At 32.2% G+C, this 139708-nt stretch overlaps 1 protein-coding gene across 1 annotated transcript; it reads left to right on the forward strand.

Moving 5' to 3' along the window:
• The first annotated feature begins 23195 nt into the window (after nt 1–23195).
• LOC139489454 (uncharacterized) lies at nt 23196–91121 on the forward strand. Its single transcript, XM_071275785.1, has 25 exons — nt 23196–23333; nt 48507–48692; nt 49359–49520; nt 59613–59789; nt 62336–64001; nt 65484–65665; nt 66465–66638; nt 67156–67299; nt 69100–69224; nt 69952–70101; nt 70565–70729; nt 71961–72098; nt 72928–73030; nt 75495–75715; nt 77215–77445; nt 77823–78279; nt 79170–79309; nt 81991–82224; nt 82785–82973; nt 83832–83992; nt 84600–85302; nt 86696–86825; nt 87813–88066; nt 88597–88771; nt 89482–91121. The coding sequence occupies exons 1-25, from the start codon at nt 23297–23299 to the stop codon at nt 90855–90857; spliced, it is 7680 nt and encodes a 2559-aa protein (XP_071131886.1). The 5' UTR covers nt 23196–23296; the 3' UTR covers nt 90858–91121.
• Nucleotides 91122–139708: the final 48587 nt, after the last annotated feature.

Here is a 139708-nt window from a genome sequence, read left to right on the forward strand (position 1 = left end):
AAGTGTGTCAATGGAAATTCTACGTCGGTATTAATCAGCTGTAGTCACACCAACTTATCGTCACACATTTCATAGTTTTTACAGTACTAATTATACGTCTCATCTGCTTTAAATATGGTTAATATGAAATATCTGCAATTGAAATTAAATATTTATTGCGCACATTTTTAATTTCTCGACCTCGATAGAATTTGTATAACAATCAAAGCTCTTCTTTGATCAATGTGCTTACACCGGAAATATTTAATTTTATAATGATAAAATTAAAAACATATGATAATATCAAGAGTAGTTGGTTTTTATTTATAATCTATAATGTTAGAATAGATACAAAGCAAATTACTTAATTGACAACGAAACTATCAGCAAGTAAATCAATAAAAAAAAAATCGTTTAACGAACAGGATTTATTTTAATGTTATTAAGCATATGTGAGACGACCAAAGCCTAAACACAAACATAGTATGCTTATTTGTTTGAACTTTTTGATGAAAACATATTTGACCATAATTTAAAAAATACAACCTTACATAATGCATGGTTCAATTAAACATTTGTTTGAGTTTTTGATTATGTCAATTGGGTCGTTTCACCTGGAAGGATTGTACATCGTATGTATTTGTTAATAAGTTGTTGCGCGTAAAATGGGAAATTGTTTGAGGTTCTTTGTGTGTATAGATCGACATTCTAGATATAGGACGAAGTCGTACGAATGCCATTGAGAGAACTCTCTATCTAAGAAACAATTTATAAAAATAAACCAGTATAGGTCAATGTATGGTCTTGGCCTTGGCTCACGGCGAATAGCAAGCTATAAAGGACATAAAAATACTAGTGTAAAACCACTGTAGGTTTAATTAGAATGACGTAAGGAGTAAAACGCAATTGCAAATATAATGATGATTCCATTAACAAACTTTATGTTATTTAGTTGATGAGTTATTCATATCATATTCGATGGCAACCTAATTGTTGTAAATAATACTTTAAAAGTAACTCATCTGATTCCCGATGTTTCGAACCATTGTACAAAGTATGTCATTGTGATATGAGCGTTACTTTGTAAACACTATCTTTTCATTATCAGTATTCAATATGTTACAATCTTTGACCTATTGTATTCAACTATGTTGTAAACCATTGCATAAACTGCACTGTGTGTCAGAAGCATTATAGTTTAGGGTGAAATTGTAACTTTTCTTCAAAATTACCTAGGCTTTTTTTGTACTCCATACATAAACATATCAATGATACCCCCTTAAACTTCGATGTGATTTTCCGTTTTTCCCCCTAGAAATTCAACAAAAACTTCTATAACAAATCTTTGAATAGAAAAAAAATGGTTAAGGTTTTAATAAATTTTTGGTTAAGAATAATCATGTTTTTTTAGTGTTCCATTTATGCATAAAATACGGTCATCGAGGTCAACAATTCGACTACAGACATTGGAAGAAGCTGTGGAATATTCACACTGTTAGAAATGAGTATCACCGTCTATCATAACAAAAATAATAATCCGAAACGAAAAATCGTCTTTGTCTTAAATTTTTGAATAGAGTTTCCCATGTGAAACTGAAATATATAAATCTACAAAATAACAATTATTGCTGTTTGTATTAAAATTGCGTACGTTATGTTGACTGTCCCTTTGGTATCTTTCGTCCCTCTTTTATGTTCCTTTGGGTAAATTGTCGCAGTACAATTAATAAAAATCAAGGTCACAGTAAGTGTTTTCAAATCTATCAATCGCATGTAGTTTAAACGATCTTAATATAACTGAAGTTTGCCATAAGTTGCGAATCATATCACTAAAATACAGTATGCTCTTAAAGGGGCACAATTTGAGTCCATTTGAATATCTACAACCTTCTGATAAATTGTATTGCAGAAACATACCAAGATGTTGTCGGGGAGAACATTTGAATCTTTAATCAACTTTTCAAAGTTCCAATAGTTGTATCTTGCATATTTCCATTTGAATAAATGAGAGACGATCTGTTTGATAAGGTTATGTGTGGACAAATGATAACTGTAAAACAAATTTAACGGACCATTATAAGAAAGTACTTTATCTAAATCATCCAACCAGATTTTGACCAAAAATAGTTAATTGCATTATTTTCATATGCCTTAAACACGAACTCAAAGCTGAAGTGAAACAAAATTAAATCAGATGTGTGTGTAGTGTAGGATGCCAATACCTATTAATGATTTCTGAATACTCAGAGGAGTCTTTAGGCTGAGCTATGGTTGTGACATCACTATAATTATTTGATTCTCTGTTGAACGGAAGGCCTTTAATGCAGATGGATGAATAATTTCGTCCATAAGAACATCCGTGTAGTTTTGAAGTCATCCATATTATATGTCTAATAGATAATTAATAATTGATTTGACTTAAATTATTCGTAATATAAAGTAAAGCTATCTAAATATCTAGGAAGTTACTAAATGTATTATCTATGAATGTCCGGTTAATTATCTTGGTATCTTTTGAGTAACTTCATTAATTGACTACTGAGAATGCTCCTCGATTATCTGAAAATATCTTTTTTTTCAATATCTAATTCACACTTCAATCCAAACAACATTGTTTGTTTAAACACAATTTTAATCGTGTTATATTTCAAAGAAGAGAAAACAATACCTTAATTTCTTATTCAAAGCTTAAATTATTCTCATCAACAATATCTATAAGGATTTAATTTAAAAAAAATTGAATACAATATAAGAAGCAATAAAGTTTCACCACTAATTCAACTTTTTTAATTAACAAAATATTATTCCCAATTAAGGCATTTCATTATATACATATTATTTCGATCAATGCTGATTTAAATAAAGGTCTATAATTTATATAATTTATATGGGAAAAATCAAGATTCGATATTTGATGAGAGCCTCGCCATTTTTATCATTACTTTACTAGTCATTTCTTGCGCAACTTAAAATAAACAATCAATGCTTGTAATACAGGATCATACAGTACAATTACAACAAAGAATGCACATCACCGCTTGTCATGTATAAAGATAAAATACATGCACATCTCTCACGAAGAGTTGTCTCATTGGCAATCATACCTTGTCTTTTCTTTAAATTTATATACAACATAAAATATACATTACTACTTGATTTTTATAAACATTCCAGTACATGCCGTTTTACCTTAATTTTATTCGAACGGTACTGATACGTTTTATCAAGATGAAACGCGAGTCTGGCGTTCACACATTCAAACTATATATAAATGTTTTAACTATTGTGCTATCTCGTGGCGGTCTTTTTATATTAATAGAGTAATCGGGGTTGCCCGGAGAGAACCGCCGATCTTTAAAGAGAAAAATGACGTCTTGCGCACCTAATACGTTCGGGGTTCAGCCTTAGCATTGACAGGTTAGTAATACAGTAGTTCAACATTTGGCAACAGGGGTCCTTCATACACAAAAGGACATCACAACAAGACTAGAATTGCATAATCATATAGTAAACAGACACCATTAAATAGTTGATTTCTGTTTTTGAGATTGTATTTTGCTAGACATTAACATTGATGAATCTACCCAAACAATGAACTACAATTGTGTCGCTACTAAAGTAAGTCACAGTTCTTCATGTGTATCTCTCATGTCAGAAACCTGTAGCTTACCCTTCCGGAGCATCTGAGATCAACCCCAGTTTTTGGTGGGGTTCGTGTTGTTTATTCTTTAGTTTTCTATGTTGTGTCATGTGTACTATTGTTTGTCTTGGTTTTTGTTTCATTTTTAGCCATGGCGTTGTCAGTTTATTTTCGATTTATGACTCCCTCTGGTATCTTTCGTCCCTCTTTTATAGGTTCTCGTTGGTTTATGATTGACATATTTTCTTTTCGTAATTGTCTTGTTATAAACTAGGATGTTAGTTTACTCAATCAAAAGTTTTCGGAGCATTCGGTATGGGTTTCTCTCATAGTTGAACCCCGAACGGTTGTCTATATTTGCTTCAATCCTTTTCTTTTTGTTATTTGATTTTGCCACGTGATTATGGATTTTTCGAATTGATTTTCCTCTAAGTTCAGTATTTTTGTGATTTTACTTTTTTCATTAGAACTTCGGTGCAAAGTTGTCTTATTGGGGGACAAATCTCCTTATTTTTTTTAGCTTAGGTTTTCACGGTTGAAGTTGAATTAAATAGTTTTAAAAAGATATGAATGAGTTGTTGATTGTTATTGAAATTAGCAGTATTTGGCCCGAGAACACATTTATTTTGTAGTGCATTTCTAGCTTTTAGACAATAAATTCAAATTAAAAAAATGCATCTGCTCTATCTCAAAAAATATTTTTGCAGTGTAGTGTACTACTATTGAGACAAATAATAACAAATTTTTGAAACATAAAAATAACGGTGATTGCTACTCAGTTTAAGTGAAATAAGTCGACTGTTCATTACAATGTATCATGAATTTCAGTTATTATAATCAGACATTGCAAGGTAACCGGATCATTTCCCTGAAGAGGATAATGACGACACATTACTCTTGTTGTTAGGACATGTATCAGACTAACTTGTGTCTGATCAAATGATAAATACAAAGTAATAGTCTGTCCATTAAATAAAATAATAGACTAGTCAGTCAACTGTTCAAAGAAAAACCGACAATAAGCATGATTCGAGTATTGTGACTATATCTTTTTATTTGTTGATTGTTGAACAATTGTATTCTGTGGATATAGAATTCGTTGTTTTAAGTGTTTAGTCCACAAATGATTTTAAAGGAATATGTTATTTTTCGAAAATAAAAATCGAGTTCACCTTTACCAGCGAAATTAACGAAAATTGGCTCCCACGAACTTACATAATTCCACAGTATCTGCTATTTTAATGTGTCCCATGTCTCTGAGTATATAACAGTGATATGAAATTATATAATTGTTCTCTAATCATCTGTAGAATAACATACTAATAAACGGTTCGTCCACTAAACATGCGTTGCAAGGCCTTTTCACCCTACATTGGGTTCAATATTTTACAAGTTCTAAAATATTAAGCAATCGTCTTGGTGCGACTATTTTCTGATTGCATTTTTCTTAAAAAGAATGCCGAACGGGCAATTAAACATCAAGGAGTTTGGTAGGTAGAGGAGGTAGTGGAGGTAGCTTGAACATATACGGTGGTGGTGATAACATCAAATCAATAGATCATTCGCTGGATTTAGGGGTAAGAGCATAAACTGGATGGAGTTTAAATCATGTGTAAGGATGGGGCGGTCGAGAGTTTTATGTTTTTCTCTTTGCCGGAAATATGTGGACAAGGACATCGAATACCCCATTAGACAGGTATCTACCCAATATGTCAAACCTCTAGATCAACCATTGCATATACTGTTACGAATGAATTAAACGGAAGCTACTTGTATTTTGTTTTCACACAATACTCTCCAAAGTAGATGTAAATAAGATAACTACACAAAGTCCCACTTTGATACAGGCTTCTACTAATGGCAAATAAAACTACCTTTTCGTCGATTTCAAACCTTTTTGTTAATCCCGAAAACTGAAATGAAAATCAGAGCATAAAATCAGTACAGGAAAATCAGTTTAAGCAAAAGCAAACTCAAATCATGGTGATCATTTTACAGGTAATACATTAGTTATTAATATAATAATGTGTAATCATGTCGTATAATTACCTGAAAAGCCGGTTGCTATATTAAATAAAGTCGGTTATTTTAATCTGGACAGATCTCGAAAGGATAATACAATATTTATTAATTCAAATTCTGTTTTTGAGTTAATTTTCAGATCAAAATGTTAGAAAATCTCTAAGAATTCATAACATCACCAATAAAATTAACTTTGTCTTGTTTGGCTTTATAAATATGTTGATCTGAGCGTCACTTATGAGTTTTATGTAGACAAACCATGCGTTTGGCGTAATGAATTATAATCCTGTTACATTTGATAACTAATTAAGCTGTTTGAGAGAACATTATCACGTTCAATAAAACAAACAGATGTTTATGAAGGTGTCAATGAACAAATTTATTGCTAAGAAAGTAAAAAAGTAGACTACACAGTTCAAAGTCCGTAACCGCAAATACTAAAAACCGGTGTATGGATGATATGTATAACTAATCATATTCTTGTTTACTTATTTTGAATTTATGATAGTCAAGTGACTAAGTCATAATAATATTTGGTAACTGATGCAGATGGGGCAATTGATGTCAACAGAAATTTAAAAAAGGCAACAAAAATGTTTTAAGTAAAACCAAATCATAAAAAATACTGAATTTAAATAAAAATTCAAATGGCAAAACCAAAAGCTTAAGCACACCAAAAGAATAGATAACAACTGTCATATTCCTGAATTGGTACAGGCATTTTCTTGTGTACAAAATGTTGAACTAAACCTGGTGTTATAGCTAGCTATACCTCTCATATGTATGACAGTCGCATCACATTCCATGTTATTGACAAAGATTTGTGATCAACACAAACTGACACATTAGCTAAAGACATGTAAAAAATAGAAATTCAAATTCATAAAAAAATATTACAGTTCAATGTCTTGTCAATGTAGAATATTTTGACAAATATCTATGGAGTGTCCATCCCTTTTTATTTTCTAAGATATACTCCTTCAAAGCTATTAACTGTAAACACTCCATTGACTTAACGTTATTGTTCAATAAGTTTTAAGTAACCAATAAATTCGTAACATTCTAGACTTTGTCTACTTTGATTGATATCCGAATAACCAAGACGATCACCATATTTTGTAAATATTGAATAAGGGTGTACAATATAATATACCAGTCATATTCCATATGAAACATGATATATTGGAGTAATATTGTGTCAATTAAACAATAATTCAAAGATTCGTTCAGGATATTGGAGACAAAACCAATACATATAATTATAATTATTGGCAGTTGTATGTACATTCTTTACAATAGCTATGATGGGTATTGACAGCATCTAAATAGATGCATGGTTATTTCCTAATTAAATGTTTCCAATGCATGTTTATTTTTCTTTCTCTGTTTGTTTCTGGTTAACAAAACATTTTAATTGGACAATCAATAGCAAAGAATAGATCTCAATCTCATTTATAGGAAAGCTTTTTCATGTTTAATAAAGTTTACACGAGTATCGAATTATTGACGTCAGTATTTCACAGATAAATATTACTGCATTATGAGCTTTCATATTAGCAAATCTATAAAAGTGTAAAGGTCCCATTCAAAATTGAGAGATATATGTTCACATACTATGCTCTAATTGTTTGACTTATAATAGGATTCGGGTCCTTTCACAAATTAAGAGATCTATGCCAATTGATAGGAGTAAAATCACAATTTTTTATGTCTACAAAAAAGTAAAATTACAAAAATAACGAATACGAGGAAAATTTTGTCCACAAAATGATTAAAGACTTTTTATGTCTGGAACCTGAATTTCGGGTTCTCAATGCTCTTTAACTTTGTACTTGTTTGGCTTTATAACTATTTTGATCTGAGCGTCACTGATGAGTCCTATGTTAACGAAGCGCGCGTCTGGCGTATCAAATTATAATCCTGGTACCTTTGATAAATATTGAAACTATTCCAATAACAAATTGAAATCAGAAAACTATAAGTGTAAAGTATTGTAGTTAATCATTCCAACATGCCAGATTATACTAAGTATCCAATCCTGTCTCCGTCTCCAGTTTACGTGTTACTGTATGCTTATTTATCAGTACAACTATGCAGAGTCATCATAGTTAATGTCTAGAAGTTTTATCTTCTTGAAAAAAATTTAAAACTTTTTATTTGAATTAATTCATTTAAAAAATCTTAAAATAAACCAGAAACGGTGAAATTCCACTTTTTGTGTTTTTCTTCAAATGTAGGTTGCACTGTAAATATAGACAATACAAATGCCCATAGGAACTCCTTTTACGGCTAAAAAAGTGCAGTTTTACTACGGACGTTCGTTAAAAATAGATCCTAGAATGGATGGGTCTTTCTCAGAATTCAATTTCACCGCGATTCATTTGTATATATACTTGTAACATTCTTAACTTATGTCTTTATTAAATTAGACAGAGAGATCATATCTGGGAACCAGTATGTAAACAAACCAAAAAATTATCTATGAACATTTTGTATCTCACCAAAAATAGGCGTGGTTTATGACACAGATGTTTTTACAAAATGCAGGATATCAAAAATGATAAGAACAATAATGCTGAAATTTAAAAATTAATAAAATGATGACACTGAATAATGCATACACTAGTTTCCTTTGTTTCTGTACCCACTCTTGCATTGAATGGAGTGTTTTACTATACGAATGTATGAACTAACTACACAAATGCTAAATCATGTATATGTTTGTAATTCCAACAGGAGATGATCATCAAAACCAAACTTCATGTTCTTACCTTGCAAACTTGATGATCTCAAATATAGGATCAAATGTCATACGAAAAGGTCAAATAGGGGCTGAAGGGGACTTTGTTTTATATATCAATGCATGTATTGAGTAAATAAAAAAATCACGTATATGTCATGTTTATGCAAAGTTAAACAAAAAAAAATAGCCGTTTCAAGCAATTGTACTTTACAAATGATAGGAAAACAACATACAGTGGTTGAAAATAAAGTCTGTCTCTTGTTCTGTTTTTATCGTTTGGTTGCATTGCGATAAACTCACATCCTTTTTGTATTGGTGACAGAAGATCTAGACTTTCAAGTCTTCTGAAAATCTAAAATACTCTTTTTCTCGTCTTGAATCAATGAACCTGTCAAAGAAGGTTATCGTATCCTTTCTGTGGGTTACAATATTAAAATGTTATGCTAAATTTTATGTTATGAAAAAATTATAGACTTAAAAACAATCACGTTTGTATTTTATATGCTCATGTATTTACTTGCGTTAATGTTCATGTCCCATCTAAATTATGTTGAATCTTACGTTATCTTTTATCAACTATAACTGTCGGACTTTGGCAAATATCCAGTAATTTCTAGTTGTATGCGGACCAGGTGTCTGATTTAGAATACGATACTTAGAATTTCACCCGTCAGTCTCCCTTTTCATTTGGTCGACCACCAGACGGTGATATAGCAATTGATCAAAAGCCCGAGTGATTATCGGGATCCCAATTGGGCTTTTATTGATGAATGATTTACTTGAATAAAAGCACCAGTGTCACATTGATCCTTGTCATCAACATATGATGAGTCAAAGTTAAGACATAGGATAATAATACTTGCTTGAAATACATCGAGTGGGTAGTGAAAAAGAACAGATAATAAGAGATGCTAGTTTGCTCTATGATCTGGTGCAGTATTATCGAAAATATGTGAGCATCCAACATTCATGTATTTATTTTTAATGTTTAGTTATGGTTTCGGTTTGTCAATGTGTAATGTCTAACCAGTTGTAGTTCAAATCATTGTCATTATCATGAAAGTTATTTGGACTGGTATTATAATAATGTAAAGTTCGAGATTTTATGTCCGTTACGTAGGTGCGTCTCTGTTTGTGATGTCCTGTTGTGTCTGTAGTTAATGGAAAATGTTCGTTGTTGTTCTGCGATTTGCATGTTTACTTTACTTTCCGCCATATTGATGATGTTCTCTTACTAAATAATTCAAAATTTTGCGACTATGTTGAACGCATCTATTCCATCAAATATCAAACTAGAAGTAAAGGATACATCAGATAAAGTGAAGTCTGAATTACATCTAAAAATTGACAAGGGTCGATTAAAAACAAAAAACTTTACGACACAAGAGATGATTTTAGCTTTACAATTGTGAACTTTCTATTTCTATGTAGCAACAATCCAGCAGCGCCTGCTTATGGAGTATATATCTCCAAATTGATACGATATTCCTTGGCTTGTATTTCCTATCATTATGTCTTTAATAGAGGGTTGCGGCTCACAAAAAAGCTATTAAACCAAGAGTTCCAAATCGTGAAGTTGAAATCATCCCTTCGTAACTTTTTCGGACGCAATCACGAGTTGGTTGACCGTTATGTCATATTCGTTTCACAGATGATATCGGATATGTTCTTCATATTGTAACTACAATTCACTTCTCTTTTCACCACGAGTGTGACCTACCGAATAAGACATATTTAACGGGTTTGTAATACCATGAGCAACATGACGGTTGCCACATTTGGAGCACGATCTGCTTGGCCCAATGGAGCACCTGAGATGACTCCAAGGTTTTAGTGGAGTTCGTGGTGCTTAGTTTTAAGTTTTATATGTTATGTCTTGTGTACTATTATTTGTCTTTTTATTTTTATTTTTTAGCCATGGGGTTGTCAGTTTTTGTGTCGAAGATGTCGAATATTATATCATTTGTATGTACGTTTCTCTGTGATGAATTTTCTGTGTGTAGTTGTTTTTTTGTCACATAGTGATGTATTTTAGCGATATATTTTAAAACTGTCATATAAGCAGGAGATTGGCTTTATTTGTTCCTTTCTTTATCTCTTATAGTTGATGTGATTCCATCGGTTATAGTTTGTTATCTGGATTTGTTTTCTCTCTGTCAGTTTATGACTTTTGAACACTTGTAATCTACTATTACTTATATTTTCCAATGTCCAGTAAAAAAAAATAGAATATATATTTCCTATGCATATGGTGGCTGTTCTAATGAACCAGCAATTCCCTTTAGTTACTAAGAGAATAGGTTCAGTCACTGATAACTTATCGATTTATTCCCCAATCAGTTTCAGTGTATCTTGGCTATCACGAAACAGTATACAAATCATTAGACGATTCAAATTTGAAAGGGTTGGTGTGGTCTGCTTTCATTCAATCTAAGTAATCATTGCATCTGGTCTGAGACGACAGTTATCGTCCTTTGATTTTCGAATATATTCCCTAGTGTGTCTTTTGCCATTTTTGTATACCCCTCCCAAATTTATTTCTCTATATTGTATGCCTCACATAGTAAGTAAGGGGTTAAATTGACACTGTAAAAAAATAATCGAGTCATGAATTTAAAAGTACAATAGTGATTTGGTCCCGCTGAAAAAGGTTACAAAATAGCCTTCTGAAAGCTGTCAAAAGATTTCAAAACCCCCTCAACATAAAATTGTCCATATTTTGAGTCAGAGCTGATGAAGTTTTCTACAATTATGACCAGACCATCTGCTGCATCAGAGCTATCATCTCTTTGATTTATTGATTCATTTCAGGACATCATAATACAAAATATCATTTATATTCCTGATTGAATATTTAAACCCTACTATAATTATTTCCATATATATATATTATTATTTTCAAATACGTAATGTCTTTATCGATTGTGCTGTATGTAGAACTTATTCTATCAACAAAATAAATGAAAAACAAATCCTAATTTTAAAGTGTTTTAGTTTGTTTAAATATGTATTAAAAGATGTCAATAAATTGAACGGTAGAATTGGGTATGTCTAATACATAAAAAAGCATAAAGTAGAAGCTATCTTTCGAATTCTGATTCTTCAATCTGCAAGATTGAATGAAAGCAGACCACATCAACCCTGTCAATCTGTTCACACATCGTTGTCAATATAATGGAATTTGATGCGACTGTCATAGAAGTGAGAGGTTTAGCTAGCTTTAAAACCGGGTTCAATCCACCATTTTCTACATTTGAAAATGCCTGTACCAAGTCAGGAATACGACAGTTCTTGTCCATCCGTTTTTGATGCGTTTTGTTATTTGATTTTGCCATGTGATTATAGACTTTCTGAATTGATTTTCCTCTGAGTTCAGTATTTTTGTGATTTTACTTTCTCCTTTAGTTACAAAAATTAATATATGTTCTGCTCTTTATGTTCCTGTAAGTCATTGGACTTTTTTATTCTCCTTATGTTGAAAACTTGTTTGCGAGGATTTTTATTTTAATCAGGAAATCTGAGATTAACATCTCGTTTTTGTAAACATTATATGTATATAATTCTGCAAACATAATTTTTTGGGCAAAAGAAATTTATAGTATCGGAAGATATCTTTCAATTATGGTTTACATTTTGTATGCTATTGAATATCCCATAAGCGACTGTCGTTTGTAGATTGTGTATCAGTAAAATGCTTACACTTTGATATATATCTGACACTGGTTATGCTATTGAAACTTTATGACCTTTGTCATTTTAATTTTGTGGTTATGATTAATGCATTTTTTTTTATATAAATAAGGCCGTTAGTTTTCTCATTTGAATTGTTTTACATTGTCTTACCGGGGCATTTTATAGCTGAATATGCGGTTTGGGCTTTGGTCATTGTTGAAGGCCGTACGGTGACCTATAGTTGATAATGTCTGTGTCATGTTGGTCTCTTGTGGACAGTTGTCTCATTGGCAATCATACCACATCTTCTTTTTTATATTTATTTATTCTTTCACGGTTATTGATATTTTAAGTAATGGCACTGAAGTAGAAAAAAAAACGTTGATAATTGTTTAATCGAACAAAAGCGTACTTGTTATTTGTTATGTGCTGGATAGTAGTCTAATTGGCAATCAAACAACATTTCCTTATTTTTGCATTAATAATGACAAATCAATGGAGTTTGTATACAATGTTGAGATCAGATACATATTCCATTACATTAAAATGTGTATTGAGGTCACGAATAACCCGGTTGTTTGTAATTGATTAAATTGTTTATTATGAAAACAAAAATAAAAGTAAACAAAACATACGATTTATTTTTCGTTTGAATTGTTTTACATTTGTCATTTCAGGGCCTTTTAAATTGGACTATTTAGTATGGGCTTTGCTCATTGTTGAAGGCCGTAAGGTAGCCTATAATTATGTAATTTTTGTGTCATGTGGTCTCATGTGGAAAGTTGTCTCATTGGCAATCATACCACATATTCTGTTTTATATCATCAGAAAATTTATCACAAGAAATCAACCCATAAGAAATCAGTGAAAACATTTTTTTCTGAAATGATACATATACTTAGTTTATAGTGATGTCCTTTACCTCAGAAAGATATTAATGTAGCTATATTTGCCAAAACATTTTGGAATTTTGTGAACAAAACGCTGGGCATACACAATCGTATCCTGTTATCTATAATGAAATTATTATCAAATTTTCAAACATAATATCAATATCGGTATTATGTGTGCTGATCGTTACATATTGTTTAAAGCATTAGTTTGAAAAATGAAGGTGGAATATAAAAAATTACTTAAACTTTAAAGACAGAAGACAAACTGGTAGACCATGACAAAAGAAAAAAAATCAACACGACAAACAACAGTCTACAAACCACAACATATAAAGCTATCGACTGAGTAACAGGAATCTCATCAAAAGGATCATATCAGGACATATGGCAGGGTGCATATATCCTGCTTCAGTTGTGGCATCAGTCGTGTTTTCTTTCAGGACATATGGCAGGGTGCATATATCCTGCTGCAGATGTGGCACCAGTCGTGTTTTCTTTCAAGACATCTGGAAGGGTGCATATATCCTGTTTCAAATGTGGCACCAGTCGTGTTTTCTTTCTAAACATCTGGAAGGGTGCATATATCCTGCTATACATGTGGCACCAGACGTGTTTCATCTCAGGACATCTGGGAGGGTGCATATATCCTGCTATACATGTGGAACCAGACGTGTTTCATCTCAGGACATATGGGAGGGTGCATATATCCTGCTATACATGTGACACCAGACGTGTTTCATCGCAGGACATATGGGAGGGTGCATATATCCTGCTATACATGTGGCACCACACGTGTTTCACCTCAGGACATCTGGGAGGGTGAATATATCCTGCTATACATGTGGTACCAGACGTGTTTCATCTCAGGACATCTGGGAGAGTGTATATATCCTGCTATACATGTGGCACCAACCGTGTTTCATCTCAGGACATCTGGGAGGGTGCATATATCCTGCTATACATGTGGAACCAGACGTGTTTCATTTCAGGACATATGGGAGGGTGCATATATCCTGCTATACATGTGGCACCAGACGTGTTTCATCTCAGGACATATAGGAGGGTGCATATATCCTGCTATACACGTGACACCAGACGTGTTTCATCTCAGGACATATGGGAGGGTGCATATATCCTGCTTAACACGTGACACCAGACGTGTTTCATCTCAGGACATATGGGAGGATGCATATATCCTGCTATACACGTGACACCAGACGTGTTTCATCTCAGGACATCTGGGAGGGTGCATATATCCTGCTATACATGTGGCACCAGACGTGTTCATCTCAGGACATCTGGGAGGGTGCATATATCCTGCTATACATGTGGTACCAGACGTGTTTCATCTCAGGACATCTGGGAGGATGCATATATCCTGTTATACATGTGACACCAGACGTGTTTCATCTCAGGACATCTGGGAGGGTGCATATATCCTGCTATACATGTGGTACCAGACGTGTTTCATCTCAGGACATCTGGGAGGGTGCATATATCCTGCTAGACATGTGGCACCAAACGTGTTTCATCTCAGGACATCTGGGAAGGTGCATATATCCTGCTATACATGTGGCACCAGACGTGTTTCATTTCAGGACATATGGGAGGGTGCATATATCCTGCTATACATGTGGCACCAGACGTGTTTCATCTCAGGACATCTGGGAGGGTGCATATATCCTGCTATACATGTGGCACCAGACGTGTTTCATCTCAGGACATATGGGAGGTTGCATATATCCTGCTATACATGTGGCACCAGACGTGTTTCATCTCAGGACATATGGGAGGGTGTATATATCCTGCTATACATGTGGCACCAGACGTGTTTCATCTCAGGACATATGGGAGGGTGCATATATCCTGCTATACATGTGACACCAGACGTGTTTCATTTCAGGACATATGGGAGGGTCCATATATCCTGCTATACATGTGGCACCAGACGTGTTTCATCTCAGGACATATGGGAGGGTGCATATATCCTGCTATACATGTAGCACCAGACGTGTTTCATCTCAGGACATATGGGAGGTTGCATATATCCTGCTATACATGTGTCACCAGACGTGTTTCATCTCAGAATATATAGGAGGGTGCATATATCCTGCTATACATGTGTCACCAGACGTGTTTTATCTCAGGACATATGGGAGGGTGCATATATCCTGCTATACATGTGTCACCAGACGTGTTTCATCTCAGGACATATGGGAGGGTGCATATATCCTGCTATACATGTGTCACCAGACGTGTTTCATCTCAGGACATATGGGAGGGTGCATATATCCTGCTATACATGTGTCACCAGACGTGTTTCATCTCAGGACATATGGGAGGGTGCATATATCCTGCTATACATGTGGCACCAGACGTGTTTCATCTCAGGACATATGGGATGGTGCATATATCCTGCTATACATGTGGCACCAGACGTGTTTCATTTCAGGACATATGGGAGGGTGCATATATCCTGCTATACATGTGGCACCAGACGTGTTTCATCTCAGGACATCTGGGAGGGTGCATATATCCTGCTATACATGTGGCACCAGACGTGTTTCATCTCAGGACATATGGGAGGTTGCATATATCCTGCTATACATGTGGCACCAGACGTGTTTCATCTCAGGACATATGGGAGGGTGCATATATCCTGCTATACATGTGGCACCAGACGTGTTTTATTTCAGGACCTATGGCAGGGTGCATATATCCTGCTATACATGTGGCACCAGACGTGTTTCATCTCAGGACATATGGGAGGGTGCATATATCCTGCTATACATGTGGCACCAGACGTGTTTCATCTCAGGACATATGGGAGGTTGCATATATCCTGCTATACATGTGTCACCAGACGTGTTTCATCTCAGGACATATGGGAGGGTACATATATCCTGCTATACATGTGTCACCAGACGTGTTTCATCTCAGGACATATGGGAGGGTGCATATATCCTGCTATACATGTGGCACCAGACGTGTTTCATCTCAGGACATATGGGATGGTGCATATATCCTGCTATACATGTGGCACCAGACGTGTTTCATTTCAGGACATATGGGAGGGTGCATATATCCTGCTATACATGTGGCACCAGACGTGTTTCATCTCAGGACATCTGGGAGGGTGCATATATCCTGCTATACATGTGGCACCAGACGTGTTTCATCTCAGGACATATGGGAGGGTGCATATATCCTGCTATACATGTGGCACCAGACGTGTTTTATTTCAGGACCTATGGCAGGGTGCATATATCCTGCTATACATGTGGCACCAGACGTGTTTCATCTCAGGACATATGGGAGGGTGCATATATCCTGCTATACATGTGGCACCAGACGTGTTTCATCTCAGGACATATGGGAGGTTGCATATATCCTGCTATACATGTGTCACCAGACGTGTTTCATCTCAGGACATATGGGAGGGTACATATATCCTGCTATACATGTGTCACCAGACGTGTTTCATCTCAGGACATATGGGAGGGTGCATATATCCTGCTATACATGTGTCACCAGACGTGTTTCATCTCAGGACATATGGGAGGGTGCATATATCCTGCTATACATGTGGCACCAGACGTGTTTCATCTCAGGACATATGGGAGGGTGCATATATCCTGCTATACATGTGACACCAGTCGTGTTTCATCTCAGGACATATGGGAGGGTGCATATATCCTGCTATACATGGCTCAATATCTTTAATTGTTTTTACATAGGCGGTAATGGTAACGTTTTTTCCTGTAGCTCAGTCCATATCGTAAACTTGGATATGTATGATAGCTCGTTTCGAAGCTGTGACATTTTCACATATGTGGTTAAATTTTAGGGGTACGAAGTGAGATTACTTTTTCCGTAAATTAGCAAACCCCGAACATCCTTTTGTGATGCGGCTCCTTGTGGTAAAATATCCCCTTTTTAACACAATAAGATCTTTGAAAATTTAATACTTTGAACACATTCAATAGCTCCATAGTTTTTACACATTTATTCTATGTTCCTCTGCTTTCCTAATCACCACAAATAATTAAGTTCAGTCATTTGTTAAAAATAGAAACATGTCCAATATCACTACACAGAGATTTTTTCTTTACACGTGACTTTTGAGTTCCTCATTTCGAGGCGCATTAGAGATGTTGTCCCACATGTGGCACCAGACTTGTTTCATTTCAGGACATATGGGAGGGTGCATATATCCTGCTATACATGTGGCACCAGACGTGTTTCATCTCAGGACATATGGGAGGGTGCATATATCCTGCTATACATGTGTCACCAGACGTGTTTCATCTCAGGACATATGGGAGGGTGCATATATCCTGCTATACATGTGACACCAGACGTGTTTCATCTCAGGACATATGGGAGGGTGCATATATCCTGCTATACATGTGGCACCAGACGTGTTTCATCTCAGGACATATGGGAGGGTGCATATATCCTGCTATACATGTGGCACCAGACGTGTTTCATCTCAGGACATATGGGAGGGTGCATATATCCTGCTATACATGTGACACCAGTCGTGTCTCATCTCAGGACATGGGAGGGTGCATATATCCTGCTATACATGTGGCACCAGACGTGTTTCATTTCAGGACATATGGCAGGGTGCATATATCCTGCTATACATGTGGCACCAGACGTGTTTCATCTCAGGACATATGGGAGGGTGCATATATCCTGCTATACATGTGGCACCAGACGCGTTTCATCTCAGGACATATTGGAGGGTGCATATATCCTGCTATACATGTGACACCAGTCTTGTTTCATCTCAGGACATATGGGAGGGTGCATATATCCTGCTATACATGTGGCACCAGACGTGTTTTCATCTCAGGACATATGGGAGGGTGCATATATCCTTCTATACACGTGACACCAGTCGTGTTGCTCATTAAAGTACACATTTGGTGATTAGTCTTATTTGAATATGATTAACGATATTTTGAATATCGGTACATTACTGTAGCTTTAATGTGATATACGAGGGAAAGAAAAAATTGGTGCCATTAGTTAAGTAGGGAATGCATATACTAATATTAAGTGTGTGATCAATGATGCTTTTAATTTAAGTTGTCAACTTTTATTTCAATTTAACACTGTACTCTACTTGATCATGTTGATTGCAGGGAAATACTATGTTGACATTTACGAATGGAACTGAATTTCATATATTATTTAAGGATTTCGTCAAACCATTTTTTTGTTTGAAAAGAAATACTTTTGACTACATTGACATACGATACTGTACGAATTTCAACAACTTTATCATTAAATGATTGCGACAAAATATGTTCATAATATAATTTAATTCAATAATAATTAAATTCAGTTATTGTAATTATATAAATTGGTATGTTTTAAATTGGTGTGTTCAATTTATTTTATACTGGTCACTTTCATATGCTAATTATAGTCCGGCGGCTTCATGAACAATTGTGCACAACGTGTTACAAGCATGAAACTTGGCACAAACCTTCCTCTAGTATTACTTTTTAATTTCAGATAGGGAGGCATTTGAAAAAAATGTCTCACTTCCGGTAAAATTCAAAATGGCGGACAGTATACTTAAATCAGCCCAATATCGAAGGCGGGTATGTGAAAAGGTGTTAAAATCATGCTACTATAATTATATTTGGCACGAACAATGCTTATGTGCTACTTTTGGATACAATTAGAGATTGTAAGTCTTTTGAAGCCCTACTTCCGGTAAAAATTAATATGGCGGACATTGTTATAATGTAAGCCTATTTATTTGGGAGGATAATTGAAGTGTATTTGAATGTACTGCTACTATCATCATATTGTACAGGAACCTTTCTTTGGTGCCTCTCTTGGATACAATATATAGGCCACATGTCTATAAAATCACAACATCCGGTTAAATGTTAAAATATTTTTTTGTGCTAGTCATTCAACTTTTGACTTTAAGTTATCCTCAATCCCAAATATTCACTATATCTAAAAGAGGGACGAAATTTATCAATAATATGGTTGCAACACATTGAGTTCTATTCACAATCACCACCACAAGCACACAAAGCAGTGCACGGGAGACCTGATTAGTTAAGCCTGCGAAATAAATATGACAAGCAATTTCGACTTAGAAAAGCTCGAGATCATATGCGTGCATGTGACTTCATTGATGGGCAGTTATGGCTTCAAATTATTGCAGTTGGCATAAATCATGTTCCACAGACAACTTCTTATACTTCTCACACAGTTAACAGTCCTTGCTACGATTATAATTTTAAGGGCGTTTGTACTCGTATGAATTGTGTATACAGCCATTCATGTATAAGATGTAGCCAGTTCCATCCTTCGATGTACTGTACAAATTATTCATATAACAAGAACAATCCTTGAAGTTCTGTACCTTCACACTATTCTGTTCCTAGATCAAAATTACCCTAGGGCACCTGATGCAAACATCTTTGCACCAATGTATCAGTCCAGTGCTAGAGCTATAACGCAGTCAAACAGGCTTTTGAATACACATGGAAATTTTAACCAAAATACTCGTTTTTCGATTAATAATTAAAGATTTCCAGGTCACAAAGGCAAACTTTCCACGGATGTAATTTTAATCATTTCAAATTTTACATATTTTGTTTTTACAGCTTGCAATCAACAGTATGATAGTTAATGTTAAAGACACCTTTGTAGATTTCGAAAAAAGAGCAGGCTAATGCCGCTACAAGGCAGTACTCGTACCCGCAAAGTGGAAAGGGATTTATATAAGTTGCAAAAACTTGTTTCCCAATCCACTATAAATAAATATGTTTAAACTAAAACTAACTAAATGTTTGGGTTTTACCCCTGTGAATACTACGGTTTTAGGGTCATGTTGAAAGACTGCCCCGATAAAATATCGGCAATATATTATACAAGCATTAGCCTTTCAAAAAGGGCTAATCGACTCTTAGCTGATGAAAATGGAAAGTGCTCTCGCTTTGTAGATTAATTCCTTTACTAGAATAGCCACGTGCATCAATCAACAAATTTTACCTAGGATTTGTATAGTAAGACTTACTATACAAATCCTTGATTTTACCACACACGTGAGGTCACACGTTATGAAGTTGTATATATCGTTTAACGTTGTTGTTTACGAAACTCCAGAAGATTCGACTAGTTATAGATAAAAGTTATCTGTGTACCAATAACATAAATATGCTTGATTAATGACCAGGCTAAATCTTATTGCTAAAATAGAGAGGACAAATCCGATACTCTACGGGATTGAAGGACATTTATTAGGTTTGGATTGTCCTAACCAATCAATAAACTTTGATTATTCACGTCTCGTAATATCTTACAATCAGGTAGCAAGAAAAATTCACGCAGTGACTGTGCATCGTTCAATTCTTGATATCGACTTCTCGGAGTCGATAATAATGGTTTTAAATATGGTTTTCGAACACATTATACAAGCAACAATTTAGTCTGGTTTACGATCCAAGTTAAGATTGGAAAAGTCATGGTTGAAGCGAAAAACTGCAGAATTGCGGGGCCCCTTTAGGATCGTCCTATTTATATCTACTATATCTTATATTTTGGACGACGAGTGGTTGTCATGTTCTGTTTCAAATCTCTTTACCGGTAGTGCTGAGGAAAAAAGAGACGGATGTGGTATATAATTTAATGGGAAAGGCAAATAAGTAAATTTTGGACAATTTTAGACCAGAAGCGTTGAGCCTAATAAAAAATCTCAAATTCTTCAAATACCTGGCTGACGTATCATGTGGACTAAATTCATTTCAAATCTTTAAACATAAACTAAACCTGTATGACATTTTGTCATGCTTCGTTTCACATTTAGTTAATTATGTAGCTGACTAGTTTAAGGAATAATATTCGTATTCCACTGGGAAAGCGTACCTTTCGGGATTTAGTTTTAATCATAAGATTAATGGTTTACTGGACAACACTCATTCTGTTAGGTTTAGATATAATCGTTTTAGATTGAAAGGTCGATGGAAATCGGCTGCTTACAAAGTTTATATAGGAACAAATTCTCGCGTAGTGTAACACTTAAGTTCAGGGTACCAGTAAGATATTTGGTGACTTGGCTCTTATAATGTAAATTTCCTCATTGTTTGGTCTTCCCTTACAATGAATAAACTAGCTTAGATGTTGACAGTATTGAATTTAAGTTGAAGTTGAAGTTAATGTTGATGTTGATGCATGTATATCATTAAAAATTTTAATGACGTTTAAGTTAATGTTGATGTTGAAGTTGATAATGATGTTGAATTTTATGTTGAAGTTGATAATGATGTTGAATTTCATGTTGAAGTTGATAATGATGTTGAATTTCATGTTGAAGTTGATAATGATGTTGAATTTCATGTTGAAGTTGATAATGATGTTGAAGTTGATAATAAAGTTGATGTTGAAGTTGGTGATGGTGTTGAAGTTGATGTTATTTAAAACTTGTTGATTCTTGCTGTTGAATTTGTCATGCGGTAAATTTTATGGCGGATTACAAGTTGCGCAACTAGTTACTCAACTTGTAATTTTGGCCGAATTTACTTTAAGCTGCAATGGATTACCCAGTGGCTTCGGATATAACTTTGTTACTTCTGGATCGCCCTTCAGTAATTCAATCGTCATCAAGTTTTGATTGACAAGTTGGTTGTGTTTCTTTGTTGCAATAAATGCCATGACAAATTTACAGCCAAATAAATCTTAATTTCTTTAATGTTTTAGATTCATAGTTTATTTGTTAGAATCATTACATCATGAGAGAATACAAATTTAAACAATACAAGTGCACTTACATTTTATCTAGGCACCCTTTCAATCTTTGCGTGTGTGTGTATATAGATATAAATATACAATAATTACGATAATTTCATTCAAACGAAAACAATGACAGTAGTTACATGCTCAATTATTGATTCCATACAATTTGTTTTCTAATAGATGATTGTTAAATCATAATTATAATGCTTTGCGTAATATGTAGTACACTTAGAGATATTGCAAACATAACCGTTCAAATTCAAACAATTTATTGATGAGATGGTGTTAGCATATGACACTTTTGTGATGCTGAAACAAGGTTTTTGTACGTAAATTGCTTTTTTTTAGAAAGTTTAAAAATAAATGCAGTCTTTGGTAAAACATTTTCCTATTTATATCAAGTGTGAAATAAATAACAATATAAACAAAATACCTGCCTGTACTTTGCATAAATTTTAGTTATCTGCAATGTTTTCTAGAAAGACTAGTTCTATCCCTTGAATTAGGAAATAACTGTATTGTATTGTAAGCTCCTACGGCATCAATTGGTGATTTGATGGTTGCAAATTAAGTTTACTGGCGACGCGTTAGCAGAGACACTCAACGGGTATTTGAGACCATCAAATCACCAATTGATGCCGTTGGAGCTTAAAATACAATATTCTTATCTTAATTCTAATGAAACTGACAGAAAACAAGGTAAAAACATGTATCAAAAATCTCCATATATCGTCTGCGCTTTGCGTACCTTCCATAGCATCAATTGTCAATTGATGCTATGAAAATAAGTGATGTTATCCAATCAAACTAAATGTTACACACGTTGTTGCATTAGATTTATTCCAAAAATGTGTAGTATATTGCTTTGTTATTTATCATAACATGTCCTTAACAGTTTGATGGTTGCCTTTTGTTTTGATAGTAAATTAACCGGGTTGACATAGCGTACCCTTTTACTAGTCAAATATATGTTCCATGAATGTTATCTGTCATACAGGAGTACTACAATTAGTTTCAGACAGCTATTTGATAAAGATGTAATATATGAAAACAACACTTTATAGACGTAATGCGTCCGGAGGATTTTTTTCGATTCAGCTGCATCATGAACTATCAAAGTTGAACGTTGAATTTAGATAAGTTAATTTTTACACTCAAAAATTCTGAATGACGGTTTAATTTCATGAAAAAAACGAAGCCACAGAAATCATTATATCAAAGTTTTTTGATGTTAGGAACTGTAAAATGTTTAAATGTGCAAATATGAAATTCAGCTTACTTCCCAATTTCATTTTTTCATTACGAAACGGTTGATAGTAGGAAAATTTGAATTATATTTAAAACAGTATGCCTCCTTATTGGTAATTTTTCTTTCAATACTTTAATAGTTTAATGATCAATTACTCGAGAGAGCTATTGGATCGCCTAAAAATTCAATAATCATTTATGAAATTAAATGGGAAGTGCACTTCAATACTCACTGCATACGAATAACTATCCCTGATACATCGAGTAAGAGAAGAAATATGTGAGTTTCAGTAAAAGCTACATATGGAATTTAATTGAAGATTTAAAATGAGGAAAATCATTTTAATACTGTATCTTCTGACAGGTGAGTTTGTAACATAATAATTTGGACAGTAATAACGAGGTTGAAATTGACGACTTATGGTTACTGTCTTTTGCTGAGGTATAGTCGGTTTAATTGACTTTTGAAAAAGTGAATATCAGTTTTTCTTAAGTAAATCAAACCACATATGTACTAAAACAAAAGATGGTTATTGGTTTTTTTCCCTCCATTTTCCAAGAGAAAACAATGTAAATGATGTCAAATATTTTTTTCAAATCCAATTATATATCAATCATTTTACCACATCGGTACATGTAAAAGGCGGTGTGGTTCAACACGGTGAATACTATGACATAGAGAAAAATATTCAAAAATTCAAATATGGAATAAACTTTGATAATCACTTAACTGCATCAATGAATAAAAAGCATGATTTTTTTTACAATAAATCGTTATGCGGTCAATTTTTCAAAGTGCTAAACAAGTGAAACAATTCACAAGAACGTGATTAAAAACAGAAAAATTCAAAATATCAAAATTCAAATAAGATAAGAAAATCTAAAACATAAATAAATTATAAATACTGCTTATCTTATTATAGTTAAAACAACAGATGCGCCGAACGTGATAGTATCGGTCAAGTCTATTTACTTACGGTCTTCAGGAAGGAATAAATTTGAAATGAAATAATCAAAATGCTTTTTAAATGTAATTTGAATATTTAAGTCACATATCAAATTTTTGATAACTTTATTCATGACTTTCTAAATATATGAACGCATTTTTGAAATTTTCCAGATATGTACTCTTTTTAAATTAAAAAAAGTTCCAACATATTCCAGAGATTGTAGTTATAAACTATACGCGTAAGATCATATATGATCAATATGTTAAACTTAATATAATCTTAATCAACTGTAACAACGCCTGTAAAAATACTTGCTTTACCATTGGCTGCATGTAATAAACACATGTCTCTGTGGTATATCTAACGGAGGAACTAATAGTCAAAATACGCATGCACACAAAGAAATATCTTATTTGAAAAATCGAATTAGAGATATACCATATACCTCATTTGAAAGCTTATCAGTAGAGGAACAAACCGTTTATGGTAAATATGTTCCGCAACATCTATAAGGGGAGTAACGGAGGACCTAATGTCGAAATATGCGTGAAATTAAAGAAATAGCTTATTTTTAATAATGGAATAGACTGCTGCGACCCGTCAGCCTCTTATTACAGAAAACTCAATTCACAGTTTGCAAGCTTATTGATAGAGCAAATGGTTATAAACAATATGTGCCGCAATGACTATTTGAGGCGTAACAGAGGACCTTAATGCCAAAATACACGTGAAAATTAAGAAATAGCCAATTTTGAACAAAGGAATCAATATTTGTAATAATGAAATGAACTGTTGCGACCTTTCAGCCCTTAATTAAAGATTTACCTTACACTTCATCCGAAAGCTTATCAATAGAGAAATAAAAGGTGTATATATAAACAAGAAGATGTGGTATGATTGCTAATAAGACAACACTCACAGCAGGCCATTTGATTATTCAAAATTGGTTATTTCTAATTTGCATACACGTATTTTGGCATTTAAGTACTCCGTAACCTGTCTAATAGACATAACGGCACATACTTTTTTTTATTCATTTTCCTCTTCTATCAATAAACTTTCAATGGGTGTTTAAAGTTAACTGTAATAAGGGTCTGGCGGGTCGTAGCAGTCCATTCCACTATTCCATTTCTTAATGTTCACGCTTATCTCGACATTTAGGTTCTCCGTTACTCCTCTTATAGCTTTGCGGCACATGTTGACACTATACCTATTGTTCCTCTATTAATAAGCTTTCGAATGAGATTTAAGAAAGATCTTATTGAGGGTCGAATGGTGTTGCGGAACATATTTACTATGTGCATGTTGTTCCTCTATTGATAAGTTTTCAAAAGAGGTATTAGATATATCTGTATTTAGGGGCTTAAGGGTCGCAGCAGGCCATTTTATTATTCAAAATATACATTCCATTATTCAAAATTGACATTGCATTGCCGTTTTGGTTTTTTGTTGCACTTTAGTGTTTCTGGTGTTTCGTTGTTTTCCTCTTATAGTTGATCTGATACCTCAGTTTTAGTCTGCAACTCGGTTTTGTTTTCTCGCAAACGATTTATGACTTTCGAACAGCGGCAAACTACTGTTGCTTTTATTTGTTCATCATTAATTATTCATCTCTTTATGTTGAATTAAGCCATAATTGATGCAAGCTATACTTTATTGTAGTTTTAACATGGGTAGGCATTATATTCGTGATTATTTTTGCCCGAGTGATAGTGAGGGCTAACATAATACGAATATAATGCCTACCCATGTTAAAACTACAATAGAGTATTGCTTGCATCTATCATTTTGATTCTGATTAGGACAATCAAGGTAATATATATGTTTGATGTATATAAGTGTACAGCGTTTGTGTAAGCTCTTCCATGAACCGCCCTTTTTTTGTAAAAACGACTGGCAATGCGATTTTTCAGAGGGAGGAGTTTGAACAGCTAGCATGAACGGCTGTCGTATCTAGATCAAATATGTCAATTTCCATTTGCAACACATTACAGTCAAAATAAATGAATTTTAAACAACATCTGCATCATTTAAGAGTTTGGAAGTGTTTCAAGTTAATGAAATATATTGAACCCTGGCTGTTTTTGACACACCTTTTTTGAACTTTTGGTCCTCGATGCTGTTCTACTTTGTACTTGTTACGGCTTTCAAACGTTTGTATCTGGGCGTCACTAGTAAGTCTTGTGTGGACAAAATACACTTCTGGCGTATTAAATTTTTTTTAAACTTGTTGCCTTTTATTAGCTATTATTTGTGTGTTTATTTGTCAATTGTGTTCTCCTATTTATTTATATTGTAGTCCTGTTATGTTGTGTTGTCATTTTAATGTTATATTTCACATGGCCATAAAAGAGGGAGGTTTGGCATGCCACAAAACCAGATTCAACCCACCATTTTTTCCTTTAAAAATGTCCTGTACCATGTCAGGAATATGGCCATTGTTATATTATAGTTCGTGTCTGTGTGTGTTACATTTTAACGTTGTGTTTCCGTTGTGTCGTTTGTTTACTATAAGACGTTTCACGATACTTATCTATCCCAAATTCATGTATTTTGTTTTGATGTTATATTTGTTATTCTCATAGGATTTTGTCTAATGCTTAGTCCGTTTCTATGTGTGTGTGTGTGCGTTACATGTTAATGTTGTGTTGTTGTTCTCCTCTTATATTTAATGCGTTTCCCTCAGTTTTAGTTTGTTACCCCGATTTTGTTTTTTGTCCATGAATTTATGAGTTTTAAACAGCGATATACTACTGTTGCCTTCATTTAAATGCATGTGAATGGGATAAAATTCATTATTCTGCAGTAGTCAATATGCGCATGTGCAAACAAATTTTATTGGATATAGAGCATGGGTTTATTCACAACCCGAAAGAAGCACGTCATTTTAGAATAGGGAATAATGACCTATTTTATTATTGATTATTCGAATTAGAATTTTGAAAAATGAACAATGAACGTACTTCAGAGCGCTTATAGATGAATATGTAGAGGTCTCAACTTCGAAAAAAATGAAATATCGGAGAACAACAGTCATAATTATTTACACAACTGGGTCGATGCCACTGCTGGTGGATGTTTCCTCTCCGAGGTTATTACCAGCCCAGTAGTCAGTATTTATTTTAATAAGTTTCCTGTTGACAAAACTTTGATTGTTTTCGAAAAACTAAGTATTTTCTTATCCAAGCTATAGATTACTTTAGCCATATGTGACACAACTTTTTAGAATTTCGGGTCTTCAATGCTCTTCAACTTTGTACTTGTTTGGCTTCATAACTACTTTGATTTGACCGTCACTGATGAGTCTTATGTAGACGAACCGCGCGTCTGGCATATTAAATTATAATCCTGGTACATTTGATAACTATATATTGTTTAACACGCTGTTCTCATTCTTATTAAATAGCTGAACTAAAATTATATTTGCCATATGCGCGTTACATTTATAACTTTCGAATTAAAAAGAGTTGAAAAGGTCACACAATGTACACAGTTGAAGAGCATAGAGAACCATTGAGAGCATCTAGTTAACTGTTACACCCAAAAAGAGGTTGTATGATTTAAATAACATGAACTGTCAATGGATTTTATACATAATGATTTTACATAATAACTGTTGCGTTTTCTCATAGTGTGCAACATTTAAAAGAAAAACATATTATAGAAACTATTAAGATCTGATATATCTAGAACAACTTGAATGCGAAATTGTTGTCACTTTGTTGACCTAATCTATCCCATGTAGTTACGACTGCTTCGTATTTTGACCTACATGTAGATGTTGATAATGAGAGTAGGTTGAAAACTTAACTATCTGAAATTCTGACTGCTCTAAATAAATATCAAAAAACAAGAACTAGTTCTCTTTAAATAACACTTATACATGTTCACACCTTATTATTTGTTTAATATTGGCTCCATGTCTTTATTTATTTATTTTATAAAGTTTCAAACGTCGAGAGAACTTATGCTTTACTAATATATAATTGATTACCATTATTTTGCTATCCATTTAAAGATTAACCCGGGGTATGCTAACATTATTAACAAAAAACAAACTAACAAGACATTACAAGATAAACACATCGTTGTTCTTAGGCTAAACAAACATCGAATGATTTAGACACTCTACAAGATGTACCATCAATAAACATTGTCTCTACTATAACGTCAACCTTCGATATACATTGAAAGAAGTGTAAATATTGAGAGCAATAAGTATCTTATAACAATTCAGTAAAGTTTTCGCATGTTTGCAACATGCATATTCAGTCAGAACAAATATAATCATTCCACTTGTATACAAAGAATCTTCCTTCAATAAACGGTTGCAACCTGTGTATATGTATTTGTTGCATCCTAAGTATTTCAATATAGTTTTTTTTCAAATCCTGTCAGATCTGAACAGAAGAAACAAAGCCATGTTAAAAAAAAGAAAGTAAAAAAGTACATAAAGGAGTTTCTTGAATAACACTTTGGCAAACTGTGCCTTAGAGTGTTGTTTAAACAATTACAAGACTGAATAACTTGTTATTATTAACAAATTTCTCAAAATAGATGCTAATTCTGATAAAGGTCAACAAATTTATTGAAGCTTGAAATTCCTTGAAAATCTTTGTTGGGATTAAATGGGTGCTAGAACACATATATTTTTATATGTGATAAATGTCACGTTTCATTTATATATTATATGTCACGGGTCATGTATATGTAATATGTCATTTGTCATCTATATAAATGGTGTATCATAGTGTAACTTGTGTTTATACAATAGATACATATCAATACAATATTACATTACAGCCAGCCAGATAGGCTTATGATGCACTGACAAATTAAAGTTCAAATTTTAGAAAAATAGATAACACATAGTTTTGGACGAATATCTGAATTATTAGAAATTCAACAGTTAAAGTAGAATAGTTAGAGAATTTTATTTCTGATACGATAACATTCCAAGATTCCTATATATTCTTTGTCACTCCTTACATATATATCATTAATCATTACTCTTCCCCGTATATATTATATGTAACTCGTTAAATTAGAAGGTCATTAGTCACATATATATTAATGTCACACGTAACTAAATATTATGTGGCACTCTTCACCTATATATTTAGTGTCTCGTCACCTATATATTACATTTCACCATCTTTATATTATATGTCATTCGTCCTCTTACAAAACTGTGAATTTTTCGAAAAACTAAGGATTTTCTAATCCCAGGAATAGATTACCTTGGCCGTATTTGGCACAACGTTGTGGAATTTCGGGTTCTCAATGCTCTTCAACTTTGTAATTGTATGGCGTCATAGATATTTTGACTTGAACGTCATTGATGAGACTTATGTAGACGAAATGCTCGTCTGGTGTATTACATTATAATCCTGGTACATTTGATAACTATATAGTATATGTCACTGGTCACATGTGTATAGTAAATCACTTATCATCTTCATAGTATATGCCTTATGTCACCATTATATAATATGTCACTAGTCATATATATATATGTATAATTTGTGATGACGGATATTGATCAAATTTTGTATAAGTCAATTATTTTATTTAAAACTATGAATTTGCTATGGCCATCTAATACATAAAAAGATATGATATAATGCAAATAAACTGCTGGAAAGCATGCTTTGTCTCCAGTTGTCTGTTAATACATGAATTGATTTTGTTGTCAATAAATTTAGACATAAAAGAATTATTATAATACAGCATGAACATTAACGGCCCTACTTTCTATCATTATACTTTTTTGACATTGCAAGAATTCAGGTTTTTCTCTGATTGTTTTTCTCCTTGTAACATCTTTACACCTAAGCAGTAGATATTATTTATTAGTCTATTTTTCCATTAACTACATTTTAATAACTGTAAGTACATTGTACCTTCAGATCTGTATTTTATGTCTTCGGTGTTTTTATTAGTTGTTTTTGTGCTTTTCTGATCAGATTAGGTATGTCCTTTTCAAATGGTTGTTATATACTTTTTTATTATATTTTTTCACACCGCTGTCCTAGGTAATAGGAGGAGTAGGAGCCAAAAAAAAAACCAGTTTAATCCCAATCACATTCTGAATCTCATTTTTTTTCTAAAATGTTTTTCAATTTCTATGATTCTTTCTAAAACAAAATATATCCAGTATGCAACACAAGTAACAGTATATCATATTGACTAAAGTATAATTTTTCAGTAATTGATTTCTGATTATAATGAATACTGGAATATAATCTTTACTCGATGTTTTATACAAATACTTGAACCTGATTGGTTAGTAAGTATACTTTTCCTTTGTTCATATTTCGATAGACCATTCTTAAGATTATTCAGATTGAGTTATTTTGAGAGAAAAACGACAAAATAGGTGTCCGGATATTATTTCCGTTATCAGACTGACTTTTAGTCATAGATAAGACTTCCGGTTTTAAACTTGCACAAGAGCAAACAATCGTATGATAGATTACAAAAATGAAAAATAAATAAGCCAATCAGAGCGTTCTCCATATCATGGTTTTTAGATCGCAAGAACCACAACTGTTATACCTCCTACCTGTAAACTACGATTATACAACTATAATATACAGAGACTCTCTGTATTCTGTCTAGTTTTTATGAAAAATTTACTATCTAAGGGGTCATACCAGTTGCATATATATTGAAATAAGTAAAACATGTGGAAACAATAATGTGTCCATAGTATACGGATGCCACCATTATCATTTACTAAGTTAAGTGAACCGTGAAATGGGGTAAAATCTCCAATTTGGCATTAAAATTAGAAAGATCATATCATAGGCCTAGCTAGCGGGAACATACTTACTAAGCTTCGAGTTTGTTGGACTTCAAATTCATCAAAAACTACCTCGACAAAAACTTTAACTTGAAACGGAACAGACGGACGGACGGACGGACGAACGAACAGACGAACAGACTAGAAAACATAATTCCCACAATTGGGGCATAAAAATTTATTGTTGAAAGTGAAAGTAGTGATTTGGCCAAAATGAAAGTAGGGTAGAAATTAGATGGAGGCAAGACTTATTTGGGACGTCGGGATCGGGTGTTTTAAAGTTCGGGATTTCGGGATTGATCTTTACGGGATGATGGAATATTTCTTTTTCAATTTCGGGATGTCGGGATATGAATTTCGTTAAAATACGCACCTCGGGATTTCATGTTTTTAAGCCCAGTTTCGGGATCAGGGACCCTCAGACCACCCCTCAAATGAGCCTTAGTCTTTTATACGAGATTCAAATCCTGCCATTGGCATGTTAATAGGGCTCTCAAAAGGAAAATCACTTATGGATTGTCATAGAAGCACATTTTATTTGAATGATGATGGTCTATAGGTAGTTTCATTTATTTCATGTTTGAAGCGGTGCAAATTTTTAATTTAAAGTCATAAGAAACGAGTGACCGGTGAAAAATAATGTTCTTCACGAGTCCAATTCTTGAACCAATGCATACAAACATCATGAACTTGGTCTTCTGTGCACGAATTTATCATTTTTTTTCGTGTAAATTTCGTATACTCGATGGTTTTTTTTTTTCAATCGGTCAGTGTTGTTGTGAAAATATGGCAGGTAATTATATTTCGTGTTTTGAAGCCGAAGTTTAACGATTGTCACCTGTTTGTCAACAATCGACAAAAAATCAACAAAAAAGCATAGAAATTGAGCACGTGTTTAACATTTAAATTCAGATAATAGTTTATTTTAAGGACATCCATGCGTATTGTGATCACCGGATTTTTACGAGATGGGCCACACTGAGGTCACTTTGCATACGGAAAGGAAGCAATTAAAATAAAGTAAACTTCTTCTTAATATAAATAAATTAAAGAATTTTCTTCAGAAAAAAGTATATGTACATAAGTTTTATAATGAAAACTATCCATTGAGTTATAAAAAAACGTATGCATTATTTTTTTTGATTTGAGGTTTTTGATGACTTTAATTTGACTTTTACCAAAATATGCATTGTCGCAAAGGGGAAGAATAATTGTGGTATAAAGCCAGAAGCACGAAAAATAATTGAATTTAACAGAAAGGAAACACATAGCAGACTTTGAAAAAAGGGGAAGGGCTATTTATACCATAAATATGAAATTCTCCAGTTATAATATCTTTTACAAAAATTCATCCTACAACAGTTTACAAGCTGTATATGCCCGCGATTTCGCGGGTGTGTTCTAGTAATTATTTTATTATTCGAAATAATAAAGTCTAGCTAGCTATGATGTAATATAACTTTTCGTTTTTAGTTTCTTAGGAGTTTGGTATTCTTGGTATTTTACTGTTTACTAATCTGTAATCATATTATAACTTTATTCCGTATATGTTTATTTCTGTAATGATTTTTTTTTATTGGCTACAGTTATGATTATATATTCATATAAACCCTATCCGTATCTCCATCTATGCATAGGATGAGAACAAACTAAGGGTTTTACATAATTTACTATTGTATTCTAGTAACCTTTACAAAATAATACCGTATTACTGATAATTTAATCAAAACATTGATTACTACGATAAGAATTTTAAGACTAACCCACCACCACCAATCACATTGATCAAAGTTGTTTATTTTCATTTATTTTCAAGCAATCACATTTGTAGATTAATAAGAAAAAATAAAATTGAAGATTAGTTATACAAGTTCCCATCCTAAACAAGTGCTTGAAATAGCAAACGGGAAGAAACATAATATCTAACAAAACGAAATATATTAATATGTGACAATGGCAATCATATTACCAGTCAAATACCTCTGTACATGTGACAAAGCGTGCTTCCGAAACGACAGTCTGTATTAAAGTGGCATTTTTTACGTCTAAGATCATTTTTAAATCTTCTGTTTGGTTAAGAACAAAAGCTAGTGTGACGCACAATTCTTAATTCTATTGTGCTATATTTTCGTAAATTAATGTGATGATAGAGTTGTTATAATATGGTTTACATATAACGTACTATTATACTATTCATTTATGTAATTTTCTGTCCTTAGAGTGCTGAAGTTTATATATACTGTATCCCGTCACGGAATATAGTCATTTCAGCAGTATTTATAATATTGACATACAAGCTGGAAGTATGGCTAGCGTTTTTTTATCGGCATTTTAGTGTTTCTATTGTTTCGTTATTTGCCTCAAATAGTTGAAGTGTTTCCTTCTGTTTTGGTTAGTGATCTGGATTTGTTCCTGTTTTAAATAATTTATGACTAGCGAACAGAGGTAAGCTTCTATTGTTTTTTTAAGATAACACGCAAACTAGTCACATAAAGCTTGCAACTTACCACAGCATTTTCTACTTTTTCTAAAAGTCAGGAATGTGACAATTGTTATGCATTCGTTTGAGCTTATGATTTTGCCATTAAATTGGGGACTTTCCGTTTTGAGATTTCCTCGATGTTCGATATTTTTGCTATTTTCCTCTTTACCAACATGTTTAATCTGTTGCCATATAAGACTATGGTTAAACACAATTATTAATGAAAATAAAAAAAAACACAATAGTTTTCTGTTGTGTCGTAATTCTCTTATTTGATGCGTTTCCCTCAGTTTTAGTTTGTAGCCCGGATTAGTTTTTTCTCTATCGATTTATGAATTTCGAACAGCGGTATACTACTGTTGCCTTTATTTGAAACAATGTAAATTAACTTGATAAAGACTAGTCAACAAAATAAACGATACACGACTTCGGAATAAAATTTATCAAAAAATATTAAATATAAAACAAAATGGGGTACACTATTTTAAAAAGCTTTCATTTGCAATGTATGCACATATGATGATGTAAACAAAATCTTTTGGAAAGTAACTAGATTCCATGTAAACGATCATAGGGTGAAAATTATGTTTGCGGAAAGTTGGATTAAAAAATCGACACACAATTTTCTAAGTACGAAATTAATTTTCAAATTTGTTTTAAAATATTCAATATGGTAATCAAGTTATGTTCATATTGTAGCTAATTGGTTGAAATAATGTTTTTTTTTTCAATTTTTGTTAAAAAAAAAAGTATTTTTTGAAATCGCAAAAAATACAAAAATAAATAAAATTGTTTTCGCCTCAAACCAATGCTTTAGATACGAAAACAGCACACTGTAAATTTGGAACCTTTAGGATTAGTTTTAAGATTGTTACCGTTTTTTGAATTTCACTTTACACATACTGTCTATGGTAAATCATATGATAATTTATACATTTTAACGATTTCATGTGGGTCTTAACTTTGCTTTACAAATACACGAAGAAAATGTATCATTAAAAAAAGAATTGATGGCAAAGTTGTCTTTACCTTTTAATGAGAGGTTGGCATCATTAGTTGGAACTTCTGTTTTTAAAATTGTCGTTTTATGTAAATTTTGTCCATAAATATAAATTTCATCAAATGATGTCATTAAATATTATTTTTTTCCAAGGGAATTTATATTTCCGTGGCATTTAAATATTACTACCTTCAATATTGGTCCTAAAAACGGAAAAATTCTTCTTTAATTTGAAAAAAAGTCGTGTATCGTTTCTTTTGTTGACTAGTATATATGTAACAAATATAAAAACATTACAATGAAAAAAAAAATACTGAACTTCAAAATGTTTAATATTAATTCAAAAAGAAAGTAATAGCCAATACAACCTGAAAAAAAAAATAAAACTCTAGACTAATAAAAACAGCTGAACGAATCGGTAACGAGTGCCATATTCCTGGCTTGGAACAGACCTTTTGGAAGCAAACAGCTTGTTATAATATTCTGTATGTGTCTGTTCCAAGTCAGGAGCATGTAAAGTACAAAATGTAGTTGTTGCCTTTTTTTGCTATATATCATATTTTGGGTTTGTTTATTGTTTCATAAGGCAGGCTATTAGTTTTCTCGTTTGAATTGTTTTGAATTTGTCATTTCTGTTTTTATAGCTAACTATTTGGCAAATATTTTGCTAATTTTTAAAGGCAGTATGGTGACCTATAGTTGTTAAATTCTAAGTTATTTGGTCACTGGAGAAGTGTTGCCGTTACATTGGAACCCATACCACACCTTCATTTTTTTAAATATTTATAGCTAGCTTAATCTCCCACTTGCCTGACTCCTAATATACAAACGTAATGTCTCAAAGGATAATAAATCAGACAGGTCAATTGATTAGATCGATTTGAAGAGCTGTTTTAGTTGTGTATTATTCTGAATTTTTGGAAAATTTATTATATCTAAATATATTTATGATACAAATTGAGCCTTCCTGATAATTGAATTTGTCTGCTTTCCAATATAAAAAAGAAGATGTGGTATGATTGCCAATGAGACAACTGTCCACAAGAGACCAAAATGACACAGACATTCACAACTATAGGTCATCGTACGACCTTCAACAATGAGAAAAGCCCATACCGCATAGTCAGCTATAGAAGGCCCTGATAAGAAAATTGTTTATTGGTATAATTCAAAGTATTGTCTCTATGAGATGACACATGCAGATCGTGAACAATAGGTATACAAAACAAAATATCTATAAAAATTAAATATCCTTCAAAAGATAGGCGTAGTTTGTGAATCCGTTGTATTTACAGAGTGGAACCTTAATGTCTCCCTGGGTGGATTTAATTAACTTTTTGCTAGACAATCAACGTATTGGTCGATTGCCCTAAACTTTCCGTTTACAAATATCAATTGTGAGACCCTATATCAACACAATTAACGTGAATGAAAAAGAATACCAGGACCTATAAATATATCTTACAATGAACTACATTGTTTATGAAAAAAAACCTTGCTATTCTATTTCAAATATAAGTTTTCCTAATGCTCAACATTTAGGTACTTTGAATTTAAACATTCCTCTTTTCCGAAGAAGAAAAAATATCGTATCATACTGGAAGTAGTGATCAAATCTATATTAAGGATGTATTCTTCTGACATTTCAGTCTCATTCAGTCTCATTGAAATCTCGTTCTGGAATTATTTCCAAAACATGTGATACAAGTGGAGAATAGCAATACATTTGATAGTTATCATAATCAAACTTAACTCTATCAAAGAATTGTGTATTTTCAATAAATAGTTTTTGAGTAAAAAAATGTTCATTTTTTATTACTTATCATGTCAGTCTTTTTTAGTGAACTTGAGAAAAATAGGTGAGGGGTACAGAAAAGGATTTTACCAGAAACTTTAACATCCCATATATTTTTTTCTTTTCAAATTTCTTAGATATGTATTTTTATAAATCATTTATAACAAGGAAGTTGAAGTAATATGCATTTTGTTCTTTCAACAGAAAAAAAATCACGAATTTTCAAAATTGACAACATTGTAAATTGGACACGAAAATCACCGAAAAATGATAAAACGTTCTGATATTAACACCGACCTATAGTTTTTTGAGTTAAAACTGTTCAGATCGATCCACTTCATCTTTATTGAGAGTATGTGAAAAAGTTTAATTGTGGAACTGTGATTTTTTTCATGATAATAGCCCAAAAATGGGTAAAAATTGATGAAAAATGGAAAAAAAATCATCAAAATTTGGTACTTTCAGAGGGCCGTAGCAAAAAAAAAGCTCACCACTATATGATTTTTTTCTTGATCAATCATTTTTTGACAGTCATATAAATCCAAAAATCAGGTTTAGAAAAAAAGTTTAATTCTAAAAAAATTTGGCTCCTCAGAGGTGTACATCTCTATCCAACTTTTACAGTTACAAATTAAAAAAATACAATTTGAAATACCTGTAAGTTTTATATAGAATGATCCTGTTAGAGAAGAAGAGACTTACTTTTCAAACACATAGACAACATATTCATAATCTACTTACTGTGGTTTCATTTATTTTCGTGGGTACCAATTTTCGTGGATTTAAGAAAAGTTGCATGTTTGTGGATAGCTAATTTCGAAGTTTTGACAAAGTTTGCATATAAGCCTGTAGAGCAGGTAGAAAAGCCTTAGTTTTTCAAAAATTCAAAATTTTGTTAACAGTTAATTTATAATTATGAACATTTAAATGATAACTAAAGTCAACACAGAAGTGCTGACTACTGGGCTGGTGATACCCTCGGGGAAATAAATCTCAACAAGCAGTGACATCGACCAAATGGTTGCAAATAAACTCATCATAGATATCAGGATCAAAATTTCATATTTACGCCAGACATGCGGTTCGTCTAAAACAAGACTCATCAGTGACGCTTAAATGCTTAAAAGGCCAAATTAGAGTACACAGTTGAAGAGCATTGAGGACCAAAATTCCCAAAGCATGTCTTTCATTCTTCGTCTTATAATTGTAAAACACAATTATTGGTTTATAGCGACAAACTAAAAATCTAAATGGGCAAAGAAATCGAAGAAAATACTTTAAAAAATATTGCATGCGTAATGACACTATAAAAATAAATAATGCGGAATTTAACATATCATAAATGATAAAGTCTATATATCCCAATGTATCTAATATCAACTGAGTTGTATACTTAATTTTTTATTTGTTGTTTGAAAACATTTATCTCTCGAGCTCCGTCAAAAACGAAGTTCAAATGTCAAATAATTGTTTAGTTTCGGAGACTGTATGAAGGTATACTTTCTTTTTTCTTTATTATGGAATATCAGTACATTATCCACATAAAATAATACATATTAATGGATAAAACGCCCTTTTAAAGGAATTTATTGGTGGATAGACCAGATCGATTTCCTCACAAACAAAACAAAATCCGAAGAACTTATGTTTGTGAGTGACAGTCACTTAGTCCGGTTTAAACACCAATAAATTCTTTAAAAAGGCGTTTAATCTTTATCATTCTTTAAAATTGAGATAAGTTATATATTTTACCACACTCGTTACCTCTAGAACATGTACATTGTATATTTCTGTCATTGAATTGGCCTGGTGCACGAATATATTTGCTGGTTAACGCAAAAATATGTACTCCATGAAATGTTCTATCTGATATTAAATAAACTGCAAAAACTATAAAATATTATCATTCAAATGATTGTTTTGTGTTTATAATTTAATTCGATGATTAATACTCATTCTCTGTAACCACTTAAACTTTTTCGGCACACATAGTCACCGATCTTTCTAAAAATTGGCTGATATGTAGATCCTATTAGACTAGTCAGAAGAATAATGCCAACCGATATTTATATTGGTTGGTTACCATGGTAACAGCGGAGAAAGTTGAAATTTTTGAGAAAAATACAATATTTGGTGTAGTGCTGTGAAATTATGCGGCTAGTTCTATGAAAAAGAAACACAAAAACAATTAATTTCATTCTTGTTTTAGTCAAAAATCAAAAAAAAGTTATAGGTAATCTACCTAGAAACATGTGAAATTAATTTCAAAAAAATGGTCATCTTGCAATATTCCTCACAATACGAATTATCTCCCTTTTGTGGGTTACACTAATGACTGGACCAAAACGAAAATGCTAATAACTGTTTTATTTCTCAAAGGTTTCATGTCAAATTTGAATTGTAATAAATTTAGACCACTTAATACATAAATATAAGAAGAAATATTTGAAAACTTGACCTGACCAACACTGACAATGATAGGACCAAATGGAAATGCTAAGAACTTTTTTTATTTTTTAAAAGATTTATGTTTAACTTGAAATAATAATCAGATTTTATCATTTAAATATAAGAAAACATTATTAAACAATTCCAAAAAAGAGACTTTTCCAACGTTGACAAGTACCTGACCAGCAACAGCAATGACCTAATCGATGAAACTTTCTGTATTATTTCAAGGTAGATTATTAAAAAAAAAAAAAAAAAACCCTGGACAAATATATGTTTTTGGGTTAAATTTGACCTGACCAACGTTGACTGTGTCATGCTTGTTGTACTACCTAATACGGTATTTATATTTTATAGGATTTGCTTAAAATTTCTTATAAAACCAACAGTAAGATTGAATGATAAATTCTTTATCAAATAATAATAAAAACCCGGGGAAAACAGTTTAATGTATTGTGACGAGAATGGGGTTATTTAAACTGGTTGTAGTATTGAGTATTATATTGTATTTTACTGTGTTGTAAATTATGTCGTATATTACCGGTTATAATTTGACACGTTTGATCACAAATATAGAGTAACACACACAAGGTGTGAAGTAGGCCATACATACATGTAAGTTGATAAATCCAATATAGTTTGCTTTTTAATATTTTCTTAACAGTAAATAATTATTTCCACGTCCTACTTAAGGCATGCCCGAGCCTTGTGCAGGATATCATGGTAGTTTTAAATATTTTCATAACACACATATAAACATGATGCGGGCTATTCTAGATATGCCCGACCGCCTGTATGCACGATATCTTGGTAGTTTTAAACGTTTTCATAAAATATAAGTAAACATATATGCGGACTTAACTTGAAGTATGCCAGAGCCTTGTATTAGTTTAAATGTTCCCGAAAGTCGTTTGCTATTATGTTTGAAAATCATTTTTTTTTTGTATAAAATTAATGGTTCAATTTAAGTGTTTCTAAATATTTAAGACAATTTGATAGTCTCTTACATATAAATAGGTATAAAGTCATTTTTCCTGATCGTGATAACTGTCAGAATGTAGGACAGAAAGTCACAGACAAAAGGTCACATGTATAATATGTTATAAACATTGAGTCCTGTTTCATAGTAAAATCTTATTTTTGTTTGTTAAAAGAAAGACAGTATACTTATTTTGAGAAACATCTTTCTATAATGGGCTTTCAGTGAAAATCAAATTATATGTACATGTATATATTTCTTTTACCCTGTGTAAAGTTATAATATTGTCAATATTTACATTTGCTGCTAAAAATCCATAAAGATAATCGTTATTTCTCAAATTTCAATAATCCAATGCCTATTACTAATGTTAAGATGGTGCTACCTTAGTCGGATCCAAGATGCCCTGAGGGCCAACTACTCTCCTTTCATTGGGAATATTTGGTTGATTACATATGGAATCACTGAAGCATGTATGTAACGGACTCTCTCTTGAGGCAGTCAGTGGCACCCCTTACATGTATATGAAAATTGTCTGGATGTTATATCCCCCGGCTGCTCGCCTTAAGACCAAAGGTTACCCGCTGATAGATTTTCCGTGGGTCCATGTAGGGAAATGAAACTTTTTGGAAAATCTCGAAAATTCCTCCCGGCCAGAACGGAAAACAAGAAATATGCCGGATGGATAGCAGGGACCATTGGGTTAACGGCCGACTGTACCCACCATGGCTTGTTACGCCATTAGTTTGCTAAAGAACAATTGCGTTAACTTTTTTAGGGGCTCCCTAGTTACCAGTTGAAATTTCTGTACTTATCTAATTGATCCCCATTTTCAGTGATATTTCAAATTTTACGCCTTCATCCAAGCCTAGAACCCCTATTGCAGGACCTTTTCTGAAATTGTTTTTTTTTTCAACTTCACTACATCATTTGAATAATAATAGGTTAAGGAAGTAACTTGTAAAAAAACATTGTTCTTTGACACTAACTTACAGAAGAGAGTTTTTGTATGAGAGATTTAGTCTATTTTAAAGTGTTTTCCAAGTTTATGCATATAATTTGTTGTTTTTATTTCAACACTAATGCCTGGAGTATAATTGATAAATATCATATACAAGAAGACCTGGATAATGTAAACAAAATACATGTAGTATATATTTATTGATATGATGTGTCGAGGTTCATTAGAAGAATTTGCAAAAATCAGCACTCATCAATTATTTTGAAAATGGACTACATGTTCCATGACAACGAATTCAACAGCAACTATTGCACAATTGAATATATAAAATATTTTTAATGATTGTATCTGTTTTTGTCTAGAATGAGTAATTTATTTCTTGTATATTTTTTTTTATCATGAAAACAGACTGAAATTTGTTCATAAGCAGCACTTTTAACCAGAGTAGAGAAATTGTGTTTGTATCCTTTAAGTGGTTACACCATTATGGATATACTATACTAGAATAATCATTTATATATACACATGTGTGTAAACATTAAAACTTAATAAACGTTTTAGTTTTCCTGTTTTTGTACAAATTTAAGAAACTGAAACTTTTTCAAAATTGTTTTAAACTTGTGTATCATCATACAATTGTGTCCATATAGCAACACAGTTAAAACTATAATACCATTTTATATGAATCTGTTTAAAATTTCGATGATTACAATAATTTCTACAAGTTTTATATTCATTTATTTTTTTGACTGCAGAATTATGTTTTAAAACATTTTTTTTTCAAAATATTTCAATTTTTTTTTTCTAAAAAAATGAAAAACTTGACATTTTGTATCCACGGTAACAAAAAAATGAGACATACTTCCCCATGACTTTTTCACATCATTGATAAGATAAGACTATGGTTTATATGAATTCATGGTTGACTCTAACTCAGGTGTCAGCAAAATATTTTTGTGAGCATTCAAAAATGATTTCAAAAGGGTATTTTTTTACCTTATGCAAACCACATAAAAAGGGGGGAGGGTGGGGTGTATTTGATTATGATTGAAAATGATTATGAAAATACCAGTTATTAAATTACATTAATAAAATCATAAAAAAATTCTTTCTCTGAATCATTTATTATGAATAATTATGTTGAAAATAGACTTTTTGTGCTTAAAATCATAGATATCCAGAAGAGATAAAACCGTTCATCGGTTGCTATGGCAACCAATGTGCTTAGCAACCAAACTTTTGCGATTTTTTTGATTGTTTCATTAAGACTAGGAAATGTGTGAAGTTTGAAGAAAATCCATGACCAATGACCATGCGTGCCACACTCCCTATATAAGAGTTTAAATAGTTACAGAGAACCAGTATTAACGGTTAGTGAAAATATTGTTTACGTCGAGCAGGATTGTGTAATTATCGCTGCCATCGTGTTTACATTGGTTACGAAAAGAAGTTCGATCAACGTTGTCTATCAAAAATTGATATGATTCGTCTAGAGGACTTCCGGTAGTTGTTCTAAACGTTGTTTAACGCAATACACAACCGGTTTTTTTTTCATATTAAACGAAAGATTAAACAACTATTTTTCGTCAAACATAAACAAATATTTTCATATTTATTTAACACCATTTAAGTACGTTTAAGTATGTTTATGTAAGCATGTCACTGGTTCAGTTTTCTTCGTCTTAAATCAAATATCGAAAGCGAGTTCAATTACGGGGGCAGCAAATATTTGCCATCTTTGTACTATTAGAATAAAAATAATTCATGTGGCTTACATTTATATTGATTTTACCTCGGGTCAGTCCTTTTTGCTTAATACTTTATCACAAGCAATGATTTGTTTTGTCTGTAAAATTTGAAACATTGTTTGTAAAAAATATTTTTTATTGTTTTGTTTAGAAGTATAGACTTTTTAAAATTATAATATCAAACATATATCTTGTTGTTTATATTTTACGTGGTAACTATTTGAATTATTAAGTCCGTTAGATGAATACAACAATAGTGAATATAACTATATACTTTATTATCAAAATGATTCCTATATCAAACTTCATCTCTTTCTTGAACGAATAGTAAAAAGAACGATCGATCAGTCTGAGAGTACTTTTTCGTTATAGGATTATTAATATGTAAACTCATTCCCCACAAACTGAATTAAAATCCGAATAGTTTTTATGTAAAGTTTTATGTAAGATCACGCATCAAAATTATAAAAAGTTTTAAGCCATAAAATTACATTCAGAACTTTTGATTGATATGTATCTGAATGAATGAATGAATGAATGAATGAATGAAAGAATCTTTAATGCAAAGGTATAGACATTCTATGGCAAAATAAACAACATATATTACATAATATAAAACATGAATAGACAGCAGAGAACAATGGTATACTACAATGATATGACATATGAGACTATAGAAGTTCGAATATTCCATGCAGCTTGTTCATAATTAGATGATTTGATCGAGACTTACTAGAAACTTGTAGTATATTTAATAGTTTGCAATCATTAGGCCAAAAACAATAATACATTGGTAAAAAGTGATTCTTATAGATCTATAAGTTGGCAAAACAAGAACAAATAGCTATCTATCTGTTAAATGGCTACTATTTACAATCAGTCAGATTTACAATTGGTATGTCGTTCCTAAGGAGTTTACTTCCGTATTAACTTTCTGAAATCCAGAAATGCTCAATTAATGCAAACACTTTATGTTAATGAGATATTAAATTAAGCGTTTAAGTAGAAGAATAATTCTCAGCTTGAAAATATTCATTCAAATGACGTCATCAATGTGCTAAGCTCATTGATGAAAGCTGGCTAAATTTTATTTTGGTTTAATTTGGTCATGCTTATATATTTTGCCAAGCTTTAAAGCATTATTTACTTTTGTTGTTCATTAGAAAAGAAATAAAAGTTATGTATTAGTTTCAATCTCAATTTAGCCATTACTAAAAACTATCAATACCAATATTATATAGTCACACCATTGTCTATCAAAGTGGTAAACAAGGCAACAAATGCTAACCGACCAATCCTATTCAAAAATAGGGAGATATATATGCAATCATATAAGAATTATTTATTTATTGATATTTTCTTTGTATTCGCGACTTTATTTTATTTAAATAATTTAACATGTTGGCATGTCGCTGACCTGTACATTTTTTAGCCATTAATGTTCACTTTGACAAACTTACTGGAAAAGATCAGCAGATAATTAAATATTTTCTGAGATTTTTCAAACTCTAAATATATATTTTGTCTTGTTAAAATCCACTTTAAGTTTTGTAATATGATCTATAAGAATAATAAATAGGAATGTATTATTAGATATATTTATCCGGTCAAAGTATTATGTAAACGTTACCAAATGTGTTTGTCATTACAATTCTATGGATGGAAAGGGCGGAAACAAACAGATGTCCCTTTTTATATGGCACAATAACGTTGTAACGATTTACACAGCAAAATGAATAGATATTTCATTTGGTTCTCTGGTAACACAACTCGCATTATGGTGAACGACTTATACCTTTGGTCTTTCTACATGTCTAGAATAATAACAGATTTTAGAAACACATATAAAAGCTTAATAAAAAAATATATATGGCGTAAGAGATATTGCAGTTAAAACCTAAAGGTTGAAAATAAACTTATTATAGAAACAAGGTGTAACATTGTGTAAGTCAGGCTAACACTTCGTTAATAAAATACTCACCACTGACGAATGACCCCAAAAAGGTTCAAAGTTCCAAATAAAGTAAGAAATTGAGTAGTATTGAGGACCCTAATTCCAAAAGGTATATTTTTTCTATATGTCTCGTACATGCAAATCAAGTTTACTGAGTGAATCAAACATATTTACACTTAATATTCGACCATGTTCTTATTACATCCCTTAATCTTGGTGACAACCTAGACTATCAAATTTGCATAATCAGTAGATCTCTATATTTAGCGATTTTAAAAGTCATGACGATATAAACTATAGAATATCAAATATCTTTTAAACAACTACTTTGTGAGATATCTTTTATTAGTAAAAGATATCTCACAAAGTAGTTGTTTAAAAGATATTTTATATTCTCATAAGTAATATAACAAAAATACCGAACTCCGAGGAGATTAATAAGATATCTAATTTACTTTATCAGATATCTTTTTAAAGGCTGCAATGGACTATTTATATAAAACAAACAGCTTGCCATGGACTCTCTCAGAACTCAAGTATTGTAAATAAATTCGTCATTGATACCAGGATTTAATCCTGTATTTCGCCAGACGCACGTTTCGTCTACAAAAGACTTATCAGCGACGATCGAATCCAAAAACGTTAAAAGGCCAAATAAAGTACGAAGTTGAAGAGCGTTGATGACCAAAATTCCTAAAAGTCCTGAATGTGACAATTTCGGAAGGAGGCGATTTATGATACCGGGCTTTGAAGCTTCTACGCAAGACGCGAGATTCGTCTACAACAACTTGTTAGTATTGCTCAAATATGGTATGTCAATTGTCAAATGTAAGTTTAATTGTTAATCAATTATTGTTTCTGTTTCGGTTCTACTTTCAACTCATCTTTAACTGTTCACAAACAGACTTGATACCGTTAATAGTATTGAATAACTTTTCTATTTATTTCATTGTACGGTTATATGAGTGAAGAAAATTTTAACTTATGACGTGTAAATATGCCTGCTCAAAGTGTTTTAGTCCATCAGAACTTGTCTAAACTTATTACGGTCCTCAACCTGGAACAACGCCAAGACTGAAAAGACCATGTGTTACTTAAGAACTACATATCCTATTTTTATATTTGAGAACCCACTTTTGTAACATAAAATGTTAACAAGTTTATTTACGCCTTTATAATTATTTAAAACGATATCTAGGCTTCTTTTCATGTTTCACTTTTATTGGATATCAATAAACGTTTGATGGTTCGTTATTACAAAGTAAATAAAGAAAAGCAAACTTTGAATAAACCATTTGGTCTTGACAGTTTCTTATAACTACAAAAACGTAAAGGAATTAAATATTTTCCTTATTTTAAAACAAACAATGAAACGTCAATTAGAGACTGTCAAGAATAAATCTATTAATTTTTAGTAACAGACAATGTCAACTTTCAATAAATGTATGCATACAATGTAATATCGTCTGATTTGAAGCTTGTGATTGATTACATATGCATACAATGAAAACATATAACTATAACCCCTAGTCCCTTCTTCGAACTTTGCTAAATTTTGAAAATTGATTAAACGAATACTTCTCGTGAAATGTTATTGAAAGATGCAAATTATATAACATTGTGGGGGGTATTTCAGTTTCTAGGTTAGATAAACAATGTTTTTTAAATAATGAATTATGAATCTATAATACTAAAATTACGAGGTCCAATTTGTCAGCCGTCATCGGGTAAAAACGACAAATCAAAGAATTCAACTCTATATAGAACTAATATAGGACAATGGTGTAGATTAAAAATTACACCACTCCAGACCCTTTTGTTTTCCACATAATTAATATTGCCAATACTTAACAAGTTCCGGGTCGAATCCGATACCGATACCAATAGTATATTCACCTGTTAGCTATTACCTTATCTGTACGTTCCGCATTTGACAGGCGCACCACCAAGCGGTGTATTTAGGATTTTGCTATATACACGGGTCATAATCAAAGGGATGACACTACTAAATTCTATCATTGTCAAATTGTTCCCTATTGTAGTTTTATTCAGCAATCAGCAACTTTCTAAGATAACTAATATAGGACAATGCTGTTGATTAAAAAATACTCCATTCCTGGATAGCCAGGACCTTTTGTTTTCCAAATAATTAATATTACCAATAATTGATAAGTTCCAGGTCGACGGGTTCAAACAGAAAGATTTGAAAGCAAAAAAAAAAAACTGTGTTTCTTATAATCGACATGACTTTATCAGATGACAATACTAATTACTAAAATAAGGCTTAGGCATAGTTATATACTTTAAGTCAGTCACGGACCCGCGATATCACGGGTGTCTACTTGTATGTATAACGATTATACACAGCACACTGTTCAAAGGCTAAAAATAGCCCAACTCGAAAACAAACTAAAAATGTCATGTACATAATACAAAATCAAGAGACAAACAACTGTGTGTACCTTGTAGACTTCCTATGACGTTTCATAGTCATGTTTACCATGTTTTTGTAAACCTTCAATGAGTGTTCGCCTTATGATTATTGTTAACATTTCACATGCGTGTTTACCATGTTTTTGTAAACCTTCAATAAGTGTTCGCCTTATGATTATTGTTTTACATGTTGCTTTGTTAACCGCTGATTCATTAGTATCATTCTGATTTGTGAACCTACCTTGATCGTTCGCCTCATGTTATTTAGTAAACTTCTCAATGAGGTTTACAGCATTAATACTTCAAAAAGAGCATTTACCTGGTATGGTTTTGTTACATCATAGGTGTGCTTAGCTTATGTTGTTTTGAAAATCTCGAAATAATCATTTGTCTCTTGTTGCTTTGTAATATTCAAACTATCATCCGTCTAATGTCGTTTTGTAACTTTCTGTTTGATGTTGGTCTCATTTTGATTTTGTTAACGTTTAACTCGCACTTCTCATATTGTTTTGTAAACTTCTAAACATAGTTCGCCTCAGTATTATCTTAAACATCTATGAGCGTTTGTTATATTATTAAGCGTGCATTTCTTTCTAACACATACAATTCAAACGGCTAAGCACGCACACGTTTTGATTATATGTTTCTAACATACGATTGCAAAGTTAACATAGACTTTGACAAACTGTGCACTCGCTAAAAATGCGTTTACCGTTTGTCATTCATCTTTTGTTATTACAACGCTACATTTGTGTCTAACTTCAACCTGATTAAACGATGTATTTGTGCATTTCTTTCTAACCAAAATTTTGTTAACGTTGTGTGGCGTTTGTTGTTGTTTTCTAAACGTTACAAAAGTAATAACAAATACTTCGTTTAATCAGTGTTTACTGACTCTGTTTGAACTTTCAATAATGCATGCACATGTTGTTTGTAAATAAATGTTTTACAAACTTTGCAAATGTATGCTAGAAACAAATGGTCAAAAAATGTGCGCGCTTAGCCGTTTGCATCATTTGTGTAAGATAGAAATGCACTCAAAATTATCACGAGGGTTTTCCTCAATTCATTTCGAACAAAAGGCATGTACATTCGTCTGTTGTAATCTTCTCGTTAACGTTTATCAATTATGTTTTGTAAAATTCTAATTTGCATTTGTCTCATGTTTCTTTGTAACCCTTCAACGAATGGTCGTCTCATATTATTTTTAAACTTCTCACATGCGATCGCCTATGTTGTAGTCTTTGTAAAACTACCTAAACACTACTTACATAATTGTTATTGAAAAATTGGACCAACAGAACAGTGGTATTGACGTAGACAGTGATAATGATCGTACGTTTATTCCATTGAGTAAACCATGGTTTTTCAATTCTTATCAATTCAAAATGTTCTTAGCAAACTCGAGTTATTGTACAATAGCAAAGAGTGAAGTCCAGTCGTCGTAATACATGTAGCTTTAAGTCACTGTAATTCATTTAAGTGCAATTTTTCAGTATATGAATGCTAAATAAAGCTTTCTATAATTTTATAATTTACTATATCCTATGGTAAATAATTCAAAAACTTTAATATACAATTGAAAACAGGAACATGTTTTATTAAAGGGACATCTCTATAAATAGTGAAACCACACCCCATCGGTCATGATCAATAACAGAGAAACCACACTAATTGGTCAATAACATGTAAAAGTTCGTTAACGACCGGTTTTCTGGTCCGTTTTGTTCTATTAATGACCGATGAAATTTATAACCGAAGAATAAAGAATGTTAAGTGGCCTTCTTTTTAATCAAGAGCAGCTAATTCGTAACCGATATGAAATAGAAAACAATAAACATCGTATAAACGTGGATTAATACCACATAAAGAAGCTACATTGTCAACATAAACAAAAATTAAAACTTATAAATTTAGTAAAATGTTGTTTGATATAAAAAGTTAAGTCTTAAGATCAATAATCCCATGCTCTCTTTTTCTAGCTCTTTCTGAAGCTACAGTAACGACAACATGGACCGCTTGGGGATCATGTGGAAAAATTTCTGAAAGTTTAGATCAAACCTGCAGAGGAACAGAGAAACGAACAGGAAAAAGAGTGGACACTTCAGATAAAAAAAAAACAACTACAACATCTCTGTCCCAATCAAGAGGCTGTTATCTTACATCTGGTGAGTCATAACAAATAATTGACGAAAGATATCAAATGTACAGCGAACACAAACCGTTGCAAAACAAACTGAAAGTACAATAGTCTATAAAAAAAGTGAATATTAAGCAAAAAAAACAACCAAAAAAAAAAACGAAAAATAAAAATCACATCAAAGTCTGGAGTGCTCTGGTAGGGAAAGGTAAATAGATCCTGACACACATGTGGCAACCATCAAGCTGTTCAATGTAGGTTCAAATTTATCTTTGTGGTAATTTGTTTTAATTCGAATTAAAAAAGAAGAGTGTGTGACTGCGATTAGCAAATTCGATTCACATTCGATTCGAATTCAATTCGAATTAAATGTATGTGTAAACGAGGCATTAGTTTGGAATCGGATGAACAGTTGAGTAGAAAGTGTGCTATGCGGTATCGCTTTTGTTTATTGTTGAAGGCATTGTGGTGACCTTTAGTTGTTAATTTCTGTGTTATTATATGACTTGTGGAGAGTTGTCTCTTTGACAATGTTACCACATCTTCCTAATTTTACATTTAAACGTATAATTTAAAATGCAGCGATCATTATACTAGTATCAGATATATAAACATATTATAGGAACATTGTTATCCTACACGAAAGAAGATAAGGAGTAATGTTCTAATCAAATACTTATAATTTCTGCATTAGAAATAGTTGATGGCGGTTACACAGCATGGAGTGAATGGGATGATTGCTCACAGAAGTGTGACCAATCAACAATGAGACGAAGAACATGTCATAATCCAACACCATGCAATGGCGGGCAAGATTGTAGTCAGTTTGGAAGAGATGAACTTTCAAAAGATTGCGGTGAGTGATTTAAAAAAATCAGATGTCGTTGGATATTAAAAACAATTGTTTTCAAATGCTGAGAATTAAGCATACAATTCTGAAGATTTTCCAATTGCCGAAAAGGTAAATTTCTCTCAAACGGGTATTAGCCTTTTTGATTGTAATTTCTTCTTTAATTCAAGAATAAAAGTATTCCAAGATTGTATTCACAAAAGAAAGAAAACGTTTATAAAATATCTTTAATAATCGAGTTAAAGTTTATTGTGGATTGGATGCAAACCAAAATGCATAAACTTTCTGCCATATAATATTTATATGAAAAGATTTTGCACGATTTAAAAAAAAATTGTAAATCAAATTTTGTTTTATAAATTATCTCTCTAAAGTATTGAACAAATAGATATTGTTCATTGTTTTATGTCAACGTATATATTGTAAATCATTCTTTGAAAAAAAGAATAGTTCATAACGGAGCAAACACTATAATCACATTGAAAGTGCTCGATTTGAAAATTGATTTTCTATCATTTTGTGACAATAAAGATTTTGCCCGCTGACAACTACTTTGTAATTCACAATTTAAAACTAGTTTAAAATAACAAGACGACATTGAAAACCCCGTTTTGACATTCACCGTTAGAAAACATTGATTTTGACAAAACAGTCACCGATAGAAAAAATAATTGACTTTCACACGACATTCACCGATAGAAAACATCACTGACTTTCATACGACATTCAGCGATAAAGAACATAACTGACTTTGAAACTACATTCAACGATAGAAAAAATCATTGACATTGATACGACATTTAATGATAGAGAACATCATTGACATTGACACGACAATCACCGAAAGAAAACGTTACTGACTTTCATACGACAATCATCAATAGAAAACATCACTGACTTTCATACGACAATCACCGATAGAGAACATCATTGACTTTCACACGACATTCATCGATAGAAAAAAACCAATGGCTTTCATACGACATTCACTGATAGAGAACATCATTGACTTTCACACGACATTCACCGAAAGAAAACATCACTGACTTTCAAACGACATTCACTGATAGAAAACATCACTGACTTTTATACGACAATTACCGATAGATAACATCACTGGCTTTCATACGACCTTCACCGATAGAAAACACCAATGACTTTCATACGATAATCACCGATAGAAAACATCACTGACTTTCATACGACATTCACCGATAGAAACCATCAATGACTTTGATACGACAATCACCGATAATAATACACCACTGAGTTTCATACGACATTAACCGATAGAAACCATCACTGAATATCATACGAAATTCAACGATAGAAAACATCAATAACGTTGATACGAAAATCACCGATAGAAAACATCAATGACTGTCATACGACACTAACCGATAGAAAACATCACTGAATTTCATACGACATTCAACGATAGAAAACATTAATGACTTTGATACGACAATCACCGATAGAAAACATCAATGACTTTGATACGTTATTCACCGATAGAAAACGTTACTGACTTTCATACGACATTCATCGATAGAGAACATCACTGACTATGCAATTACATTCAACGATAGAAAACATGAATGACTTTGATACGACAATCACCGATAGAAAACATCAATGACTTTGATACGTTATTCACCGATAGAAAACGTTACTGACTTTCATACGACATTCATCGATAGAAAACATCACTGACTTCCATACGACATTCATCGATAGAGAACATCACTGACTATGCAATTACATTCAACGATAGAAAACATGAATGACTTTGATACGACAATCACCGATAGAAAACATCACTTACTTTGATATGACATTCACCGATAGAAAACGTTACTGACTTTTATACGATAATCATCGATAGAAAACATCACTGACTTCCATACGACATTCAGCGATAAAGAACATCACTGACTATGCAATTACATTCAACGATAGAAAAAATTATTGACATTGATACGACATTTAATGATAGAGAACATCATTGACATTGACACGACAATCACCGAAAGAAAACGTTACTGACTTTCATACGACAATCATCAATAGAAAACATCACTGACTTTCATACGACAATCACCGATAGAGAACATCATTGACTTTCACACGACATTCATCGATAGAAAAAACCAATCGCTTTTATACGACATTCACCGATACAAAACATCACTGACTGTCATACGACACTAACCGATAGAAAACATCACTGAATTTCATACGACATTCAACGATAGAAAACATTTATGACTTTGATACGACAATCACCGATAGAAAACGTCACTGACTTTTATACGACAATCATCAATAGAAAACATAACTGACTTTCAAACGACAATCACTGATAGAAAACATCACTGACTTTCATACGACATTCACCGATACAAAACACCAATGACTTTCATACGAAAATCACTGATGGAAAACATCACTGACTCTTATACGACAATCACCGATAAAAAACATCACAGATATTCATGCGACATTCAGCAATAAAGAACATCACTGACTTTAAAACTACATTCACCAAAAGAAAAAATCATTGACATTAATACGACATTTACTGATAGAGAACATCATTGACATTGACACAACAATCACCGATAGAAAACGTCACTGACTTTCAAACGACAATCACCGATAAAAACATCACTGACTTTCATACGACATTCACCGATTGAAAACACCAATGACTTTCATACGAAAATCACTGATTGAAAACATCACTGACTCTTATACGACAATCACCGATAAAAAACATCACAGACTTTCATGCGACATTCAGCAATAAAAAACATCACTACCTTTCATACGATAATCATCGATAGAAAACATCACTGACTCTTATACGACAATCACCGATAAAAAACATCACATATGTTCATGCGACATTCAGCAATAAAGAACATCACTACCTTTCATACGATAATCATCGATAGAAAACATCACTGACTTCCATACGACATTCAGTGATAGAGAATATCACCGACTATGCAACTACATTCACCGATAGAAAAAATCATTGACATTGATATGACATTCACTGATAGAGAACATCATTGACATTGAAACTACAATCACCGATAGATAACATCACTGACTTTCATATGACATTCACCGATAGAAAACATCACTGGCTTGCATACGACAATCACTGATAGAAAACATCACTGACTTTCATACGGCAATCCCCGATAGATAACATCACTGGCTTTCATACGACATTCACCGATAGAAAACATCACTGGCTTTCATACGACAATCACTGATTAAAAACATCACTGACTTTTATACGACAATTACCGATCGATAACATCACTGGCTTTCATACGACATTCACCGATAGAAAACATCAATGACTTTGATACGACAATCACCGATTAAAAACATCACTGACTTTCATACGACAAAACCGATAGAAAACATTACTGACTTTCATACGACTATCATCGAAAAGATAACGTCACTGGCTTTCATATGATATTCACCGATAGAAAACATCAATGACTTTGATACGACAATCACCGATTAAAAACACCACTGACTTTCATACGACACTAACCGATAGAAAACATCATTGACTTTGATACGACATTCACCGATAGAAAACATCAATGACTTTGATACGACAATCACCGATAGAAAACATCACTGACTTTGATACGAAAATCACCGATAGGAAAAATGAATGACTTTGATACGAAATTCACCGATAGAAAATATCACTGACTCTCATAAGACACTAACCGATAGAAAACATCACTGAATTTCATACGACATTCAACGATAGAAAACATCAATGACTTTGATACGAAAATCACCGATAGGAAAAATGAATGACTTTGATACGAAATTCACCGATAGAAAATATCACTGACTCTCATACGACACTAACCGATAGAAAACATCACTGAATTTTATACGACACTCACCGATAGAAAACATCATTGACATTGACACGACATTCTCCGATAGAAAACATCATTACCATTGACACGACATTCACTGATAGAAAACATCATCGAAATTGATACGACATTCACTGATAGAAATCATCACTGACTTTCATACGACATTAATCGATAGAAAACATCACTGAATTTCATATGAAATTCACCGATAGAAAACATCAATGACTTTGATACGACATTCACCGATCGAAAACATAATTGACAATGACACGATACCCACCGATAGAAAACATAATTGACATTGACACGACATTCACCGATAGAAAAGATCATTGACATTGACACGACATTCACCGATCGAAAACATAATTGACAATGACACGATACCCACCTATAGAAAACATCATTGACATTGACACGACATTCACCGATAGAAAACATCACTGTCTTTCACACGACATTCACCGATAGAAAACATCAATGACTTTGATACGACATTCACCGATAGAAAACTGGATTTACTTTGACGCGACATTCACCTATAGAAAACATCATTGCTTTTCACACGATTTTCATCGACAGAAAACATAACTGACTTTCACACGACATTCACCGATAAAAAACATCACTAAATTTCATACAACATTCACCGATAGAAAACATCAATGAATTTGATACGATATTCACCGTTAGAAAACTCGATTTACTTTGACACGACATTCACCTATAGAAAACATCAATGACTCTGATACGACATTCACCGATAGAAAACATCATTGCTTTTCACACAACATTCACCGATAGAAAACTTCTTTGACATTGACACGACATCCACCGATAGAAAACATTAAAGACATTAACAGAACATTCGCCGATAGAAAACATCATTGACATTGACACGACATTCATCGATCGAAAACATAATTGACAATAACACGATATCCACCGATAGAATTTATCATTGACATTGACACGACATTCACCGATAGAAAACATCACTGACTTTCACACGACATTCACCGATAGAAAACACCAATGACTTTGATACGACATTCACCGATAGAAAACTCGATTTACTTTGACATGACATTCATCTATAGAAAACATCAATGACTCTGATACGACATTTACCGATAGAAAACATCATTGCTTTTCACACGACATTCATCGATAGAAAACATAACTGACTTTCACACGACATTCACCGATAGAAAACATCACTGACTTTTACACGACATTCACCGATAGAAAACATCACTGACTTTGATACGACATTCACCGATAGAAAACTCGATTTACTTTGACATGACATTCATCTATAGAAAACATCAATGACTCTGATACGACATTCACCGATAGAAAACATCATTGCTTTTCACACGACATTCACCGATAGAAAACATAACTGACTTTCACACGACAGTCACCGATAGAAAACATCACTGACTTTCACACGACATTCACCGATAGAAAACATCATTGACTTTGATATGACATTCACCAATAGAAAACATCACAGACTTTTGATACGACATTCACTGATAGAAAACATCACTGACTTTTATACGACAATTACCGATAGATAACATCACTGGCTTTCATACGACCTTCACCGATAGAAAACACCAATGACTTTCATACGATAATCACCGATAGAAAACATCACTGACTTTCATACGACATTCACCGATAGAAAACATCAATGACTTTGATACGACAATCACCGATAATAATACACCACTGAGTTTCATACGACATTAACCGATAGAAACCATCACTGAATATCATACGACATTCAACGATAGAAAACATCAATAACGTTGATACGAAAATCACCGATAGAAAACATCAATGACTGTCATACGACACTAACCGATAGAAAACATCACTGAATTTCATACGACATTCAACGATAGAAAACATTAATGACTTTGATACGACAATCACCGATAGAAAACATCAATGACTTTGATACGTTATTCACCGATAGAAAACGTTACTGACTTTCATACGACATTCATCGATAGAGAACATCACTGACTATGCAATTACATTCAACGATAGAAAACATTAATGACTTTGATACGACAATCACCGATAGAAAACATCAATGACTTTGATACGACATTAACCGATAGAAACCATCACTGAATATCATACGACATTCAACGATAGAAAACATCAATAACGTTGATACGAAAATCACCGATAGAAAACGTTACTGATTTTTATACGATAATCATCGATAGAAAACATCACTGACTTCCATACGACATTCAGCGATAAAGAACATTACTGACTATGCAATTACATTCAACGATAGAAAACATTATTGACATTGATACGACATTTAATGATAGAGAACATCATTGACATTGACACGACAATCACCGAAAGAAAACGTTACTGACTTTCATACGACAATCATCAATAGAAAACATCACTGACTTTCATACGACAATCACCGATAGAGAACATCATTGACTTTCACACGACATTCATCGATAGAAAAAACCAATGACTTTCATACGACATTCACCGATACAAAACATCACTGACTGTCATACGACACTAACCGATAGAAAACATCACTGAATTTCATACGACATTCAACGATAGAAAACATTAATGACTTTGATACGACAATCACCGATAGAAAACGTCACTGACTTTTATACGACAATCATCAATAGAAAACATAACTGACTTTCAAACGACAATCACTGATAGAAAACATCACTGACTTTCATACGACATTCACCGATACAAAACACCAATGACTTTCATACGAAAATCACTGATGGAAAACATCACTGACTCTTATACGACAATCACCGATAAAAAACATCACAGATATTCATGCGACATTCAGCAATAAAGAACATCACTGACTTTAAAACTACATTCACCGAAAGAAAAAATCATTGACATTAATACGACATTTACTGATAGAGAACATCATTGACATTGACACAACAATCACCAATAGAAAACGTCACTGACTTTCAAACGACAATCACCGATAAAAAACATCACTGACTTTCATACGACATTCACCGATTGAAAACACCAATGACTTTCATACGAAAATCACTGATGGAAAACATCACTGACTCTTATACGACAATCACCGATAAAAAACATCACAGACTTTCATGCGACATTCAGCAATAAAAAACATCACTACCTTTCATACGATAATCATCGATAGAAAACTTCACTGACTCTTATACGACAATCACCGATAAAAAACATCACAGATGTTCATGCGACATTCAGCAATAAAGAACATCACTACCTTTCATACGATAATCATCGATAGAAAACATCACTGACTTCCATACGACATTCAGTGATAGAGAATATCACCGACTATGCAACTACATTCACCGATAAAAAAAATCATTGACATTGATATGACATTCACTGATAGAGAACATCATTGACATTGAAACTACAATCACCGATAGATAACATCACTGACTTTCATATGACATTCACCGATAGAAAACATCACTGGCTTGCATACGACAATCACTGATATAAAACATCACTGACTTTCATACGGCAATCCCCGATAGATAACATCACTGGCTTTCATACGACATTCACCGATAGAAAACATCACTGGCTTTCATACGACAATCACTGATTAAAAACATCACTGACTTTTATACGACAATTACCGATCGATTAAATCACTGGCTTTCATACGACATTCACCGATAGAAAACATCAATGACTTTGATACGACAATCACCGATTAAAAACATCACTGACTTTCATACGACAAAACCGATAGAAAACATTACTGACTTTCATACGACTATCATCGAAAGATAACGTCACTGGCTTTCATATGATATTCACCGATAGAAAACATCAATGACTTTGATACGACAATCACCGATTAAAAACACCACTGACTTTCATACGACACTAACCGATAGAAAATATCATTGACTTTGATACGACATTCACCGATAGAAAACATCAATGACTTTGATACGACAATCACCGATAGAAAACATCACTGACTTTAATACGAAAATCACCGATAGGAAAAATGAATGACTTTGATACGAAATTCACCGATAGAAAATATCACTGACTCTCATAAGACACTAACCGATAGAAAACATCACTGAATTTCATACGACATTCAACGATAGAAAACATCAATGACTTTGATACGAAAATCACCGATAGGAAAAATGAATGACTTTGATACGAAATTCACCGATAGAAAATATCACTGACTCTCATACGACACTAACCGATAGAAAACAACACTGAATTTTTTACGACACTCACCGATAGAAAACATCATTGACATTGACACGACATTCTCCGATAGAAAACATCATTAACATTGACACGACATTCACTGATAGAAAACATCATCGAAATTGATACGACATTCACTGATAGAAATCATCACTGACTTTCATACGACATTAATCGATAGAAAACATCACTGAATTTCATATGAAATTCACCGATAGAAAACATCAATGACTTTGATACGACATTCACCGATCGAAAACATAATTGACAATGACACGATACCCACCGATAGAAAACATAATTGACATTGACACGACATTCACCGATAGAAAAGATCATTGACATTGACACGACATTCACCGATCGAAAACATCATTGACATTGACACGACATTCATCGATAGAAAACATCACTGTCTTTCACACGACATTCACCGATAGAAAACATCAAAGACTTTGATACGACATTCACCGATAGAAAAATGGATTTACTTTGACGCGACATTCACCTATAGAAAACATCATTGCTTTTCACACGACTTTCATCGATAGAAAACATAACTGACTTTCACACGACATTCACCGATAAAAAACATCACTAAATTTCATACGACATTCACCGATAGAAAACATCAATGAATTTGATACGATATTCACCGTTAGAAAACTCGATTTACTTTGACATGACATTCACCTATAGAAAACATCAATGACTCTGATACGACATTCACCGATAGAAAACATCATTGCTTTTCACACAACATTCACCGATAGAAAACTTCATTGACATTGACACGACATCCACCGATAGAAAACATTAAAGACATTAACACGACATTCACCGATAGAAAACATCATTGCTTTCCACACGACATTCACCGATAGAAAACATAACTGACTTTCACACGACAGTCACCGATAGAAAACATCACTGACTTTCACACGACATTCACCGATAGAAAACATCATTGACTTTGATATGACATTCACCAATAGAAAACATCACAGACTTTTGATACGACATTCACCGATGTAATACATCAATGACTTTGATACGACATTCACCGATAGAAAACTCGATTTACTTTGACATGACATTCATCTATAGAAAACATCAATGACTCTGATACGACATTCACTGATAGAAAACATCATTGCTTTTCACACGACATTCACCGATAGAAAACATAACTGACTTTTACACGACATTCACCGATAGAAAACATCACTGACTTTCACACGACATTCACCGATAGAAAACATCATTGACTTTGATATGACATTCACCAATAGAAAACATCACAGACTTTTGATACGACATTCACCGATATAATACATCAATGACTTTGATACGACATTCACCTATAGAAAACTCGATTTACTTTGACATGACATTCATCTATAGAAAACATCAATGACTCTGATACGACATTCACCGATAGAAAACATCATTGCTTTTCACACGACATTCACCGATAGAAAACATAACTGACTTTCACACGACATTCACCGATAGAAAACATCACTGACTTTCACACGACATTCACCGATAGAAAACATCATTGACTTTCACACGACATTCACCGATAGAAAACATCACTGACTTTCACACGACATTCACCGATAGAAAACATCACAGACTTTTGATACGACATTCACCGATATAATACATCACTGACTTTCACATGACAATCACCGATAGAAAACAGCACTGACTTTCATACGCCAATCACTGATAGAAAACATCCCTGACATTCACACCACATTCACCGATAGAAAACATCATTGACTTTGACACGACATTCACCGATAGAAAACATCATTGGCTCTAAAATAAATCATACAAATGAAATATTCAACGCATTATTTTTTAATTTGACTAGGACCTGTGGCAGGACAATGGGGCGAATGGGGAGCATGGGGATCGTGTACAATGCCTGCTGGTTCTGCCACTTACGGAACTGGTACCTATAATCATACAAGAAGATGTGATAATCCAGTAAATATTTGTGGTGGCGATTTTTGCGTAGGAGTAAATCAGACTGACGGAAATTGCAGAGGTAAGTTGAGTTTTTAAAAAGATATATCCTACCGTAGTCTAAAATCAGTCATCCTGTTGGTTGCGTTCGGTATTTGAGTGTGAACTTATCACAGGGAAAAATTCGGCATTGACGTCACTACGCTAATATCAGCGTTCGAGTTTAGTACAGTTTACGTTTTTTCTACTCTTCTAAATAAAATAAAACATTTCTAAAGATATGTTTTCATTGTTATTCAAAAGTATTGTACAAAAACGCCTTTTTCTAATGGCCATTTCAAAACTGACTTCTGAATGCCTAAAACATTTCAGAACTTCAAAAAATCCCACTTTCGTCCTCCATTGCTTTGTGTACAGTCAATTCAGCATCATCAATCTTAGTGGCAGACAAAAAAGGTCAAGCAAATCGTATTTTTATGAAGTTTAAAATGACAAGCACCTCACGTCTTCCGGGATTTTCCCGCGAAAAAAACCCATCCAAAATGAAAGGAAAACTATTTGAAAAAAACGATGTGCATGCCATGATTTTTTTTCAAGAATAAATAGTAGGTTAATAAAACACGAATAACTTTTATTTTTCATAGAAAAAAAAATTGATTCAATATAAAAAGATCAATGTTCTCACCATCATGTCCGTAGGTTAATATTCATAAAAATTGTATTGATGTCGAATGTCATGACTAAAATGGATGTTTCCTGTAGACTGAAAAAAATCCTCTAATTGACAATAAAACAATTAAATGGGTGGAACGATGATATGCAACACGTGGTTTTGACGGCATTGGAATTTGAATGTAAACATACAGTGTCAGCAGCTTATGTATGGAACAACATCAAACATTGAGTGACTGAGAAATAATTATGAGTAACCTAGCTTGACAATACAGGGTAATAAAAAATCAAAGCTAAGTCTACAGAAAAAATAAGAAAAAAATTTCAATAAGTGAACGACTTACCAACATACCAGGATAATTCGAGTAAAATTAAGAATAGAAATGAGGAATATGTCAAAGAAACAACAATCCGACCATAGAGCAGACAACAGCCGAAGGCCACCAATGGGTCTTCAATGCAGCGAGAAACTCCCGCACCCGGAGGCGACCCTCAGGTGGCTTCTAAACAAATGTGTATATTAGTTCAGTGATAATGGACGTCATACTAAACTCTGAATTATACACAAGAAACTAAAATTAAAAATAATACAAGACTAACAAAGACCAGAGGCTCCTGACTTGGGAAAGGTGTAAATATATGGCGGGCTTAAACATGTTTTTTTTTAATCTCAACCCTGCCCCTATTTCTATAGCCAATGTACAAAAAGAAACGCGCAGTAATACGCACAGTAAAACTCATGAGAAGTCCGAGTCCGATGTCAGAAGAGGTTTCAAAAGACAATAAACAAAATGAACAAGATTAGATTAATAAAATGTTATAACAAATATCTACTTAAGTTTATAAACAAAGTAAAAAGAGACTTTTTAAATTCAGTCGCATCCAATTGATAAACATTCATGTAAGGTAATAATCTCTTGGTGTCCTTTTCCTCGGAGTTCATTATTTTTGTGATTTACTTTTAAGGAATATAAAACTACTAAAATCAGTCGTCAGAAAATACAAAAAAAAAGAATATAAATAAAATTCAAATGCTTTGTGCGCATTAACCATAGACTATTATTCTAGCATACATTAATACGCATGATCATGTCGTTTGCATTGAAGAATCTTTAACTCGTAAATATTACATTTCTAAGTAGCAAAATTCCAGCAGCACTTTCATACGGGGTATATAACTCCCAATTGATACGATTTTCCCATCACGAGTTGTTTGACCGTTATGGAATAGCGGCTTCACAAATGATATAGAATATGTTCCTTACGTCGTAACTATCAATTCTCTTCCCTTTCATGAATGTTGACCTACCGAATTAGAATATTTACCGGATTTGTTATAACATGAGCAACACGACGGGTGCCACATATGGAGCAGGATCTGCTAACCCTTCCGGAGCACCTGAGATCACCCCTAGTTTTTGGTTGGGTTCGTGTTGCTTATTTTTTAGTTTTCTATGTTCTGTAATGTGTTCTATTGTTTATCTGTTTGTCTTCTTTCATTTTTAGCCAGGCGTTGTCAGTTTATTTTCGATTTATGAGTTTTACTGTCCTTCTGCTATCTTTAGTCCCTCTTGTACAAATTATTTGAAAAAATATCAAAGAACCAAGATCTGGAAAGCAATGTGTCTGTCTCTTGAAATTTAAAAACAAAATCGCATTACACTTAAACATATTAAATAATGATTAAAGTGTGAGTAAATACGATTAAAACATTGTGTCGTCTATATGATAATGCACATTGAATTTAATATGACAACAGGATATCGCTACAGATACATTCATCTCACGTGACAACTACTCGATTGGACAAGTCAAGAATACATTATCTCTATATCTCAGTCAACTGTTTGTTTTGTCAATGTCTTCAGTTTACTTTATCATTTGCAAAGGTGAAACCATTTTAAACATTTTGATGATCTCACAGTTCATTTAAACAAATTAATTATTTTTTTTCAGTTGTACCTCCATGTCTAACATACCAAATGTTTAGCGACAAATTTCTAAAAATAGAAAATGCTATGTCCATTTATACCTCAGCACAGGTGGATATATACCTTCTCACGAAAAACAAGTGTACCACAGCAACTATAATTCATACTTACTTTGAGTTATACAAGGTAATAAACATTACTGCTAATACAGAAGTACAGGTTGGAGGAAAAGAGTCAGGCGTTAAGTTCAAGTTTAACCCAGGAGAACATGAAATAGGATACTATCGTTTGTATGCAAGAATAGGATATCCTGCAAGCATGACACACTGGATGGAAGAATCAATGTATGTGAAAATAGAACAACCCCCACCTCATGCATTTATTAAAGGTGGAGCCGGTAGGACTATTGGTCAAGGACTCTCAGACTTTGACGCTCGTTCTGTGTCGTATAGTTTAACTAGAGGCCCCGGTGATCCTTCTGGGATAATATTTTCCTGGAGATGTCTCAATTTTGTAACACATGATATTTATAATCTACTGCAGTTTAATATTGACCCAGTATTAGCGTTTAATGATACAGGTGACTATAAAAAGAAATGGTACGAAACTAATTTTGTTCCGTATATAGGAAACAAAGTCGCATTCATCGATGGCTCTACACTTGACCCCGTTGTCAAAAGCCTAAAGAATTCTAATTCTCGCTGTATGTATGGAAGTGAGTTTTACGTCAAGGTTGAACCTAATAAATATCCTCCACCGAAAAGAAAGAGGAAAGGCAATCGAAAAGAAACAAACACAACTGCACATGACATCACTACACCGAGCTCAACTGCACCGGACATCACTACACCGGACACAACTGCACTGGAGACAACAACACCGGACACAACTACGCCACTTCCACCTTATAAATGGATACCTTTGACAAGATTTTTTGATATTGACTTCATGTATGAAATGGAGTCAAAACCTAAATCTGAATTGAAAGACACACAGTATGTCCTTCCTTTTCCAGGAAATAACACGCTTGTTTTAAACGAAATGCTAGAATTTCTGAATGATTTATATGGTGCAGAGTATGATGATTTTCTGCAGGATACAGACGACTTTTTTGAAAGGTTATCAGATAGCTCATTGACTCTCGATAGTTTGTATAAACTAAATGATCTTAACGGGTTGCCTGATAGTGCGAATGATACATTTTTTGATGATCTATTTGAATGGCTGCAAAATGCAAATATATCGAAAGAATTTGCATTTGCACTGCGGGATTTGTTAAATAGCTTTAAATCTGTCCAGTCTTACGTGCGCAGTGCAACAGACTTAGTAGATTTGATAGGAATTGATGGTTACTTCAAACTCATCATTGATGAATCGGGAAAATGTTTGATGAATTATCTGGGAGATATCTTTGACGGGTTTACTAAGATTAACTCATTTGATTGGAATAGAATGAAAAATCAAGAAAAGTATTACTTGAACTGGCTAGAGATAGAATTTTTCAACTCTAGTGCTTGTAAACTGTTCAACGGAATCGAAGATGGAACCGGAAGTCTGACTGTTACCTCTCAAGATGTCTCAGAGGGAAGGGGATTTTTAGTGTATTTAAGAGTAGAATTTGAGGAGTCTATTAGTTACTTTATACAACATGCGCAATCAGGTATAGGAAATCCGCCAATCCTGGATATAGAGTAAGTAAAGTTCTCAGTTCTAGTTAAAACAATATTATTACACGAAAAGAATAATTTAATGTAAAGAGTGAACTCAAAGATCTTATAAAGGTACTTGTATCCCAGTAATGTTCACGTAACACCCTTTCCGATTTCATTAGGCAAATTTGACCTTAGGATAACTTTTGCCGTTATTTTAATATCCTTTTTGTCAAATCACTCTCTACACATTTACGAGCTTGAAAATTCTTTCTATTGCAATATTTCAGTCGAACTTCAATCCAGAAAAGAGTTAAACTTTCCTTTGGATATGGTCCGTTACATTTTCTAATTACTTCATAAGGTCATGAATCTTTGTGTAATTAATTTAAGAATGTTTGTTTGCTATAAAGCTACTGAATTACTTGGGGTACAAAATAAAGGCAACAGTAGTATACCGCTGTTCAACAGTAGCTATATATATAGTATACCGCTGTTTAATGTAAAGAGTTTCCATTACATAGGACCTTTTGGTGAGGATATTTATGGGGGATATTGAATTATTTCGGTTTTATTTCATTTTTGAGGTCATTTTATGTGTCTCTGTCTTTTAAATAACGTTGTTGTTACTATATAATGTATCATTTTATAACACTAAAGAGATATGGTATGATTGCCAAATAGAAAAATATCTACTAAATTTCAAATAAAATTGATGTAACTATTTATAAGCGACTATACGGCCTTCAACAAGGAGAAAACTCAATACCGTATAGTCAGATTAAAACACTGACATGACATTACGAAACAATTCAATTGATAAAACTAGCGGCCTAGTTCATAACAAAACAATTTATGAAAACAACAACAGCAGACATGAACTAACGACAATCACTGACCTTCAGGCTCCTGCCATAGGACAGATAATACCCAATAAAGCGGGGTTAAACATTTTTTTACGGTGCTTATCCCCCTCCCTGGATTAGTGGTAAAACAGTACAAGATAAGAAAATTTACGGTGCAAATACTCCCTCCCTGGTGTAGTGGTATTACAATACAAGATAAAAAGAAAACAATTCAAAGGACTCAAACCATTAGACCGATAATAGAAATCTTACAAAAACCCATACCGAACGTGGCGGTGTATATTAACATGCACAAAACATTAGACACACAGCAATAACTGAAAGCTAGTTTAAAGCAAAAAAACAAATATTAAATAAATCATATAAAGATGTACATGTATGTAACACTAAAATACCAATCAGTAACATGTCCAACATTCAATGGAATATGATGTTGTTATCCATTCGTTTGATGTGTTTGAGCTTTTGATTTTGTTATTCGATTCAGGAATTTCAGTTTTGAATTTTTCCTCGGAGATCAGTATTTTTGTGATTATGCTTTTTTTTTTTTTTATTGAGAACGGACATAAAACAGATAAAAAAAAATCGTTGTTCATGTTCTTTATCGTGAATTAAAATCATCGACTACCGACTAGTTCGTATGTGTACTTTCTTGTAGATGCAGATTAAACTGCATGAAGAAGACTGCTCTGACTTCTATAATGTCGCTAAAGGCTACATGTCCATTTTGTACGTATGAACAACAAAAAGGATTTAAATTTTGGTGGAAGGTAAAAGATTTTGATATATTTAGCAGGAAGGCAACAACAAATAATAACTGGGAATCTTGGATGTTATCTGGTAATTTTTTCGCTAATTCTATGTATATATAAACATTAAACAATAAGTTATACTATTTAGTATCAACCTTGTAAAATCTTTAGTATAAAGCAACCTATTTCATACAGTTAAACTAAATCAAACGTTCCAATGAGTTGGTGGTATACTGTTTTTGTCTCACCTGTCCGCCTATCATCTCATATATTCGTTCGTTCTCCCGTTCGAAACTTTTGCTGCATATTTCTTTGCTACCTAACTGTGCCTAAAAATATATTTGATATAATAATGGTGAGTTGAAATTTGAAAGTCGTTTATTACTCTACAATACAGTCACTTCTTGTCAGATTACACTTTTATTTAATTCCTCGGACAGTCACTTATCTATCAATGACTTTTGATGATATCCGTCGAACAGTCAGTGCTTGTTAGACGACACGTTGGTGAAATTCGCCAGACAATCACTTCTTGTTATATACCACTTTGCTTTAATCCGTCTGACAATCATTTTTCAATAGATGACACATTGGTTAAATCAGTCGGTCAGTCACTTCTTGTAAGATAACACTTTGCCCTAATCCGTCTGACAATAATTTTTCAATAGATGACACATTGGTTAAATCAGTCGGTCAGGCGCTTCTTGTTAGATAACATTTTGCTTTAATCCGTCTGATAATCCTTTTTCAATAGATGACATATGGATTTAATCAGTCGGCCAATCACTTCTTGTTGATAACAATTTTCTTTAATCCTGACAATCACTTTTTAATAGATGAATTTATAAATTTATCAATTGTGATGCTTTATTACATGGCAAACTCAGAGTTGGAAACCAATTCATTTGTTATGCAAGCCAATGTTTTGAATGCTAGCGCTGGATACCTTATTGAAGCTCACATGGAACTTGCAACAGGGGAGACAAGCATTGGTATTTGGCTCGTCAATACAAACATACTGCCGTATGGAGGGTCTTGTGAGATTGAAGATTCAATATGGGGTAAGTCGTCTCAGATGTGTTTTCTTACTGAACGCGTTTTTTTAAAACTTTTAATTTTTGGTAGATTTGGTTCATTTTTTTTTTTAATTCTTTATGAACTATTAAAGGCAATTTCATCATCAGTCATATCATACTTTCTATGAAAGATATAAAGTTGAGATCATTCCTTTGAAAGTTTTAGAGAAACCATCAAGAGATCAAGAGATTGTTGACGAAATATATGTTTCAAAGATGGCAGCTTTTCTAACCTCAATTCCAACCTCTTCCCCCAGAATGTGACATCACCAAAACAGACTAAATACCAACTTTGAACGTTATATGAGGATTTGGAATCTTTTCGGTGAGGAGTATCTTCGGACAGTATAAGACATATCTGATGAGCGTCCTATATGACAGTCTTAAAGTTTCTCATAATATATGAAAACAAACTGATGTCTATAGCTAGTTTCATGAATGAATGAATGTGTCTTACTTTAAGCTTGGGATTTATGACAATATTTTATATTTTCCGTTTTAGGAGAAAAGAAAGTAACAACAAATGGATGGAACGACGAAGGGTTCCGAAAATCAACCGATACCAGCTATGACTGGAAAGAACAGTTGAATTATCGAATAGTGCAGACAAATTCCGAAGGAAAAGAGACTATGTTGTATTATGGTTGTAAGTTGTAAATACTTTAAAACAAATCGAATTATGTCGTTGAATAAAAACTTAAATGCTCAACTTAAAAGATAGGACAGTAGTTTTACTTGAGGTTCTACAAAAAGATAGACGTCATCTGGAATAAACGCAATTGCAGTTTCAAAATTGTCGACAACTAATGGCAACAGTAGTATACCGCTGTTCGAAATTCCTAAATCGACAGAGAAAAAAAATCCGGGTAACAAACTAAAACTGAGGGAAACGTATCAAATATAAGAGAACTAAGACACAACAGAAACACATCATTAAAATGTAACATGCGGTTTCATTTTTACATAATGGTAAATAAGTCTCGTTTCTTAAATTAAACAAAACATTTATATGTTAATCAACGTTTTACTAAAACATGTTAAATTAGAATGATTTTTGCGAACTGAATGAGTCAGACCAATTCTTAAACAGGTGATTCCGTTGTTTTAATTTTCTATTTCACATCGTTCATGTTGTTTTCCATTAATTATATAAAATCTAAATTATCGAGACGGAGACCATACAAAAGCAATATCAACTAATGAAAAACTTAGGCATGCAAACAGACCAAAACAAGGTCGAATTGCTGCTTACAATGCCATACAGTCGATTATGATTATCTTTTCTTTTTTTACCAAATTGAACCAAATTTGTCGAGATAATAAAAATTCCCTCTTCGAAGAGTTGGAGTATTCAGTTTAACCCCTGTCCTGCCATCTTTCCATTATATTCTCGTCGATCTTTTAATAGCAACAACAAATACATAGATTTTTTTAACAGAACACGGAAATAAAGATGCGATCTAGATGAACTAACCGATCCGATTCCATCAATAAACTTATTCTAAAAAGTAACCTACTTCAATCAGACCTTAAATATTGTTCGTATTATAAGTCATATAAATAATATTATCAGTCAATAAAAATTAAATAAATAATTGTTATATTAATACATATATGCACATTCATGACGCAACTATCTGTCGACAACTGTTTTTGGCGTTTCACAAATGATGTTTTTCTCTGACTGATTATGCCGTCTTTAGATGACTAAATCCATTGGATGTTTGCTGTGTACTGATTGATTGTTCAATCTTAGATGCTTGATTATTTTATTAGTTGCTATTGGTTTTGAATTAGCAGTCAGTAACTACGAGTACTCTCAGATCTGTACGTAGTGTCTGTTATTCTACCGGGGCATCGGGTTGTATAATTACTCTTCCACGCCAAGTATGTTTTTTTGTTATTTATTTTTCTGCTTTGTATCGATTTGTTGAGTTAATCCCTTTTGTTTGTCCATAGGTTGTATTGTTACAACACTTTTCCAGGATGGTGGATGTTGTTAACTCCTGCTTGCATGCATAAACCTGCAACAATCTATGGAAGGCCGCACAGCTACCCATAATTACAAATGTCTGTGTAACTTGGTCTTGTGTGGAGAGTTTTCTCCATTTTCTGTAATTTGGAATTTTGTGACTTCGGTGCAGATTCAAAACTCGTCGAGTACATGTTAACCAAAAACTTACAAAACTTATATATTCTAAACATACTAAACATATTCATTTTCTTGGAATCTACAAATATAAGCTTCCGGTGTTATATGGCTTTATATGATGGCTTTAGCATGATATACTATGTGATTCCCTTTCAGATCATCATCCATCCACTGTCTGTAAACCGAATATTTATTTAATAATTTAAGATGGCCGAGTATGAAATTTGCGTCAGAATTATCTACGAAACTGCAAATAAGAGCATCTGACAATGTCCCTTGATTTTATAATTACAGCAGAGGAAGATAATTACATCAAAGTAAAGCCTGGTATTGAGACAGATAATTATCATGTTACAATAAAGATACAGATCTATGATATCTTTAGCGATTATACAGAATGTACCAAACATATCGGACAGGTATGTAATCGATTATTCAGAATTAATAAAAAATATTGTTCAGGTAAGTTATCGATTATACAGAATGAATTTATCATATCGGACAGGTATGTAATCGATTATACAGAATGTACCAAATATATCGAACAGGTATGTTATCGATTATACAGAATGTAATAAACATATCGAACAGGTATGTAATGGATTATACAAAATTTACCAAATATATCGGACATACATGATGTAATAAATATATCGGACAGGTATGTTATCGATTGTACAGACTGATGTACCAATCATATCGGACAGGTATGTTACCGTTTATACAGAATGTAACAAACATATCTGTAAGGTATGTATCGATAACATAGAATGTTATAAACATATCGAACAGGTATTTTATCGATGACACAGAATGTACCAAACATATCGGACATGTATGTTATTGATTATTCAGAAAGTAATAAACATATCTGACAGATATGCATCGATTATACAGAATATACCAAACATATCACACAGGTATGGACATTCAGAAATAATCACAATATCGGACAGGTATGTACACGTACATACTTCTTCTGGAAAGGGATGTTTGTATTTAGCAATTTACAAAAATGTTCAAATTAAGTGTTAACTCGAAATAATTTTAAAAATAGAAATACATGTGATATATCGGAAAGGTATTTTATTTGGATTAGCTTAACAAAATGATTAGAAACACAACTAATACTGAGACACGTTTCAGATTCGACCCACTTATACCACATCAGACCAAAGTAGTGTATCGTCATTCTTACATTCCTCGGCTGGTAGCTTGGAGTATTACTGGAAAACAGGGAATGTAAAACAAGTAGCTATGAATGCAGAGGTAGCCGGAACACCTGTCGCAGATTTGGTATGTTAATTTTATTACGTCCGTGACCTGTTTGATTGGGTTTACTTTACTTCATACTAAGCTTTCAAGTTCGATGCGCCCTCAGAAAATGATTAAAGGCAACAAAAAGTTCTGATCAGCACACATTTGTTGATCAGTAAATGAGTTTTTGTAAGGTTCTAAAATACTGTTTTAATTAATCAATTGATTAGATTATTGAAAGTTTATATCTTTAGTACATGTAGTGGATCTAATTAACTATTATTACAGTATAAAATCCTTGAACTGTTATCTAGGTAATAATGTTGATGATTTTACGTTCATAAGACAACGATCCACATATTGGTATAATTTTATGTTTCCATTTTGTAAATGTCTTACCGAGCGAGTGCTCATGAATCGCTCGTTAAATCTAACGAGTACTCGATAAGTTAATCTTCACCGAGTTGACATTCCTTGTTTGTACAATTGGAATTTTCTGTAGAATACAACAACAACACTATTTGATACCGACCCTGCACAATGGATCAATATTGGTGTAGAAATACTGTCTGATGGTACAAATGTAACAAAAACATTTGATGAACTGTGGAATATGTATGAACATCCTGATTATGGAGATGTCACATCACAAAGTGATATTATACAGGTACTGATATTATATTGATATCTTATATCTAATTGACTTCGAAGGCCGAGTTGCTTCTTTTATTTGAAATTGCAATATACTTCATGATCGAATTGGCTTTGAGATACAGCTGTTTTAAACATGTTATTTGTATGTTGTTATTTAATTACCTTTGTTCGAATCTGCTCCAAGCAAGTTTATATATCAACTTATCAATAAGACACATTGTTTAATATTTTTATGCCCCACGTATCCGTTCGTTCGTCCGTCTGTTTGTCCGTCCGTCCATTCGTCCGTCCATCTGTCCATCTGTCCCGCTTCATGTTAAAGTTTTTGGTCAAGGTAGTTTTTGATGAAGCTGAAGTCCAATCAACTTGAAACTTAGTACACATGTTCCCTATGATATGATCTTTCTAATTTTCTCGGTCCACTAAAAATAGAAAATGATAGTGCGAGTGGGGCATCCGTGTACTATGGACACATTCTTGTTTAAATACGCAATTGACATGCTCTTCTATAGAATATTATTATTGAACTTCACAATTGAAGCATGGCAAATTGTTGGATTTCTCAACACGCTTTTATGTAAATGAGGTATATACAGTTACGATTCAGTTTTTTTTGTTATTGCGTAATCTATGAATGTTATTCTCAGCCACGGAATAACTTTCACGATCAATCAATATATGTCTCCTTTCAAAATTGACAAATATGTTTATAATATATAAGAAAAAAGATGTTATATGTGTTAATTTCCAATAAGTCAATTGTCCATCAAACATTTAATGGACAATAATTTGATAAGTATACACTAACAAGTAACTCAACCATCCAAACCTTAAGTTAAGCGAAGAACTAAATATTACTTTCATAGAATAATCATTGTTTCTCTAATGTCCAAACACTTCCTTTACAACAGATTGAAGGTTTTGGTAATAAAAAAGTAAAAAAGCAAAAATACTTCGACGATAATTCAAATTGGAATGTTCATTGTCAAATGGTAACCCAAACGTCCAGACACGTCAAACAAATGAACAACAACTGTCAGATTCCTTTCTTGCCAGAATCATTTCCTTATGTAGAAAATAATAAGAGTAAACCGGGTGTTATAGCTATGTATTATCATCTCTATACATTGAATAACTAATATATGATATGAAAACATCATGATTGGTCTGTTTGCTGAAATGTATATCTCTTATTATATTACGTTTAAAGATCTTTGAATGCAAAATTTGCTGATATATTTTAGCAATTGACAGACTTTTCCACGATACTGGCTAAAACATCTAATGCAGTTGATGGAACATCCACTGTGAATTTAGACCAGGTTGCTAATAGTATTGGTACAAATATTGGAAACAAGCTATTCACCTCTAATTCCTCAGCTGTATGTTTTATTTGTTATGTTTTAGTTTTCCTATAACTAATGAAGCTCATACAAGATCCAAATTACAAAATGTCATACCCTTACTCTAAACGTAAAGTCCAAATGAGCATAAAACGCTCATGTAGACAAATACTCATAGGGAATGAGTACAAATACATTTCGGATAGTAGGGCGTTCAATTAATGCATATAGAAGCACTAGATGTCTGCTAAAACATCAGTACTTTATACTAAATAAAAACTTTGGCGACCAAAAGATTATTTTTATGACCTGAATTGAGGAATTTATATCTGTAGTTTTCATTTTTTTTAAGAAAAGTCTGTTGAATGAAACGATCCGTACCAAAATTATTCAAAAGGGGGTTCATAATTTATTCCCTTCACCAATGAATTATAGTTGTGGTTTTCATGTTTTATATGGTGAACGTTTCGTCCCCGAGAGTATCACCAGCCCAGTGGTCAACACTTCGGTGTTGACATGAATATCAATAATGTGGTCATTTTTATAAATTTCCTGTTTACAAAACTTTGAATTTTACGAAAAACTAAGGCTTTTCTTATCCCAGCCATAGATAAACTTAGCCGTATAAGGCACAACTTTTTGGAATTTTGGATCCTCAATGCTCTTCAACTTTGTGCTTGTTTGGCTTTATAAATATTTTGATATGAGCGTCACTTATGAGTCTTATGTAGACGAAACGCGTACTAAATTATAATCCTGGTACCTTTGAAAACTATTATATGATCTACACTACGTGATACCTGTTTTTTTTTTTAATAATAATAATAATAATATACTGATGATAATATTTGTTTGCACGTTTTTGTAGTCAAAGGCATTTAATGGAAATAAAGGTCTTTTGAAAAAGCTCAAGATATTGACTGATAAAGAAACATACCCAAAGTATGAAGACTACATCTCAACATGTAAAGGTAATGTCTTCTAATAGTCAGTTTACATTGAGACATACCCAAAGTATGAAGACTACATCTCAACATGTAAAGGTAATGTCTTCTAATAGTCAGTTTACATTGAGGTACATCCAAAGTATTAAGATGGCTTCTTAACATGTAAAGGTAATGTCTTCTAATAGTCAGTTTACATTGAGGTATATCCAAAGTATTAAGATGGCTTCTTAACATGTAAAGGTAATGTCTTCTAATAGTCAGTTTACATTGAGGTACATCCAAAGTATTAAGATGACTTCTTAACATGTAAAGGTAATGTCTTCTAATAGTCAGTTTAAATTGAGATATATCCAAAGTATGATGCCTACATCTAAACATGTAAAGGTAATGTCTTCTAATAGTCAGTTTACATTGAGGTACATCCAAAGTATTAAGATGGCTTCTTAACATGTAAAGGTAATGTCTTCTAATAGTCAGTTTACATTAAGATATACCCAAAGTATGATGACTACATCTCAACATGTAAAGGTAATGTCTTCTAATAGTCAGTTTACATTGAGACATACCCAAAGTATGAAGACTACATCTCAACATGTACAGGAAATGTCTTCTAATAGTCAGTTTACATTGAGGTACATCCAAAGTATTAAGATGGCTTCTTAACATGTAAAGGTAATGTCTTCTAATAGTCAGTTTACATTGAGGTACATCCAAAGTATTAAGATGGCTTCTTAACATGTAAAGGTAATGTCTTCTAAAAGTCAGTTTACATTAAGATATACCCAAAGTATGATGACTACATCTAAGCATGTAAAGGTAATGTCTTCTAATAGTCAGTTTAAATTGAGGTACATCCAAAGTATTAAGATGGCTTCTTAACATGTAAAGGTAATGTCTTCTAATAGTCAGTTTACATTGAGGTACATCCAAAGTATTAAGATGGCTTCTTAACATGTAAAGGTAATGTCTTCTAATAGTCAGTTTACATTAAAATATACCCAAAGTATGATGACTACATCTAAGCATGTAAAGGTAATGTCTTCTAATAGTCAGTTTACATTGAAATATATCCGAAGTATGATGACTACATCTCAACATGTAAAGGTAATGTCTTCAAATAGTCAGTTTACATTAAGATATATCCAAAGTATGAAGACTACATCTCAACATGTAAAGGTAATGTCTTCTAATAGTCAGTTTGCATTAAGATATATCCAAAGTATGAAGACTACATCTTAACATGTCAAGGTAATGTCTTTTAATAGTCAGTTTACATTAAGATATATCCAAAGTATGAAGACTAAATCTCAACATGTAAAGGTAATGTCTTCTAATAGTCAGTTTGCATTAAGATATATCCAAAGTATGAAGACTACATCTCAACATGTAAAGGTAATGTCTTCTAATAGTCAGTTTACATTAAGATATATCCAAAGTATGAAGACTAAATCTCAACATGTAAAGGTAATGTCTTCTAATAGTCAGTTTGCATTGAGATATATCCAAAGTATGAAGACTACATCTTAACATGTAAAGATAATGTCTTCTAATAGTCAGTTTACATTAAGATATACCCAAAGTATGAAGACTACATCTCAACATGTAAAGGTAATGTCTTCTAATAGTCAGTTTACATTAAGATATACCCAAAGTATGATGACTACATCTAAGCATGTAAAAGTAATGTATGCAAATAATCAGTTAACAATGAAACATATCCACAGTATCAACATGACATATCAACGTAAACAGTTAACAATGGAACATATCCAGTATACGATAACTACATCTCAACATATAAGGTAATGTCTTTAAAAAATCAGTTAACAAGGTTTGGAAACTGCGTAATATTGTGCATATGAAGAAGACGTACAAAGACACATTTTGTAAATCGTGAGAGTCAGGGAATATTGTCATTACGTTTTATGTTGTTTGATTTTTTTGGGGGGGAAATAGGTAAGGCATTAAAAACCGATTTATTTAATTTCTGTTTAATTCTGTAACTTTATTTTATTATCCTTGATCAAATGATATTGAGGGCCTCGATGGCCGAGTGGACTAAGTAGTTACTACTGTAATAACTCGCCAGACAACACTGTTGGTGTGAGTTCGAACCCCGCTCGTGCGGGTGCACTCGACTCCAATCTTAATTGACAAGGATTGCCAGTTTTCCTATCGAAGGTCGGTGGTTTTCTACGGGCACTACGTCATCCAACACAAATCACAACTGATCGCCACAAGTTAGCCTAAATGCGGTGCTTAGAAGTGGCACTAAAATACCAAAAATCAATCAAATAATCAATCCAATGATATTGTACGTAGTTAATAGTTTAACATACAATTAACCATTGCAGTAAAAATATCCAGCATGTTCATGAACATTTGATATCCTTTACATTGCTTTAATATCTGGAAGCAGAGATTTCTTCATGATAAACACGTATTTTGATTTCTTGAGTGGGTTATGTAATAAGATATATTGTTTCAGGTATGCTTAGGGTCCTGAACAATGCTTTGGAAGCCATATTACCAACAACATCAGTGGATACACCAGCAGCATTAGATATATATACAATAATGACGGATATCTCTAGCAGACAGGAGTTATCGGAACCAAACGACGCTGATCTTACTCCTGCAGAAAGATCATTTATTGCTTCACAGGTCGCTATGAAAAATGAACTGGATGCTGATTTTAAAAATGATATTGTAAGTTAAGTTCATCAATATAGCAGATTTATCGTACACAGCTAAGATGTATTACATATGGTTTACAAAAACATTTTAAGTGCTTAATTGCTCTCACAGCAAACAATTATCACCATCACGATGAAGCATATACAACTCATAATTCAGAAAATCTGTATAGCAATTGAATTCATTTTGGAAGACATTTCAACCATAACAATGGTTTAACACCATTTCTCTTAAAATACAAAATTTCACTTCTTAAGATAGTCGGAAAAAATAAGGATCAGAAACTGAAAAGTTTATTTCTTCATAAAAGTATTACATCTAAGGAGTGAACGTTTATCAACAGTGAACATTTCTTATATGTAATTTCCTATAAATATGAAGAAAGGTGTCTATACTACGAACATTAACTGACAGTGTTCTTAAAGTCCTAACCATTGGGATAAAGGAGTAGGTCCGGTATGGGCCAATTTTGGCCTCAAATTTGAGGTTCATTTAACGAAAGAGTTTTGACACTTTTTTAAACACGTAAGTGTCTATTTCAATTGATTCGATTATTTTTTTGTGAAAGATTTTAACTGATTTAGTCATTAAAAACGCTCCGATTCAAGCTTAAATATGAAAAATCTATCAAATATGCCAAAAAACGTCACTTTTCATAGAGTTTTGTCAAAAATGAAAATGGCCGCATCCGTGTTCATCCTCAACCTTTAAATATGTTATGTATTAGCATTAAAAACAACTTAGATTACAATATTATGAATTAACACGAATGCGGCCACCTTTATTTAAGACGGAAAGCATCTAAAATTTAACAAAAATGCTATAATTGTGAAGATTTTAGTAATTTAGCATGACTTAATGATGCTAGTACCCGATATATGTGCATTGTATTCTCAAACACAGCCCATATTTATAAAGCAGAAGCATTACACTTTCCGATAAACAGCTAACAGATTACATTTTTACAATTTTGTAAAATTGCTATATTTTGGGGCCAAAAAGGGGTCTTACTGAACCTACTCCTTTAGAACAAATTAAAAAAGTATGAAACAAATGTCCAATCACACGACTTGTCTTTCTGTAACATCTTGCATTAGACACGTTCCAAAAGCGACAAATAGATTTACACTTGGATAAAACTTCTATACGTAAATTTATCGAAATCATGGGTATAAGGCGCTGTAACAAATGAAAAAATGTCATTGAATTTTGCAATAATCCGATAGAAGTATCATGACTAATAATGACATTAAAAAAAAATAAAAGATAACAAAAAATAATTTAAATGAGATTTTGCCCTTAATTCTAAAACTCGGACTAGAAAAATTAGGCGTAGCCCTTTGAAGTTGTTTATCAATCATTCTAGTTTCAACTTGTCAGTCATTGAAACTGAACACAATGAGAAGACATGACAAATGCATTCTTCTAGCCTCTTTTTAATGGTGAATATCGTGTTATTCGATCTTCTTTTTCTATTTTGTCGTTATTTGTTAAATGATTTCTATATGTAGGTTAAAACCCAGGTTCAAATACTATTGGACAGTATTTCCGATTTAGGTCACGTGCTCCAGAGACTCAACTATCGTAAACAGATGCCCGTTTACGTACAAAATGGACACATCAATTCAACCGAAGATAAGAAACTGATAGCGGAGTTGATTAAGAATGGGTTTCAGAACAATGAAGTAGATTTCAATTTTGTCGAATCTGATTCCAAGTCTGCAGATGAGCAAGCTGTTCAGGTACATGTCATAAAAAGATACTTAACATTACTTTTTTTATTCGGTATTACCGTAGATCAACATGATCAACATCAATAAAAGGGTTTTTATTGTGTTTAAACATTTGTTATTTTTTTTATTTGTTAATTCTATCAAAGATATATACAACATGTATGATTTCTAGTAAATCTAAATCTTGATGGATGTTATTGATAAATGTAAATTATATAAAACATAATAATATGATCCCTTGCTGTTATTCGGTGTTTATTATGTTAGAGACATTATGTCATTGTAGATGCAGTTATTTCTTGTTTCTATATAAGTAGTATTGCTATTGTTGAATAATGCCTCACATAATTCTCGATGTCACCAATAAAGTCAACTTTTCTTTAAAGGTAACATTATATGACCACACACCTTTTTCTTGGGACGTGGAGTCCAAGTTCATATCATCTAAGACAGTAACAGTGTCAGTCGGAGATAGCAATACAACAAACTCAGCAGTACCATCTAAAATCAAACTGCAAAATACTGATTTAGTACCAACAAGAAAAACTATAAATATAGCCATTCCTATAGATAAAAATGAAACCACTTCACAGATGCTGTCGTATAAAATGTACTGGAAGACACCTGCAGACAGTTTGATAATCAGTATAAATAACGCCATTGACCACCTTGATCACACTATTTACATTCGAAAATCAGAACCTCCAACGGAAGACGAATATGACTGGAAGAAAATTACAAATTCCAGCGACTGGTTATCAACCAGCGAAATAAAAGTAATACTTGACGGTGGACTATACACCACCCCAACAAATGTGTATGTTGGAGTCCTTGTTCAAAAAGGTATATTTATTTTTAAACGTTAACAAACAGAAAAGAAAGGTTGTTAAAGTATGCGTTTGCCTTCTAAGGCTAAAATGAATGTTATAACTGTTTTTTTTATCTGATTTGAAAAAAAATCAAAATCAAAACAAAAAAATCAAAAATAAGAAGAATTCAGATAGAAGGAAGGATACTGGATATATACTGTATATATAAGCATACATTGTTAATACAATGCTGATAGTTTTCCTAACGATATGTGTTTTGTTTGTATTTTACAATACAGGTGTAAGTCATTTGGTCTATTATGAATAGATGTCTTTTCGGCACTTATAACACATCTGATTAGGTTTAGAGAAATTCCTATACTGAAATTTTTATATGTACAAGACCGTGCCTTTTAGATGCCAGTAAAACTTGTAAACACTAGACGAAACCAATGCATGTTTTACTGTGCATATTGTTATGCGTTACTTTATTCTACTTTGGCTAGACACAATGCTAGAGGTATAGGGGGAGGGTTGAGATCTTACAAAATATGTTTCTCCCCGCAGCATTTTTGCGCTTGCCCCAAGTCAGGAGCCTCTGATCTTTGTAACTCTTGTATGTGTTTTAGTTTTAGTTAATTTATATATTTTGGAGTTAAGTGGCACTTCTATTTTCACTAAACTAGTTCATAATTTTATTTAGGTGCCAACTGGGGACCGCCTCCGGTTGCGGGATTTTCTCGCTGTGCTGAAAAACCCATTGGTGGCCTCCAAGTGTTGTCTGCTCTTTGGTCGGGTTGTTGTCTCTTTACATGTATATTCCCCATTTCCATTCTCAATTTGATTGATCACATTTATACCCATTATAACATTTGTTTATCTTTGTTTTGGTTATGAAATAATAATGCTGGTTTTTTTTATCAGAAAGATCATCAACCCCTACATTAACCAGACGAAGACGATCACTGAGTACTACTATTGTTGAATATGAGATAATTGGTGCTACGGTTGGTTGTAGAGTATGGGATACTGTAGAGCAGAAATGGAACAAAACATCTTGTCAGGTATGACTTTGATGACCCCATTGTCGTGTATAGTCAATGTAGTCCTATTTCAACTTTAGATTCAGTAAGTCATATTCATATCCCCATTTGTAACGTTACACCAACAGTCTATGATCATGCTGCTCGTTATAGGACCCATTGTAAACTTCAGTGTATATATATATATGTCGTGTACAAGTTGCAATTTTGTACAGGTTATAACATGTACAAAAATATTGTACATGTTATAACATGTATAATGCAAAAATACAAGTTATAACATGTACAAAAGTACCTCATACATGTTATAAACTGTACAAAATATTGCTTAAAAATGGTTTTAACTTGTACAAAATTTAAGATAAATCTTAATGAAGTAAAATATACATTTAAATTCACCAATGCATAAAGAAGAACAATAAATAGGCCAGAACGTGTCTTTTTCTGTAGAGGAAAATGCTCACAAAGTTTCAGAAATATATTTTTCATGACTTATGTTGGCAAAATGTGTTTTCATGTAATTGTATGTTTTATGCAGTCCATTATGGCTTAAATAAGTGTGACACTATTTATTAAAAGCTTGCATTCCCCAATGACAATTACATTAGATACTACAATGTAGTAACTAAATTCTTCCAAGAATGTAAAGAACGATGCCTAATAATGTTGGGTAATACTCCTCCCTCTTGTTTTATAGCATGCAGACTACAACAATGTCTAATATGTTTACTCTTTAAAAGCAAGAGAGAGCTGAAATATTCTTCATTGGACCACGCTTCATTATCAATATCTTTGAATCTACTCTTCAACATTTTTGGCCTTCAGCATGCTTATGTAAATTTAAAACTCAATTTTTTTTTATAAACTATAAGATCATTGCATGAAGCGAATGTCATTTTGATGTTTTAAATATATATCCTCTACTAGCTTTGAGAGCGTGTATTTGTGGTCTTTGGATGTTGTGTGCTCCATGGCCGGGTTGTTGTCTTTTAAACACACACCCCATTTCCATTCCCAATTGTCTTTGTAGACACATCTATCCTGGCTATCCTCTTATGTATTTTAGTGTCAACTAGAATGAAAGTATTTTACTATGCCTTTAAAGTGGACACTCACAATTATAATTCATCAAATAAAGATATGTCCATAGATATAGTCCTAAGAGGAGCATAAGACATGTCCTAAGATATATCTTATGACAGGTCTTAGGAATGCTTTGTAATACCAACCCCTAGACATTAACTGTATCAAAAAAGAACAAAACACACTAACAAAGTTACACGAAGGAATAATAAAAAAGTTATGAAAATATTATTGAGGTTAATAACATCTGTTGCAATAATAGAAACATATCCTTATTTTTCGATTTTGTACAAGTTAAAACCATTTTTAAGCAATATTTTGTACAGGTTGTAACATGTACGAGGTACTTTTGTACATGTTATAACTTGTATTTTTGCATTATACAAGTTATAACATGTACAATATTTTTGTACATGTTATAACCTGTACATAATCGCAACTTGTACACGACATATATATTCTATAGACAAACAAAGTACTTTCACTTTAGCATTGTGTCATTTGATATATCTTATTACCTTTTTTTTAACAACAATATTGCACACGATGTTAGCAATTACTCGACTGACACAGCTGTGTCTGTGAAAGTCCACGTCTAAATAGTTCCAGATTTCCGAAGAATCCTAGAGTATAAACACTGCATTTGTTAGTTTTTCATTAAAATAGTATCATATCATCAATTCATAATTTATGTCGTTTTCAAATGCATTTATAACATGTGACGATAAAAAGCAAGAAATCTGGTTAATCAGTCAGGTAGGTCAGTCGATTTGAAAGATATTTTGATTGCAAAGATGCAGTCTATGTTCGTGTACAGTACAACATCGTGTCAGATAATAAAAATATTCCAATTTACATGAACACGTTATTTAAAAACCAATACATTGTCTCAAAAATAAATATTTTTTTCACAGTGGACATTATTTACAAATAAAATAGTTAAAATAAATATAAATCTTAAAATTCTTTCAAATTCAATTTGTCCTTCTGTTAATGATTTGTTTTATAGCATTAGTGCCCTTCTATACTTTGTTTTGAATACCAAACAAGTATTACTATTTTTGGTCTGAATTTAGACAGATAATTTAGTATTATGTTATATTGTTTCTGCTGACGTACACGTATGTCATTGCTATATAACATTTAAATAGCGATAAGAAAGAATTGTGATTATTTCTAGTTGCAGACAACACTTTCTTTTTCTTTGTATAGTCGTATTTCGATAGTTCTCGAATTGTCCCAAGCTTAAAAGACTCATCCAGCACGTCGGTAGAAGCAGATTTCTTTATAGCAATGATGGAGTTAATAAAAAAAAGTGATAAGAGGCGTCATGAAAAATTATTTAAGAAGGGTTTATTACAATACTGCATACATCTAATTTTTCGAGGTAGAAGGACCCAAAACAAAACTTCATAAGTTAAGTTAAAACCAACATGAAATGCAAACAATGTTAACATACTACAAAACAAGCAGCAGACTATATATATTATACAAAAATCGAAATATCAAGCAGTACACTCTATAAAAAAAATTGTTGTGGTCTTAGCTGCTTCTGACGGACTTATTCTCCTAGTGTATATAAAGTAATGTTTTCTACACCTGTTATTTTTGTTATTTAGCTTTCTGCTGCATCAACCATCAATGAGACTGTTTGTGAATGTACCAGTCCACCCGGAAACAGTTTTGCCACTACTTTCTATGTGCCTCCAAACACGATAGATTTTGGAAGCGTTTTTGATAAGTTTGATTTGAAAAACAATGCAGCGGTGTTTGCAACAGTTGTATCACTAGTACTGTTGTATATTTTGTTGTGTGTATGGGCATTCAGACAGGACAAAAAGGACCATGCAAGGGTAATTCGTTAGCATACTTATGAAATATTTCACAAAGTATTGTAAAACATGAAGATTGTATAAAATTTTATGTAATCGGCAGTTTTAAAAAAATGTCAAAGAAAATAATAACATTCAAAGTTTATGCCAATTCGTGTAAAAATCCCACAGTTTAAGCAAACTAAAGACACAAAGTGTTACGAATTTATAAGCTGTACCATCCATCCAAAGCAAATGTCATATATATACCTCATCTACATTTAATGATAGCATCCATACGATGAACATCATTAGTTCGCTCCAAAGGGAACAACTGAAAAAATATTGATCAGCTTTAAAAGTATTGTCTTTATGCATGGATAAGTATTATTATTATATGAATAAAAAAGACATAGGTAATACATCATTTTTCCTCAACAACAAATACAACCATACAGTTATCTATAGTTTATTTATTGAAAGGAAATAAAGTAAGGGGTCTGACTTAAACGTTGTTTTTAAAAGGTGATCTCATGTTTCAAACCGAAAAAATACCAACCTTAAGATTAGATAGAACTGATTAATCAATGAAACTATTGCAGTGGGCTTTATCATACCTGAGTGACAACGGTCCTTACGACAATTACTTGTACATTCTGACGGTGTTCACAGGACTACACAGAAATGCTGGAACAAAATCAAGAATCGGTTTCATGATAATTGATGGAAAACCTAAGAAAAGCCATTTTTATGAACCAGATGTACGACTACTAGATGACGAAACACATCGAGTGAGTATTCGCTTATACGTGTAAATAAACATAATTATATAAATTTGTGTAATAAGATATTTAATACTTATGTCTATGTATACAACAAGCAAACATACATTTATTAAAACAAACCGTATCGGACCACCAAATATATTGGTCGATGAAAGTCGTTCTTCTAACCGTATCCTTGTTCAAACGACTTCATTGCAGTAAACATATATGAGCGTAACATATTAATATATGAAAATGCCGTATATAGTTATCAAAAGTACCAGGATAATAATTAAGAACGTCAGACGCGCGTTTCGTCTACATAAGACTAATCTTTGACGCTCATATCAAAATAGTTATCAAGCCAAACAAGTGCAAAGTTGAAGAGCATTGAGGATCCATAATTCCAAAACGTTGTGCCAAATACGGCTAAGGTAATCTATTCCTGGGACAAGAAAATCCTTAGTTTTTCGAAAAATTCAAAATTTATAAAAATGACCACATAATTGATATTCATGGGCTGGTGATATCCTCGGGGACGAAACGTCCACCAGCAATGGAATCTACCCAGTGGTGTAAATAGTTATCAAAAGTACCAGGATTATAATTTAGTACGTCAGACGCGAGATTCGTCTACATAAGTTTCATTGAATAAGAGATCAATAAAATATTGTTTCGTTACCATTTAATAAGGAACTTTAAATTTCTGTTTTTAATTTTCCTCGGATGTCAGTATTTTTTTGTGATTTTTCTTTTTAAATGGAAGCAGTTCAACAATCTGACCACCACAAGTTCTTTTAATGATTAACATATAATTATATAACGAAAGCAACACAAAAATCACTAGTTTGTCGGTCTGACCAAGTTGTTTTGTTTATATTATAGGGTTTTGGTGTTGGTAGCATCCGGAAATTTGTCATGAGCGTTTCTGAACCAATAAATGATCCAACAGTATTGAAAATTTGGCATGATAATAGTGGACAAGGAAATTCAGCATCATGGTATCTTAATAAAATAATGCTAGAGGATGTTCAAACCAGTGAAAGGTAAAACTTACCAATTAATTAAGTTTTCCCCTATCATAGATAAAAGGCTATATAGAAATATACATCTATTTAGGTATCATTGAGAGTTTTCATCTGCATATTGATAAAGATGAATAACATATATAATTGTGTTGTTTTTATAATGATTTTGTGAAGCAGGATTGATAAGAGAAGACAAAAGCAGCACATGCAAACTGATAAACAGCAAAATTCCAAACTTTATTTCAAATTAACATTGCCTTATTATTCTTCCCCATCGTGGGTTGATTCGCCAAGCTTAAACGAACATAAATTGTTTATACAATAAAACCTTACTCATCTAACAGAAAGGAGCTCATTGAGAGATTAGACCTAAAAACAATCAAATCGGTTTATTAAATATTGAACAACAGTTGACTACTATCGTTTTTATTTATAAATAGTATTTACTTTGCAAACAAGAACAAGTAAACTTTTCTAGATATAGGAACGTAGTAAGACTGTCGGTAACTAGAAAGCGACAAAAACATCCAATTCAAACTAGTATGAACATTATGGAGACACAAATGTTTACCAAAACTACATGTGCTTCCGTAAAATCAATTAACAAATGTTCTCTTTTTGACAGGTATACGTTTATATGTGATCAATGGTTGTCTTTGGACCACGATGATGGCTGCATTGATTGTGCCATTCCTGTTTCTGATAAGTTGGATAAACACAAATTCTCATTTTTATTTCACGAAAAGACCAGACAAAACACTACGGACAATCACTTATGGCTATCGGTTGCAATTCGACCTGAAGATAGCAATTTTACAAGGATAGAACGAATGGCTTGTTGTTTGACATTGTTGTTTCTCACTATGATCTCAAATGCAATGTTTTATGGACAAAATACCGGAAGTCAATTTTCAATCGGACCAATCAAATTATCACTTTCTGGGATATACATTTCACTTATAAGTGCAATAATTGCAGCACCTCCAATATTCTTAGTTTCTTATATGTTTAGAAGTTCAAGACATCGTAAAACAAGCGACAAGAAGCCTCTACCAAATACCGACGAAGTCCAGGACTTGACACTTCAACCCACTGACAAGACCGATACGGAAACCCATCCTAAAGCAGATGTTATAGACGACACTCAATTTTCACTTCCGTTTTGGTGTAGATATATAGCATGGGGAATAGTTACATTAGCCGTCTTTGTATCCGGATTTTTCCTAATTCTTTATAGCATGGAGTGGGGAAAGACGAAGTCAGAGGAATGGCTGCTATGTTTCTTTATGTCATTCATTGAATCGATGCTCTTAGTTGATCCACTTAAGGTAAAATATTCCAGGTTTCGCTGTACTCATATAATCGTCAACTACAATTCGTACACCAGTGTTTAGCTATGAAATGATATATGCGTAGTTATTCCAGTAACACAAATTAAAAGCAACAAATATTGAATACAATAATCAACAATGATACATATATTAGATAGATAACATATCCATCTGAAATAGATTTTAATTTGTAAAATATTAGCGTTTGTAGTGAAATGTTACATCTGACGAAAATTGATTACGAAAATATATCGAAGTTTCAAGTCCATTAAAAAACCTATTTGAGCAAAGAATTACTCTTTATGTAGGTACATTCGATCCTTAATATTAAACTTTTGATGTCTCAATCAAATATTTATGTCACTGCGCTCCTGAGCTTGAATCTAATTTTATAGCACTATTTACAAATTCAAAAACACTTTAATCTAGCTCAAAAAGGCCACAGTAGGGGAAAAAATGTATAATCAGATGCATTATGAAACTTTAAATTGCAAAAAATGTGACAGATACAAATCACTGAATACTACTGAATAATAAAGCCCTGCCTTGAGATCGGCACATCATGCATGGCGCAAGTTATAATTAAGACATCAGTTGTTTACCGATCTTTATCAACCTTCAGATTTGTATCGACCGATGAATAAGACAGTTCAAGATCAAACAAAGAAGCGGAGAAAAATATAATATAACTAAAAAGAGTTTTATTGGGTTCCCCAGACAGATTAAAAGTCTACTGCTCTCCGTGTATCACACATCATTGTAATTCATACTTAATCAGGATTTCAAAATCGATAAAATTATAGATCAGACAAAAAATTGTTGACAATCGATCTAAGACGTCGTAAACATGCGTCAAGTGTGTTAGACATAGACATTTCGTATACGTCAACTAATTCCTGATGGTTCCCGTAACTACTCATATAGCTTCGTTTTCATTCGTTCTTCCTTGTTACTTTGGTGGGGTAGTTTTTATGTAAGGATCACAGTCGTGCAAATAAAGTCCTTACAGTTGAACATGAACGAGCGTAATGTATAAATTGTGATATATAAACGTCTTATTATGGACGAGAGAGTTTGTTAGCGCTATGTAATGGGAAATTGTGACATATAAACGTCTTACTATGGACGAGAGAGTTTGTTAGTGCTATGTAATGGGAAATTGACAACATTTCCGGTCTTTTCATTATAAAGTTAATCTAATATTTCTTTTTAGTTAAACAGAAATACAAATTTTAAATCAATGTGTACATATTAATTTATCATATTATATATAAAATAAGGATATGGGGTATAATACGTCTATTATTTCATATAAACTAAAGGACAAATATAACTCATGATAAAAAGTAAATGTAGTTACCTTTATATGGAAACTTCACTTTTGTTTTAGATTATACTGCTGTCCCTTGTATTCTCCTGGATTGTAAAGAGTTATAAAGAAAAAACTGGAAAATACGACAGAGAGAAACTTCTTATGGAGACGAAAAGACGTGCAGCAAGTCCATTTTCATATCTTTTAGGTAAAGTTTTTGAATTCAATAGTCTTATTTATTGTTCAACCTCATTATTTCCCCTTTTCCGGTATCATTTAAACTAATGAAGTAATACGCTTGTATGACATCATTATAGAACTTCATATATTCAATAAAAAAAAACAACATTGAATTACACCTTTAAAAATTTGATTTGATTGTTCACCTTTTGGTTGAAAACTATTAAACATTCCGGTCATCAATAAAGAAAACAAATATCCATATGATCATCATTGAAACTTACAGAATATCTGCTTTTATATTATAAGACCACGGATATGTTTCAACTGTCGTAACTACAATCCAACCCTCTTTTTTTGAAAATATAACTTACCGAATAAGAAGTATCACCGGGTTGTCAGTTCATTCCCAATTTTTGATTTTGAATGTCGCTTTTGATATCTTTCACCTCTTTTTTGATACGATGTTCTTATAATTGACCTTATCGTCATTTTGTCACGTGATTTTATTGCAGTAATTATGTCTTACTGATCAATTAAACAATCTATTGGTAGTACAGTATTTTAGTATAAGTTTAAACTCTAAAGAATACGATGCATATAGGCCCATTTGCCACACTACAGTTTATGTTTGACCTTTTCAAGAAACGGAGTGCGTGTATTTTTGCCGATGTAGAACATGATTGTGTACGACACTACATAGTAAAATTGGCACAGATTGAAGGCAAAATGAAGGACCCTAAAACTTTGAAATATTTGCTAAATATAAACTCATCTAAGAACACTGTGCCTCGCGACGTTGGGACCATAGTTTCTTATTTGTCAACATGACATTATTAGGTAGAATATAGTAAATGGACCGAAACATCATCAAGCAAAACCTTCAGCAAGAGGGAATCTGTAAGTATGTCAATACGGCTATAATTTAGAGTCCATAAAGAGGTTATTACGTGTAATGACCTTTTTATTGCTATTCATAACTTTCCTAAGTTCTGTTTATTTTAATTTTTTATAGATGTGTACCAAAAGAAGCAAGCTCCATTGAAACCAAAGAAACTTGCTAGATTGAAAGAAAAAAGACAGCAGCGACTTCTTATGCAAGAGATATTCATAGAGCTAGTTTTATATATGATATTCCTTGCTGTTTTGTATTGTGTCAGTTTTAGTAACAGGGATCCGAGATGGTACAACGTCAAAAATCATCTAGAACAGCATCTTGTTACATCGAATAGCATCTCAACAGGCGATTCAACGTTTAGATACGATCAGGTAAGTTGTCTTTACTGATTTATATACCGATGTTTTATTTAAATGTTGAAAATGTGAAGAAAATAATACGAGATAGAAACAGCCATATATCACTTCGGGTATATTTCCAAATAAATGTAAGGAATAAAAAAAAAATTGCCTAAGACTATATTTAGACTCAAAACATGTTTTCCTGGTCTCATAGTTCTCAATTTTACAAATTTAAATTTAATTATGCCGAGTTACAGAACTTTGTTTGTTGATGAATTGAAAGCTTCTCAAATGTTGTACAAAATATGTCAGAATTGAAAACAAATTTTAGGATCTTATCTTGCCATTTGCTAAAAGAGGGACGAACTATACCAGAGGGACAGTCAGCTTATAATCTTTGTTTTATCCACATTTCGAATAGTCAATGTTTTAGTTTATAACCAAATACATCTGTAGGTTATGTTATTTATTCATAATTCAGTATGTGTAACTAAGACACTATGAAAATAATCTGATAACTTATGTTGTCATCTGTCTTGAATTATCAGAATGTTTTACAGGTTACAACTGCATCTAGTTTATATACATGGATCGATGAGACCCTTATTCCGTTTCTGTTTCCACAATACCATTCCAATGGAGATCAACTGAAAGCCAATAGAAGATTATATGTACAAGATCAAGTCAATTTTCGTGTTGGTCCAATGAGACTAAGACAACTAAGAGCAGTTCAAGGTAAATAATACAAGCATCTTTATTTGTATTACTACTGTGATGAATTTAATTACCAGTTCTAACTTATGAAATTGAAGTTTGCAGCTGAGTCTGGCAACGATTATGTTCAGTTAGAAGTGACAATCCACCATTTTCTACATAAGAATATGCCTGTACCAAGGCAGGAATATGACAGTTGTTATCCATTCGTTTGATGTGTTTGAACTTTTGATTTTGCCATTTGATGTTGGTCTTTTCTTTTTGAATTTTCCTCGGAGTTCAGTATTTTTGTGTTTTTACTTTTTTCTGTTCCTTAATGTTTTGGCTAATTTCAATCATACAATATTCGTATTGGTAAACTGATTAATGAAACTAATGACATAAGTTGGTTACATCTAAAGTCTTTTTCTAGATATACCTTTATCAGGAATGCTTTAACCTGGATATTCGAAAGCTATGATAAGTACATACATAAACATATTCTCAAGAATATGAAAAAAAGAGTCATGAACATTCAGATTGACAGTCTTATCACATAAGAGTAAATATCTGATTACAACTAAAAATAAAACGCAACTTTAATCCGAGAAGACAAAACTTATATGATAAGCAAGCCATCAAAGGAGTTTAACTGAAATTCTACAACTCAATCGGTCGTTGTCTTTTTCACATCAAGGTGAAATTTATTATTAAAAGTCACTTGATATAAATGTAGATATTAACTTTTTCAGAGCCATGTAGAACAGATTTGTGGGGTAATTTTACATGTTATGATGAATATTCTATTTACGGAGAGGAGGATGGAAACTATTGTGTAGCCTGGGAGTCTCGCCCTTGTGTCAGAGGTCAAGCTGTTTATAATATGACATATGCTGCCTGGAATTATGTGTCGTCTGTTGATATTTGGGGACTTCCGGCCACAGGACTACATTCTACCTATGGCGGTGGTGGATACATAGCAGAATTTGTTGTCAACTACAACATATCACGTCTAGTTCTCAATGATTTGTATAAATACACATGGATAGACCGTAAAACGAGAGCCATATTTACAGAATTCACTTTGTACAACGTAGATGACAATGTTTTTGTTTTCATTTCCTTTTTGACCGAGTTTCCGGAATCAGGTGGGGTCATTAAAAGTACATTGATTAAACCGTTTCGGCCTTATCAACATGTCGGAAGCCTTGGTATGTTCATCTTAATTTGTGAAATTATTGTACTTATTGGAATACTTATATTTTCTGTCAATAAATGTATTTTGATTCGGAGAAACGGAAAGAAGTTGTTTAAGGAATTATGGAATATTCTTGACATGTTAATTATAATTTTATTCTTTATTTGTACCGTAATGTATATTGGAAGATGGATAATGATTAATATGGCAATGAAAGAATGGGAAAATCATAAGAATAAATTCGTCAACTTCAGTCATATTGCGTCATGGGACGAACTGTTTAACATTTTCTTGGCATTCATTATATTTCTGACCACATTCCGAATCATGCGAGTTCTCAGCTACAATGAAAGAATAAATCAATTCGGAAAGATACTAGGTCACGTGAGCCGTGATCTTTCTGGATGTTTTGTAATGTTTTTGATCGTGTATGTAGCGTTTTTTACCTTTGGGCATCTGATATTTGGCAGGTATCTAGACACATACAAAAACTTATTCGTATCTTCAACTACATTGGTCAATGCTATTATCGGTAAAAATAGCATCAACGATCTGTTTACTGTGGAGCCGGTTCTGGGAAGAGCCTATTACTTCTTCTTCGTTTTGTTTTTGTTGTGGATTTTAATGACCATGATGAATGCAACATTAAATGTGGGTATTACAACTGTCAGGAACAAACCTGTTAGGTCAACATTCGGCATCACAAACATTGTAGCAGGCTTCTGGAAAGAAGCTGTCGGTCTCATTATTGCATCAAATAATACCACAACAAAAGACAAGATGAAGTTGTCACCAGACTACATACTAAGTAAGGAAGTTCCAAAACAAATAGAAATCATACGACAAGAAGCTACAAAACAAATCGAAATGGTAAAACCGAAAGTCGATTTAATGAAGAAGAAAACACGTCCAAGACGTATTTATCAGTAGAATTAATATTGTCCATGGTAAATAGTTGATCTTAAAGTAACTTTTTAACATAACGAAAGCGAAAATTACGTTTGACTTTTCTTTAAAACGGGACTATAATTTACACGAAAACTTAAACAGATGATGCAATCGATCATTAAATGGTACATTGAAATCGTTTTCTGCAATCACTTTTTTTTCTGTGCACCAATAAACTAGTGCAGAATTCGTTTCATAATCTCGTTTTGTCTGAGAAATATTTAATAAATAAAAGGTTATAGTTGTTTTTTTTCTTTAAACATGCCATCTTATTGAATAATCTTATTTCAATGCGCGCTAGATTACTTCGCTTAAAGTTATTTGAGACATAAAATACCAAAGCTGCCTTTGTTTTTCCTTTGTTAAATTGTTTTCAGTATTAAATAATTTGTGCATGTGTTGGATTGAATATATTCAATGATCAACTTTCTAAAGTCCTTTTTGAATATACAAATTAAGTTAAAATAAAAGCGAAACGAACGCATGTACTTTAATATGAGGCAGGCATTACCTGTGAAAGGGGACGAAGTCTGTATGAATTATTTTTTGTAACTTCAAAACCTGTTAACAAAGAAACGGAAATACCGTAACGTTTCCGATTTTTATTCTTTTGTTAGGGATTTTATTTGTGACGTTATTTAAGTTATGACGTCATGTTCAATGTAAACAAAGAAATGTGATCATCAGGTAACGTTTTTTCCATATCAAAGACAAATTTAAAGAATTCTTTAAAATGAAATTGGTTTCGTGTTCCTTAAGTTCCTATATTTTATTTTACCAGACTACTCAACGTCTCATGACAACGAGAACGGAAGAAGGAAGTAGATATCTGCGTTCTGCGCAAATGCGGGAATTATGAAAAATGACAAAAAAGAGTTAACGATTTTGAGTTCATTAGTATAATGAAAAATTCGGGAAAATTTTTCCTTTTTTTTTCTATTGATTTTTCTATTGTTATAGGGGATTTCGTCCATGTGTTGTTTATTCTTTAGTTTTCTATGTTGTGTCATGTGCACTATTGTTTTTCTGTTTGTCTTTTTCATTTTTAGCCATGACATTGTCAGTTTGTTTTAGATTTATGAGTTTGACTGTCCCTTTGGTATCTTTCGCTCTCTCTCTTATTAGAGGATTTGATGTGCCTTAACGGCTAAGCAACTCTCTGGCTTATTTGTCACCAAAATATTTATATGAGACAGGTTTTACTTGTAATAGGGAATAGTTATCAAAGGTACCAGGATTATAATTAAGTATGACAGACGCGCGTTTCATCTATATAAGACTCATCAGTGACGCGTATATCAAAATAGTTACATAACCAAACAAGTAAAAAGTTGAATGGCATTGAGGACCCAAAATTTCAAAAAGTTGTGCCAAATACGGCTAAGGTAATCTGTCCATGGGATAAGAAAATCCTTATTTTTTTCGAAAAATTCCAGTTTTTTAAACAGTAAATTTATAAAAATGACCACATAGTCAACACCGAACATTTTATTTCCGATCTGCATAAAAGGAAATAGAAATAACTGTTTTCGTTGTTGGTTCTGTTGTAAGGGACTTTAGTTGTAACGAGATTTTTCAATGAAAACAAAGAAATGGTATCAACACTCTGGTGACGTTTTTCTTTCATATCAAATAATTTTAAAGATACAATTATTTTAATCAATAAAAGATAACGTTTGCATGCTATATTTGGAACTTTCTAGCCCTGTAGTCAGCACTTCGGTGTTGACATGAATATCAGTTAAGAAATTATTATAAATTAAGGAATGTAACTCCCTCATGCAAAGCTCTGATTCCTTTCACGTAATTGGCTATACTTTTTGAATCTTTTGGATTATAGCTCTTCATCTTTTATATAAGCTTTGGATTTCAAATATTTTGGCCACGAGCATCACTGAAGAGACATGTATTGTCGAAATGCGCATCTGGTGCAAGAAAATTGATACCGTTAATTTTATTAAGGATTCAGATAAAATCTGAGGACGATTGATCAGGCAAGTTTCCCAAGAAAATACATTTTGTTTTCAAATTCGTATGATGATTTCGCTCCAGAATCATTTGAAAATATAAGGAATTTAATTTTGATTGTTTATTGGTCCTGTTATCAGCAAACAAATAGAATGGTTCCCCTTCCTTTATTTGACACAAATTCTCGTGACAAACAAGATCAGAAGAAATAAACAGATTTCTTCGCGAAAGCGGGAAACCGAAAAAGTTTGAAAAATATTAAATGATTTATAGATTAAATAAAAACAAATTCTTCTTTTTATTAATTTTCAGACTGTAAAAAGGAAATTATTCTCCATAAATAAAAGAATAATGGTATGATGAGTACTGCGAAAAAACACTTGAATAACATTATGAATAATCGTCAAAAAATTTTGGTCGTTTTAAAACCGTCAGTTACATATGACAGGTTTTCAAAACAATTTTTAAACACATATATCTGCAACAATAAGAATTTTAAGCAAACGTTGGAATCAATACATCAAAAGAATACACTAGAGTGTAAAGACCTTGGACAGATACATTCTACCTGAGCAGAGTATTGGTCTGCGTTTCGTATCCACAGCTGTACACATTATCGCCAAGAAATAAATAGAAAAAATGAAGTAGGATATCTCTACTGTACAGTGCTTTACCAACAGCATGTTTTATCATCGACTTAATAAATATAGCTTATCAATTTGCATATGATACATATGCTCATATTTACATAACGCATACACAATGGTACAACGAAATGCGATGTGAAACAATCCGCTTCTCTTTTTCTATGCCTCCTCGACATGGTTCTGAAACTCGCCAAACACTTTTGCACATTGGAGTCATATTTCTGTATACTGTATTTTTTTAATCGCTTCTCTCTATTAAGGTAACAGGAACGTAAATGGCTTGTCCGGCGATTTTTTTTAAAAAATTGTACTAGTAAACACGTAGAACTTTTAAAAAGATAATGAAAAATCGAAAAATTAAATTTGCTAACCGATCTAATTTCCAAGTTTCAGACATTTGAAAATGGTAAGGAAACAACATATATTACATAGACATAACGTCAAATTTACATCAAAAATAAGAAATTTCAAGCTTTATTTATCCTGTAGTTTAAACCAATCCTACAATTTTTCTATAAAAATTAAATGTTTTCAAGGTATTATTTTCCTTTCTTTTCGTGGGGTTACCGAACTTTCTTTTTATATATCAGCCGTTGAAAGAGTTTTGCTGACGGGAAAAGAGAACAAAAATCATGACGTCGACGAAAGGATTACGTAACGTCAAGGCTATGTCAGTAGAATTGTCAAGACCACAACCGCATCATTATATGTTTTTTCGCTATACTAATGTGCTATAGAACATAGTACCCTGCCTAAAAATAAGATTAATTACCTTTTTTTTCAATGATTATACGGGATTGTATATATTTATTACGTATTTCTGGAATGATTAAACACAATGTTAAATGACACTTTTAAAAATAAATAATGCATAGGCGAATTTATTTGGGGGGGGGGGGGCTAGGGGCCCTCCCCCTTTCATGTGAAAATTTTAGTTATAGGGAATCACTGAAGCATGACTGAAACTGGCCCCCCTAAGGTCAGTTAGCGGGCCCACCTTATGAAAAGTTCTGGATCCGCCACTGACATGTTTATAAACATATTTAACTGAAACAATAAAAGATCTGTCATTAAAATAGATATACATTAATATTTTCGACCGCAATTCTGCTGTAACACAATTAGGGAGGCGAAATATACCCCGCAACGTGAAATTCAAACTTATAAGCCGAAAACATACTGACAATGCCATCAGAAAAAAACCCGAAAAACGGTCAAAAGACAAACAATAGTAAATAAATGAGAATATAGCCATGGGTCACAGATGAGGCCCCGCTTGCATATAATGTTATAAAGTGACATAACTCAAAACCGGAAAAAGTGACGCTACCCAAATTTGTACTTGATCTTAGTTTTGTGTTAATACGCATTGTGTATACGTTTCATAAGATTTAATTAAGGCAAAGTTATGTGAGAAAACGGAAACGAAAAATTCAGCAATTCTTTCATTTGTAAACGGGCATAACTCTAGAACGGTAAAAGTGATGCCAGCAAAATTCAAAATGATCTGTGTTATATTTAACTTTGCAATTAAAGTGCGAGGTTTGGCATGCCATAAAACCAGGTTCAACCCGCCACTTTTATTCCCCTTTAAAAGTGTCCTGTACCAAGTCAGGAAGATGGCCATTGTTATAATATTGTTCGTTTCTGTGTGTGTTGCATTTTAACGTTGAGTCGTTTGTGTTTTCTCTTATTTTTGAGATATTGAGATAAGACGTGGCACGGTACTTGTCTATCCCAAATTCATGTATTTGGTTTTCATGTTATATTTGTTATTCTCGTGATGTTTTGTCTGTTGCTTGGTCCGTTTCTGTGTGTGTTGCGTTTCGGTGTTGTGTCGTTGTTCTTCTCTTATATTTAATGCGTTTCCCTCGGTTTTAGTTTGTTACCCCGATTTTGTTTTTTGTCCATGGATTTATATGTTTTGAACAGCGGTATACTACTGTTGCCTTTATTTTTGTGGTAATAAGCATTGCGTATAAGTAACGTAACATTTGATTGAGACAAACTAAACTTAGAGAACGGAAACGGAAAGGTTGCAATTTTTCAATTTGTTATGGAGCATAATTCTGGAACGGTAAAAGTGATGCCACCAAAATTCAAAATGATCTGTGTTTTGTGGTAATAAGCATTGCGTATAAGTATCGTAACATTTGATTGAGACAAACTAAACTAAGAGAACGGAAACGGAAAGGTAGCAATTTTTCCATTTGTTATGGGGCATAACTCTAGAACGAAAAAATTGACGCCACTAAAAACTAGATCTGTGTTTTGTGGTAATCAGCACTATGTATAACGTATAAGTTTCCTAACATTTGGTTGAGGCAAACTAAAGTCGGAGAACGGAAACCAATTTTGGGATGGATGAACGGACAGACGGACAAGTGAAAAAAGTAATGCTTCCTCCACTACGGCGGGTGCATAATAAAACACAACAGTATACTTTTATTCGCCCGATAGTTGCAGAAGGTCATGCATATAAAATATATAAAATAATGTTTCAATGGCACGAGAACGCAACACAAACATGAATACATACTTCGATCCAAATAGTACTGGTCATTTGTAAACTTAAATGGCGTGTTTAATATGACACGAAAGGAGATGTTGGATACATGTAAATATAGGCAAAAGCCAAACAAAAATTAATATTTTGAAGTTTGGTGCATATTTTCCCTACGTTTTTCCCTATCGTTGGTTTTGTTCCATCATTATAGTGACGTATTGCATAGATGTGAATTCTTAAAAACAAATGTATATAAATTCCAACTTATCAATCTTTTGTTTTTTTTTTTGTTACTGCGGGTTTTGCCAAAAATTCGAAAGTACGAACAGGAATATTATTGACATCGCCAACGGCATTATGTGCCTCGTAATTTATGCCAATAATATTCCTGTTCGTACTTTAGAAATTATTGCAAAGTTTTAATTATTGCGAAAAGAGTTACGAAGCAAAAATAAAAACTCTTTCTAAATTTAAAAAACAGCTACAAACAGCACTTACTGAAGTTGAAATAAGTGTTTACGAAACTTTGCGCATTTTAAAATGAATTGATTGATGCACACAGAAATTTCTAAATCTTCAGTATAAAATGTACTTTGCTAATTATTTTATTCTTGAAGTGGCGGTAAAGAGTAATTTTCATGCAGCGGGTCTCTATTTTCCCTTACCGCATTTTGGTGCAGGAATCTTGTAGTTCACAATGTTCCATTTATTCAAATTGACTGAAAAGCAACGTGTAACTTTTTTTTTTTAAATTTTCGTTCATTTTTAAAGACAATTTTACTTCCCGTTTGTCTTTACACAAGGCCCCATCCCCATTTCAATTCTCGTTCAAGTTTCTTTTCTTAATTCTTCCTTACCCGTATGAAGAAATTCCCGACATAATTTATATTTCACAAGTTTCATGTCACACAGCTTTCAATAATTTTTTACTATAATTTTTTTGTTTTAACACTTTAAATTTAATCATTGTTAACAGTACTAGTACTTTCATTTTCAAATTCTATTTATAAACCAGATTGCGGACGTGAAAGAAAGCACTATAAATAAAGGGTTTTTGTTTCTATGAACATTCATTTATTTATATTTAAATGAGAAAATGGTACTACTACAGGAATATCAAATCAGGAATATCAGAATTAACATCATTTTTGTCGAGGATTGATTTCGTTTTCACGTCCCATATCAACATTCCCGATTTCCAAGTTAAGCGTCTGATCTGTGCCGATTGCCAGCGTATAGTAAGTTAATATTTGGACAGTTACCCCAAGGTATAAACAAAATAGTTCCGAAACCGATTCTTTGTTCTGTTAAACAGTTTTGTAAAAACATTGTGGTGAATAGCAGTTCTTGCAAGCTTTAAGTTGGTCTGCTAGTAAACCCAAATCAATCCCTCTCCGACCATCACGACATTCCACGTTATTTTTATTTCCATGGGAGAGACGCACTGTTTAACTGTGACAATATATTTCATTTATATACTTCAATTTTTGTTATATTCTGATGAGGTGCATTCAATATATCTTCCACCAAATTGACCATTATTTCGACGAAGCGGAATATATTCCGACATCTTGAAATTTTTTTTCTGGTTTACGGGAAATAACTCCCATAACAACAGACGTCGATTTTCCCGTTTTCCGCTAGAGGCGTTCATTTACGTACCTCTCACCTTAAACGTCTTCAGTAGAGGTTACAAGAGTGTTTCCCCTTTTGTGTTAAACTTATGTTGTTGTGACACAAAAAAGGTACGTCATAAGACTTTTTATAAGAAATCATTTGTCTTTAAGCAGATAATTGATGTCAGAGATAAGGTCAGGGTCTACAAATTTTTTTTTATATTGTTTAAAGGCTCTTTAATTCATTGATTTTCAAAATTTCAATATCAAGAATTTGTATATGTTGTCTGGCTTTGTTAACTGGCATGGAGTCGAATGTTTCAGGTGGATTGAATTTTATAACTGTTCCTTCAATATTAAGGGCATACGATACAGTTTTGATCCCATATTGAAATTTTGCTGACAATTTGCATATAGGCTGTTTTCCCCTCATTAAATCAAATATGTAATAAAAAATATACCTTCATGTGCTACTTTTTTGAGTAAAATGAGGTTTTTATATTTTTGCTCAAAATTATGTTTTGAACAGATCATACGTTTTCCCAACGATTCAATTTCAAGTACATACAATATAAATTGTATTAAATACTGATGATTAGTTTCCGTTGAATATGTTTTTATTGATATTAAAGTCTACCAAAAGCAATAGTAAATGATTGTAAATAGCTTAAAACTAGCATTTATAGCTTTTAGTGAGTACTCCTAGACACTCATTGTGTTGTTTTGTTTGTCTTTTGTCCTTTAAGTCCTTTTGTATTTACACATTTTATTCAAGTAAAGTGGAAAAAAGAGATTAACATAGATTTTCTCTTTTTCTAATAGAAATCGTTATCAGTTTATTACTGCTGATCTTTTCACAGTTAACCTTTATGTTTGCTTTAAAAATATTTACAGAAATAAACGGGGTCCAAGTCAATAATGATGTAGTAAAATGTTATTATGTCATGTTTTCATGTTTGCCTATGATAAAACCTGTACTATATATCGTAAAGATTGTTAAGCAGAGAAGTCAGTCTGTACTTTAACTTCCGTTTAATGACGTCAAAATGACAATATAATACACATATAGTTAATAATGAAACATATTCAAAGGATCTATATATTAGAAACTAATCATGAGTATGTAACACAATTTATATTGTATGTACTTGAATATGAATCGTTTTAAACTTCTGTAAATAATCTCATTATAGATAGCAGTATTAAACTTTTGTACAACAGACGCACTTGCTTGTCATCTAATACAGGCTCATCAGTTACGTTCTGATAACATAAATATTGGTTCTAAATGTCGATAATTGTTACTGCAGGACACCTCTCTACTGTTACCATTTTTTTTTATGTTGTTGTGGTAGCGGGGAATGTCATTTTTTTAGAATCTTTTAAATATGTTGGTTGTAGTAACTGTTAGGGAAACCCATCAGGAAAAGCGTTACAAACTTGACACATACATTCCGTCCGATAACTACTGTTGAGTTGAGTTACTGCCTATGTTTTGCCTGCGTTATATTATTGTCCGTACAAAACAATGATTGCTGGGGTAGGAATGAATATATTCTGGGTTCAACGTTCTTAAATATTTTTAGGATAACAAATTAAGGTAAAAAAGCTCTTCGATGCCATGGTTTTCTATATTTCAATAATTAGTATATGTAGATGTTGTTTGACTCTATTAACAGGTATGTAATCGAATGTTTTATTTTAGATTGAGTTTTAGGACTATTCCGACAAATATTAACTCGGTGAATCAGATGTAGGAAGTAACCTCTTTTCGGATTGATGTTATGTTAAAGCTTTTATACGTTGGTGTTTTATGCAAAATCTAACTACTATATCAAAAAAATTAAAGAATATTTTTTGATATAGTAGTTAGATTTTGCTAAACGTCTTTTATCACATAAATTCTAATTGTGGAATGGAGTTGGAAAAAAATTGTAACTGTTAAGTTGTTAAAGAATTTGTTCATATAATATATTTTTGGACTGTTTTAAATGGAATTTTTTTTTGATCGGGCAATTATAACTTTCTAGATTATTACATCCGTAAATAGTAAGATATTGTATGCTTTGACGTCACTAAGCGGAAGTTGTAGTACGGGCTGGCTCCTCTGATTAACCATATATACAATATAAAGTACATGTTTTTGAAAGGCAAACATGCAATCATGACACAATAAAATTATCTTCCATCATTTTTTACTTAGATCCAGTTTGCTTCTATATATATTTTGAAAGCAAACATAGGTGGACACTGTGAAAATATCAGCACTAAGAACAAATACAAAAGGACTTAAAGAATAAAAGACAAACGATACAACGATTATAACTAGAAGTACATACTGAAAGCTTATTTAACACAAATTACAGCCATTTCATTAACTACATACTTTGGCAGACTTAAATATCAATTAGGAAATATGCAACGGATCTAAATAATAGAAACTCATTACAAGTATACCTATGTTACACATTTTATATCGATACAATATTATAATATTCGTTAGGAAAACGTATAATATGTTCAAAACTTAAAACAACTCCCCATTTCATTGTTTACTATATACGCATTTAAACAAAACTGTGTTAAAAGAAACCCCTGTTATGAACAGAAAAAAGGATTAAACAAATGTGCTAAATGCCTAAAGTTGTTTTTGCAAAGCGCACCTCTAATGTTATATTTTTTGCCATGGTATTGTGCTAGCGGGTAATGTCATTTTGTTAGGGATCGTTTATAACATTTTGATCGCAGCATCTGTTAATGTAAGGTATATGTACGTATGCCATTTATAGGAAAACGTTACAAACATGACCAAAAATACCGAATTATTTTTGTCAAATACAGCTAAGGTAATCTTTTCCTTGGTGTTGAAAATCCATAGTATTTCGAAAATTTAATTTTGTAAACGTTATTTTATAAATATGACCATATTAAAAAAAAACACAACTGAGTAAATGTAGAGTCGGGCGCTCATATTAGCAATATTAAACAGCCTTTTTGTAGGGCCAACCTATACTGCTGCTTGAAAACTAATATGTTTTGTTGGTTTGATAAAGTGAACTAAGAAAGTTAACCAAAGTTTTTAATTTTTTTCCTAGATCACAAATATTCAGTAGTAAAACACGTGCAGACAAGAGTAAATACCAGACTGTTTTGTTGGGTTTTTTTTTTGTCGAGGGCAACCCATTTTTGTCACTTTTTCATGTTATAATTTTGACCTTCTTCGACACAAAAACAATTAAAATATACTGCTACAATACCTCTGGCTAAGCAGATTGCTTCAGATTGAAATGCTAAATTTCATTCAAAAAAGATTCTCGATAACTGCGCATGCGAAAGGAAATGTCTGTACCAAGTCAGGAGTATGACAGGTAGTTATCCATTCGTTTAATGTGTTTGAGCTTTTGATTTTGCCTTTTGATAAGGGACTTTCCGTCGGAGTTCAGTATTTTTTTTATTTTACTTTTTGCTGTTATAACACAATTTAATATTACTCACTTGTCATAGTTCTAAATATTTGAAAAAACTTGATTTTACAGATGTGATTAAAATGCCCTAAATTGAGACCTCCTTCGACATAAAAAACAAATGAAATATACTACTGTATTACATCTGGCTTAGCACAGCAGATTGCTTTAAATTGAAATGAGAAGTTTCATTCAAAAGAAACTCACGATAACTGTGCATGCAAAAGAAAATGCCAGTAACAAGTCAGGAATATGACAGTTGCTATCCATTCGCTTAATGTGTTTGATTATAGTTCGTTTCTCTGTGTGTTACATTTTAATGTTGTGTTTCTGTTGTGTCGTAGTTCTCCTCTGATATTTAGTTTGATTCTCCTCAGTTTAAGTTTGTAACCCGGATTTGTTTTTTTCTCAAACAATTTATGAATTTCGAATAGCGATCTACTACTGTTGCCTTTATATTTTGATAAAAATGCCCTAATTGAGACATGAGCAAAATTTCATTCTAATAAACAGCTGCGCTATGAGCGCATGATACGCCCGACGTCTTGTGTGGAAGTTTTATGCAATAATCATAAATAGTTTGTGAGAAAGTTTTAAGCAATAACCATTTATTTATTTTTTAGACACGGCGGGACATGTTAACCCCCCCCCCCCCAAACCCTGTTTTTTTTCAAACAAAAAACTAAATATCACTAAAATAAAATTTTTAATCAAACCAAAAAGTATACAGATCTTAAGATTAATATAACAAAGAAGTGTGTACAGTTTCAAGCAATAATCATAAATTGTTGTTGAGATACCGCGACATGTAAGAAAAACCTCCCCTTTTTTACAAAAAACTCAATAACTCAAAAATAAAATTTTGAGTCATCACCAAAAAGTATACAGATCTTTAGATTAATATAACAAAGAAGTGTATAAAGTTTTAAGCAATAATCATAAATCATTTTTGAGAAACGGCACAACATGTAAACCCCCCCCCCCTTTTTAAAAAAATACTCAATAACTCAAGAAGTGTGTAAAGTTTTAAGCAATAAGTAAGAATCGTTTTTGGGATACGGTGCGACATGTGAAAAAAAAATCATACCACTGTTTTAGTTACAAAGTGCCGTAACTCAAAAAGTTTAAATCTTATTTTCACCAAAAAGTATACAGATCATTTGACCATCATAAGAAACAACTATATTAAGTTTCATAAAATTTAGAGAAGTCGTTATCAAGTTACGGTGAAACATGTTTACGCCGGACAGACGGACAGACGGACAGACACCGGACATATGTATACCATAATACGTCTCGTCAAAATTTTGACGGGCGTATAAAAACTAGTGAGCATGTTTCATTTGTAGCTTTTTCGAATCCTGGTATTCATGACTGATTATTAAATTTTATTTTCGTGTTATGACGTTGTCAGTGTTGTCGCCGACGTCCTAAAATTTTGTTTTCAGTAAATAACTTGAGATTAATTATATGAATCTCCATGAAATTATACCACAAGGTTTCATTCCCACAAGGAAGGTTCGGATTGTTTTTTGGGGTTATTGTCTTAACTATAGATGTATGAGAGACAAAAATCAAGCCGAGTTTAACCTATGCGGTCTTATCAAACTGCACGCAGCAGGAACATGTTATTACAGAACGTTCGTATGATGTGCTATAACACCACTGTAGGAACATTAAGATTAAAAGATTAAAAACCTCTCATCCTTCTTTATGAGCATTTCCAATGTCAGGATCATACAGTTCAACAGTAGTCGATGAATTAAATTTTAATATGAATAAAAGATAGAATTGGTTTAATTTTGTTTAAAGAAATTTCTTTTCAAAAACACAAATATATATATCTTTGCAACAGCCCACATTCTTTTTGAAATACTCCTTTACTTGTTAGGTTAGTGACACCTGCATCTTAATTAATGTGTGCCAGTATAACTTTCTAATAATATGGGCAGATATAATAAGCAACATCTAACTGGATCCAATACAGGTGTAATATAACTTACATACTTCTATTCAGGTTACCTTCAATCCAGTTAAAATCTAGTTATTTGCAAAACAATGACCGTTGTTATATCTCTTCAATATGTTAATTCCAGCTCACTTCCTTGCAGAAAATAAACAAAGAGGAGTTTTGATTTAATGAAAACGCAAAACAGCAATAAACCCTTTTAAGAGAATTTCAATACAGGAAAGGATTAGGTTGTTTGTATCAGTATATGAGGAAACCAAATAAGAAGAATTTAAACACATGTTACCAATACATGTGTTTCAATCTAAAACATGCGCTTCAGACGTACGAAAATAATACATTTTTATTTTCGTTAACAATTAGCACCATACTGATCAAAGTAATAGTTATTCCATGAGGACGCGGTGTTTCAGTGTAAGATCACCCGATGGCCGGGAACAAGATGGTAATCTTACTCACACACCATGTCCTAATGTGATAACTATTTTACATCCCAGATGCTCTAGATTAGAAGATAAACCATTATAATCTAGTTGAGAACTCCATACTATTCTTATGGTATACCTTATATATCATTATATAGTATATATCCTTTAACTATTCTACCTCAGTCATAATAACCTTCCATCATTACCAACTGAACAAAGAAATAACACAACGGGTGCCGTATACGGTGTTTTTGAGAGTCTTTATTTACTCCTTGGTTTTGCTTGTTATTGTCTTTATAAATCCCGAACACAATAATTAAAAACGTTAAATTAACAATCATTGTGTATTCAGTTGTCCTATTGGAGAGGTGCACTGTTACTATACTGCTGTTCGAAATTCATAATTCGATTGAGAAAAAAACTATTCCGGGTTACAAACTATAACTTTGGGAAACGCATCTAATATAAGAGGATAACTACGACACAACAGAAACACAACATTACAATGTAATAATAATAATATTAATAATGAAAATTTATAGAGTGCCCTATATAAAAAATTAAAAAAAATACTCTACGGCGCTGTGCATTCAACATGGTAATTAAAACAAATCAAAGACAAAAAAATTAATATACACTGTTTAGATTTAAATAATAACATAAAATATAAAACAAAAATGCCAAACATAATATAAATGGTCGATAAAAAAAACATTGCAAAACAACAAATTAAAAAAAAATAATTTAAATTTAAAAAAATAGCAATCTAGGTTAAAAGCATGCAAAACAAGCAAAAATCATAAAAAGTTATACAAACAAAATGCATGAAAAGTTTATACAAAACTAGGAATAAAAACGTAAAAAAGAAAGGAAAAAGCATTGCGATAAAAATGAGTTTTTAGCTTAGATTTAAAACAATATAAGGACTTGTGTTGTCTTAAACTGTTCGGGCGATTATTCCAAAGAGATGCCACTACCCAAATCAAATTGTCTTCCACCGTACGTCTTCGTCTGTACTTTTGGAACGGTAATTAGTCTAGTTGAGCTTGAACGCAGGGATCGGTATGGCACGTGCAAATTGACTAGTTCCCGAATGTAAGCAGGACCAATGCCATTCAAAGCGCAGTACACATAAGTGAGTATTTTGAATTGTGATCTGTTTTGGACGGGTAGCCAATGTAAATCGGCAACACACACAGAAACGAACTATAATATAACAATTGACATTTTCCTGACATGGTACAAGACATTTAAATGGTGGTTTGAACCTCGTTTTGTGGCATGCTAAACCTCCCGCTTTTATGGCAATAACAAATATAACATTGAAATGACAACATTACATGTCAGGACTACAATACTCATAAATGGGAAAACATATAGGACAGAGAAACACGCGAATAATAGCTAACAATAGGTACCAGGTTTGAAATTTAAGACGCCAGACGTGTGTTTCGTCCACACAAGACTAAACAGTGACGCTCAGATGAAAAAAGGTCCGAAGGCCAAAACAAGTGCAACGTTGAAGAGCACTGAGGACCAAAAGTTCAAAAAAGTTGTGACCAATACGTCTAGGGTTTTGCCTGGGATAATAACAGCCTTATTATTTAGAATAATTATAAATGTTAACATTTATGTCAAGATTTCAGTATAAATGTTTACTAGTTGTATATCTGAAAGAATCTTGATTTGAAAACAAAGACGAAATTAAATCAAATAGTTACTGCGCACATGTTTTACTGCAGTCGTTTACCCGATTGTACTAGCAACTATTTGTAACAATCAGATCTATATTTTTTTTAACATTTACAACATAAATATGTCAATACATTGATTTGTGTCTTAATATAGAATTTGGTTTTTCACTAATACAATAAATGTCAAGAGCGTTCTGTTGTATTAGAATTAATCAATGTTTAAGTACTTTAGTTAATTTAAAACTGTTAGTATGATAACAAAATACAATTCCATAAAAATCTAGCTTGATATTCATTAACACAGAGAAAAAACAAAGGAGTATGGAACGCCACAGCTGTCTTATGTGGAACTCTGATATAACTTTATGTTGTTTTATCATTACTTAATGATATTTTGTCTTTACTTGATATGGTTTTGACATTACATAATGATGATTTAATATAACTCAACATGGAATAGTCATTACTTATGATATTTCGATATAACACGATATGGTTTCGTATTGACTTGATATAGTTTTGTCATTACGAAATATGGTTTTGTCATTACTCGATGTGGTTTCACCATTATTTAATATGGTTTTGTCATTAGTCAATGTGGTTTTACCGTTACTTGATGTGTATGTGACTTAACGTAATGTAGTTGTTTCCTTACATAATGTGGTTTTGTTATTTCGTAATGATGATTTGTCTATTCTTTATATGGTTTTAACATTACGTAATGATGACTCAAAATTTGACCATTTTACACTACTTGATGTGTTTGTTTCGTTATTTGATGTGGTCTTGTCATTCTTTGATGTGGTCCTGTCATTCTTTGATGTGGTTATCCCATAACTTGATGAGGAAAAAACCACGTGACCGATTCGGAAAAACCTGTTCTATTTTTATATAGATTTCCATATTGTATGCGCGTTGAATGCGTTTGGCCATCCATCTAATTAGTGTTCAAATTAAAGGTCGGGTTACTGTTTGAGTTAAACGTTTAGTTAGTTTTCGAATTCAAGTCATACTAATAATTAAAGTTGTAGTTAGCATTGAGTTTCGAGTTGGACTTCAAGTTTAAGTCACTTTAAATGCAGAGTTCTAGTTACAACTTTGAATTTGAGTTACTTCTTGAAGTATTGTTTGAGTAAGATTCGAATGTAAGTCTCATTTTTATTAATTAAGATTTCGAGTTGAAATTCGAGCTATTTTATATGTCTTTTTGAGTTCGTAATTAAATTTTATATCGCAGAACAAGGGCTTAAATTTTGCTCGGGCTTCCGAAAAGAGGGCTCCGGGATATGCGTACTAAATAAACAATTTTGCTGTATACAAAACGCAACATAGGAGTTGAAATAAAGTTAGATGTGGTGTGATTGACAATGAGACAACTATCCACCAGAGTTTAAAGGCAGTGGATGTAAGAAATCATGTATAGGCAACCGTACAGCCATCAACACGTTGTATAGTCAGCTACAAAAGGCCACCATGCACTATGAGAAAAAAACATGTATTTTTTTGACAGATTTTAATATATCGTTTGTTTAATGAGCTTTGGATGTAATTCGAGTGGTTGTTCAGAGTTATTTGGTATGAAAAAGGGGAACGGCAGACAATAATAAAAAAAATAAAATCCTAAAAATTTAACAGTATTTAGGACATTTGATCCGAAGTTTTCAAATAGAAACAGTATTATAATAAATTTGTACAAAAGTTCACGGAACGCTGTGGTTCGCCTGGTATTGCTGCTTTCAGTGTAAAAGCGTGCTGTACATTCATCGGTCAAAAAAATAAAAAAACAAATGTTTTTCTGTAGTTGCTTTTTCTTGATATTTTTGAAAAACTCCGGATCCTATACAAGTTTTAAAACGCTTCATGGAGGTAATAAATTTATCATGTCAAAACAGTTTAATTCGGTTTTATTTAACAAAAAAGAACTGTATGGTTTTCAACAATGAGCAAAACCCTTACCCCATAGTAAGCTGTAAAAGGTCCCGAAAAGACACCACTTTCGGTGACGTTGTTGTGTCTCACTGTCGCTACATTTATGTCGCAGGCTCGACACAAATCAAAAGACTAATACTTTTTGGTTAAAAAATGAGACACTTCAAATCAACTCACACTTAGGTTACATGAAAATCGGAGGAGGGGGCTCGAACTAAGCGACAAAGCATCAATACTATAAAATAAGAATTCTCTAAAAAAAAATTAATGATCATTTGAACATATTACGAATACCAATCTTTTACTTTTAATCAATTGAATTCTCTGATCTACCTCGCACTAATTGAAAAATAATCTTTTTGGAATATCTGTTACAAATGTACATATGTTCCAGTTGTCGTAACCATAATACCTTCATCTTTTACTCAAATGTGAACTTCAAGAAAAGACTAAATCACTCGGTTTGTAATTTCGCGAATAACACGACGGGTGCCACACGTTGAGCAGAACCTCCTTACCTTTCTGGGGAACCCGAGATCACCCCGATGGATTTTAATTACCCAGTCATACCGATCTATTGAGCCAGCCAATTGAAACAGTATTTTTAGCCACCGCAACTTTACAGCAACTGAAATTTGGGGGCATAGCGTTTAACCTCTGTCCGTCCGTCCGTCTTTCCGTCCCATTATGGGTATATAGTTATTCCGCGTAAATCCTTCAACAGTTTGAATCCTAGGAAGTTTTCTCTTTACTGTCTGTTTGTACATATATTGAAGGTGTGCTGCATGTGGTCAGGGTATAATTTTTAATAATATGTGCTCTTTTGGGAGAAAGTTGAACTTTGTCATTTTTGGGAAATTTACTTGCATAAGTAGGGCGTTTCCAGATAAATCCTCTACAGTTTAAATGCTAGGAATTTATCACTCTGCTAGCTGTTTGTACATGTAGTGATGGTGTGCATGTGGTCAGATTTTTTCTTTTTATTATGTTTCCTTTTTTTGGAGAAAAATTGAACTTTGTACTTTTTGGGGTATAAGCGGTTAAATGAGTGGAGTGCGGGTGCATCGATTTGTCTAGTTTACATTTTTTCACGTGTTGTGCTGTTACACTAATGTTACAGTTTGATTTTCTATCACATACATGTTAAACTCCGCCAAGTGCACTTTCTTTATGTACTTGACCCAAGTCAGGAGCACAAAGCATTAATTAATTAAAATGAGACTTACATTCGAATCTTACTCAAACTATACTTCAAGAAGTAACTCAAATTCAAAGTTGTAACTAGAACTCTGCCTTCAAATGTGACTCAAACTCGAAGTCCAACTCGAAACTCAATGCTAACTACAACTTTAATTATAAGTATGACTTGAATTCGAAAACTAACTAAAAGTTTAACTCAAACAGTAACCCAAACTTTAATTTGAACACTAATTAGATGGATGGCCAAACGCATTCAACGCACATACAATATGGAAATCTATCTAAAAATAGAACAGGGTTTTCCAAACAGGTCACGTGGTTTTACCTCATCAAGTAATGGGATAACCACATCAAAGAATGACAGGACCATATTAAAGAATGACAAGACCACATCAAATAATGAAACAAACACATCAAGTAGTGTAAAATGGTCAAATTTTGAAACATCATTACGTAATGTTAAAACCATATAAAGAATAGACAAATCATCATTACGAAAAAACAAAACCACATCATATAAGGAAACAACTACATTACGTTAAGTCACATACACATCAAGTTATGGTAAAACCACATTGACTAATGACAAAACCATATTAAATAATGGTGAAACCACATCGAGTAATGACAAAACCATATTGAGTAATGACAAAACTATATCTAGTCAATACGAAACCATATCGTGTAATATCGAAATATTATTAAGTAATGAATATTCCATATATTAATACATCATTACGTAATGTAAAAAAATATCAAGTAAAGACAAAATATCATTAAGTAATGATAAAACAACATAAAGTAATATCAGAGTTCCACATAAGACGGCTGTGGCGTTCAATAAAAGAGAGATGAATTATAGATTAAGTGAGTCATTTAAATATGTGTGTTAAATTAGAAAAAGATACAGATGTGAAATGATTTCTTCAAATTTCCGAAAATCAACAACATTTGTATCGTTGATACTATAGAAATTTATGGAAACATAATCCTTCTTAACTGTTTTTTGTTTTACGTTTTCATTATAACATATTGAATAAATCATATGCATAGCAGAGAACAAAACAAAATTTACTTTTTGCACAGTTGAATCAATCATTCGAGCAAGTTTGAATGCACATCTTCTTTAAACCAATGTTAAACCTACCTTTGTTGCGATAGTTGAGATTCCTGTTTTTCCTCCCGGTATACTTTATTAATGTGTACTTGTCTTTAATACCTTAAACATTTACCTCTGAACATTTAGCAAGCATCACTGATTAGTTCATCTTAAGTGTAACCACTTATGGTAAGTCAACGAGGCTATGTATGCAGCTGTTATACCATGTGCATGTCAGATTTGCGGCATGTCACTTTTCTACGCTCCTATATTGACCTAGATATTTTGTTTACTTTATATGTTAAGTTAACGATTCGGTTAGTTTCAGTTGAATCAAAAATTATCAACCTTTAGTCATGGTTTAATTACTTTGCATAGTTAAAATCAAAAATGAAGAATGTGTCAAAGAGACATTTGAACATTTCATTGTTAACACTAAATCATACTATTAAAATATATATGGCCAAATTATATATCTGTGTTAATATTTTATTAAATATGTTCACTCTGTGAATCTGATGTTCAGTAGTTTGTTGATGTGGTTCATAAGTGTTTCCCGTTTCCCGTTTTTTATATATATAGATAAGACCATTTTTTCAAATGGTATTACACTAGAAATTTATTTGTGGTTGTTTATAACTTGCTGTTTGGTGTGAGCCAAGGCTCCGTGTAGAAATGTAATTACACCATTTGTTCCTTTCAACAATATAATGTGTTTGAACTCACAAATTTCTAAAATGCTTACTTCCATTTTGTTAACGGTAGAGATGACCTTCAAAATTGTGACGAGATGTAAAAAGTAAATTCATAAAGGAAAGTCAAAATTCAAAACCCAAAATCAAAAGTCCAAACACATCAAACGAATGGATAACAACTGTCATATTCCTGACTTGGTACAGGCATTTTCTAATGTAGAAAATGGTGGGTTGCACCTGGTTTTATAGCTAGCTAAACCTCTCACTTGTATAACAGTCGCATCAAATTACATAACATTGTCAACGATGCGTAACGGAGAAGCACAAAAAGGGAGACATCAAATTTAACATCCTCATTTTGCTTATCTTATACGATTTTATTTATCTATGTAAAGTCTCCTCGTAAAGGATGGAAGGTTTTCAGTACTGGTGTAAAATTGCGCGTTTGAAATTCGCACAGGTAGACATTAAATAATTTTGTCGTTCAAAGTATGACGGCATACATAAATGCAGAGTTACGTAAAGTAGATATACAAAAAAAACAGACTTAACAGTAAAAGGAATATTAATAAATAAAATAATTGTGTAATAATTTACCATTAAGGGCATTCGAATATAAATTCATAAAAATGTTTAAGGTTTACTTTGAGTGTTTGATTATTTTCGCACTGTGTATAACATCTACTATTCCTTTTTTCTCAATTGAAAGATCATATGCTCATACACTATTTTTTATCCTTCTGGAGCACACAAGATCACCCCGGGTTTTGGTAGGGTACGTGCTGATTTCTCATGTTTCTCGTTCATTTTTAATGCTGTTTATACGGTAGTTTGTCTTAAGGCCCTTTTTAGTATATTTGCCATGGCATTTCAGACCACTTTAAACTTGTCGCTGAGAGACAGACACATAGTATCGGTAAACCAACTTTTGGTAGTTGCAATACAACTTGTAGGGCATGGAAAAGCTACAACTGTTCAAAGTTTATTATCTGAGTCAACAACAGGAAAACAATCTAGATACACAGTAGTCCTAGTTTCAGTACCATCCTTAATTTAAAGATGAGTTTGGTATAGCATATGCAAACACGCACTAAAATGTTGATTATTGAGTGACATGATACAATAAAAATATTTGTATGAGAAATTAAATAATTATGTAAATATGATATTTGTTTGAAAGTTTTGTATGAATTGCTTTAAAAGTGTACAAAAGTTAGCCAGCCATTAGCTGTATACTTCAATTACTATCAATTGGAATTCTGATATAAAAAAGAATATGGTATGAATGCAAATGAGATTTTTTCTTTGGATCAGTGTGCTCAGATTTGTCATGTCTTTTGTTGGGCATTCCAAATAATGAGTTTCTTAATTATTCAAAAATTTGTGAACAACTTGTTAAAAACATAATTTAGACATTTAAAAGAGAGTGATTCGAATCTCTTCATTAAACTTAGCAATATTACAGTGAGTTGACTATGGGTGTTACCGTTTACCTATAGCTTTTGTTCAACCAGATTGAAACATTGACAATACAATTGGGACATTTAAATTGACCAGTTGGTTTGTAAGATTTAAATCTACCTTGATGCTACCTGTAAAAAAATGTATTCACCTAACCCAAAATTTCAGCATGCTTTTCCTGAAATTTTTCTTTACCTAGGATTATTCTATCAAAAATTTGAAAGGGTAGAAAGGTTTTTAGGTTTTCATTGTTTTTAATTCCCAGTATTGATAATATTTCTAAAATTTACCAAACAATCCTAATCAGTAAAATATTTTGTTAACTGCAGAGGATTTTTGTGGAAAAAATACTGTGTTCACTGAAGGAAATTCAATTTGCATAATATGGAATAAGTTATCTAAAAGGTTATAAAAAATCAAACTTGAATTCAAGAAGGAGAAATAATTACAACACATTCATTATAATTTTGGGATACATTATAAGTTAGAGTGATTCACCTGTTTAAATGGAATGTATATCATTGGAATTATCATGGAAATGAAACAAAATGTTAAATTCATAAAGTGGATATAGTCTAATGTAATGATAAAGTGAAATGAAAAAGTAAAATATTCCAAAATATTCCTAATGTTGGGATAATATGAATGTGAAATTGGAAGTAATCATTATAAAGTTTTGGATCTAAAATTGTTTGATTGGAATATATACATGTAAATGAAATAAAAACTCAAAAGTGTAGATATAATAAAATCAAGTGATATAGTGAAAATATATGAATAAACTTATCCAAAGTATTTGTAAAGTGAGGATACTAATTTTAAATGTGATAATGGAAATAATCAAATATTGCAAAATTCTGTACCTGATCTTAGGGATATATATACATGTATCATGGAAAATTTAACAGAATACTGATATGGAGAGAAAATCTAGTTATATAGTCAAAAGCATGAACAAATATTCGAAAACTTTCATCATGTTCATAAAATTAGAAAAATGTTATAAATTATTCCTGATAAAGAAAATGGAATATTGGATGAGATGTAAAATAAGTAAAGTAAATAAAAGAGTTCATTCAAATATGATTTTAATATTTCAATATGAATATACATTAACAATTTATACAAGGAACACGTCAAAAACAAATTATTTTGAGTTATTTCCCATTAAAAAGCTTATAACAATGTTAATTTCTTTACCTGTTTTAGGATTCTTTAATAAAAAAAAACATGAGAAAAGTTGGGCTTTTTTTTTATCAAATTCACAGTGTTTAGTTAATGTAAGAACATGAAATAAGTTTTTGTCAAGTTATCAAATATAAGTAGTCATATTCTAGCATTATTCATACCATGTATAAACTAATTTAGACTGAATGCATATTATGTTATTCAACAAAGATGCCATATAATTTTTTTTTTAAGTTTAAAAACAAACTGTCTCAGTTATACTACAACAGTAACAATTAAACAGGTGAAGTGATAGGATAAGAAATACTTCAGGAAAAAAGCATGCTGAAAGTTTTGGTTAGGTGAATAAAAACATGTACAGGCAGCATCAAGGTAGATTTAAATCTACCAAACCAACTGGTCAATTTAAATGTCCATATTGCATTGTCAATGTTTCAATCTGGTTGAACAATACAGTGTAGCTACAGGTAAACGGTAACACCCATAGTCAACTCACTGTAATATGATTGAGAAATTAAGTGATGGGAATATCAAGATATCAAGATACCTGAAAATTATTTGACATATACATGCACGTGTACTGGATAGCGTATGACTTGCATCATAAACTGACCACCTCCCCTTAAATATCATAATTATCTGCAGAGGATTTTGTTCCCAGTATAAAAAAAAAATCTATCGAACCAATATAATTATTCAAAAGCGTTGATACTGGTATCATATTTCAAAACAGAAAATTATGCTCTTATTTATTGTTCATAGACCAAATTAACCTCGTCAACAAGACTTAATTAAACGGATTTCATTAAACGATATGACATTTAAATCAATTTCAATTTCGATAAACGTCGTTACTTTGTATTATAAAACAAACCAGCTTCAAATTCAGAATTTACAAATGGTGAATCGTGTCCACCCACTTGTACTGCAAACAAAGAGTTCATACACATCATAAAATGAGTATCACCAGCTGTTATGAATACACAAAGACTACATACGCAACATAGAATAAACTTACGGATCTGAATGCATTTACAAACATTAAACACAAAACATAAATCGAACCTCCCAGGTTTGTTTTTGCTTCATGGTGAAGGCTTTGAGATATACATGTAAAACAACAATGAAAACACCATTCCTTGCTCTCAGTTTTTATTTAGCTGTGCATGAAATCATTTTGTATCATGGATGGATACTCAATTATTTATCTATCACCATGTGTAATGTACAAACATAAACTAAACACACAACACAACATGAACATCACTTCGTATAGTGCACAAACACAGATTACTTTGTACTCACATACCATAAAACAGATATCACTTCGTATAATGCACACACATATAGTTCTTAGTACGCACACAATATCCAATACACATCACCAATTGAAATGTTTAAAAAATCTAACGAACATACAAACCTCATTACGTAAAATGTGCCTTAAGAGACACTATAGACTAGCTACTTAACGTGCCGTTCTATATGCATGTAACAGTTATAGGGAAACACCAGTTTCAATTCCCATGTCATAAAGGCAGCAACTGTATTTGACTATTATATTTCTGAATATGACAGCTTTTTTGCATGGAACTATTTCTTTCCGCTTGATAGTTGATAACGTGGTTTTCAGCTGTCTTTTATTTCTAATTAAATTTTTCCACGAAGCTTTCTAAAAGTCCGTTCGGCACGTCTGTTTTTAAGTACAAATGCAATATGAATAGTAGTTTTATAGAACTAACTTGACGACATAGTGCTTTAAATATGTTATCTTATTCCTTTGCAATGACTTATAAACATAAAGCATTATGATTAACGAGTGAGTTCTGTTCTGAATAATTTTAAACAACGATGACCAATGGTGGTAACAAAATGTTCGGTGTGCCTTGAATATGTAGGTGTAATGAGTGGTTCAGGTTACGATCTCCTTACTACGCAAATGTCTACCTAAATCTCAAAAAAAACTCAACTACAGCTGATCAGTTCCGCCATGCAGTAATGAGATCTCTTTAACAAAACCGAATGCTGGTCTTCTGGTTTGAGTAAAATTGAAATGAGACTTCTTGAAAAATGTTTTTTTTTAATATTTTGTGAACACATGCTTCCTTCGATATTTCATACAATGGAATAAACAATAGTATTTACAAACCTACATTTAGAACAGAACATAACAATCAAATTGTAATATTAATTATAATAAACGGTACCGTATGAGGGACACATTGACGGAAAGAAATCTAAAAGTACTTCAAATGCTCATATTAAATCATGACATTATCTCATGTGTTTATGGCTGTACTTCGGAGTAGAATTCACACGACAAGGTAATAAGCAAGTGTATGCCATTACCCTGTGCGAAGCTCAATTAGATTGGTGTAGAATTTTGCAATCGGCTTGAGAAGACTTCATAAGTATGATTTACTTGTGTCTAATCCATTTTGCTTTAATTCAGCAAATAAAATATATTTGAACTAATCGCCTTGCAATATATGAATTAGAAAAATGAACTATATAAAGTTTTAAATATGGTGATAAAAAGTTAAGTAATATTATTTTGGTACAACAGTCAATTTCACTATACAAGCAATACATTGTACTAAATTTAAACAACTGTCCTTCTGAAAACCGGTGTACAGATGTTTTCTTAAATTTTGTGGTTATCTTAAATGAAAGCTTGATCATAATGGTGGTATAAAGCTGTAACCATTCAAGACTCCCAATTCAATATATTTAGAAGCAAATTCAGCTGTTTCCAATAACCGTCAATGTAACAATGAAACTAGAAATAGGATTAAAAAAAGGAGGAACACAAAATACAAGAGGGAGAGTCAAGCTCATAAATCGAAAATAAACTGACAACGCCATGGTTAAAAATAAACAGACAAACAACATTAAAACTAAAGACTTAGCAACACGAACCCCATCAAAACCTTGGGGTGATCTCAGGTGCTCCAGAAGGGTAAGCAGATCCTGCGCCACATGTGGCACCCGTCGTGTTACTTATGTTATAATAAATCCGGTAAATAGTCTAATTCGGTAGGTCGCATTCTTGAAAAGGGACAGGGTATTGTAGGTACGACATAAGGAACATATCTGATATCATCTGTGAAACGGTTATTCCATAACGGTCAACCAACTCGTGATGGCGTCCGTAAAATTTACGAAGGGATGATTTCAACTTCACCATTTGGAACTCTTGGTTTAATAGCTTCTTTGTGAGTAGCAATCCTCTATCAAGGAAATCATGATAGGAAATACAAGCCCGGAAATATTGTATCAATTGGGAGATATATACTCCGTATTCAGGCGCTGCTGAAATGTTGCTACATAGAAATGAATAGTTCAGAAAGATAACCTGATCTCTAGTTTGAATTGTTTTACATTGTTATTTCGGGTCCTTTTATATTTGACTACACGATATGGGCTTTGCTCATTTTTGAAGACCTATAGTTTTTAATTTCTGTGTCATTTTGGTCACTTGTGGAGAGTTGTCTCATTGGCAATCATACCACATCTTCTTTTTTATAATTAATTATATTGAGAAAAGGTGTTAAATATAGTTTACCAGTCAAGTTTTATTTGAAAATGATATCTATGCATAATTTGGTGTCCGTTGAGCAATAAGTTGATCAGGATATTTGAGACAAAACCAACAATTGTAATCATAATTATTGGCAGTTATATGTACACAGCTTACAATAGGTAAAATGGGTATCGACATCATCAAAAACAGATGCATTGTTATTTCCTAATTAAATGTTTGTTCAATACATGCATCTTCTTCTCTCTATTTACAAAACATGTAGTTAGACAATAAATAACAAAATACGGATTAAAACTGCGTAATAAACTTTCATATAAGATGTAAAATAACTTAAAGTTGTTTTTTTACTTAGTCACGAGTTAGCCCTTTAGCACAATTTGTATATCTATAATATAATAAACGTCTACTACAAATTTCTGTATCTATAAAACAGTTAAGTATAAATAATGAAAATGTGGTTCATTTTTTTGTACAGTATAATGGTTCTATCATACATTGTTAGCTTTAGCATTGATTTCAGTTCTTTCACAAATTCCTTGCAGGGTAAATGTTGAAACCATGTCACGAATCGATTGATCTACAAAATGAGTTATGTTTTGTCAATTATTACAAGATTTATAAAAGGATGCAAGCATATTCCATTTCTATATTAACTTTCGCTGTGTTCTCAAACAGTCAAACTAATGAAATTGTTTTTTTCTTTCTAATAACTCTAGTTGATACAGATGTTAATAATATAATATGTATGTACTTTTACCCCAGATATCTGTAACTTTTATATAATCAATAACAGAATATGTATGAGATACTGAAAATTTAGACAAAATCGCTGTAAACTGATTAAACGTTTGAATACATTTATTCTAAAAGGTTAAGAGTTTAACACTGTAATTAAATCTCTGACTATCGTGTTAGCGGTACTTGCATCGATTTTGTAATTTGTAATTTAAAAACTACTAAATATTAATTCCTATACCGTATTGAACAATTACTGTCAGACATAACGTCGATATTTATATTTTGGCACTGTACATTGTCCTATTTCACAGACTTTGTATGACTTCACTTGATTCATATGATATGTATTGATTCAGTATATGAACTGACGTTTACAGTGTGTGCCTTATGTAATTCTGATACACCGATGTTGAGATTTAGCGTTTGCAAATGAGTGTGAGAATGCCACAGTATGTGTCAGTCCCAAGTCAGGAGCTTGTCATTCAGAGATTGCCGTTTGTTTCTATCAATGATTATTTTTGTAAATTAATCGGTTGAATTCGATTTTTTTTTCACTTTGCAAGTTCGTACCCTTTATAGCTTACTATACAGCATAGAGTTTCCTCATTTTTCAAAGCTGTACGATGACCTATGGTTTTCAAATCTTTGCTTTTTTGTCGCCGCTGTTTTTTTTTTTGTCTCATTGGCCATCTTACGGCTTTGCATCCTTAAATAAGATCTGAACCAATGCCAAAAAAGGTGTTACTTCGTGCCAGTAGACACATAGATATACAATTATATGTATATGTCATTATCACCAATACTTTTAACCGGAACACTGTATCTTTGTTTAAATTGGTAAAAGTTTTGAGAAGATAGTTTAAGGTTTCATCTCTGAATTATCGAATAGCCAAAGAAAATGTCGTATTATCGTTTTATGATGCTGTATTGGTCAATCATATTTACGTTATTTTTGTATCAATGTTTGTACCATACTACTTGTAGCATGATACGAGAAATACATCTTTAAAGAAGAAATAGATCACTTACCACACCAATAAGAGACTAGTCTTTGTTCTGTACGTACATTTCATACATGTGTAAGACGTTTTGTTGATTTTCTGTTTGAGACAATTGTTCTGACCATAATAACACCAAATTTTACACGAAGAACTGGCAAACGATTACCTTAGCCGTATTTTCCCCATGTTTTTGGAATTTTGGGTCCTCAGTGCTCTTTAACGTTGTACTTGTTTGGTTTCATAATTATTTTATTCTGAGCGTCACTGATCAGTCTTATGTAGAAGAAACGCGGGTTTGGAGTATTAAGTTATTATCCTGGTACCTTTGATAACTATCAACATCAAAATCTTGTAAAACAAAACAACATTAGGAATTTTTTTTATCAAACCTCAATTGGAAGTTAATTAATTGGGGGCAGGTAAACAAACAGAATATTGGAAAACTGCGATTTTATAAGCACTAGACACTTGCTTTGAATAACAGTAACTGTCATGATAACTAAAAAAAGTGTTCAAAACACGTTATTTGTTAATTTTGTTTTACATTATATATCGTCTACTTTAACTTGAAATAGATTTCCTATTGGATATTATAGTATTGTTCATCACAGTATTGATTCGCCAAATTATAAATTCAGATTTACTGAATACATGAGGCGTTAAATAAAACAGAATTTCTTAATTGTATTTGAACATTGGAGTGTCAAATCATAGGTAAAAGAATAGGAAAGTTTTGTTATATTTGTTTTTCTCATAGGATTTTGTCTAATGCTTAGTTAGTTTATGTGTATGTTACATTTTAATGGTGTGTCGTTGTTCTCCTCTTATGTTTGATGCGTTTCCCTCAGTTTTAGTGTGTGGCCTGGATTTGTTGTTTTCTATCGATTTATGAGTTTCGAACAGCAGTATTCTTCTGTTGCCTTTATTTGCATTTCGCTCTTAATGTAAACGATGTTATTTTGTAAAAGGTTGACATTAACATTCCATATGCCAGATTTATAAGAGTTGAAAAACAATGGAGGGTTCACTTTCGTTGTTGTCACTATCTCTGCGTCTTTTGCGTATCATTATTACCTCCTTGTCTTTCTGTTATGTTGGTATTGTGCAACAAGGTCATCTACTCATCGTGTCTCATATTTAACACTTATGTAATTTGTTACGTCTCAAAAATGGCGAAAATAAATTATATGTTTCCTGATCACGTTGACCTAGTTCATCAATTATCTATAGCATATCACAGTGAAATATTATAGTACATATCAATAGTTTATGAAATTCCTATAATTGAGAGTCGGAAAAATTTAGCTTATTATTCTCGGTGTTGAAACCTGCAGCTATCATATTTGGCTCAGATGTTCGATGAAGAATACTGCTGTCCGTATCGTTTGTATTGTATGTTGTAATAATAACCGTTACATTGATCAGACAAGATGAAAATTTGAATAAAAGACTATCAAACAAATATTTGTATATTATTTAACTACCGGCCAAAGCATTTGGGTCTGTTTTGTACGATTTCGATAAACATCCGATTTCGATAAACAACCTTTCATGATTAACACCCTTTATCATTTAACGTTTATGTGGTATTGTCCTCGTAATGAACAGTTGATATAAAAGATCAATGATCACATTCGTCAATAAAGTTTTACACATCAAAACATAAGAAAACAAATGCCTATGGTTCGTAGGCTATAAGAAAAATATATAATGCTTTAGTTTGAACGGGCTTTCTAACAATCGTAAATGAGAAGATAATAATATATAACAAACACCAAAATGATTTCTTAAATTTGGAACTGGGAGTTAAACAATTATAATTTACTTAATACAACATACTTGTAGCCCCTTATTCACTTCAACAACTAATAACTTTATTTCATCATAGCATTATATGGATCTTATCCTCTCATCATACTATACTATTGGTCTCATATGTAACCCTTTCACCTCCTTAACCTTCTATCAGATTTATTGAGACATTCTCATAATATTAACCAAATAATGTCAATGTGCACCTCTTATGTTATTTCTATCACCATTTTGTTGAGGGTTGTCTTTTGCAAATCATAAATTTCTGGGATGTATTTATTGAGCGATGTTTTAGTAGCAATACCTGAAGCTACTTTAATTCGTATATTGATATATTCATTTATCTACCGATTTCTACATTTCCTATTACATACGACATACACTACTGGTATAAAAACTAACGAAAGTTAATCAAAGCAATTAGTCTGCGGATAAACCTCAGCTATAATGTTTCTAGACAGGGAAATATATTTATTCAAATAAAATTAGACCAAATACAAAAGAATAAAAAATAGCGTATCACAAGGTAAATTCAAAAAGGAGGAAATCCATAATCCTGACAGTATCAAACTTATAATTTATCAAACAACGGAACAAAAGGAAAGTACTGTCATATTCCTCACTAAGTAGTGGTATTTCCAGAAGAAATCGTGGGTTTAATCTGTTTCTGTAGCTAGCTAAACCTCCCACTTGTATTAGAGTTGTTTATTGTATCGTTATATTGACAAAGGCGGGTGATCAACTCAAACAGACATATGTGGTTTATGTGACAAATATCAGGATCTAGCAGCCTAAACTGTGTTAACATATATTTTATGAAAACATAAAACAGAAAAGAACAACATGTAAGACGGTTCTGAAATCTGATATGCAAATCCAAATGCTGACCTCTATGTGTCTTCTCGTGTGATGTTTCATTGAATTGCTATCCCAATTACCTTCAAGGATGTACACCCTGGAGGAGCCAAACGTTTCTAAAATTAAACTTTTTTCCTTACCGGATTTTTGGGTTTATATGACTGCAAAAAATAATTGGTGTAGAAAAAATCATATTGTTGTGCACTTCTATTTTTGCTACGGACCTTTGAAAGTACCCCATGTTGATGAATTTTACATTTTTCATCAATTTTTACCCATTTTTGGGCTATAATCGTGAGAAAAAATCACAGTTCCACAATTATATTTTTTTTTTAATAATTTCAATCTGAATAAATTTAACTTAAAAAATACTGAATGTAGGTGCTAATATAAGACAGTTTTATCATTTTTTAATGCTTCTTCGTGTCAAATATACCCTGCTGTCAATTTTGTAATTTTGTGGTTTTTCTCTGTTTTAAGAACAATTTGTATATTATTTCAACTTCCTTGTTATTAATGATTGACAAAATACACATTTAAGAAATTTGGAAAATTTTCGTTTCAATTGTTAAATAGCTTAATTATCACTTGCACAAGAGAGCTATTGGTTCGCCTGAAAATTCAATATTCATTTAAAAAGTGAATTGGAAATGCATTCAAATATTCATAGCATATGACTTACCATACTTGATATATAAAGTGAGAGGAGCATTATGTGAGTGTCAGTATTAACTTTTTCTGGACTTTAAAATGAGGAAACTCGTTTTACTGCTATATCTGCTGACAGGTGAGTTAGTTTTATCATTACTATATATATAAGAGTACAACCATGTCGACTTTTAATACACTTTTGTATTTGACTAATTAGATAAAAAAATATATTATATTAAAGTTTCATTTGCAAGTGCATCAAAATTGAAACATTACTAAAATTATAAAACTGAAATATGTAAAAAGAAAATAGGTCCACATTTCAGGAAAAAAAATAGAACAAAATCGTAATTCTTAAACTTGATTTTAAAAGTATATATGTACGCTTTGATAACTTTTTTCATACATTTTCATACTAGTATTCATGTACAACCCTTGTTCAACTTTTTCCTTTTATTAATGACTTCAATAATTCCAGTTTTTGATGGTGTTTGTGTTGCTTAGTCTTTCATTTTCTATGTTTTGTCTTGTGTACTATTATTTGTCTGTCTGTCTTTTTATTTTTTAGCCATGGCGGTGTCAGTTTATCTACGAGTTTGACTGTCCCTTTGAAATCTTTCGCCCCTCCTTTAAAACACAATTGTTAACACTTATCTCTGTACTGTTTCTGCATTATGTATTTCCCAAGCGATCTTCTTGATTTGGTAAATAACTGATACATCAGAGAAAAGACTGTCACATTGCTGTAAAGCTACTTTAAATCTAAATCTAAATGTTACATCCCCAAAAGTTTTACAATTAAACCATTGAACTCTCTCAACTGTTTGTAAAGTGACACATTAACGTGACAACTGTTCTAGCCTGCAAACTGATTACAGTATAATAGGGACACATATTGTACAAAAAGAACACGTCTACGATGTCGACTATATAAATCTTTTATAAAATTAGATTTAGTTTTCTATGTTGTGTCATGTGTACTATTGTTTGTCTCATTGCCATGGCGTTGTCAGTTTATTTTCGATTTATGAATTTGACTGTCCCCCTGGTATCTTTCGTCCCTCTTTTATATCTGGCAAACAACAATGGATTTGTCGTTTTCATGTTTTTGTATTTTTTTACTTAATTTTGCCTTCTTCTGTTTTGATTCAAGCGCAGAATGTGGATTTTATATGAATCTATAAAGTAACCAATTGTTTATTTTTTATGCAATTCTTTTATCGATGTTTGAATGCCACACCTTCTATCGTACGTTTAGTTCTTGGTGGATACTAACAATTAGTAAGAACTTCCATGGTGGAATTGAATATAATCGATGTTGCCATGTTCTGTAAACTAGCTGTAAATTTTAAAAATTCTAACTAAACACATACAAAAGAGTGACTAGTTTTTTTGATGCGTTTGAAATGTAAAAATTTATAATAATTTAATCAGTATCAAAATTTTTTAATTACGTGTTTTGTGGACTGTTGATTTTCCTAACCTCCATTCTGTGTTCTTTACATGGTTTCTCGTTCTTTCTTCAACGTAAGGGTTTTCATTATTTCTCAACCTGTTACTTTATTTGATTGGGTTTTTGTTAAGCTCAGTCAAGTCTAGTTCAGAAAATGTCTAGACCAAGTCAGGATCATGACAGTTATTATCCATTCGTGTGATGTGTTTGAGATTTTGATTTTGCAATTTGATTAGGGACTTTCTGTTTAGAATTTCCCCAGAGCTCGGTTTTTTTATAATTTTACTTATTGCAGCATATTTTATTCATAAAAGCAATGATTAATGAGACAAATATCACCGGTAATCAAATGAAGTCGGGTGTCAGAAGCTATAGAGAACTATTCAGTCTTATATGAACAAACCCCATAGTATAAATTGCAAAGTATGATACTAGTCAGGTTTAAAGCAAAATAATTAACAAAAAACAAGACTGACCGACAGAAACCATATAGATAGTAAATATAAATTTGAATTTAAGTTCTTTTGTTGATTGCATTGTATCATGACTTTAATTTACAATATTTGAAAAATATGTTAACAGCTAAAATTGATCGAATGTATAAGTTATGCAAAATATATGCAAAATATCACTAATAGATTTGATTTTATGATATTGCATCTAATTTAAGTTTTTATTTTGATCGACAAATATCTATATTTTACGAAATATGGATACATATTGAGCACCAAAAAAATGAAATATTGAAATAACATTAACAAACATTAATGTGTAATTTATAGTGAGTATTTTCAAGTTTCTTTTAATTGAAACTGTATTAGATTTTGTAATGTTTTATAATTTTACAGTAGTTGCTCTCCCAATACCTTTCAAACTTATCAACAGATGTTTTCTGGAATGTTATTTTGCTTCTATAGTTACCATTAAATTGTGTTATTAACAATATGGAAAACCAGATCTATTTTAAAGTATTTGCTAACCAATTCAGTAACTGTAATTAATTATGAAAAAAGACGATGTGGTATGATTGCAAATGAAGCAACTTTTCACATTTTCAATCATAGTTACATACACCCCCCTTTTTATGCGGTTTGAATTAGGTAAAAAATACACTTTTGGGGTAATTTTTTAATGCTCCCAAAACAATTTGCGGACACCTGAGTTAGAGTCAACCATGAATTCATAAAAACTATAGTCCTATCTGATCAATGATGCGAAAAAGTCATGGGGAAGTATGTCTCATTGTTTTGTTACCATGGATACAAAATGCTTAATTTTTTCCAGAATTTTTTTTGGAAAATTTTTGAAACAAAATGTTTTAAAACCCAATTCTGCAGTCAGAAAAAATAAATAAATAAAAAATTTGTAGAAATTATTGTTATCATCCAAATTTTAGACATATTCATATATAATGGTATTATACTAGTTTTAACTGTGTTGCTATGGAAACAATTTTATGATGATAGACAAGTTTAAAACAATTTTGAAAAAGTTTCAGTTTCTTAAATTTGCTCAAAAGTAGGAAAACTAAAACGCTTATTAAGTTTCACTGTATACACACATGTGTATATACAAATGAGTATGCAAGTATAGTATATCCAACCACTTGGAGGAAATAAACGAAATTTCTCTAATCTGGTTAAAAGTGCTGAATATGAACAAATTTCTGTCTGTTTTCATCATCATGAAAAATTTAAGAAAAACAGTTACTCATTCTAGAAAAAACAAATACAAGCATTCAAAAAATTAAATATATTTAATTGTGCAATATTTTCCATTGAATTCGTTGTCAGGGAACATGCAGTCCATTCTCAAAATTATTAATGAGTGCTGATATTTGCAAATTCGTTTTTAGGAACCTCGATACATATATCAATGTTTATTTTCTATTTTGTTAACATTATCCAGGTTTTCTCGTATTTGAGAATTGTCAATAATATTTTAAGCATTATTAGTGATAGTGTTGCAAAAGAAACAACAAATTATATGCATAAACTTGGAAAACACTTGTAATAGACTAAATCTCTCATACAAAAACTCTCTTCTGTAAGTTTTCAATTTAATGCAGTATCAAAGACCAATTGTGTTTACAAGTTACTTCCTTAAACTAAATTATTCATATGCTGTAGTGAAGTAGGTCTTGGGTCTTACCACGAGCAAACAAAAATAAGATTTTACTATGAAGCAGGACTCAATGTTTATAACATATTATATATGTGACTTTTTGTCTGTGATTTTCTGTCCTACAAAATGTTTATTAGTGTGTTATGCAAATATTTGAAACTACCAAGATATCCTGCACAAGGCTTGGGCATGCCTAAAGTAGGACGTGGAAATAATTATTTACTGTTAAGAAAATAAAAAAATAAAAAATATATTGGATTTATCAACTTACATGCATTTATGGCCTACTTCACACATTGTGTGTGTTACTCTATATTTGTGATCAAAAGTGTCAAATTATAACCAGTAATATACGACATAATACTCTTTTTGAATTTTCCTCGGAGTTCAGTATTTTTATGCTTTTACTCTATACTATAAAAAGTTGTAATAACCCCATGCTCGTCACAGTACCCTAAACTGTTTTCCCCAGGTTTTTATTATTATTTGATAAAGACTTTAGCATTCAATCTTACTGTTGTTTTTTAAAAGATTTTAAGCGAATCCTATAAGATATAAATACCGTATTAGGTAGTACAACAAGCAGGACACAGTCAACGTTGGTAAGGTCAAGTTTTTTACCCAAAAACATATATTTTTCCTGTTTTTGTTTTTTATAATATACCGTGAAATAACAAAAAAAGTTTCATCGGTTAGGTCATTGCTGTTGTTAGTCAGGTCATTGTCAACATTAGAAAAGTCACTTTTTTGGAATTGTTTTATAATTTTTTCCTATATTTATATATCAAATGATAAAATTTTATTAGTATTTAAGGTTTTACATCAATCTTTTAAGAAATAAAAAAAGTTCTTCGCATTTTCATTTGGTTCTGTCATTGTCAGCGTTGATCAGGTCAAGTTTTATGAAGATTTAAAAAAGTTTTCAAATATTTTTTCTTATATTTATGTATTAAAGGGTCTAAATTTATTACAATTCATTTTGACATGAAACCTTGGAGAAATAAAACAGTTATTAACATTTTCATTTTGGTCCAGTCATTAATGTAACCCACCAAAGGGAGATAATCCGTATTGTGAGGAATATTGCACGATGACCATTTTTCAGAAAATAATTTCACATGTTTCTAGGTAGATTACCCATAACTTTTTTGGATATTTGACTAAAACAAGAATGAAATTAATAGTTTTGGTGTTTCTTTTTAGTAGATGTAGCCGCATGATTTCACAGCACTACACCAAATATTGTATTTTTCTCAAAAATCGTTACTTTCTCCGTTGTTACCATCGTAACAAACCAATATAAATATCGGTTGGCATTATTTTTCTGATTAGCCTAATAGGTTCTCTATATCAGCCAATTTTCAGAAAGATCGGTCACTATGTGTGCCGAAAAAGTTTAAGTGGTTACAGAGAATAAGTATTAAGCACAACAAGGCAAAATTTGTAGAAAAAAAAACTTTGTATAATGAGGGAAAGTATCACACAAATATTGTACATTTTGCCATAATGGTGAGCCTCATCTTTAGTACAGATTCTTAGATTCGTACAAATAAATTCTAGAGTACTGTATTTTGAAGAAACATTCGTGTTGTATATCAAATGACCAGTTACCGGATGAAGTTGTGTCCTAATACTTGTACAGAAAACGTTAATCAACACGATAATATATATAGGGCCGAATCACTCTAACATTGTAATTTTTTCAAAATTTAAGAGAAATAAAATGATGAACAAAGTTTAATGATTCTACAGTTATATAAGATGTACTATCATCATTATGATCGATTGTCTCCTCTGTAACAAAAACCCTCGATATGTATGTAATTAAACATATATTTCAGTCAATCACTTTCTAAATATTGAAACAGCTGCTGATGCTTCAAGTTTTAGCATCACATTTGAATGAGTATACTATAAATGAATATTAACTTTATCTTAGTTTAATTTAACCTTTAAAAATATCTAAATCATGAATTTAGTAGATTACCTATATTAAATCACATTAAGGAGACGTTCGCATTTTGGCGAGACCGCTTTATATACAATACTATGGCAACGTATATTTCCTAGTTATAATAGTTAATTTTATATATAGTTATAGGTATTGGTATTAATTATAGTCGATACTTAGGGTTAATTATTGATAGTTTAAGAACTGATGATTATGTTCGAAGTTTTATAATAAACATGTTGACCTGCTTGTGATGTGGTAATTTGATTCAAAACTTATTATAGTTTTATTCTATCCGGAAATAGTTAATAATTCATAATTTGATTCAAAACTTATTAGAGTTTTATTTTATCAGGAAATAATTAATATTTCATAATTTGATTCAAAAGTTATTAGAGTTTTATTCTATCAGGAAATAGTTAACAATTCATATGCATGTAATGATAAAGAGATCTATTAAAGGATTTTATACGGCCATAAATACTGCGTCGAAAGTTTCGCACTACCGGTGATCACAAACTTTCTCATCTGGGTATTCAAAATATTAAGAAAATTTCGAGATATCTTTTGTATGTACTGTATAGAGATTGATCATCTAAAGGATAGTTTTAAACCTATACTGTCTGTTATAAAGTTTTATCAAATATTTTGTCTCTGTGGACCTCACATATGGTTTTTGTTTTTTTGTGATTTGTTTTGATTATATATCATTAGTTAATATTACAGATAGCAGCACGTAGCGTTGTCATAACCCGATTCTTATAATATATGTACTTGAGCCGTGTCGCCTATGTTTCTTTTTGTATTGTTATTATTTTTTGGGGGTTTGGTGGTGATAACTGTAATCAAATACATCAAATAAATCCTCAAACCAAACAGGTTAAGAAGAAGGAAAATGCACATACATTCTCACGTTTTGTGAGTATTAACAGATGAAATCTGTGGTTTAAGTTAATGACATTACAACCTAAGACAAACATAACAAGAGACGATAAGAAGGAAATAAACAGCCTTCAACAATAGACATGCATAATCTATACAATAATGTTAATCTCTTCTCGAAAATTAATACAGCAACGATCAAAAATTATTCATGTATTGAACAATATATGTTGGTTTCATAGCTGGAACAAAAGAAAACTACGACTTCAGTTTTTTACAAGGAAAACAAGTAGTACGAATTTCTTCTGAATTAAATTCACAGCAGTTTCATTTTTAAAATGCCTTTAAATCTTTTAATTTATTAAAATCTAAATACAGCGTATTATGTCTCGGCATAACATGTGCACTCTTAGGGTTTGAACAGTATAATAACTTATTTCTAATCGGTTAACATATGATTCCTAAAAAATAGTCCTATTTCGCTTTAAACACTAGAAATCTCCAGTTTCTAAGATAGTTCTGTATAATTGATCTTTGCAGCATTAGGTCGATTAGAAAGATAAGGAGGTGTGCAAACTTATTTAATAACGTTATACTTCATTGATTCAAAAAATGCACTGTGATTGAAAATAAATGTTATCCGTTGACAAAATTGTTATCGTTGATGTGCTGACCGACTAAAAAGGACGCGTAACGAATGCATAACGGACATACATTGGACATGCAACGTACGAAAAACGGAAACGTACCTGACAGAACGCATGTCGAACGTACATTCAACGGACGAGTACGCGTAAAACGTACATCCAACGGACGAGTATTCATTAAACGAACACCTAACAGAAGCGTACGGATGAACAAGATATAGAGAAAATTCATAGGCGACAATAATAATACATAAATCGAAAATAAACTGACAACGCCATGGCTAAAAATGACAAGGACAAACAGACAAACAATTGTAAACATGACAAAACAGATAAACAACTATAGAATAAGCAACACGAATCCCCACCAAAGACTAGGGGTGATCTCAGGTGCTCCGGAAGGGTAAGCAGATCATGCTCCACATCTGGCACCCGTCGTGTTGCTTATGAGATAAAAAAAAATCCGGTAAAGAGTCTAACTCGGTAGCTCAAATTTATGAAAGGGAAGGGGATTGTAGTTACGATGTAAGAAACATATCCGATATCATTTGTGAAACGGTTATTCCATAACGGTCAACCAACTCGTGATGGCGTCCGTAAAATTTACGAAGAGATGATTTCAACTTCACCATTTTGAACTCTTGATTTAATAGCTTTCTTGTGAGCAACAACCCTCTATCAAGAAAATCATTATAGTAAATGCAAGCACGGGAATATCGTATGCATTGGGAGATTTATACACCGTATGCATGTGCTGCTGGAACGCTGTTACTTAGAAAAGGAAAGTTCACAATTGGAAAGCTGAAATCATCTCTTTTGTCGTAAAGTTTTGTTTTCAATCGACCCTCATTGTCAATTACAAGATGTGAGTCAAGATATGAGGTCGACTTAACTGTATCTGTTGTATCTTTTATCTCTTGTTCAATTGGAGTAGATGCGTTCGACATAGTTACCAAATTTTGAATTAGTAAGTGAAGGAACATCATCTATATAGCTGAAAGTAGAGTAAAGGATATTGCTAACTTATTATCTTTCTTCCTTAGAAGTTCCTGTATGCAGTCAGCCTCATAATAATAGAGAAGCAAGTCGGCAAGAAGAAGGCACACAATTCGTTCCCATTGGAATGCCGATAGTCTGTTGAAAAACACGTCATCCGAACGTAGCAAATATGTTGTCAATCAAGAAATCAAAAAAATGATCACAAAAGTATTTGACGTATACATTCTGTGTCATTTTGGTCTCTTGTGAACAGTTGTCTCATTGGCAATCATACCACACCTTCTTTTTTATATGCACGTGTACTCCAAAGCTTATGTCTCGCATCATGAACTGACAGTCTCCACTACAATATTCTAATGATATTCAAATGATTTTGTTGGCAGTATAAAAAATCTTCCATTTAAACAATTAAACAATATAATTATTTAAAAGCGTTGATAATCGTATCATATTTCAAAACAGCAAATAACACTTTTATTTGTTGTTTATGGATCAACAAGACATAAAGGGATTGCGTTAATAGATATAGCATTTAAATAAATTTCAATTTCGATAAACGTCTTTACTTTTTATGACAGAACAAAGCAGCTTCAATTTCAGAATTCACAAATTTTGAATCGTGTCACCATCTTGTACAGCAAACAGAGATTAAATACACATCATTAAATGAACATCAATAGTTGTAATGCATACACAAAGTCTACACATGCAACATAAAATAAACTTCACGGATTAAATGCATTTATATACATTAAACAATTAACATAAAACTAACCTCCTTTTTTCGCTTCGTGGTGAAGGCCTCACTGTGACTTTGAGATGAAGAACAGCATTGAAAGCGATATTCCTCTTCTTTCAGTTCTATTTAGCAGTGTATAAACTAATTTTGTGTCATGAATGGATACCCCACTATTTTTTTATCACCATGTATAATATACCAAAATAAACTACACACATTATGAGATGAACTGTTCATCATGAACATCACTACGTATAATGCACAAACAAACAGTTCTTAGTACTTACACAATATGAAATACACATCACCACTTGAAATGTAAAAAAAATATATAACGATGAATATAAACGTCAATATGTAAACTTTGCCTTTAGAGACACTATGGACTGGCTACTTAAGGATGTTTGCTTGTCATGTTTTGGAACTTTTGTCAGATTTTTGGAATCCTCTGGTTTTATCCATTTGAATGCCTTTAAAAAAAATTGCCCATGGACGCCCATTTTTTTCTATATATATCTTTTACATGTATAATTATCAGACATTTGTAAAAGTCTTATAAAATCTTATTTATTTTTTAATAGTATTTGAGAGCTTTAACTGGTCAATGATAAAGCTATGAAAAGTCAAGAGAGAACATTTTGCCGCCAAAATTCCAATGGCTAATAACTCGAAAACATGCACATTGACCCCTATATTTTTTATTTTTTTTTTGGATTCCTCAATAAATCCCCTATCAATATAAACTAGTTTTATGAAAAGTTATTTATTTTGAAACTAAGCAGCGAACATCCTTAACGTGGTTTTCCATATGCACATCACAGTCACAAGGAAACACCAATCTTATGCATGATTTTAACTCAAACTAGTTTAATTTGCTCCAGCATTCTAAAACTGCATTAAATATCGCATAATGATGCAAAAACGAGATTTGAATCCAGTTTATCTTCGATTTAATGTTCAGTGTGAACATACATGTCATGAAGGTAGTAACTGTATACTTGACTCTTTTATATTTCTGGATATGGTTTCTCTTTTTTGAGTGGAATTATTTATTTCACATTGAAAATTGAGATCCCGCAATTTTCAGCTGTCTTTTATTTTCAATTAAACTTTTCCACAAATCTGTCTCAATTCCGTTCGGCGGGTTTGTTTTTAAGCACAGATGCAATAAAAATTTGACAAAATAGTGCTTTTAATGTGTTATCTTTTCCCTTTGCAATGCCTTATAGACATAAAGAGTTATATTTAACGAGCGAGCTCTGTTGATTGAACTCAAACTGAATAATTTTGAACAACGATGACCAATAGCCCATGGTAACAAAATGTTCGGTGTGCCTTGAATATGAAGGTGTATTGAGAGATTCAAGGTACTAAACTATTTTCTGATTACGCTAGTGTCGACATCAATCTAATTGTATTCAGCTTTAGCCGATCAGTCCCACCATGCAGTAATGATATAGCTAGATCTCATTGACTTGACCGAATGCTGGTCTTCTAAATTGGGTAAAATTATTGAAATATGTTTTCTTTTTTTAATTTGTGAACACATTCTTCCTTTGATATTTCATACAATGGAATAAACACCAGTATTTACAAACCTACACTTAAAAGCAGAACACGAAAACCAAAGCGTTATCTTAACAATAATAAACAGTTCTGTATGAGGGAACATTTACGGAAAGAAAACTAAAAGTACTTCAAATGCTCAGATTAAATCATGACATTATCTCAACTATCTGTGGATGTACTTAGGAGTAGAATTCATACGACAACGTTATAAACAGGTGTATGACTTGACCAGGTGCGAAGACCAAATTTGATTGGTGCAGAATTTTTAACAGAATTAAATTGGAAGAACAATTTATCTGAATAGGCTTGCAATTATGAATTTGCAAAAAAATTATACAAAGTATTCAATATGATAATAAAAAATTTAGCAATATTATGTTGGTTCAACAATCAGTTTTCCTGTACAAGTATTTACTAGTCACTTGTCTGTAACTTGTCCTTGGGGAAATGTCGCTTGGCTGCGGAGGTAACGGAATCTTGTGTTGATCTATAAAAGATAACACTCACGAGTCTCTAAACACCATGTATATCCAGACTATTTGCTGGGTATTAAAATGAAGATTCAAGTCGGTATAAAGTTTAACAATTTAATAAACGATCCAAAAAGAATATAAACGATGTTACAATATTGAGTCCGGTGTTTACGGTTTAAGAACCTATCCAAACTGAATATAAATTATTTCTCAGAAGTATATAAAACAGAATAATAAAGAAATACATGTAACTACGGATTAGGCAATTAATGTCCATTGTCCAGATAATCTGCTAAAACTGTCTTTGACACGTAGATACGAAGTCCATTATCGGATTAGTAGAAACTTACATTTTAAACCAAAGAAAATATTTGAGCTCAAAAATGACAATTGAAAGATATAGTAATTAAAGTCAGAAAGATGATAGTCCAAATAATTGGCATGCTTTTCGTCCGCTCATAGAGTTCTAAATTTGAACACTAGCCTTACTGAAAATCCGAGTACTGTACGAAGATTTTCTCTAAACTTATGATTCATTATTTTATGAAAGCTCGATCATAGTATGGTATAATGCTATAAAGATTCGACACTCCCCATTTATGATATTTAGTTCTCGTTCTAATTTGTAGGTCTAGCAATTTGTTACAACCTTAACTAAAAGTCAATTAAAGATCATAATATGTGATTGTGGACTATGCGATTTGATTTTTCCTGGAAATTCGGCATTTTGGTTATTTTACGTTTTAAGGTACGTAGAAGGAATGAACAAGTTAATTGATGATCATCGATTTCAGATGTTATATTTGACGTTATATTTGTTATTCTCATCGGATTTTGTCTAATGCTTAGTCTGTTTCTGTGTGTGTTACATTTTAATATTGTGTCGTTGTTCTCCTCTTATATTTAATGCGTTTCCCTCAGTTTTGGTTTGTTACCCCGATTTTGTTTTTGTCCATATATTTACGAGTTGTGAACAGCGGTATACTACTGTTGCCTTTATTTATTCAGCAGATCTGAATCTTATCTTAACAGTAAACAATGTTAAACATCGAATAGAAAGAAATGTCTAGTTTAGTCATTTATCTTCTTATATTAAATAGACTCCTTCAAAACTATACGTCAAAAAAATCAAGGACACAAGATTTGCATTAATTAATAAACATTACCAACTATTTGGTAACATCACCAAATGTAATCATCGAGTCGTTGTTCAATTTTTATTGATATTCAAATAACAAAGCTTACAAACATTCATTATTAATATTGAGAAAAGGTGTTAAATATAATTTAACAGTCACATTTTATTTGAAAAATGATATCTTTGAATACTTTTGTGTCAATTGAGCAAATAATTCAAAGATCTGATCAGGATATTTGAGACAAAATCAACAATTGATATCATATTAATTGGCAGATGTATCTACACAGCTTACAATAGGTACAATGGGTATCGACATCTTCAAAAATAGATGCATTGTTATATCTTTCTTAAACGCATCTTTTTTTCTCCTTTTGTTTCTTTTACAAAACATGTAATTAGACAATAAATAACAAAATGCTGATTAAAACTGCGTAATTCACTTTCAAATTAGAAGATGTAAAATAACTAAAAGTTTGTTTTATTTACTTTGTCACGAGTTTGGCCCTTTAACACGATTTGTATACCTAAAATAGAATTAACATCTTCCACAAATTTTTATATCTTTAAAACAGTTGAGGTCCATTTTATTTAACATAATTATGGTTCTATCATACATTATTAGCTATAGCTTGGTTCTTAGTCCTTTCACAAATTCCATGAGACCATGTCACAAATAAATTGATCTACAAAATGACTTATGTCTTTTCACATATTACAAGATCTATAGAAGAATGCAAGCATATTCTATTTCTATATTAACTTTCGATGGGTTCTCAAACAGTCAATCTAATAAAATTTGGCATTTCTGAAAACCTTAGTTGATACAGATGTCACATGTAAATAATGTAATATGTATACATACTTTTGATCAGATATCTGTAACTTTTATATAATAAATAACACAATATGTATGAGATGCTGGAATTTAGACAAAATTACTGTAAACTGATCAAACTTTTAAATAATGTACTCTAAAAGTTTAAGAGTTTAACACTGACATATAATCTTTGACTATCGTGTAGTGGTAGTTGAATTGATTTTGTAATTTTTAATTTAAAAAAAACTACTTAATGTGAATTCCTATATCGTAATTAACAATTACTGTCAGACAAAACGTCGATATTTATAATTTGGCACGATCATATTTCTCAGACTATTTATGACTACACTTCCTTCATATGATATAGCTAATCATCTTTTATATAAAATTGGATTTCAAATATTTTGGCCACTAGCATCACTGAAGAGACATGAATTGTCGAAATGCCCATCTTGTGCAGGAAAATTGGTACCGTTAATGTTATATGCATTGATTCAGTATATGCACAGATGTTTGCAGTTTGTTCCTTATCTTAAACCGATACACCACTTTTGAGATTTAGCGCTTGCAAATAAGTGTGATAATGCCAATGTATGTGACAGTCCAAGTCAGGAGATTGTAATTCAGAGACTGCCGTGTGTTCCTATCACGTAATAAATTTGTAAATCGGTTGAATTCGTTTTTATTTTCATTTTGCAATACTGTTTATAGCTTACACTATACGGCATAGAGTTCCATCATTTTTAAAAGCTATACGATGACTTATGGTTTTCAAATCTTTGCCTTGTTGTCTTGGTGCCAGTAGAAACATAGATATACAATCACATGTATATGTCATTATCACCAATATGTTTATCCAGAACACTGTATCTTTGGTTAAATTGGTAAACATTGGAAAATATTATTAAAGGTTTCATACCGAGTATGATTTAGAAAACGCTTGATATCAACTCGAGTTATTTAATTTTAATATAATCAGTATTTTTATTTTAATTAATATTGAGAGTTGATATCAAGCAGAATCCAAAATTATCACGAGGTTTTAATAAATAAAAAAAATTGATTTGAGTGCTAATGACACAACTCTCCACCCAAGTCAAAATATGTAAGAATAAAAACATATTTTGCTTATTGTCAACACTCTTATACCATTAGAATTAAAGACTCAGCGGAATTTTTGATTTTTGCAATTTTAGAGGAAAATTGTTTGTTTTTGTATATAATTGACAAAATCATACTTTTTTGTTGCCATGGACAAAATGTTCATCAACTTCACATTTGAAATTAATCACTAACTTATCGAATAGCCAATGACAATATCGAATTATCGTCTTATGGTGCCGAATAAGCCAATCATATTTACGTCATTTTTGTATCACGTTGTGTATCATAATACGTGCAGAATGATACAAGAAATATATCTTAAAACAAGAAATAGAAAACTTACCACACAAATAAACGACTAGTCCTTGTTATGTACGTACGTTTCATACATGTGTAAGATGTTTTGCTGATTTTCAGTTTGAGACAATTGTTCTGAACAAAATAACACCAAATTGTACACGAAGAACTGTCAAAAGATTACCTGAGCCGTATGTAGACGAAAAGCGCATCTGGCGTATTAAGTTATTATCCTGTTACCTTTGATAAATACCAACATCAAAGTCTTTGTAAAAAAAAACATTAGGATACTTTTTATAAAACCCCAATAGAAAGGTAAGTAATTGGGGGGCATAAATTTACAGAATACTGGATTACAGCTATTTTATAAGCACTCAACTCTTTCTTTCAACTCGGTCAGTTGAATAACGGTTAGTTGAATAATGGTCAATTGAAAAAACGACAAAAGTGCCTCAAAAGACATCAGTACTTAAACATTCAATTGACAAAATAGTATCAATACACTAAGTAAAAACCTTTAAAAGGAAAACCACGAATAAGAGTCATATTCTTGTTAACTGAAAATTGTTCAAAACACGTTATTTGTTATTCTTGTTGTACATAAGATAACTTCTATTTTAACTTTAAATAATTTAATTTTGGATGTAACGCGTCTTCTTATTGGCTGACGTTATTTTGTTATGAGCCCATATACATAATTTAGTCATGTGACCGTGACGTCATCAACGTTTTTTCATGGTTTTCTATGGTTTAAAATGGAATTTAGAATTAAATTATAAGAAATGACTGTAATTTTTTTTCTGTCTATTCGAAAAAACATAAAATGAATGTGGTGCACACTGTTAAATAACCCGCTATTCAGTGTGCACCAAATTTTTTATGTTATTTCTTCATAGACAGAAAAAATATTACAGTCATTCCTTAAATATGTTTCCTATTAGATAAAATAGTATTGTTCACCACCGTGTTAATTATTAATTCAGATATACTGAATACTTAAGGCGTTAAATAAAACAAAATTACATAATCTATACTATTAAACGAGAAGACCTCATTTTGTGTGTCGCTTCTCTTCCTTCTAGAATAAATTAATCATCATGACTCTGTGTTCTTTAGGTAACATGCATAGTCGCATTTGTCATCCATCCTTATGATTATTCAGATTGAGTTATTTTGGGAGAAACCCGACAAAATAGGTGTCCGGATATTGTTTCCGTTATCAGACTGACTTTTAGTCATAGATAGGACTTCCGGTTTTTAACATGCATAATCGTAAGATAGATTACAAAAAGGAAAAATAAATAAGCCAATCAGAGCGTTATCCATATCATGGTTTTTATATCGAAAAAAACACAACTATTTTACCTCCTTAGAGACAATTATGTTTTCGCGTTAATTCATCTGTAAACTACGATGATTTATACTACTATAATATACAGAGAATCTCTGTATTCTGTCTTCTTTTTTCTGAAATATTTACAACCTAAGCGGTCATTAGTTATCAAAAGTACCAGGATTATAATTTAGTACGCCAGACGCGCGTTTCGTCTACATAAGACTCATCAGTGACGCTCATATCAAAATAGTTATTAAGCCAAACAATACAAAGATGGAGAGCATAGGGGATCCGAAATTCCAAAAAGTTGTGCCAAATACGGCTAAGGTAATCTATTCCTGGGACAAGACAATCCTTAGTCATACCAGTTGCATATATATTGAAATAAGTAAAATATGTGGAAACAAGAATGTATCTATAGTATACGAATGCAACATCGGCACTATCATTTACTATGTTTAGTGGACCGTGACATTTTGTAAAATCTCTAATTTGGCATTTAAATTAGAAAGACAATATCAGAGGAAACATATTTACTAAGTTTCGAGTCGGTTGGACTTCAACCTATTCAAAATCTACCTCGAAAAATATTTAACCTGAAGCGGGACAGACGGACGGACGAACCAACAAACGAACGAACGGCCGAACAGACTAGAAAACATAAATCCCATAAATGGGGCATAAAAATGTATTGTTCTAAGTGAAAGTAGTAATTTGGTCAACATGAAAGTAGGGTAGAGATTAGAGGGAGGCAGGAATATATTCGGGACGTCTGGATCGGGTGTTTTTTAAGCTCGGGATTTCTGGATTGATCTTTACGGGATGCGGGAATATTTTTTTTTTAATATCGGGATGTCAGGATATGAATTTCGTTCAAATACGCACCTCGGGATTTCAAGTTTTTAAGCCCGGGATTTCGGGATCAGAACCCTTCAGACCACCCCTCAAATGAACCTTAGTCATTTATACGAGATTCAAATTCTACCATTGGCATGTTAATAGCGCTCTCAAACGGAAAAGCACTGATGGATTGTCCTAGAAGCACATTTTATTAGAATAATAATGGTCCATAAGCAGTTTCATTTATTTCATGTTTGAAGTGGTGCAAATTTTTAATTTAATTTGAACTTTACCAAAAAATGAATTGTAGCAAAGGGGAAGAATAATTATGGTATTAGGCCAGAAACACAAAAAATAATTGAATTTAACAGAAAGGAAACACATAACGGACTTTGGAATAAAGGGAGTGGGCCTTTCATACCTTATATGAAATTTTCCAGCCATAATATCTTTTACAAAAATTCATCCTACAACAGTTTACAAGCTGTATATGCCCGCGATTTCGCGGGTGTGTTCTAGTTGTATTTGAACATATCAGAGTCACATCAGAAGATAAAAAAAGCAAAGTTGTGCCTTTCGTTCTTAATGTAAACGATATTTTGTTGTGAAAAGTTAACATTTATACGACAGATTTATAAGGATGGAAAAACAGTGGGTGTTTCACTTTAACAAATGCCTCTGCTTTCGTAATTGTCACTATATCTGCGTCTTTTGAGTATCGGTATGTCCTCTGTGTCTGTTCATCATGTTGGTATTGTGCCACAAGGTCATATACATAAGTGTTGTCGTCTATCTTATCATCATGTCTCATATTTAACACTTATATAATTTTGTACGTCTCAAAACAAAATCATATGCTTCGTAAAATACATCCTGATCACTCTGACCTAGTTCAGCAATTATCTAGAGCATATCACAGCGAAATATCATAGTACCAAGCAGCCCAAACTGTGTAAACATATATTTCATTTAATCAATAAACAGAAGAGAACAACATGTAAGATGGTTCTGAAATATGATATATAGAGAATAATACATGGCAAAATCCGTATCATGTGTCGTATCATCCAGAGACATCAATATCATCCCAAGGGCCTTTAGCCCCGAGGGATGATATTGGTCGAGGGTGATACGGCATGTGATCCGGATTTTGCCATGTATTATACGCTTTATCATATATTTCAACAGAAGAGTATTATATTATATGAACTGTTTTCCGATCCATAGCACTGGGTTACCTTCAGTTCTACTTTGTCTTGTTTCAAAGGCCTTAAAAGAACTTCTAAAATTACTTATCAGAAGCACCTGGTTTACCTTACAATTTGCGTGCTGTTGTTATATTTTGTTTATTATTGTATTTATTTGTGTGTTTTGTATTTTTTATAGTTGCATTTAGTGTGCCAAAAAATATGACAACTTGACGTTCGTGACGTCGCGTACAATATGAAAACTTGACGTTCGTGACGTCGTATACAAAATGAAAACTTGACGTCCGTCACATACCAAACAATGACGTCATTAAAAAAATTGACATATTTTGAGGAAAATTTTTCTTAAGCAAAACAAGACAATACTGACTTTATGTAAAAGAAAAACAAAGTAGGGGTGTGATAAAGGGTATGCGATAAATGGTAGGGGTATGATAAAGGGTATGCAATAAAGGGTGCGCATCAAAGTTGCACGATATTGATTAAACAGCAGGCTATTTATCAAATATGCAAAACTACTGTATTTACTACTAAACATATAATAAAAACAATTAATGTGTAATTATCTCTCTTATCTTGGACTCTTTTTAAAACTGATTAACGTGCTTTTCGTTTTACGAATCAACTCAGTATTTTGCTTTTATCTATTTTAACAATAGTGTTTTGAAAGAAAACCAATCATTTTTTTTTAAATAATATATTTGTGACAAGAATAAAATATTGAAATTTTTCCGGTGTGTGCATATTGACAAAAGTAGAGCTGATTGTTATATAGTTCCCAT

Source organism: Mytilus edulis, chromosome 9, assembly GCF_963676685.1.
Source record: "Mytilus edulis chromosome 9, xbMytEdul2.2, whole genome shotgun sequence".
Lineage (NCBI taxonomy): Eukaryota > Metazoa > Mollusca > Bivalvia > Mytilida > Mytilidae > Mytilus > Mytilus edulis.

Coding starts and splice junctions, on each gene's coding strand:
- LOC139489454 (XM_071275785.1), top strand. CDS start 23,297: ATGAGGAAAATCATTTTAATACTGTATCTTCTGACAG. Junction 49,521..59,612: donor TGAACTTTCAAAAGATTGCG/GTGAGTGATTTA, acceptor TAATTTGACTAG/GACCTGTGGCAGGACAATGG. Junction 88,067..88,596: donor CAACGTTTAGATACGATCAG/GTAAGTTGTCTT, acceptor AATGTTTTACAG/GTTACAACTGCATCTAGTTT.